This window comes from Coturnix japonica, chromosome 3 (genome assembly GCF_001577835.2).
Source record: "Coturnix japonica isolate 7356 chromosome 3, Coturnix japonica 2.1, whole genome shotgun sequence".
Taxonomy (NCBI): domain Eukaryota; kingdom Metazoa; phylum Chordata; class Aves; order Galliformes; family Phasianidae; genus Coturnix; species Coturnix japonica.
Window position 1 is genome coordinate 19,403,447 of NC_029518.1, and position 143,545 is coordinate 19,546,991.

Genomic DNA, 143,545 nt, shown 5'->3' on the forward strand with positions numbered 1-143,545 from the left:
AGAAGGAAAAAAACAACCGTACCAGCTCTAACCTTTCTACTACCACTCTCAAACTGCTTCTCTCCATTGAAAACTGGACTTTTGTAAATGCCAACTAGGACTCTTTTACAAAGCTTGTTCAAAACAGCATTTAGAAAATAAAAAGGAAGCATTTCTGTTATGAAATGTTTGCATTTAATAGCAAGCACCTGGGAGCTAGAGTTCTTTCAGAAATAATTCCTAATGCTCAGTGAAGGGAATTAAACAAACAAACAACAAGGTTTATTCTGTCAAGTTCTCAGCAGGCTAACGAGAATTACTGTGTGCTAAGAATCAGCTGCTCTTGGAAACTTAATGACTGTGGCAGGCAGAAAAGTACAAAACACAGCTAAGAGATGTGACATAGACTGTAACAAAGAGAAATGAAGAGAACTGGTAAATCTCTCAGTAAATCCAGAGTGGAAAGACTTTGCTGTACCAGGGTTTCCAAACACTTTCACAACGTATTATACTCTGTAAAGAATCAGTTTTACATCTCAAATTGTAGTTCTACTCCCATGTTGGAAGAGGTCATTACTTGGAAAAATAATAGAACATAAGTTTGATATTTTCATGTGTCTTTGCAGGGATTTAACAGCTGGAAACAAAAAGCCAAACCGTAACAGCCAGGTCCCTGCAGTCCACTAGCCAGTGGCCTGACAGCTGCTGCTGGCAAGTTTGCCCTCTCTTTCCACCCTCAGTTTCAAGCAGTACCTTCTGAGGGACATGTTTTTGTAGCTTTTTACTGAAAAAGCAGAATGAGTGCCAGTATTAAGGAGGATCATTATAATCAATCCCTCCACACCCTCGTCAGTGGAAGAAATCAAGTCCTATGCATTTGTAGGTCTGTGAATTTATCGTGTAGGTTACAAAGTTTTTGTGTGTGGTTGCTTCGTGTTTTACAAGTTGTACTCACCTGTCCTGAGAGCTGGAAGAAACTTTAAAGAGAGAGCTATGGCTTTAGTGCACTAACATGGCTCCCAGAGCTGGATGTTTGGGAAAAAAATGGAATAAAGTCATAGCTGTGGGTAAACCACACAGGAGAGACTAAATTGAGCTTTGAAAAACCTAGGTGATGTTTATAATAACTCAGTCATTTGTCTTTTTGTCTGTAACGTCCATGAAGATTTGTTTTTGCCAGCAGTTGAAACAAACAGCCTTACTGCCATTTCAGAAGTACACACCTCCATGTTAGGACTTGCCTACCTTAGGGAAATTTACTGCCTTTGCTATAGCAGAAGAACCACAGTGATCAAATTAAAGCTGCACAGTAACACCAGCGAGTTTTGCTTATGTAGATGTGCTCTTAGTCACGATGGTAAAGGAAGCAGACGCTCATTTCTGCCACAGCGAAATCTGGTGTTATAGCAAAAGCTGTCTCTCACAGGTCACTGTGTACATCAGAGTCCCAGCCTTTCCCTGCTTTTGCAGAAGGATGGAGCCCCTTAGGTGACCTGACTTGCTCTCCTTCCTGCGGATCTGACACCACGGGCACTAAGCACAGACCATGCAGCAAGCTCACTTAATCCTACCCAGTGAACACATGAGCCACAGTTTGTGTTTCAGTCTGTAAATTGTTCTTTTGTTTTGCAGGCTTTACTGAACACTGTTTTATTCCATGTGACTGTGCTATTTATGGAGGAGTAAATATTGCCGGGGGTCTATTTAAAAAGGCCAATGACCTGGATTTTTTTCCATTTGAATTATCTCCAAGAGTCAGACGTGTTTAACAACGGATTTTTTTTCCCCCTTGTTGCTGTAGACTGCAATCATTTCTAATGTCTCAGGTCAACACCAGCTAAAAAGGTGAAAATTTTGAGATAAATAAAACTTTGCGTAGTATGAGGAAGATCAGACATCATGCAGTATTCCCACATTTGGAAAAGACTAATCTCATCTGGCAATTCAACCAGTTATCGGCACATCATGTCTTTAGCTCTGAACATTAACCTTGTCATACTGATATGGTAATTTCAGTTTATAACTCTAGTTTGTTCATTTTACTATTTATTGTTATTATTATTATTTTTTACAAAGCCTATTATCAAGTCTGTTTCCACGTATTCTAAATAAATACAGAAACCATGTTTTTTGGGAAGAGAAGCTTTAAATAGTGTAAATATTCTTCCTGTTGCCCTTGCAATCTAAATACTAGTATTGCTTTACTGTTTAAGAATCAGGGAGGTAAACAGCACTGGAAAAATACTGCTGTATTTTCACTTTCAAGAAGGAGCTTTTTGAAAGCTGTAAGTCAGGAATATCAAACAGGTCTGAGTGTTCCTAAAAGATAATCCAACCCCATTTTTGTAATATGTAACACTTTTTAAACAGTATAAAATGAGTTTATCACAATCACAGTAAATATAATGAGCTCTGGTGTGAAATTTAGCTGTAGAGGTACCTATATTTACCTAACAAAAAAGATTTTAAAATACTTTTTATACTCAATGACATTCAATGTATGTCCTAAAGCTTCTCACCATGCAGTGAGAAGATGCCCTGGCTTCACTGCTAAGCTGGCTTCAGAAGTTACAACTCGGGAGAAGGGTGAGCTCTCTAGGACAATCTTACTGCCAAAGCCATCATCTCACCTGCCTTTGTTAAGAATCCCATCTTCATTGGGAAATGAGCATAGTGGACAGCACTTACATAGTTCAACACTCTTACAAAATAAATGAAGAGTACGTATTTAACATTCTTCTTCCCTAAACCCCACTATGCCATGGAGCAGCCCCATAGAAATTTGCACTGATTATTCTTCAGATGAAGCAAAACTGCATCCTTACCCTTTCTTCAGAAAATACCCTTCACAAGGAAGTATTACAGAAGGTTTTCCATTCACTCCCACCACTTATTACTCTTCCTTTTTTTGTGTGTCCCTTTTCATACACTGGAGTTTACCAGTAGGATACTGCACACTTTAGTAGACCACACTTTGCCTGGAGTAAGAACTGTTACTGCAAAATTAATTGCTGTCAGTGACACCTACGGTCTCCTTCAAGATTAATTGCACTAGCGCCATTTCCTTCTCTGCTGCAAGTAACATATGTGTTCATTTCTCATTTGTGTTACTAAACAAAGGGTTTCAGATTCTAACTCAAACCATCTTTCAAAACTGAATTAGCTACAGCCTTAATCAGCCAGTTCTGATCAGAACAGTTTGCAATGACTATATATATTACTCCAGTCTATCTCTTTGTTAAAAAACTGTTAGCTTTTAAGGGAGAACAAATTTCAAGACTATTTTCTGTCTTAGTAGTCCTCAGAGTTATCTGAGGGGGAGCAGAATGATCATAGCAAGCACCTCAGTAATCCCTTCCTAGATCCTTTCTCACTGATCAATTGATTTAAATATAAAGCAAATCCTAATGGAAAAATAATGTAACTCATTCTGTAATGTATGTCCCAACCAGGGGTGCTGCAGAATCCCCTTACATTTTCTCATCTATACAATGACTGGTAGCCTGATTCTTCTCTACTCTAGGTTTTGCAAACAATCAAATAGTCAAAGTTACACTGACATAGAACTTGCTAACACGACATCAAAGACCAGTTCCTCAGATGAGCCCAAAGGCCAGGTTTTGCAATATGAAATGTACAAAAGCAAGTTTTCTGAATTAAAAAAAAATATTTTAAATACTATTTTTTGTTTAAAATGGTCATTAAAATGTGCATCTGAAAAGCGGTCATCCATTGTCTTCCAGAACAGGTAGGCAGCAGAAGTACAAATGGATCTGCTTTTAAAAGCAACTCATGGACCTGATATCTGCCACAGGTTAAAACATTAAATGTACACGGAGAAAGGACTGGACTAAGACTATGTGGATATGTATGTATATACAGCCTTAAATATATATAGAGAGAGTATAGAGATCTAGATATTCTGAACATTTATACTTCAGACCAGAACAATTAAAGTATGTTGCCCTCTGTTAGACATCTTGCTACTAGTGTCTGTCTCCGTAGCTATTGTCCACCTGAGTGTTTCTAGTGTTCTAGCCTGGCATTATATCACTTGACAATTTGGTGATTAAATTTATACTGTATCTTCTCTTCTGGTTATTTGTAAAGATTAAATTCAGTCCCTTGACTGAACAGAATGAAAGGACTTGGAATGTTCCTTTGCACCTGGCCACGTCAGCTGCTCTGTTGGGATATCTGCCTAAAAATTGCAGTGTGGTGTCAGCTCTTCCACGTCCTTGCAAACCCTCAGCACTAAAATTCCCTGTCAAAGACAGATAAAATTGCTGCATTCTTCTGCAAGGTATTGAAATGGTCCCTACAGACAACCTTTGAGATCTAGGCATCAAATAAAGCACTAATTTACAGCACTTCTGTGGCTGGCACCACACTGGTACTCTGCACTGCCTGCTCCCTACTCTGCTGCTTGTGGAAGTTTTTTGTCTTCTGGACAGCCAGCATGGGGCATATCTTCAAATCTTAAGTACTGTACAAGAAAACAAAGAGGTAACTTAGACATTCCTGAAATGAGAGAGCATTTCACGTCTGATAAATTAAGGTAATTAAAAAAAAATTAGGCTAGTGCATGCATAGCTTTTCACATGTGCTTCTCACAAAAGAGTATCAACACACCAGAGGTGATGCTCAATAAAGTGTGTGAAAAAAAAGACAGAAAATACTAGGCGTTCTTTCAATATAAGCCTCAATAAAGAAAAATCTTTACTGATTTCAAAATATTCAAATGCTGTTAATGATCTTAACAACGTGACTTCCAAAAACAGGCTTTGTCACAGAGACTGCATTGCTCATCTCCAGGCTAAGAATGATTACTCTGAGTTTGGAGGTTGGTTCTTTTTACTTTTGCTGTTAAGAGATTTATTAAGTGAAAGTTTTTGCAAGTGCTGTTGCCATTCCCTGAATTTCTTACGTAATATTTTCTTTATTCTGTTCATGTCAACAGCAGTACTGGGCCATGCATTGGGGTCACGCTGTGACTTCTATGCCTGTTTTTCCATTGTGCAAATTGAGTTTCTGAAAACAGGGGAGGCATTGTTAAAAGTTGTCTTCCTGCTTTATTCGATACTGGCACACTCAACTGCTTTTCTAGATCACTCTAAAGGGCAGAAGATGGGATAGCTTCCTATGACTATTGCTCCTAATACTGCATTCCCAAATTAATATAGTCTAATTGCTACAATAAACTTCTGTATTTTAACTATTATATTTAGAAGTGATCCACTCCTATCTCCAAATACGTGTCCTAGATCATGAATTATTTTCCATATTCAGCAATTTCTACAACAGTGGGCTCAGTGGATTTATCAGTTTTTTACTCCTTAACACAATTTCAGTTTCACAGTCAACAAACGTACAGCTGTAAAGAGTATCATGGTGAGATGCTAAAGGAACAAACAGAATAGGAATACCCACCTGTATCCATAGATTCAGACTCACAGTTCCTGAAGTGTTACTTAAATATCTGTGTTAATTGACTGGGCAGGAGAAGATGTGTGGTTTAACTATGAGATCCTACAGTGTTAAAGGAAGCCACCTTGACTGCTATGGGAAACAGTGAGACGCAAGATACAGCCATATCATTGAGAAGCATTGATACAGCCGTAGAAAATGATGGACATACTGGAAAGCTGAAGCTGTAGAAAAGGATTCCTGATCATTGCTAGCAACCTGAGACAATATCTGTAAAAGTGAATTAAACCTCCTGAGAACTGTTTCCAGAAGCAGGAACTCTAGCTTTTCTGTTACTGCCCTGCTGGAATGGCACCTTGCCCAGGCTGTCCTTACCAAGCAGTGTGCAAATAGTGCCTTGGGCTTGAGGCTCAGGGGGTTTTCTAGCCCAAACACATGTTCTTACAAGAAAGTTAGCCTCAGTGCTAAGAAATGGTTTCAAAAGAGTTTAATCAATCGATACGGAAATGTACTTAATCTATGAATCTTTTGAAATCAGGTCAGGCTTGTTTGCACAATGGGTTTGCACAGCCTATGGTTACTCCCTGACCTGGTCACTCTGATAGTTCCAAACTGCACAACCCATGTGTATTTTGCTCAATTTGTCTGACTGTTCTTTCACTAGGAAAGAAGCCTTCTCATGTGCTGGCTCTTTGCTTGTCACAGCTTGGATACAGGGTAGCATGGCCCAGCCACTTTCTGCTTTTGACAGGTAGGACCTTGGGTCTGAAGTTACTTGAAGTTTGCGCAGATCATGAGAGGAGTCTGTCAGCAGCACTTGGAGGGGTGAGGTGATGTAGTTCACTCTAATATTAGAATGTCCTCTTCACCTGAGCACCAATAAGCACATTATTTAAACTATTTTGCTGTATAATTCAAAGTGGAACAAGATTAAATAAAATAAATGTATTTATTTTCACTGTTGTTCTTTCACTACTGACCTATTTTCTAATAATTGTTTTGGACCAATTTCTAAGCTCCACTACATAAGAGTTTGTTGCCTCCACTGAAATTATACTGATTAACATTTGTTGAAAATATGTCAATTTCTCCAGTCTTTTCTCAAGTCGTTTATTTTTCTGCCTACCCCCCATATTTACTGTATGACACTTGCTGTTTTCCTTGACCTCTTCTTACTGCAAACAATCTTTCACTGTAGGAACTGTAGTGCTATGTGATTTAATGTTGCTCTTAGCACCACAGACCAGAGCTGAAACCCTCTGTAGAATGTGTTGTGCTGAGTGTCTTTAACCAGATTGCAAGCTGCTATCATTTTGCTGTGTCTGTTAACTGAGCATTCAGAGAAGTAGGTAGTAAGTAGTAAATAGTCTAAATAAGTTTAAGGTAAATTTTTAATATCTTGGTAGGAAAAGGGATCTTTTATGGGCCAAGTAACTGAAATAGGAACCAAAACAGAAGCTTATAAAGAAGTTTGATTGCTCTTTGGTTAAAGTTTGTGGATATGTGAAGGCACACACAAAAAAAGAGAAACTGAGATAGGGCAGTCGGAAAGTGATGGCCACAGCCACAGAGATACAATCAGTCTGGCACTGGTAAAAAAAATAAAAATAAAATAATAGATAACATTGGGCAGAATGCTATCTACTAAAGAGATTCCAATTTGTGAGCAAAGACTATGTCTCCTGTTGCTTCACTTCTTTTGCATTCAAAAACACAGGACTATTTCCTTCCTCAAACAAAAATGAACAAATTAATCCCCATCCTTGGAGGTGTTCGGGGCCAGGTTGGATGGGGCCCTGGGCAATCTGATCTAGTAATTATGGAAGTTTGGTGGCAGGGGGGTTGGAACTTCATGATCCTTGAGGTCCCTTCCAACCCAGGTCATTCTATGATTCTATGATTCTAATATTGGCCTCAGTTTCTTCTACAGAAAAGAAACCATTCTTTCCCAATTCTAGTTAACAAATGGTTAAAATAATCAGTATGTTACTTCTGGGGTTGTCATACAGATTTTGAAACTTTCCATTTCACTTCCTCCTGAACAAACCTGACAAGAATTGACTTATCTGGGCTTTCCCAGGAGCACAGACCACATTCATTAGTTGTTATTACTGTAAGGTGTGCTGTTTTCCTGATGATTAGAGTGCTTCTGTGCAGAAGATGCTGATGAGGATGGGGAAAGTAAGGAAATAGACATTTTTATGATATTTTCAAATACTGAAAACAATATGGCAAATGTTGTAGTAGCTCAGCCGTTTCTCTTAATGCTCCCATCAAGAAGACCAGTTTTCTAAGATGTTTGTTCATCTTCACAAACAGAAAACAGCAGAAAATTATGTATGCTGCCCACAGCAGAGGGCAGAGGTTGGAACTAGATGATCTTTAAGGTCCCTTCCAACTCAAGCCATTCTTTGATTCTGTATTTTTGTGTTGCTCAGCTTTCATTTATTTCTGCATGTGAGTTGGAGGCCTTTTTGAATGAAAATTTCAACATGAAAAATTCCACATCATAGTAAATTGGTAGTTTGTTTGTTTGCTTAATGAGATCTTCAGAACGTTATTCTGCAAATAATGTGAGCATCAAATTATTTTAGAATGGTATAATATTGTCATGACACAGTGTCAAAGTACGATGCATTTGAAACTATTAGACTTAAGAATATTGGCTTTTGACAGCATGTTCTTGCAAGCATCATCTCTGTTGTGATCTTTAGCAAGGATTTTCTATTGACTAATTTATAGAAAAAAGCAGCAAGTGAGGCATCAGTACTCATGCAGCCTGCTTCATTACAGGTAGGTGCCCAGTGTCCTACAGCATCTTACAAACCAGAATTGTCCTCTTTGAATCCCTACAGCCTTCCCAGTACTTCAGTGCTCTTTCAAACAGAATACAGACAGTTCTTTGGCTGACTCTGAGGTCTGTTGCACGTCAACTGTCCAACAAAGATGCATGCACAGGCTGGCCAAAAACCCCATGGCTGTTGAGCTCGCCCAGCAATCTATTATCATGCTGAGATAACTGCTGTAGTCTCCTGACTACAAACCATGTGATGATTTTCATGACATTGAGAAGAGCTTTTATTTTTAAGACCCCCACCCTTCTGTCAAATATGATTAAAATTGGCCAACAGACTAAGGATTTATTGTAGGGGTATACCCAACAGATTATGTGGTTGCATAAATCCCATTTCCTCAAGGAAGCAGGCAAATATACAGCTAACACCAGGTTTTTAAGGGAAGTAATCATATGACCTCCATTTTATATGTTACCACATGGGTCAGTGTGAGACTGGAGCTAAGGAGATCTTGAGGAATGCAGTATTGATCACAGCCATCCATCACCATCAAACCTACAAGACTCTAGAGTCTAGACTTTCAAGCCATATCCCCAGGACACTCAGCCCCAGTCTGAACTACACCTCATCCATGCCCAGCCCTAGGCACCACGACTACCCTGGAGCACCATGGGACCTCTCCTTTGAGTGTGTAAAACTTGGCTACCACAGCTGCCCCTGAAGAGCCACACGGACACTGTTCCCCAGATGGGTGGGAGCTGCCACCATGACTCCCTTGCAGATCTAGGGTAACAAAGGAGACAGGTCCGAGCCTTGCTGACTTCTATAACATTCCTTGTCCTCTCCACCTCAAGTCCTTTAATATATGCTCTTAAGTTGAACCTGCCAGTTATTCTAAACAAAACCTGTTTTAGGAAGATATATATGCTGGATACCCCAAATTGCTTTGTTTTCATTATACAGCATTTCCAAATTCATAGTAGGACTAGCAGTGTTTGGTGAAGTTTCTAAATTACATAGCTGTGTGACTATGGAAGAACCATTATCACTTCCCAGTGTTGCCTTGTGGATCTTGAGTGTTTGAATTTGGCTTTATGCACAACAGGAAATATCAGTTCCATAGTATATGCAGCTAGTCTACATGCCACATGAACACATTTTCTTGTCTAATCAGCCTTGTCTGCATAGTATTACACAGCTACCTACTCAACATTACATGCAGACGATTATTCACAATTATTAGTTTATCTTGGAGTAATGTTTTCATTAAGAGTAGATTTCCAGTGTGAAAATTGGTATTTCTTACAGAATCTGCAGTACACGTGGTACTTATGATAGTAAAATCCACACTTTCTTTTTCCTGGCTTATCTCTATGGCCAGAATGAACAGGCAGCTTTCACTGTTTGCTGCAATCAGTGTCATTCAGAACCAAACACAGCCAGTGGTAGCATTGCCACAATTTTGTACAGGGAACAAGAAGTCAGAACATTATTAAGGAGGGAAAATTGCAAGATAACTAAGTTTGAGATTCCTGCTACCATGTCTGGACAGCACAGAAGGAAGAACCAATAGCTCAGAGAAAAGGTCTGAATATATGTATCTGTGCCAATCAGTAGGAGACTGCATCTCACCTCTTTTGAAAAGAGAAGACAGTGGTATCTTCACACTGAGCCATCGCCAGCTGTGAAAGGCTGGGATAGGAAGAAATGGGATCGTAGAAATGGAAAGTATATTCTATATTCAGCTGTTAGGTTTGTTTGCTTAAAGTCCTGAAAAAATTAAATACAGATAGAAATGTTAGTTCCTCATATTCTGACAGGGAACTGCCATGTTCAACATTAAATCCATACTTAAAGGAGAAGAACAAAGCATCTGTAGAACAGTGCCATTGTGGAGTCACCACTGAATACTGCTGCTCTCCTTTGAACGTTTTGTGGACTGAAAGAGCTCTTGTACTTTTTCTGACTGCTTTTTCTGATTGCTGATGTGATTACCTGGCACCATTTTCCTTCTGCTTTCACAGCTGCCCATTTTTGTCTTTTTTATATATATATATATATATATATATATATTTTTTTTTTCCTTCTGGAAAGCAGCCTTGCTTTTGTGATATGTCATTCCAGAGTGTTGTTTCAGCGTTTGAAAAGAAGTGTGAATTTGAAAACCTCATGGCTGCAAGCAGGTTTTAAACAAATAAAATCCCTGGGCTGTGCTCACTGGCACAGTGTACAAAAACTGTATGGGAAAGAAACAGATGTGAGTCCAGGACCCAATAAAATGTAGATGAATGTAGTACTCCTACCCATTGTGGTGACAACACTCCATGATGTTTAATATTGATGCCTTCTCACAACCGATAATGGTCCACGGAGAGCATTCCTAATTGACTGCTCACTTGTGTGTTGGCTCAGAGAGGAGAATCTAGGATCCAGATTGGCAGCTTTTGAAGACCTAGCGTATTTGCTTTTCATGAAACCTGTATCTGGCTGTGGGGCTCTGAGATGATAATTCACCTGATTCTGTGAGGGATCATTTGTCTAGGACAATTTTTCTATGAAGGCTTGTGAGGCTGCACTTCTACACCACGCATATAACCTGCATGTGGTTATTTTTATATATATTCCAGGATAGCTCCAGGCCCACCATCCTGGGCATTGGAAAAGTCCACATAAATACAATAACTGCACCAAAGGATATATGCTTTAGGCCCACATGAATTAACTGCCTGAACGCATAGATAGTTATCTTACAGCACTGAGGTGCCTGAATTAGGGATCTATGCTCCCTCTACAGTCATCGGAGAGAGGCAGTTTATTGACAGGCTGAAGGTGTGTTCTTTTAGCTCCTGGTTCTCAGTGAGCAGGGGAGGATAAGGGACTGGTGTTTAAGAGAAACAATTGAACAGCTGGAGTCAGAAGGAGTTAAAATTTCCATCAGTGAGAGATACAGTAAAACAGAATGGAGAAAGGTGGACTGTGTCACCTTGGATGAAAGGCTATTGCACTTGTACTGAGCAGGCTGTGTATGCACAGTCATGCTAACAGCAGCCAGGAATTTCACAGGAATTGCATGGGCCACAGACATTTTTGGGCTCTTTCACATAATTAGCAAGAGTTCTGTGCTTTAGTGGCTCACTCTTGATTACAAGACAGTCAACTTCTTAACAGATCCCTCCATCAATATATACCAGGAAAAACTGATTTCATAGAATCATAGAAACATAGAATGGCCTGTGTTGAAAAGGACCACAGTGATCCTTTCAACCCCCCTGCTATGTGCAGGGTCGCCAACCAGCAGACCAGGCTGCCCAGAGCCACATCCGGCCTGGCCTTGAATGCCTGCAGGGATGGGGCATCCACAGCCTCCTTGTGCAACCTGTTCCAGTGTGTTCATGGTAACCTTGGAAGACTACTTAATAACTCACACCTGTATCACCTATGAAATGGCCGGCTCGAGTTCTGGTAATGTCTGTAGATCAACTTAATGAAGACCTTGATATGTAATACTGTGTTACTGAAATACTCAGTGAACTGAGTAAGTTTGCTCAAGAGCAAAACCACAATTCTCTCATTTTGTGGTTTCTTCTAATTCACACCCTACTTACTTATTAAAGATCTACCTTCCTTACAGCATGGCAATTTTGCTTTAAAATCAATCCTGATTCATCTGACCATTATGATAAAGGATAACCAAACTACAGAAATCGAGGGTTATGTGGTGCCAACAATTCAGGAAGGTGCATTACAGACCAACCCCCTACGTGCACATTGCTCTTTAGGATGTGATATGTTTGTAGGTAACACAAAGTGCAGTTTTATATAGAAATGGACCTAGGAAGACACTGTCACAGAGCCTGTTCACTGCAGTATTTTTTCTCTTTATGTACGATAAAGAGAAAAGGTGGAAATGTTGAGAGAGAATATTTTGCTCTGTGACTTGATAACATGGGTTTCAGACATCTCTGAGTTAGGAAATGAGTCAGATGGTTACTATTTACTCATCTAACTCCACAGTTTCTGCTGTAATAATCATTTTTATTGTGACTGGGAGAGATGCATTCTTTAAAATTAAGACTTGTGAGATAAGCAACTAATGGCAGTTTCTACTTCTCTGGTTACAAAGGGCCAGTACATACCAGGCTGGCAGCCATATTCACACCTCAGATGATGGGCTTCCCTGTAGGAATTAGAGGGGATCTGCCAGCTATTTATTCTGTAAGCAGTGTTGGCAGAGATGCAGGTAGTAACATGGGGATGTCCAGCAGCAATGCCCAAAGAGATCCATATGCTCCTGTCCACAGGGCTCAGGGGGAGTTAGAGCTGGTCTACAAAAGTGCTCTAGAGCTGTTATCCTGTCTCCCATTAGACAGCCCTACTGTAATACAACACACCCCATGATTTCTCCTTTCCTGAACAAAACGGGGGAAAAAAAATAATCTTTTTTGGTCCTTGAACACTTATTTTACAGTCCTTGACAAGAAGCCTCTCCCAGTGCATGAGGTCAGGCTGATGCAAAAATGGACAGAGAGTGTCACTGAGACAGCCAGCTCTGAAATGCCTTCTGCACCAGAGGCAGTCATCATTTTGCTCTCTACTGATACAGCTATTGCCACAAGCTCTGTCTGCTTCTGCCTGCTGAGGCAGAGGCTTAGAGATAGTGGTACATTTCTGGGTTATCTGAATTTCGAAGGGACTCTCTTGCACCCTTTTCCTTCATTAAGCAGCAGCCAATCAGCTCAGTGTCTATTTTGCTTTTGTTATCAAAGCAGTGTGGCAGAGCTACAGGCTTTTCTACAGATTCCACATTCACCACAACAGTGACATGTTTTTCCATTTGATAACAAGCGCTGCCGGTGCCTTGTTTTCTGTCTCTACCACTGTCATATAACTTTATTAGATGTCACTTGACAGAAAGAGAAAAAGACCTGATGGTAAAAAGTGGAGTAATTTCTGTGCTGTTGCATTTCTCTATGAGGATCAAGACTTTACATGGGTGTAAATGCCAGTTCCATCCAGGCTGGGAAGGAGGAAAAGTAAGTTCATCAGACAGTGAAGGAGCTTCTTTTTGATTCAAACTTTACACAGACTGTAACCTAAGTATCACACCGCCATTAAGCCCTATCCACTTACCTACTTCATTAGTTCAAGGATTGTGGCACTTTTAATCTTTGCAATCTGGGTCACTGCAGGATTCAGGCTAATGGTTGAATCAATGCAGTGTTCCAGTTCCTACTTCCACTCGTGTTCTTTGCAGCTCGTCTGTCCTCACTCAAGCTGAGTAAACATGAAGAAAGGCAGATTTCTAAGCTTGGCTTTTTCCTTTTAACACTCACATCAGCTACAGTCTTTCCTTGGTTTGTTTTTAGCTTGTTTGCACGGCCTACACCCAGGAATCAAAATCCCACTGCAGCCACCGCTGTTCACTCCTCTGCTTCCCTGCTTGCAGAGATGCAAGCTTGGAGGTGTTTGGGGTGAGAAGGGGTTTTCTGGGCTCGGGTTGTTCCCTGAGCAATGCTCTGAAGCATTTTGATACCTACTCTTTCTACCTGCAGAGACAACATCACTGAGTATAAGTGGCTCTCCTGTGCAGTGGCTGCAAAGTCACATTCAAATATCTGGTAAATAGCAATGTGCCAGAGCCTCTGAGAAAATCTGTGTGGGGAAAAATAAGGTCAATTCTTAGGGAAACCTCTTTGCAATGGAAAATAGGCCAATGAGGCAACCTGATGGCAAGACAAAAATTGTACCTCTCATAGATTGCATTCATTCCCTATCTTCCTGTATGAAAATGTGGGAATAGGCAAGTACCTGTGCTGCCTAACACCCACCTGTCCTGCTGGAATAACTGGGCTTGTTTTGGCTGCCTACTGCAACTGGTTTGGTCACCTCTGATAGGAAAGTAGAGGATGCGTGGGGAGGAAACCTGAAATTTAAATGACCAAACCAGTCAGTGGGATCCTTGAGCACTGTGAGAGGACTGGAAGAGCCCAGGCTGGATCTTGGCCTGGGGAGAGGTTTGGGAGCTGAGGAGATGCATGGAGGTACAGCAGGAAAGGCAAAGGGGGAGGGAGGGGTGGTAAAGAGATCTCCAAGGGAAATAAATAAGCATGTTCATACAGAAATAGCTTTGGTTGGCATTTATATTTAGTTGACACTGAGGTTTTATCATGTAGAATATGATTTTGCTGTTGATTTGTGCATTGCCAACAAAACATTGCACTCCACGTACAGAGTGCAAAGGTGTTCATGCCAGTATAGTCTGTTTTGCTTCGTACAACTGGACTGAACCACACTAGTATAACTGTTGCCATGCCAGAAAGGCTTACTGCACTGCGCTGGATTAACTGAAGTAGAAGAACTTATATAAGCACAAATGAATCCTTGAAGACCCGGGGATCTTGTTTGGAGTCAAAAGAGCTTCTGCTATTGGTTTTCTGAGATATTTCTTTCTCTTTTAGTTTTTGCATTGAAATTCTTCTGTATTGTCAAATAATCCTTCTCAGAGTACTGTGTGCACTTAACGGTGTGTGCTGGTTTGTTTCCCAAAGGTTTCTTTTCAGTGTGCAGGGCTGCTGAAGCTTTGAAGAGAAATCTTGGATCACTTTTTTAATGAGGTGTGGAAAGCAAACTGTGGGAATAAGTGGACTTGGCTGGGCTGTAACTTCGCCAGGTCCCTCGGGAGCTTTGAGTATCCAAGGGATGCAAGAGCTTGATGTTAAGAATATCCCAGAAACATGAAGTTCCTGAAGGAAATAATAACCATCTTTTCATGAGTCCTAAACCATTGCAGCTCCTGAGATTTTAGGCATTTATACTGTATTCCTTGCTTCAAAGGAGCTGAAAGGAGCACTTAGATGATATGCAGTAAAGTCTGTAAATATTATAAGGCTGTAAAACTCTGTTCTGAAACAATTGGTAACATTATAATTCATAACACGACTGAGATACTGGAACTTCAGCAAAACGTCAGGGAAGATTGTGACCTCCCTCACCTCCTGAGCAGAGCACAGGCACAGTCCTGAGTGCCAGGGAAAAGAATAACCCGGGATCGTCATGCCTCAGCCCTTGGGAAAGATAAGTGAGGTCCAGAAAGTATGAGAAGCATTTCTGCACACGTCAGTGCAGAGAAGGGACATACTTTTCTCCAGAACACTTGAAATACTTCATCTGTTTAGGAGGAGATACAGCAGCAGTAATCAATGAGATGTTGGCTAAGAACTTGTGAATTAGTGGGGAGGATTTTATATTGAGAAAAAAACAATGGGGCTCGTACACATATTTACAACAGTCTCTCTTTAACAAGAATGAGAACGAGTGGTCCAAACACTGCTGAAAGCAAGGTGGTCCCTGCCTTGTTTGAGTGGGAAGGATCCTGCCTACCCTACCAGCAGCATCCAGGAGCTGACCGGAAGCATGTGTGGCTCTGCTCACCATGTGCGTGCTGAGTGTGCAGCCACCGTCTGCCCAGCGCTGCTGCCCACAGCCTCTCTCCGTGCCTGCTCCAGCATTCCTTTGGGAGGAGAGGCCCTCCCAGCAGCTCTGTTAGTACTGGAGGGTGAGTGCGCAAACTTTATTACCTGCCACTGCCAGCTCACCAGGAAAGTATGCCATTCCTGAGCCGACAGATATGTGGCTGCTGCTGTTTAATTATCATATGGGTGCCTTGCCAGAAGCGCTGGCCCACAATGTCCTTTGGCTTTTCATTGTTGTATGCAAAGCAGGAGCCTCGTGCTGCTCTGAACCGGGTGTTATTACAGCCGCTACAGGGACTGAAGTGCAGAGCAGCAAAAAGGCTTTGGCTCTGCTGATGAGGAGGAGCTGATTTTGGTATGTTTGTAACTCACGAAGTCTGTGCCTGAAATTTCTATGACATGAGATCTCACCATTCTTAAAAATAATGATTGAAAGTCCTGTCTGCAAATGTGGTGCATTATAAAAGTTTAGAGAGCTTCTTTCTGCCACTTCCTATGCCCATGGACAAGCACTGCCTGCTCAGAGGTCGACTGGCGATGCTTCCAATTCAGTGCTGTGCTAAAGCCTGGTTATACAAACGCCGCTACAGGCAAAGAAAAAATACAGCAAAATAAGGCTGAAGGATTAAGAAAAGAAAAAGAGCACAAAACCCAGCCAAGACAAAGCCACAGGAAATGGAGTCTGAATCTGAGCTCAGGAGCTAGACAGAAAGGGATTTGGCTGGAAAGAAAATGTAGTTAGGACTTCAAGGCGAACTATAAGGTTTAGTCCTATAAAAGTCATATTTGTGATGAGTCTTTATCCCACAAATAAACTCATCTGCAGGGCACTGCAGGAGCTTGTTAGGCCTGGGACTGGGGGAGGCTGACAAAAGGGTTAGTTTTGCTGAGAGCAGGATCACGAGGTAGGAACAGAACAACATGGAGAGGGTGGATGGCTACTGACAGCCCTTGGGCTGCTTCAGCCTCACCTCACAAAGGTGGGCTGCAAGTGCTCCTGCAAGTGAGGAGGAAGTTGTTTGCAAAGCAGCAGCTCTGGTTGTGACAAAAAGGGGTTCTCTTCACATATGCTTATTTGCCATTTCTTCTGTTTCAGGCAGGATACTCCTTGTTATGCTGGACTGCTTCCCAGCCTCCTGTAGGTTTTGGAAAGTGTCCCGTTCAGCTGCCATGTGGAAGGCTTTGAACTTTAAATGGGAACAGGCGCAGCACAGCCGGGAAGGTGGGGGGGTGTTGCTGGCAGTTCTCCCTCTCCCCCTTCCCTCCCCAGTGCCACCTCAAGAAGCTGTCCTGCAGCCCCGGGGCCTGGGAAGAGGCTGTAAGTATATGTTCTACACAATGGGAACATGTCCTGAATCAACAGGTGACACTGGTATTGCTCTGTACAAAATCTGCTGTTCTCTTCCCCTTCAAGGAGTTGGGCACACAGGTAGGGAAAGTGCCACCTGTGCATCAGACTTTCAGCACCTGCCCAAGCAAAGCCTGTTGCTGCTTTGTAACTAGTGGGAGCATAGTCATAAAATCATAGAATCATTTGAGTTGAAAGGTCATCCAGACTATCTCCCCTGCAATGAACAGGGACACCTACAGCTCAGTCAGGTTGCTCAGAGCCCTGACCAGCCTGGTCTTGAGTGTCTCCAGGGATGGGCATCCACACCTTTGTGGGCAACCTGTTTCATTGCCTTGGTGCTTGCATATCACATGTTTATTTGTTGATAGGTGTGATGCTTGTGCATGGCATCTGACCTAAAGAGATGAAGAAGCACCCTGAGGTGCAGTCAGTGTTGCCATTGATCACCTTGCGCTGTGCTTACCTGCCACAGTGAGTTTCAGAAGACCTCCTCACAGGTCTAAGGAGCTGCAGGAAGTTGTTGGTGAGCTGCAACAAAGCAAGCTTCTTTCTTCACTTCCTTCCTGGCACTGTTGTGTAAAGCTGTGGTCAACAGCATAGAAGAAAAACAGAATGCATATCTTTTCATCCTACTTCCAAAAGGCCTCACTGGATTTGTTCCTCAGTGCAGCAGGACTGTACTTTGGTTACACTGCCTCAGTACCACTCCTGGTACTCAGCAACCCAGGAGGGGAGACAAAGCCATTCCGTCCACCCTCCAGCCTTCCCTGGGATGGGTATCAGAAAGGCAGATTTCAGAAGGGATGGAAAATGCACACCATCAACTCACATGGGGATTTCTCATGTCAGAAGTGCCTGCAACGAAGGGATTCAGACATAATGTGGCTCAGCTCTACAATGCTAGTGGGCCTGTGGGTTTTGGAACATCCAGGATAAGAGCTTTGTTCCTTTATGGAATGCATCAGGATGAGAGAAGCACCTCACTGTACAAATGGGGCAATTTAAGAACAGCTACATTTACAATACTTATGCTTTTGAGAAATAAATTCTTTCTGCTATGCTTAAAAGCCAGCTTGGTTCTCTTTGGCAGCAAAATGCTGTCTGACTGAAATGATGGACTGTACACAGGGGTAATGGGCTAAATTACTGACAGGAGGCACTAATGTTTAAAAATCAACCTTAAATAATGTAATCAAGTTAACTGACACAAGAATAGCATGAGAAATATGGATTATCTTTTCTTTCATTAATGTGGGGAGAAAAAAAAAAAAGTGGTAAATACAAGACAGCTTTTGACATGCTTTTGTCTTCTGTGATAACACCCAGTGAACTTTGCTGAATATCTGAGTGAGGGAAGTGTGATGTGTAACATGGCCAGTTGCAATGCTTTGTTCTTACTGTATTTCCCATCACTTCATATGTGTACCTGCCTGTGCTACGTCACTGAGCCGACCAACCCACAGCAGCCCAGAAGCTCTATGGAACTGCCCCTTATTAGGTACCCTGGGGTGGCACTTCACCTCCTCCTTCCCTCCTGCCTCACTCTAATCTGCTTTGCCATGAAAACAAACCTTAGTTACTTAGTTGCAACAAGACAGAGCTGAATGGCTGCACTGGGACGGTTACCTAACTAGGGACTTTGTAAAGTACACCTCATATCCATTTCAAAGTGCAAAGCAATTGAAAGATCAGTGGTCAGGGATTTATGAAATGATTTACTGTGTTGGTGACCATGGAGATACTTCATGCTGATGGAGCGTTCTTTTCTGTCACAAGGAGAACAATTGTTTTCATCCAGGGCCAAAACCTGAAGCCATTATTCATTTTATTAGTTAAGCAAAATTCTCTTTAAAGCCTTAAGGGACTCAGCTTAAGGCTCAGTATTCCAGAGGAGGCTGTGTTTAGAGCAGAAAATAGAAGATAAATCTCTGCAAACATCAGTTTATCTCTTTAGGCTCCTTCTACAAACACATTAAGTCCACCACAACGGAAAGGGGGAAAGTGGATTCAGCCACAATTCCCACACTTCTTACTTGCCGAGGGATGGGTGTATGGGCTCCTCCTGAGGATCACAGTGTCAGTGCTCTACTAAGGCATTCCACAGCCTTGAGGCTGTGTACAGATTTCACGCTGGCCTGAGGGTTCCCCAGAGACAGATTGAAGGTGCAGAGCGCTAACTGATTGGTAGGCACTGATGGTGTACACAAGGTGTGTGTGGTTTTGCCTCTGCCTCATTTGGAGATGTGGTATCTGTGTGCACACAAGGTTCCAGGTGATTCTGCGTGTATGTTCTAAAGATTCATTGGATACTTTAAAAATATGGAGGTTGCTTACCTGCAACACGTTACACTTCCATCAACCTTTACCTAGATTTGACAGTTCCTTAGGGCAGGAATTATCTTTCATTGTGGTGCGCATATGGATGACAATTAAACATGTGGTAATGTATGTGAGGAGAACTGGAAATGACTGTAATTGGCTTGGTGTTTCCCAAGGGTCTTAAAAGTTCCTTCTGCAGGCTCAGACTACAGCAGATCGACATATGTACAGTGAGAGATGTTTGAATTCAAAGGCAAAATTTCAATGTTTGTGAATTTTACCACCTTCCATCCTGAAAACAGTTTTTCCCTCTTCATGCGTATGTTGACTCACTCTTCATGCATACAGTGAAAAGTAAGAATGACATTATTCTCTTACTTCTGAAAATTAAATTGATGAATAGAAACAGTAGCAGACTAAGTTTCTTGATAATAGATTGCTGAGAGAAGAAGTGGAGTCACTATCCCTGGAAGTGTTCAAAAACTGTGGAGATGAGGCATCGAGTGACGTGCGTTAGTGGGCACGGTGGGGATAGGCTGATGGTTGGACTATGTGATCCTAGTGGTATTTTCCAACCTTGTGTTTCTACAATTCTGTGATTCTATGAAAACAGATTTTTTGAGTAGCCAAATTAGAATGAGACTGAAGCAACATAATTAACCTTTGCTTAAGACCTCGCATAGATGAATTACTATTTGCAGGCTGTTTTGCAGTGATCCTTCCCCGGGCCCCCCATCACCCCCAGTGCTAGGAAGAGTGAGAGGTGACTGTTGAGCATATTCTGGCATTCCCAGCACCAAGGCAGGAAGCCTGTGGTTACATTAACACTCTGAATCTGGGGGCAGCATGCATTCTCCTCTCTCCACCAGCTGGAGCTGCAAAATGCATCTCCAGAGATGTCCCTCGCTCTCCATAATAATTATTATGGCAAGGGACAGCCTCCTCCAGCATTAGGTGAAGTGTAGTGGAACAACTCCCACTGTAAGGGAGGAGAAACAAGGACAGATGTGTCAGACAAACCTGCAGAGAGCCCTGCAGAGAGGAGAGCTTGCCTCAAGGCTCTTGCCCTGTAGACACCTACAGGTATCCTTGGAGTGTGCCTGGCACAGCACTTTATCTGGAGTAGCGAATGACTCACTCGCAGGCTTGCTAAGCAAAAATCATCATCTGTGATAAGGATATACACAGACTATAGCTTCCTGCTGTATGCGGCAGATTGAGAAATGCAAGAGGCTACCAAAAGAATCAGAAAAGTGGCAGAAGAAAGTGTTGGTGTTAGCTAAAGCCCTGTGAGTACACCTCTTCTTCTTCTGTGGGTATTTCTGTCTTGCATTTTTGAAGTAGGGCTGCGTGGGACTGTGAGCTGTGCTTCCATTCTGCCTGCACGCACCACAGCTGTGTGAAAGCTGCCGGGGGACAGCAGTACAGTGGTTGGTGAGGTCAGGCTGCTCTCTTGGGTTGCACTGTGTATTCTTTCCCCTGTCAATGCACTTCTTTGCACCCCTCCAGCACACTTTGGAACAAGCGAGCCCTGTGCAGTGGTTCTCCTCACATTGCAGAGAAACCTCCTTGGGCGGTCGTCAAAAAGCCAGACTCAATTTAAATGAGGTGTACTGGCAAGGAACAGCAAAGGTGAAGCTTTTCCTTTGAAAAAGTGTGAAGCTGGCTGCTGCAGTCTGCTACAAAGAAGATTCTCTTTAGAAACACACAAATGTGGTCATGTAAAATACCATTCAAACTGCAAGGCAGCAGAACGCTTTCTTGCTGTTGCTGTGGTACAAATGGTTTGAGGTTTAAATTAGTCAAGAAAAAGATAAGAACATTTATCTACTGTGTTTCTGCTTTTCTGTTGGGTTCACACGACGCTGTCTGCATCCCATTTTTTGGCATCAGTTCCCCTCTCCATAGCATGGGCTTCCTGCTTTCTCCATGCTTTGAAATGCTTTCACAGGAAGGGTGGCAGGTCCCTCCTATTTAAAGATGAGTATTGATCATAGAGATATAAAAATGCATCAGTACTTGCAGTTGAGCAGGAAAAATGCTTCTAAGGTATCTTTTTGCCATGATAGGGTGCTGCAGAGACTAACATATTAATGTTTGATTTGTGCAGCAGGACTTGTGCAGCGATAGAAGACGATCAATGAGAAAGTGTTGCAGTACAGGGCATGGAGAGCAGCAAATGTTTTCACACATTGATCTGTCTGATGGTTGGATTAACCAGTGACTTCTGCCTTTAAAATATTACAGAAGTGCACCCAGGGCTTCTTTTTGAAGATGCTAGTCTTTCCTGGAGCTGAACAGAGTTGAGATTTTTATTCTCATTAACTCAATCTCTGTAGCTCCCTCCAGTGAAATAAAGTTTCCAGTGTGTCGATGATGATATGATGATGGTACCCAAGCAGAGCACCTAGCAAGGAGGGTAAAAGAAAGGCATGGAAACTCAGCTACAGCTACCCTTGGTCTGCTATCAGGCAGCACTTGGGCTTGCAAAGACCCATTGAGAACATGGTGGGCCCACGGCCTGAACCTGTTTGGAAAAACCTGTATGAAAAACCCACACAGCAGCCTTGTGTTCTGACCCTGAGTAGAGGCTCTTCGCCTGCGCAGGATAGGATTGAGGGTCTAGCTACCCACAATTATACATCTCCATTTAATGACCCAGGTCTTAATGTTGAAATGTTCCGAGATCCTCAAAGGTCTGATTGCCTCCTATACTGACACATCGCTGCAAGACCCACATGCATGTCCAGGGGATGAAGGCTCCTTAAGAGTACAAGATGCCAAAGATGTTCTTCTGCACAGGTGAGAACCAAATGTCTGGTACCTGATCTTGTCACTTCCTGTCCATGTTACTGTGCTGGGTACTTCTCTACTCGGATGGTTATAGTACCATTTTTGTTTTGTTTCCCTTTCTTCACCAGGTGCAACATGAAATGGAGGTGATTTAGGTTGTGAGCTGTCAGTTGGCTGCCTATCAGTCACCAGGGATGTGCTGCTCCTTGATTGCTGTCAGCCAGCATTACAAGACCAGTTCTGATGGTGTATTTGTGCTACATTACAGATCTTCAGCTTAGAAAACTCTGTTTCACTGTCAACAAGTTTGGCAAACCACAGTGGTTTAATGCTAATTCTTGTACTGGCAACTCTGCTGTATGTATGGGGTTCACAGTGCTCCAGTCTTGCTGAGCGATGGAAAAATCTTTGTGTTTTTTTTTCTATCGAGCTTAAACCATGAGAAGTGCTATATTATATCTGGTAAAGAGACCAAGAAAGCTAAGCAAAGCTGACAAGCCACTGTACAACTGGGGGTGTTAGAGAAACCACTGTGTACTCTAGCTTTGTACAATTAAATAGCCATCTCGCTTCACACCCACAGCCACGGAGCCACTTCATTTGTGTTATAGGCAAAGGCAGCCTGCAACAGGCTTCAGTTAGATGAAGAGATCATACTGTCAACAAGACTAATATTTGATTACTAAGAGAGAGAGTCGCAGCCAGGAATAACGCATCTCCAAGTTTACACCCTTATGATCAGAAGGATAATCTATTGATAATCTGATTTTTAGGAAGAGTAACTGGAAAAACAGTCTGGGAGCAGCTGAGATGGCATTCTGCTGTGTGCCTTTGGTGAAAGGATGTATTATCACAGTCCCCAGCACTTAATCATTGAGCGCAATACGCAGAAATAGTCAGAAAGTTGCAGACTGTGCTGAACGGGTTGAAAGGTTGTGGGAACATGTTCTGGCACAGCCTTGTGCTGTGGTGAGACACAGAACAAGGGTGAAAGGATAAACCCTCTTCTCTCCTTAATTCAGCATCATCTTGCTTCCTGGAGCAGAAATAATTTCCATTACTCATTTAGGGTAACACTTTTCTAATGCATATTACATGGAAATTTCTCAGCTGCAAATCTTTGGTCCTGCTCAAACACTGCAAAAAATCTTTAGTATATTACACAATGAAGTATTTGTAAACACAGCTGACTTGAGTTTAACAGGAACTTTAGCCAGTTGGAAAATAAACCAACAGTGTATTACATGACAACAGACCAGCCTGGCATGAAAACTGCCAAGATCCTGAGGCCCTGGAGTGTTTTCAGAGTAGGGCAATGAAGCTATGAAGGGTCTGGAACACATGTCTTATGGGAAGGACCTGAGGGAGAGCTGGGATTGTTCAGTCTGGAGGAGACTCAGGACAGATATTATTGCTCTCTACAACTGCCTAAAAGGAGGTGGTGCTGAGGTGGGGATCAGCCTTTTCTCACAGGTAACAGTAAAATAAGAGGGAATGGACTCAAGTTGCACCAGGTGGGATTCAGGTTGGATATCAGGAAACATTTCTTCTCAGAAATAGAGGTGAGGCAGTGGCACAGGCTGCCCAGGGAGGTGGTGAAGTTACCATCCCTGGAAGTGTTCAAGAGACGTGCAGGTATGGCACCGAGGAGGACAGCTGAAAACTCACTTCCTCGTGTAACTGTTTCCCAGCTGCCTTCTTGTCACAGAACACAGAATGGTTTGGGTTGGAAGGGACCTTAAAGCCCACCCAATCCCAACTCCCTGCCATGGGCAGGGCTGCCCCCTCAGCAGAGGCTGCCCAGGGATCCATCCATCCCAGCCTTAAATCCTCCAGGGATGAGGAACCCACAGCCTTCCCGATTGCATTCAATTAGTTAGGGTGGGCTAGCGAGTGCAGACAACTGTCCCCACACACAGAGGAAAGAAAATGGCGGGTATGGATAGGAGCCTAATACAGAGGCATGGAGTGGGCCTCACAGGCTCTAATCTTTCTTATGTGTACCTAACAAGCACGTGAAGCTGTTTCTCCTGCCAGTGGCACCTCTTATGCAATGTATTTTGTTCTTTCAGTTTTGTTCTTTCATGGAATAATTTTTCCTCTGCTCAGTTCTGCCAATGTCAGCGTTATCATTGCAGCTCCACTTCTTAGAATAATTGCATATGTACAAACAACCAATTTCTAGTGATGCAACACTCCCGATTTTCACATGACCACCTTACTATCAACTACCTTCAGCAAGTAAACAGAGATTTTATCCTAATGGTGTCAGAGATAGAAGGATGAAAGCCCAGGCAGACAAGAGTGTACTGTATTTCACTAGTTACAGGTGAGTTAATGTGAAAATGACCAGCTTTACTCAGTGAGCTTTGTCTTTGCTGCTTGGGTTTGTGAGCCCAACTCTTCAGCTGTATTCTCAACAGCACGTGGTGAACACACTCACAGGGCAACCAGAGAGTTATGAAATGTATGGTCCAAATAAAATATCCAGGCATGGTTAAAGAAGTGGATGTTTAAGGATACTTTACCAAACAATTCAGCCTTTCTTCTTTAGACAAGGGAGAAGTACATCATAAAGCTGAGTCTTCAGGGTGAATGAAAGACACAGTGGCTTTGTGTTAATACTGGTAGAACAACTACAGAGGTACTTCGGTATGAAGGAACGGAGCGCTCCCTTCACTGCTTTACTTAGACTTGGGAATATTTTGATGTTCTGTATGTGCAATCTATTTAGCTCGCTAGAGAGACCAAGGGATGGTTCAGTCTCTCATCTGGATTTCTTACATATTCTTACATATATTGAAAGGCCTATAGTAGTAGAAATACCTTTAACCTAAATGAAAATAAATAAATACATAAATAAATAATAGTGTGTGCTAATAACAGAAAGATAAATTCAAAACACAAATCAGAACCTTTTCACAGTTAGTATTTCACCTCTAGAATAATTGATACACAGATGTAATAGACCTGTAATCACCCTTTAAGAGTGAACTAAGAAATGCTTAAGCATTTAGCACTTAAGCAGAGTTAAAGAGGTTATGTTGAAGTTAATGTAACAGGGTATTTGAACTCTGTTATGCATAATCCTTTCCTGTATTTGCATGTAAGTCTCACTACCTGCACAAGCCTGGGGTAATAGTTCTTCCTGTCATAATCTCGCTGTAATTTTCATCCCTAAATTTTTTCCATAAGGCTTAAATTATGTGCTCTGATTGAAAAACAAATAATCCAGTTTGAAGTTTAAAAATGAAAGGTAATCTCTGGCTTTACTTTTGCTTCAAACCTTCTGGTTCCATGTTTTCCTAGTAACAAACATAGTGCATATTTCTAAAAGGCAGTTGACAAGAAATGTTTCTCATTATTTTAAAAACGACATATGGGCTCCTTGCTGCACTTCATGTTTGCTTTCTCCACTGCCTTTTGCACAGCGTGTAGACCACTTGGTTATGGCCAAAGCTGTTCTTTGGACAGCAGAAGAAGGATACCATATAGGAGCAGAATCTATTTTATTGTAGACTGGGCAATTCATGAACCAGAAGGAGGAAAAAATGCAAGCCATTGGATGAACTGAAGCTGCCATGGTCATTCCCAAATCACACTTGGCAATCAGAAGATGAGCACTGCAGAGAGAGACATCAGTAAGCAGTATGATCTGCATGGAAAAACCTACAAGATGCATAAGACAAGACCAATGTATGTATAGGATTTGTGAGATCCCTCTCAACCATGGAGTAGAGTTTTCATCAAACTTTCAGAGAGATAATTTAGAGCTATGGCTTGCTAGCTCAAAACAATAGTTCATAGCCCTTGATGCTTAGTTTGACAAGCGTCTCAGGGAAAGAGAGCGGTGCTTACCTTAAATCACTTGAAATGTGATTTGTACATGTGATTCTTCTTCTGTGCTCCTGCAGTCATGATTTTATCACATTGAGATCAAGGCACTTCAACACAGAAGAATGTAAACTTCAGTCATTTTACTTCTTTTGGCTCTGAACCAGGCTGGCATCAGCTTGGAGTGTAAGAAATTGCAACTGACGGTCCACAAAACAAATTGCTCCACTAAATAGCTACTATTTAAGAAGAAAAAAATCTCACATCCCCAGTTAAGATTATTCATTTAAGAGATGTGCCTTTAGTGTAAATCATCACGAGGCAGCCTTTTACAATACACAAGAGGTAACATCTTGGGTGTAGAACTTTCCTGACAGAGGAAAATACTGTGAAAGGTATGGAGGAACATAAAACACTATCACTGTTGAAATGGCTGACAAAACACTCAAATACCTTGAGAGGGTCCACATCTGCTTATTCTGCAAACTGTTATTTACAAGCTAAACAGAAAAATCCTGCACAGAAAACTGTCTGTAGGCACACTAAAGAGTTTCTCTGATTAATTGCGATTAAGACAGAATTACATCACAGACCTCCTTAGTTGCCTTTGTTATATTTCTTTGCCACTTCCATCTACACAAAGTACGTTAATATTAAGTTAACATAATTTTTTATTCTTGTTTTTCTCAGATTATTATTTATTCAGATAATCCATTTTAAAAGCGATTCTTTAAAATCAAGAACTACTAAAAAAATGTCCAAAGAACTACACTCCCTTTCCTGCTTTCTTCTAACTTAATAACATCTCCTCAAAGGTCATACAATGATGGCTTGTAATTCAGTAAACAAGAGGAAGTTTTTCTGGCCCTTAATACAAGCAAGTGCTCATAACTAAAAGCTGCAGCTTGATGATTAGTAATTGTGTTTTCTTTACCCATTTACTTTTGCTTTGTATCTGTGAGAGAACATTTACAAAAGCCAGTTTCTTTCATGTCATTTATTGCCTTGCAAAACACAATCCACAGCAAACAAAACAAATCAGCATCTAAATCCTTTCAGCTACTGCACTTACCAATGCTGTAAAGTAGGTGGGAAAACTTCAGTCAGAAAACAGGGGTCAGTTGGAACACATTCCCTTTAAAGACCTCAGCACTTTTGCAGTATAAAGACTTAATTGGGATGGCAGTTTTATTTTTATTAAGTTCATAGAAACCATCATACCAAAAGGCAGAGTAAATGCTCAAATCTAAGATACAGATCTTCTACTGGCTACCTTTGTGGAAGCAACAACTTTGGAGTCAGTATCATTACCTAGCAGGCCAGTGATCTTATTTCAGCTAGTGATCTTGTTGTATCAGTACCAATGACTTAGAGGTGGCAAAGCATGTAGATATTAATCTGTAAACTTCGTGAAGTGCTCTCTAAAATGTGAAGTGGCCCCACGTTTACAAGCTATTATTTAATAAATACTGTATTGTAAAAGTGTCATAAAGGTATTTTATAAGCAGTTACTAATGCCTTTGCTTCAGGCTGAACATGTAAGAAGTCACTGAGCAACCATTTGTTATGGAACGCTGTTAGGCAATAACTTTTGTGACACACCTTGCCAATATTTTATTTCAGAGAAGTGACAAGCTGTTGGCCTCTACAGCTCTAGTGCAGATGGTCCAAAAGCCAACTACGTTGGTAAGTACTGAAGTTTTCAGCCTTTGAGAAGGAAAGCAATGGCAAGAAGAGTAAAGGCATTAAGTACTCAATTATACCCTCTCTTCTTTTAGACAATAATCACCAGTTGTGTGATTGGATGGAAATGGACACAAAGGCATTTAAAATTATTTTGTATTTATACATTCAAAACTTCCTTGCTGGAATCGAGTAGTTTGTGCTGTAGTAGAGGACTAACTGGAAATGCCATTCAGCACAAAGTAGTTCAGCTCTTCCTGTAGAATGGGCTTCTGGACACAGCATTTGCATTTCTGCAGGGTACAGTGCCTCACACAGTATTCTCAAATAAAGAAAGTTTCAATGGCAGATTAGTAACATTGAGGGATAAATTGCCTGTCAGCAATATGCATCACACCAGTTGCTCTCTTTATAACAGCAATCACATAAAAAATACTGTTTTCTCTATAAAAATGATCCATTACCTGACATGAATAAAAGAGCATGAGTCTCTATGTATCATATTAATTTTCTATGCTCTGAGGATTTCAAGTGTTAATAGGCTTTATAACAGAAGAGTTTACCGATGTCCAACAACAAACTGTGTAATGCTGGCATATTACTCTGTCAGCTGTGCTAAATCTGGTCTCAGTACCACAGTGTCAACATCCAACATCCATCAGGTGCATCAGCCGCACACAACTTCAAGTCAGTTCTGTGGCTTTCTGTGGAAGTACGTGCAGATCTTCCTCATGGAAACTGGAGTGGTTACAGCCTACAAAAAAACAAAACCAACAAGACATGTTTCTGAGTTAACAGTTTGTATGCTGCAGAATTCTTAAAGTCTCCTTTCCATCACTGCTCCAGTTTTAGCTTCTCAAATCTGAGCTAGAATATACTATGTGGGAGAGATAATTGTTTTATGGTAATCACTCTCCAGGGCAAATCTTAGTCTTTATGTTTAAGCAGGTACACCATAAATCACAAGCACTTGCAGGTTTTCTTGGTACCACTACAAGATGAAGAGTTCAACTGCTGCGACCCAAGGTGTGGTGGTCTGCACACTTCACACCTTGTAGAAGTACTGAAAGAGATGCGAGATATTTCAGCAAAACAGGCCCTAAACATGGCAGCAACTTCTAGCATCAAACATTCACTTGAAAATAAAGCGAAATTTTGACAATTGGAAATTTACTTGGAAAGCACTGAAATAATATTCAGTCAAAGATGCTTTAGGACCTAGAGCCCAGTTTCAGAGTTTAGTTTGTTTTTTAAATATGTAATTTCTCAGTATGCATGTTAAATCCTCCAGTCCTCATGCCAACTTCTCTAGCTGCTTTATAAGCAGGTCATTCAGATCCTAGGATGAGCTCAGTGACAGGTTTCTTATATAGCAAAACTAAGATTATGTAGGTCAAATCCCACCCTCTGACTCTTCTGCGATTCCTTTGTTTTCTGTTAGTTTTCAGTAGAAAGAACTGGAGGCATTACTTAGCTCACGGTTTTAACATGGGTAAAAAGTTCTCTGCTGCTTGGGCTAGAATAAAATTTAGCTCTTTCTTCCAGTGCTCAAGTGGCTTTTCAGTAGTATTAACAGGCAGATGTGACACTGAACAGTAGATCTGCCAGGAAAGGTGCTGTCATTATTGCACTTCTCAGAGAAGAGCTGTATTTCAGAAGACAGCCACAGCCTTCAAACATCCAGCTGGGAGCTATGAGGATTTCTTAGCTTCTGTGTGCTCTAAGTCCTTCTCAAAGGAGGTACAGGACCATCTTAAGAATTCTCCTCCAGCACAGAATGGATTAGTGTATTACAGCATTAATATACCTAGATTATTAAGCGAGAAATAATCTCTTGTCCATAATTAAAGATAGCAGACAATTCTCCAAGCGTTTATGAGAGATCTGACCGTGTGTAGAAAGGGGACAGTGGTACCTAGGAATAACTTCTCTCGTTACCACTGCCCCTGATCATCCTACTTACAGCTTTTGGTGAGGTGGTCGCTACCGCAGCCTCTTGACGTTTTGCACTGGAGTTGTAAGATGATGGGGGGCTGCCAGCTTTGCCAGTCCGTAGCCTCTCTCCCAGAGCAGACAGCCAGTTTCTTCTTTCTGGTGAACTATTCTCTTTATCTACAACATCTGAGTGTCTCTCACCAGGAGACTGTAAAACAAGAGGGGGAGTTGAAGTGCCGGATGGATTAACATGATTTCCAGGAAAAGAAAGCTCTTTTGGGCTGTGGCTCTTGTCTTCATGCTCATTATCCAAGTCAGCCAGATTTAGAGAGCCCTCATCACAAGCTCTTTGGCCTGCAGCCAAGTGACATAAATTTAGCTTGGACTTCTTAGCCACATGGTCCAGTTCAGTCACACAGCTACAGGCCTGCAGACACTTCTGCCCTGCTTCATCTTCCTTGCTGCAGTCCAGCCTTCTCTTGGCACGCTTTTCAGCCTGTAAGTGTTGTGCTTTAGGAGTGCTAGATGTTTCCAAGAGACTTTGTGTGACTTCTGCCAGGGCTTTTCTAGGAGAAGGTGTCTTTTTCCCTACTTCTGGGGAAGAGCAGGGAGTCCTGGCAATCCAGTGTTTAATGGACATTTTGGAGGAAGGCGCCAGTTTGGGAGAAGCACGTGGGCTGACTCCACTCAGCTTTGCTGGAGTGCAGACTGAGGCCATTTGTGTTTTGAGAGAGATTGTTGGAGTGTTTGTAGATAGAGGAAGGTCTCCAGAATAACTGGGAGCACAGGCAGCTGGACGTGGTGAGGAAGCACATGGGTTGCCCACTGAGAAGGCCTTGGCAGGAGTATTCTGCGGGCTGGCTGATCGTGCTGATGGAGCAAAAATAAGCAGTCTGATGAGAAACGCAGAGCAGCAGACTAAAAACAGCCCTTTCATACCTGTCCCAGCTAGGAGATTAATTCAGTGCTGCCCCCGATTCTCAGATATACCCTGCTGAATTAGATTGCATGGATGCTTCTTTTAACAGTTAAACTGATACAAGTCCACATAATCCTGTATCACTTGGCTAAGTATAATACAGTACGTTGGCTTAATGTCTGACTTCTATTCCTTCTATGACTAGAACCCTTACTTAAGCTGTAGCTGAGGGACTAATGGATAGACAAAACAGATCTTGAATCTTCTAAGTTTATCGAGCCTTGCTGGCAGCTTTGCAATAGCTCAGTCCAGACAGCTCTGTTTTGGGAAGCTGCCTGAAAACAAGGCTGGCTCTCTATTCACAGCTGGTCAGTCTATCTGCCCAATCTTTAACAGTTTCATGATTGAATTAAGGGACAAAGGTACCAAAGGTACAATTAGCAGGTCCCATAGCTAATTGTACCAGGAAAGCTTTATTATGCAGTGCCATGCCACAGGATCAATGCTCCTGGTCAAGCATTAACAATTGCAATTTTTTAAGATGAAAAAAAATGAGAATGGGAAAGTACATACTTTCACCTTCTTGTCTTTTTGATGGAGAATTTTCTGCATTGCTATTTTAGGACAAAGATGGCAGTTATTTACCACACCCAATGACATATGAGAAATTCTTCACCTCCCCAGCAAGGATTTAAATTCCCAAGAAAAAAAAAATCTGTCACTGGCCTTTAAAACAAATGACCTCCTGACAAATACGTCATAATGGTGTTTGAGCTCACTAGTCAGGCTGTTAAAATCCCCTGCTTTTAAAGCAGAAGCTTCTGAAAACCCAGGTTATTAATACAATAGTCAGAGGGTAGCTTTACACCTAAGACTTCACAAGGTCCTTAACAGTAACAGCGGGCATCATATATAGCAAAGATCTCAGTCTGCAGAAATACTAGAGAATTTTTTTTATAGGACACTCCAACAGAGAACACATTTACATGTCTTTTAGATGCCTGCACATCTAACTTGGGGTGATGCAATCAAATAAGATAGCATAAGATAAGACTCCAAGCGTTTCCTCTCCCAGGCACAAGAGCTCTGACTGTTTTCAGTTTTCCAAAGGTTTAATCCAAACTCATAATTTTCTACATTAGCTGCTGTAAAGTACTTCATTACAACAATGAGAAATCTAGTGTGAATAACTTGCCTTTTTCATTAGGATGTAGGGCTGTCTCACAAACAACATGTCAAGTGAACACCTACATGACTCTTTGATACCATTACAAGCCTCTTTTGACCCTTCCTCTTATTACATTATCTAGCCCTTTAAAATAAACGACCGGTGCATGAGATCAAAAGGAATATGACACCATATTAATGGATCTCACTACAAATCACCTAAAAGCAGAGAGAATTAAAGGCTCCTTTCCAGACAAAATGTGCTACTTCATAATAACTTACTTCAACTTGGACTAAGAGAAAATCACTGCCAAGATTGGGTCTCTTAATCTTCACTTTAATGAGCACTTACAGAACAATAATATCTCAGCTGGGGAACCCAATGCATTTTCAAAATTAAGCTCCTAGAGGTAGAAGAAAAGAAGCAAGCTCAGCAGTTCTCGTTCTCTAATGACCATCTACAAATCCGCACAGCAGAAATGTGGCATGATCAGCTGGGTTTGAGCACTCTCAATCCCATACCAATGTGAAAGCTACACTGTGGAGACCTTGGATAACAGAAAAAAAGCTGTTATGAGAGCTGGAGGGGGGTCATGGCAAAAAGCAAACTAGTTATATCCCCAAACTTAAGACAAGGATACATTAATCAGGCTTCTGCTGAGCCAGTCTCAAGCTGCTCCCCTTCATGCTGCCATTCCACATAGCATTGCATGTCTCCATATACTGTATCTGCAGTCAAGTTGAATAACACCAATGCAGATATCTGAGAAATTTCTCACCTTTTCTGCTGCAAATTCTTTAGAATGGTATTATGAACCTCCAGATTTAAGAGTCATGAATTTTCCATGCGCAGACCTGCTCCAGGAATTTGGTTACACAAAAGCATAGAGAAAGTAGTGCAAATTAGGGAAACCACAGAAACAGTTTCCAAAGGAAAGGAAACTCTGCTTCCTACACTCCATAATATAGGTCAACAGTTAATGTGCATCCTACGCCTCACAATTCATTCCACACAAATGGGTGGAGAACTACCTAGACTTCATCCCAGCCGGTCTGAAATACTACTTAGTTGCATGCTCTGAATCAGTCTCTGCAGATAACTCCTATATTTTAACAGCATGTGCTTTGTGTTCAAGAGCCAAGGTCAGCAGGAAGCCTGCTGTTGTGTTTGCAGTGTCTGTGCACTTCCTTTTCCCTCCTGTGTTGCTTTAATGCAGCAAGAAATAAGCTATTTTTCTAGTGTAATTGCTGAAGCCGACTTGTAAAGTTTCAGCATACAAATCACTTTGGATTTCAGACTTCTACACTAGACTCACATTTACTTCTCTTCTGCAGAAATTAATACACAAAGTGTACTTCTCAGCCTGCTCTGAAGCAGTATGAATGCACACACAAACCGTAAACCCTCAGCAGAGCAGAGCTGGCACTCTCCCTGCTATTGTCTTGCAAACTTCCTGCAAGACTGTTACTCAATGGCAAAAGGTTAGATGTAATATTATCACTTTAGTGGGATTTGGAGACCTTCAGCCCTTATATGTGTTAGCCAAAGTGAAATTTATTCAGAGAGTGGCTAGAAAAGATAGGTAGAACAGAGGAACTCAAGCCAACAGCTGCTGGAAAGCTATTGTATTACCAGTTTCAAAGCCATGCTACAGAGAAGCTCACCTTATTTCTCTCTGTCAGGGTTATTTGCCTCTCACCCACCCTACTGTAACAAAATGCAAGTTTCAAGCAAGTCAAAGTAGCACTATGATGCAAGATTCCTTTCTTTTCTCTGGGGTACTGCCCAGTGAGCTGCTCCTCTTCCAGAGAGTAGCAGCAATTCACAACCAAGGCTACACTACAGACATACAACTGAATTTTCCTGCTGGCAGTTCTTCAGATGGATATATTGTCATGATCTTGATCAACCTTAGATATTCCTGAGCGTGGCAGAGCTGAGATCTGCCTGCTAGCTGTGAGAGCATGCTGGATTTTTTGTCTGATCACCTGGGCATTGTAGAAAAGTATTACACCTGAATTGATGGACATGATTGATCAATAATGTAACATTAAAATCACATTGTGATTCACAATTGCGATCATCTACATGCATTTTGGAAGCACTTGCACTAACTGCCATTTGTCTGCATAGACAGTCAGTTACAACAAGATGTAAAATTAATAGCAGCAGCAAAGAATGCTGTCCACAGTTTAACCACTGGGAAGGAGGAAACAATTCAGAGTTCCCATGCTGTGCAGTCAGCCCTCTAAAGGGTAAAATACAAAACTAGAAAAAGAGCATGATCTTACTTCTCTCAGTTATCATTTGATTTGAAAAAGTATGACTTGCTGCTACAGCTAATGATCAAATCCTCTTTAGCTAGAACTGTAAGAATGCAACTGTGAAGCAGGTGATTCTGGCTTCCAGCTCCACTGCCTGAATAAGTCCATGTACATATTACATCTCCTTGGGCCCTTCAGTTATCAAACACTGCTGATGCCCACTGAAGACCTGGCTGCCTGACAAGTTGTATTAATAAATATTTACTTTGGGGGCTGGTCATGCAGACTTCAGCATACTGTAAGCTATTTCAGCCAGCTCATCTTGGTGGTACTAGAAGTATTTACAAGTAGAAGTGTTTGGCTGGCTTTATGAACTATTGCCTAATATGAAAAAAGAGAAGACTAGGACAAGCCAAAGGATTTCACTGGTGAGCAGCCAAATTTCAGATGCTATGCTGCAGAGCAAGATATCACAGGGGCCTTACCTGCTCCATGTTGTTCTTCTGATTTCTTCTGTGTGACCCAGCCCACCAACATGGCTTTGCTGGACACTGACTTTTCCTCCTCAGGATGAGGTTGTAGGCGCCAGATCCTTACTGTGTTGTCATCAGAGCATGTGGCAATCTACAATATAAGTACATCTGGGGAGTGGCCAAGGCACATTCTGTGGGTCACAGGCCAAATAAGCTAGGACAGCTACACCCAGCACACCACACCAACATGTATGCAGGGCAAAATCTGGATGGGGAGGATACAAGATCTGCCCGTTAAACAAACAGAACAACCCAACTCTATTCCATTACTGTACCACAGACAAGTGTTTGCTTTGAAGGGGAAATCAAATCTATCTTCTGGGAAAATCCTAGTTACCATCTGCCTTGTACAGCTCTGTAACTGAGGACAGCCTGCTCAGGAAGGGCCAGTGCATATTTTGCAGTTTCCATTGCTCAGTAGCTAAAAGTAGCCATGCTGCTTCTTGCACCTGCATCTCAGTCTGTCTGTTATTCAGGACCTTTTCTGCCTGAGGACAAACTTTCGCAACGCACAGAGAAGGTGACATTGGAAGGCTTTTGAATTAGCCGTAGGCGCTATCTCTACAGACTCAGATGTCAGCAGTATCTGGCAGAGAAACCAACCCTGCTGGAAACATTCGCCTAGATTCCTGCTGTGGCTTCACGTGTTCCAAAACGATCCGTGCAATCTATTTCAAACAAGCAGTAGCATTTAATCTACTCTTGTACAGATCTCTTTGGATAGGTTATCTGGTGACTCGTGGGAATCAACAGCAAGAAGGAAATGCTGTGGCTGAAGATCACAGTAATCTTGGATAGGAAAGTACTTCTACTGTGACCTCTGTGACACCAATATTATGCTCACAGAAAGCAACTTGGCCTCTCAAATCACTTGAAGCAGCTTCTTGACCTTTCTTAGAACAGTGTCCTCACTTTCTCCATGTTTCATGTCCTGTACTGCGCCTAACTATTTTTTATCTGCGTTGGTATACATTTTAAAGGCTGTACTGGTCTGCATTTCCAAACTATGATCAGAACACTAGGTCACACAGACAATAGATTTCATCTAAAATGCCAATCCATGTACCACTGTACATCTTAAATAGCTAAAACAATTATCCTTGTTTGCCTGCAAGACTCCCATTCTCCTACATTGTGTAAAGCTTTTCTAAAGACCTGGTGCTACAGTGAAACCTGGGCAAAGTCTCTGACTTGCTTAATAACACTGAAGTGCGAGGAACTATTATTAGGGCACTGTCTAGGATTTATTAGAATTACTTCTCATTTTGATCTAGATCAATCATTTAATCCAACATCCTCCTGCAATTCCTTTCCTTCTAATGATACTTGGAGCATTATTACTGACAATTTTACTATGAATTTTTGGGTGTATATGCAAATATTTGTTAGGAAAACAACTCTGAGTATAAGAACAGTTATGAGGGAAGAGACCACATGATTTTTAAAGGGCATACTTCTTACCACTCTGTACAAGACTGGCAGATATACCAGTGGTCAGGCAGCAGAGTATGGAACCACAAAGCAAGTTTTTGGGTTTTGAAAGATCCGATAAAATGCCTTCACAACTTTGCCTCTCACAGGCAGTAAAACAAGCTCTAATCAGAAGCCTTTGTTCATTTACAGTTTGATACGTCTTATCAAATAGCCCAATTAAAGAATAATGAAGAAGTTCCGATACATTTACGTAACAAGCTTGGTTCACTGCCCTCAAAAAATGAGCATTTCTGGAAGTTATTAACTAATAACTTCCTCTCAAATAAACTAATACTGTTGTAATTTTGAAAAGCAAATGTTGCCATGGCACATCTATTGTTTCACAATGAAGACAGTTTTCTAGAGAACAAACCTTAGTGAAGTCTGAAGGGCACCAAGCAATGGAGGTAACCTCTTGAGCGTGGCCAACAAGGATCCGTGGAGGCAGGCTGGGTTCAGAAACCTTTGAAATTCCATAGAAAAATAAGTACAAAATAAGTACAAAATCAGGAGACCCATTCACCACTAAGAAAGACCTTCACAATCCACCTGTGAACCATACAAGACAGATCGCAGAATCATAGAATCATTAAGATTGGAAAAGACCACAAAGATCATCTAGTCTAGCCATCAATCCATAGCCGCCAGGCCCACTAAACCATGTCCCTCAGTACCACAAATGATAAATCCAATTGCCTGCTGCCTGCAGTCACAGTCCATTGCAGCTGAGAGGCAAATCCAGACCTCCATCCCTATTCCTAACTTCAAGGACTTCTTTCTGGCACTGGCTGCCTAGAGAGGTGTTGTACCCTCCTGGGAGACACCACAGCTCTGTGGCTGTGCAAAGGCAAGACTCTCTGTAAGACTGAATGCCTCAAAGCAAGGGAACACTTTCAAAGGGATGGTGCTAATAAGGATGGCTATTCCGTGACAGCTTATCAGTAGCCCATGTAGAACAAGTCCATAGTTTCACTTCAACACTTCATGGACTACCAAAGATATCCTAACACCCCTCCTTCCTCAGAACATACCCCCACATTGCGTACTGTTGCCAATTTCTTCTGAGAGACGAGGACTTACAGGGCTCTAAGGATCAGTTCGTGTTCCACTGCTAAAGGTAAAGCAGCTGGTCAGCAATGAGATGCACTCACTTGCCTGGGAACACTTCTTTATTTCCTGCTGCACATGGGATTTCTGCCAGAGCTGTCAGCACAGCACACTATGCAAAGTAGTATCTCTATATTTTCTAGGTAAGATGCTTAAAAGTTTAGGAAGATCACATTCTGAATGAGAACAGGTAAGTATATTCAGCTGCTATTTTAAAAACAATCTGAAAACAAATGGTTTAAAAATGAATAACAACAACAACAAAGTCCAATCTATGAATACTTACTAACTTCAGAACTGGTGGCTGCCAATCAAATGGGCAAGAGAGCCTCTAAGAGTTGATTAAAAAGTTCCCTAAAGCACACGTGCTCATTAAACTTGGGTCCTTTTCTCTTTTGCCCTTCATAGAAACTTTTCTCATTATTGTTAATCTTTATTCTTATTACTACTCTTCAATTACAGCTTGTGTAAGTGACAGATACAACTGAGGTTTAAGCATTATGTAGCACAAGGAAGAAAATACACACACATACACACACACAGAGACAAAGATTATATCCAAATTTTGCATGCTTTCAGCAGAGAATCCATTCCAGATCTATGAGTCACCATTTTCAACGTGACATTATATGGGGGATTTATAAGGGGGATTCGCATACATGACTAAGTGAATGAACAGATCCTTTACTGTGTGGGAAAAGGAATAGATGTTACATATGGATTTCAAAGAGAGATGCAAAACATCAGGGAAGGCTTCTGATTTACACACATTTTTTCTTGTGGATGCCCTCCTACAACCTGCACAACTGTAATTGAATATCCAGCTTCTACGTCTTAAACTTCTGATATAAACAGGTTCTTCATAATAGGCCATGTTTTCTTTTTCGTGGCTTAGCAGAGGCAATTGCTGATTAAATATCCACTAACTGCCTTGTTCAGAGCATTCCTGTCTCTGACGAAACATGTAATACCATAGAAACTAAATCCCTATTTAGGGAATAAGTGACGGAGGTGCAGAGAAAATCTTTGTTTATATTTAAGAGCAGTCTTGCGCTGCACACAGAACAGTTTAGTAGTCACTGACTGCTGAAAGGAAAGCAGAGGAAGAAAATTCCTCCATCTGGGCCAACTTGATGTTACAGTGCATTAGTATAAACTAAACCAGTTACACCCAACTTACCATTCTGTGAAACAAAGGATGGTGTGTTCATTAGAATATGAGGGAGGAAGAGGCTAAATGACATCACCCATTGTTGGGTGCTAGAAAAAAAATGCATTAGGAAGAGCTTTGTATTTCCTTATGTCCTTGGGATGCCAAAGTATTTAGAGTCCAGAAACCTTCATTTTTAGCCTTGCTTTCTAAGGAATGGAGGCTTCTGCAGCAAGAGATTCTATGATTCTAAGAGGATCATCAGAGGACTCGGAGGATAATGAAACTATGGAAGTGCAAGTCTATAAAGCTGATTTTAATTACCAGGGAGGTAGCTCATTTAGGTACCATTTACAGAGAACAACTTCTCTGCTCCCAGGCTTTTACAGTCCTAGAGTTGTTTAAGAGCCAGTTCATTAATCAACAGACTAGTAATTAAAACAACCAACATAATAAAGTGAGCTTTTATTGTCTGAAAGTGATGTTATATGTGAAAGCAGACAGAAACAGCATCCTCATCAGCAATACCTTCTAGCCACAGTATTCCTTGGGAATTGCTGACCCAAGTGCAAATTGGCATTGCTTACAAAGTTCCTCAAAGAAATAATCTGGGTAGACAATACCTAGTTTTGTTTTTCCTTCCTCAGCAAGGACTTGGTCAGCCTTTCATGCCTCTCTGGATGAGGAAAGTTAGTACTCTTCTTTGAGTTCTTTCCAACATTACCTGCTAATTGCTCCTGAAATATCTAAGCACGTATTTTCAGCGTATAGTAAATCCTCCTCCCAGAAAATACACATATGTTTTGGTGTCACTAAAATCTGTCAACAGTTAAAACACATTAAGAATTCGAATATGGCAGATGAGAAAAAAAGACCAAGTTTTGCAGAAAGTCCCACTTCCTAACATGACTGTGGAATTAAAAGTGATTATCTGATGATTTACTTAATAAATATTCAGTATGATCTGTCACCCACACATGATAGAAATAGATGCTTCCCATAAGCAAATGCTTTTAAATGTATTTGCTTAAAACTTGAGATGCTGTGTTGTCCTTGAATGGCCTTGACCCAGTTCCAGCCTGCTTTCTACAAAAGTGTCCAAACACGTGAGTGTTGGCTGCACAGCCCAAGCTTGCACAGGTATTTTTGCTGAACTCACACTGAAGTGAGAAAGGCTAAAATTACACTGCCTGACATGCGACTGGCCATGTTGCTGCACTCTGCTCCTTCTGGGTAAGCAACCTAACTGCTTACAAGAAGTGTGCTCAGAAACAAAGGGACGAACTGCTCAAACCACAATCAGAGTAGGGCAACTCTCTGCCCTCAAAGCTTCGTACTGTACTTTCAGACTCATCATGAAAGGAATAAACAAGTCAGCATTTCCTGGAATTACCCCAAACCTGAAATAAGCAGTTACCCGTGACTTCTGTTTATTCTACTTGAGATAAGAAATCCACTTTATTCCTGAATGGCTGTAGAGTATGGAGAGCAGAACTTGAAGCATGCCTTATTCTGAAGTCCCTGCTATTAACTATGTGACATTTGCATTTCCTACACGTCAGTGAAAGATGCCAAGTGACTAAGCCTCTCAGCTGTCAGACAGTGCTTTGGAATTTTGCTGAAGGCTCTGGCTGAGCTCTTGCTGTAATACAAAGGCTTTAACTACTGTAAATTTAGTATGGTAAAAAGTTAAGTCTGAAACAAGAGCTAGAAAAAGGGAGGAGGAAAAGAGTGCTCTTTAAATACTTAAAATATAAGTTTTTTTTCCGACATACTCCATTGCTAAATATGAATAAAGAACTGTCTACTTGCCACAGGCACCTAAATCAACAGGATCGAAAGAAAACTGTACTGCCCATTAAAACTAGATTAAGATTAGCAACTTGCAATAATCAGCAGTGATGAGAGATGTACTGATGGCAGGAGGTTAGCTCTGTTTTACATTAAATAGTTAGATTTAGCCTTGACAATATACTCTGGGCACAACATGCCAGGATCTAACCCCACGCTGCATTAAGGAGGAGTGAAAGGCAGGGAGTGCCCTATGTGAACATGAAAAGCAAATGAAACCAAAGAGCTGAGCAGATCTGGGCAGCCAGCCTGGGGCTACACACTTGGGTTTCTCCCAAACGTCTCACCTTCCAGATGTACGCGTTGCAGTCACTTGAGCCACTAACCAGGAACTGGTCATCTGGGCTAATACTGGATTTGATGTAAAAGGTAGAATTCTGGTGTCCGCTGAAAACCGCCACTGTGAGAAAAACAATGAAAATAAAACCAGCACTCAACACACAGCTGAGGAGTTGGTTGCATAAGCAGGGCTGATCTGACAGGCTTTTCCTGCCTAGCCATGTACATCTGAGAGAAAGTGGTTGTACTGCTTCCTCGCTATAGGGCTGGGAGCTCCAGCCAGCAGGCAGCAGGAGGCATCACTCAATAGGAGCCCTTGCATCTCCCTGCATGAAGCAGGTTTACAGAAAAGGCTCTCTTCACAGCATTATTAAGATGCATTAGGTTTATTAAAGCTTTAGCTCCACTCATATCACAAGGCCAAGACATCACCTGAGGTACCCTTTGCTCCTTCTTCCCGATGCCACCAGCCAGACCCACTGTGTTAACAAGGACAGTCGCACAGAAAGTTTCCACTGAAGCAACCAAGGCTACTCCTTTCCCCTGCTGCCAGCCTCTTTGTCAGCCAAACATATGCCATGTCAGCTACACTTGTCCATCATCTATATTTAACGTCCCAGTAACGCTTCACCTCAAGCCTCTGAATAGCTCCTGCTCTTCCTATTGCAAGCACCGGAAGAGTCGATGGCCAATGCAGGAGCTGAATGTGATTCTGCAGTGCTTGGCCATGCTACACCCAGCCTTCTTATCAGGGTGGAAAGGGCAAGTTTCCCTATTTAGCACCACGTGGGGCTGGCACGCCCTTGGCCAGCCCTGGCACAAGGCACTCAGAAGCGGGGACACCATGAATACTGTAGGCTCCACAAGCAGTTAGCAGTCAGTTAGATGACTTTTAGTCTCTTTTCCATCATGATTTTGACAAATCATGTCCTCCACAGACTGGAGGACACATGGTTGCCTTTGGCTTTCTTTGAAACCTTGTGAGACCCACAATGTACTTTGATTTTAAGCTGCAGCTCTTTCTGCGCAGCGGTTACAGGAAAATCCTATTACTGAAGGATTTCCTCACGGCCCTCTTCCAACTAACGCTGCTGTCCCGACATTAGATTGGAGCAGCTGCCATCTGGAACCAGCCCAGTGAAGCAGGAGGCCCAGCATCCTCTCAGCAGCTCACCCCAGCCACAAGCATGTGCTGCCCTCTGCGGGAGGGCCAGCTCACTGATCCCCTGCCAGTTCCCCAGAAGTCCTGCGTTTTTCAGATAGACTGAGGTTTCTGTACAGGATTTAATTTGCTAACTTGCTGACACTAGTCAGCAGAAGATGACAGCTAAACGTAGAAGTAGGTGGTAGGCTGGCCTGGACCTCAGACAGAACCTGTTCTTGTTAATCATAGGATATCCCAAGTTGGAAGGGATCCATAATAATCATCAAGTCCAACTCTCAGCTCGGGGCCATGCCCACTGCCCTGGCCTGCCTGCTCCATGCCAACCATCTTCTGGTGCAGACCCTGTCCCCAACCCCCAGCTGCCCCTCCCCTGACACAGCTCCATGCCATTCCCTTGGCCCTGTGGCTGTCACAGGGAGCAGAGCTGAGTGCTGCCCTCTATTCCCTGTGAGGAGCAGCCACCATGAGGTCTCCCTCAGCTCCTCTGCTCTGTGCTGAGCAAACCTAGGGACCTCACCCACTTCTCACACACCTTGCCGTACTGACCCTTCCCCATATTTGCAACCCTCCTTTGGAAGTGGGACAGATCAGGGGAGTATTTCCACAGCTCAGCAGGGCACACAGGGTTTAAATCAACAACTGATCTATTAATATATAGTACTTGCACTACTTCTCCACTTTGGCAGCATCCCCACCCAACTGCCTGCTTTCCTAAAGAGCATACAGAAGAACACATTGTTCATTTAATTGCAATTAATTGGAAGACTGAGAAAAGGCAACGGAAACTAAATCATATGTCTGTCTGGAACGCATTTAATAAGATTGGCTGCTTTCTGAGACACAACCATTGGCCTATGACAAAGAAGTTTTAGTGCACCAGAGTCTGCGAACAATCTTGTTGATGTAAAGGTCACAGACACAGAGCTGAAGGAATCTAAAAAGCTGGAAAAAGACAAAGCATCTCCACAACATGCGGGGGACGCTTTCTTCCAGAAACTGCCACAAAAATTAAATTTAAGACACCTGAGTCTAAGAGGTGATCCCTTTACATGGATTCAGAGTTAAAATCTTTAGAGATCAGATTCAAAACTGCTTCAAGCAGGCAGTGAAACTTGTCTTTCTATGCTTTATAATATCTCATTAGCAATGCCAGTCATTAGTCCATAACACCATCCCCATCTATAAGCTGCCTAGCAAAACTGCTCCACCAGGGTTCCAGCAAGTGCTGTGAATACCTAGGGTTGGGAGCAAGCAATTTGCATCTATGCCATCACATTGCTTGTAGCTCTTACAGTGCTCTTTTCCCTGCTGATCAAGACCAAGTTTAAAGCAGAGGTCCATGCCTATACAATGCTACTGCAAGCCAGCTGCTTCATTTTAGTAGATGCCTGCTCTTGTGGATGAACTCAGGAACCTTATTGTATGCAATATTATTTTTACAGCTTATTCCCACAAATACCATTTTTACCTGGAAAGGTCTTTGCACCTGTCATGTTGAACATGTAGATACTATCATCAGTGCAGTTAGCAAACAGATTAGCACCAGTGGAATCCAACACCAGACTAGAATATCCTAGAGACAAAGAGAGAAGTTATTCCCAATAAGTAACTCCACCAAAACGTTTTGGAAAACAGGCATTGTCAAAGAAATGTCAAGAGAGGGAAATCTGGACAGGATCTCAGTCACACAGGAGACTGTCACTGGAAAGATGACTTGTTTGCCAGAACACTTGCTGGAGAACAAAAGTTTTTAGCACAACACCAACATTTTCTCATGAGGATTCAGAGTGCTACTTAGAATTCTCAGCTTCAGAGCAGGCAAGCCACTTATTTGATAGTTTCAAATGGATAGCAGGAACATCCAAGTGTAGAAGCAGAGGTTAAAAACACATAAATCCTCATGGTTAGTGGCACTGATGGCTTACAGCATCTGCTGATTTGCTGATGATTTAGGCTTAAGCAAAATCTTTCCCTGTTGGCAAGTTATTTCATTGTCAGCTCCTCAAAGATTTCCCTCATGTTATTGGGAATAATAATGACCATTACTACATCAAGACGGCTATTAGACAGGTTGAAAGCAATAACTGTGTTATACTGTAAGGTGTCAGGTACAAAGTAAGAACAATAAAAACAATAACAGTATCGGTTTTGCACTGAACAGTTTCAAGTACGCTCTCAAAGGTTACAATGTAAAAACCCTTCCTCACTGCTGTCTTTGCAAGATACAGTGCAAATAGAGTTGAACTATCCATTAACTCACCCAGCTTGCGAGTGCTGGTGCCAGGATAGAAAAAAGACTTCAGAGGCACAGGATCCTGACGGTAAGCAGCATAGTTCTTGCGCAAGTCCCATACTTTGATCACACTGAAATATATGAGTATAGGTGTCTACAACTTGCCAAAAGTCAAACCTTCTTTTGCAGTGCAGACAAAGCCTTCTAAAAACATAGGAAGACAGGCTGCCCATTAATAAGGATTGTTCAGTGATGGCACAATGGAGCAAGAGTGGAGCAGAGCTGAAAGCACATTTGTTCTGCTGGCATGGATGAGGAAGCAGCATTGTTTTGTGTAACTAATACAACACAAAACACAAGCCCACAAGCCAACTTTCCTCAACTAGTAAAAGACATAACAAAGATGCTTTTATATTCCATTTTTTTTAAATGAAGCCCTTTGAGGTTTCTCTTGCTCTCTAGAAGCAAGTCTCTATCATGAACCATGGGATGGAGAGTCAATATTATGTGTCTCAGAAAGGCTCTGGCCACAGTGAAATGTGAAAGACCTGAAAGATTAATCTCTGTACTGAAAAGCAAGATATTTTCCTGAGCTCCAAGATGCTGCAACAGATCTGGCATCAAAAAGAATGTATCCTTTGTAACTCAACACAACATTTTCTCAAGTACACCCATACAAATTTAAAGCCCCAGTCTCCTCCTCACATCCCAAAACAGCTCTCTGCCTAACAATAGTCTGCTTACATTACATACATTACTGCATCCACATTGCCCCATAGCTATACTAAAGTTAATATTTACCATTTAGGCACAGCAGTCTTGGGTAAGGAAGGAAAGAACTATTCAGCTTTGGCAATGCAAGCTGGCAGCAGGTTCTGCTAACTCTATTCTAATACTAGGGATACCCCAAAAGTAATGCATTCTATTTATTATGTCGATTCATGTCAGAGAAGGACATTGGAGTCCAAATGGTGGATGCGAGCACACTGAGGAGGTAAGAGGTATGTTTCAGCAGTGGCGACAGCAACAGTGGGTCACCTCTACTGGTGCAGATACTTATGAGCACAGCATGCAGGATCCTGCTCATCACTGGGAAAAATGCATAGCTAATGGCAGTGACTATGTTGAAAAGTAGTGTTTTGTAGATGAGAATTTGCTCTATCAAATAGTGTTACTGTGCTCTATGTACCTGTTATAGTTTTCATGGAAATAAACAGGAGGCATTACTTTTGGAGCAATCTATGTAGTAATGGTAGCTTTGTGAGCCACTGTGACCTTAGACAAAGAACCTCCCAATCTTTCTGTGTCACTAAGAAAAACAAACAGAAAAGCATGTATCTTCCTTTCTTACCCATCAACAGCTCCTGCAGAGATAAGGGTATGTTCATCTTGAAGCAGCACCACAGTTACACTCTGCTGGAAATCCTTGAGGAGAGAAAAAAGAACTTCGTTTCCTTTCATGGTCAACAGAGTCTTGCTGCTAAGCTGAAGGCCAAGTGAATATTGAGGACACCACCTCTCCAGCAATCTACACTTTTCTTGTCCATAGGCCAGCCTGTGTTTTGCTCTACAATTAGCCTGAGCTTCTCAGGCTCCCTCCTGCTAGAGTCTGCTTTGTGTTCTCCAGCAAGTTGCTCATTGCAGGCAGGAGAAGGTGGAAAACTAGATTTCATTTAGGAGACAATAATCCTTTAACCCTGCTCAGCATTGTGGTTAAAGGACCACAGGAATTGGTCAGCATAAGATTACACCTCACAGGTCAGAAAAAAGAGAGTTCCATGAGAGCATTTAATAGATGGAATAAGAGATCTTATTCAGGAATGAGAGGCTGTTGTTTATGTGGTCACATTTGGGAGGTGTACTGTGGAGGGAATAAAAAGGGAAAGAAAGGAAAAAAAATTGGAGCCCTTCCTTTCCCACCCTTCAAAAGCAGAAAATGTAGCCACTCATTTTCTCTCTGGAAAAAACAGATGTATTTTCACATGGTATTTACACAAAGACAGCTCTGATGGCATGTAAGTTATTAGAAAACAATGTCTAAAATTAGCCAGAGCAAGTGACCATGACACAAAAACCTAACTCCGCAAAAACAAATTAGAGTGTTTACAGAATTCAAGCCAAATATTTCTCACTGCAATTACTTAGGAAAGCCACTATGCATGACACTGTCCTCAGAGCAGAGGTCTCTGTTCTGCCTGTCTTCCTGGCACCTACCACTAAGGGAGCAAGTCCTCTTGTGTTCTGCCTCTTCTTCCTCAGCTTGGAAGGAGTCTGCTTGTCAACCACGTTGTGTGCCCCACTGATTTGATTCACCTGCCTGTAAAATCCATCTGAAAGACAAATACATACAAATTGTCAGTTTCCACACCTATTTGATTTTGCCACCATTTTCACGTTAACGGGCAGCAGCTTGGAATAAATCCTAAAAAGCAGCTGAGACAAGCTTTCAAAATCAGTAATGTATTCTGAAAACATCAACTGCTAGTTATGTACCAAAATGATGAGACACATTCCAGAAAACTGCGGGTGGCAGGGAACTGAGAAGTACGAGGGCATGAACTGACTGGTGAGGGAGAAGCTCCAGGAAGCAGAAGAGTAGAACCATCACCCTGCATGTAGGCGTTCCTGCAACACATTCAGTTTCTCCCAGGACTCACAATCTCCTTTGCTCCTTCCTATTCTGGTAGGAAACTTTCCAGCATTGATTAACCCCCTCCCAATGACTCTGAGTGAATCGCTCTCACCCAGCCCATCTCAGTGTTGTCCTACACAATGATGTGTTTTGTACCACCTTATCTCTTAAACAATACACAGGGTTATATCTGGGCAACACAGACATCAAGCTGCCAATCTGAGACAAAGTGAAAAAACCTGTTAGACACAGTCTGATCTATTCTACCTATTCCGTCCTCTCACTGTACTAAAGCAGTACCTAATTACCTGGCAATCTTCTTACCGAAGTATCACCTATCTGTAATCAAAAGCATGACTCCAGTAAGTACATTGGAGCACTATTTCTACAGGAGCTAAGGAGCTTTATTAATACATATCTGAAAGTTCAATTACCTTTCTTGTTGCATCTGGTGTCCCAAACCATGATGTTTCCATCTCTGCCTCCAGTACAGAAAACAGCTGAGAGAGAGAGAGATAGAGCACTATTAATTCCCAAGAGCTGAGGAACTGAATCCAGCACAATGCCATCTATGTGCCCCTAGAACTACAACAATCAGGCCTTTGGTGTTTTCTGTCTAGATTCTTTATGGTCTTTCCTTAGTGCTACTGTAGGAAAAAGTGCTTACAAAGAGTATTTCCAGATTTATGTTTGTAAGTGAGGACTGAGTGACTTCAATGCCATGTCTTAAAACTGCCTGAGATCAGAGACACGCAGACAGTATCAGATCACTGCAAGGTTCCAACACTACTTAGGTCACTGCTCAGCCCACCTGTACTTTGTGCAACCAACAGATTCCAAAGCCCTTTTTTAGCCCCGTAAGAATAGAAGTGGTAATTGGAGAGAAGAAGGGGGAAAAAAAGACAAGAAGAAATGCCAACATTTACCTTTCTCAAACCTCGAAAAAGCAACTGACTTGAGGCTACACTGGTGACCTTTGCATATGCCAAGCAGCTCCCCAGCTCTCACATCCCACACCTTGGCTGTCTGATCTCCTGAAGCAGTGACCTTCAGAGGATAGAATAAAAAGCTTTCATCATATTCTGCACGCCATTGCCAAAACATTAAGAATAAACTTAGATAGGAAAAGGCTTCTTACAATCCTGTGCTCTCCTGGTACCCAGGCAAGATCAAAGACAGCATTTGAGTGAGCCTGCCATTCTGACAAGAGAACAAAAGCCAAAATTAGTTCAGTGCATATGTCCAGTACAGCATGACAGTATTTTGCAGGAGGCTAACAAACATCAGACATCAGAATCCGAAAACAGGTTGCTCCTTTGTAGCTTCCCTCAGGCAAGGCAAACACTCAACCATTCAACTCCCATTGCTTTTGTAAGAGCACACTCACACGGCTGCTTTGTAAACAGGACTCTGCAAAGTATATAAAAAGATGCAAGTACTTCCCAGATTGAGTTTAAACAGCCTGCATAAAGCTTTCCTTGATTCCAGCGCATCCCATACTTCAAATGAAGATCACTGAACACTTACCCTTAAAGATCACTTTGGTGGTATTCTGAGCTTCAGTATCATACAGTCTGACAAACCCTTCTTCATTTGCAACTGCCAATATGTGCTCAAAATTTGGGGCTGAAAAGAAAATTGAAACGTAATCATCTATTACAAGGCTGATCCACAATTGTGCCTCTTCCCTTTGTGAGGGGAGTACAGGCACTTTAAGTGGGGTGCACACCTAATGGACAGCTAGAAAAAATAAAGTAACATTTACACAGTGATCTCCATTCTCAAAATGCACAAATATTGCCAAGCATTTATTTCTAGACATTCCGTTCTTAAACTGTAGTATATAGGAAATAGAGCGGGTCAAGGAGCAGCTTCTAAGACAATGCCCTCTTTCACCAGCACTGATGGAAGTTCCTTTCCTCTATCTTTATGACCTGTCCGTCCACTTGGATGTTTCCCAAGTGCTTTCCTTGGAAGTGAGATGGAGGAGCAGCCTTGGAGAAAGGCCTTTAGGGTCTGATTGCTGGATGGTCCTGCACGGAGCCAGGACTTAGACTCGATGATTCTTATGGGTCTTTTGCAATTTGGGACAGGTCAGCGATTCTGTAATAACCCCATGGCACAACCAGAGTACCACACAACAGCGCTCTGCCCTAAAGGTCTCCAAGACCTGCCCAGGGGCCCCGGGCAACCTGATCTAGTAAAGGTGTATGTTTGGTGGCCCTGCCAGGCAGGGGGGTTGGAACTACATGATCCTTGAGGTCCCTTCCAACCCGGGTCATTCTGTGATTCTGTGAAGACCCAACATGTAGGACGTGGAGGTGCACGTTCCCTGTTATCAGCACACGCTAACACTGAAGCTTGCCAAAAGATCTTGAAACATTCAACAGAAACGAGTTTACAGCGGGACCCACACACCGCGGCATCCCAGGATGCGGCCGTACCTGAAGAAAAGCTGCATCCGAAGGGAGGGACCGGCATTCCGATTTCTCCGTAGGAGAGGTGATCATCTTCCCTACTGCACCTATAGCCATCCAAGAGATGCTGCAGTGGAAGCGGTGAGGACTGACCTGAAACGAGACAAGCGGACCGTGACTGCACCGGCCACCGCGATCTGGGAAGCGAAGGGCCCGTGGGCCGCACACCCCGCTCCCAACTGCCGTGCGGGCTCCCTGTACGGCAGCCCCCGGTGCCCGTAAGCTCGGTACTCACGGTACTCGCGGTACTCACGGTGCCCGGCGGCACGGCGGAGCAGCGCGCGGCACAGCATGGCCGAGAGCGCGCGGAACGCCACCAAACTCCCGCCACCGACCGACCCGCCAAACGCACCTCCACTCCCTCATTGGACAACCCGTGGCGCGCCGCGCCGCCCTCTCTCCGCTCGGATTGGTCAGCGGAGGAGAGGCGGGGCGGGAACGGCTGTTGGCGCGCGTAGAGGAGTGCGCGTGCGCCGCAGGGTCGGTGTGGCGGGAGGGTGGCCGCGCATGCGCGCTGGGCGGCAGCGGGGTTCGCGATGGCGGCGGCGGGGAAGTCGTTCCTGGCGGACGCGGGGTACGGAGAGCAGGAGCTGGACGCCAACTCCGCCCTCATGGAGCTGGACAAGGGTGAGGAGCGGGATGGGGGAGCGCGGGGATGGGGTGTCGAGAGAGGCCCGGTTGGTGCCGCTGTAGCAGTGAGCGTTGTGGTGCTCTGTGCAGGCCTGCGGTCCGGTAAGCTCGGCGAGCAGTGCGAGGCCGTGGTGCGCTTCCCGCGGCTCTTCCAGAAGTATCCATTCCCCATCCTCATCAACTCCGCCTTCCTGAAGCTGGCCGACGTGTTCAGGGTCGGGTGAGTACCGTGCTTTAGTTCCGCTAGAGGCAGTTCTGTGTAGGTGCCTTCGGAATCGTAACAAATAAATGAATGGCCCAATTCTGCAAGTCCCATCTGTGAGGAAAGTGAATGCCTCAAGTTGAGCTTTTCCGTGTGCCCTGTGCCGAACCGAGCCGGGTCTGCTGTGCAGCTGCTCTCAGTAGCACACAGACAGTGAGCCAGCAGTGCGCTCTGGCAGCCCGGAAAGCAAATGGGATCCTGGGCTCCATCAGGAGAGGGGTGGTCAGCAGGGATAGGGAGGTGATTGTCCCTCTCTACTCGGCTCTTGTGAGGCCCCATCTGTTGTACTGTGTCCAGGTGTGGAGCCCTCAGTACAAAAAAGACATGGAGATTTTGGAAAGGGTCCAGAGGAGAGCCACGAAGATGATCAGGGGGCTGGAGCACCTCCCCTATGAGGACAGGCTGAGGGAGTTGGGTTTGTTCAGCCTGGAGAAGAGAAGGTTGCAGCCTTTCAATACCTGAAGGGAACTTACTCCCAGGAGGGGAGTAAGCTCTTCGAAAGGGCTGACAATAGCAGGACTAGGGGAAATGGTTTTAAGTTAAAAGATGGAAGATTTAGGTTGGATGTTAGGGAGAAGTTCTTCACTAGGAGAGTGGTTAGGTCCTGGAACAGGCTGCCCAGGGAGGTTGTGGATGCCCCGTCCTTGGAGGTGTTCAAGGCCAGGTTGGATGGGGCCCTGGGCAACCTGATCTAGTAAAGGTGTATGTTTGGTGGCCCTGCCAGGCAGGGGGTTGGAACTACATGATCCTTGAGGTCCCTTCCAACCCGGGTCATTCTGTGATTCTGTGATTTGTTGGACCCACATTCATTGTATGTTATTTGTGCTGTGAGGCAGTAAGAAATTTGTCACTTGTGCTACATATAGCAGTGCGTTCATATTCTATCCTTAACTGGTAGCCTGCTTGAGCCATTTCTAAAGCACAGAGCTTCTTTGTTGTGATTAAATATGTTTTTCGTAATGCATTTAGTTTAGAAGTTTTTGAATCTGTATTATCAAACAGCTCAGTAAAGATAAACGTGTGTCTTCTGATAGGAACAACTTCCTGAGGCTGTGTGTGCTGAAAGTTACGCAGCAGAGCGAGAAGCACCTGGAGAAGATCCTCAACGTGGATGAGTTTGTGAAGAGAGTTTTCTCAGTGATTCATAGCAATGATCCTGTTGCTCGGGCTATCACGCTTCGGTAAGTAGCACAGAAGTGAACCTAACTTACTTCAAAGCTGTAGCTCTTTTATTGGTGTGCTAATCTGTTCTAACAAAATCAGCTACTTCTCAGAGTGTAGGAGCTGTCTTCCACATTCATCATAAAGGCAAAAGCGGGGACATCTCATAGGGAGTGAGCAGGAGATGTGTAAGTGGAAGAACAAGGTTTTTGCATGCTTGTATTTGTGATGTGAGAGTTGTGCAGATGGCTCCAGGTGAGATGGGAATCCAGTGGGTAGAAAAAACCACACTTCAAGATATCTTTAATGTTGCTGTCCTGCTGCTTTGGTCTCTGTATCTCTAACAGTACCCAGCATTATAATCTTTTCTTCATCTTCCTTCAACTCCTGTGTGACTGAATTAAAATGTGAACAGAGCACTCCTTCTCCCTTGCTTATTCATTTCTCCTATCTATTCAGAACTGTTTCTGTTCTCACTGTTGAAAGATGAGAGTCATTAACAGAGGTTTGGTTTATTATCTCACACACCCATTTCTTTTTATATTTTTGAGATTATGGTTTTATGCTTTAGGATCTCAAAAAAACAAATGATGAGAGACTGATGTTTGTTTGCTTCATTATAGTCACTCTCTAGAATTTTCCCTTTCTTAGTATGTAGTTAATTTTGACTTCTCAGACATGTATTGATTCAATTTGAAGATTTAATGGGAAGAATAGAAAAGGTAGAAACAACTTTGTAAATGCTATTTTAATTCTCCTAAACTACCAAAATGACTGACTTTTAAATCGCATGATATATATTGATATATATTTGTGTATGCGTGCAGTAATGCATTTTAGCATTAAATCTGTTGCGCTGATATCAGAGCTTGGGCACAAAAGTGTCTTTAAAAATGGTGTACCCCATGCCATGGTGTGCTCCTCACTTTATAACAATTGTTTTCCACTAATGATACTCCAATATGGTTACTTTTTTGTTGTTTGTTTTCATTAAATGACTAACAGAAGGCTGATACCAGCATAATCATGTTTTAGCAATATGCCTGCTGTCAGTGTGTCTTTGTTTCTGTAGTGAATGTAAAAGAGCCCTCATTTATATAAAAGCCAAGACTTTAAGCCAGTCCTTCTGTGCTTCCCTTTGATTTCATCTTGCATTACTTCATAGTCAGTCATTGTGCTTGCTCCTTTTCCTGATCTGTGTCTGTAGGATGTTGGGCAGCATGGCGTCTATCATTCCAGAAAGGAAGAATGCACATCACAGTATTCGCCAGAGTTTGGATTCCCATGATAATGTGGAAGTTGAAGCTGCTATTTTTGCTGCTGCCAACTTTTCTGCACAGTCAAAGTAAGGTGGAATTTTTTTCTCCCCCGTTTTTCACATTGCAAAGAATAACAGCTCCACTGTTGCTTACTGAACTTAGTATTTTCTTCAGTGGTGGTAGAACATCCTTCACAGCTGTTATATGTCATGATAATAAGTGTAAGGAAGTCTGAATTCGAGTCTAAAAAAACCTATGAAACTTATTTGAAAGCTTCCATTTTATTATTTGATTATGCACCTGTGTAGGGATTCTAAAATAACTAAGTTTTGGCAAGCATTCTTGTGGTGGTTTTTATTATTAAAATTCATTGTTTGGTTCTTCTGTTGATTTTTTTTTTTTAGCCTGTTTGCTTTCATTTCACTTGGTGCTTTGTCTTTTTCTCTACAGGGACTTTGCTGCAGGAATATGTAACAAAATCAGTGAGATGATTCAAGGTATGTACAAATACTGAGTGATGATATCCAGGGCTTCTTTTTTATACATAAGTATATAAAATACCTCTATACCATTGCCCTTACCCCAAATAATGTGTGTCTTAGTACCAGAAAAAGCCAGTACAATAGCCTGACAGTGTCTCTGTTCCCTGTTACAGGTTTAGCCACACCTGTGGACTTGAAATTGAAGTTGATCCCTATTCTACAGCACATGCATCATGATGCTAGCCTGGCCTCCAGCTCCCGGCAGCTGCTTCAGCAGTTGGTAACATCATATCCTTCCACCAAGATGGTCATTGTTACTCTGCACACGTTCACTCTGCTTGCTGCTTCTTCTTTGGTTGACATTCCTAAACAGGTAATTCTTCTTTCAAATGAATCTACAAAGCATGTTTAAAACAAAACAGGGATTATTGAGGATAAACTGTGATCTTTATCTTGAAAGACTGAGTCTATTGCTACAGCTTATGTTTTTAAACCAAGTCGTGAGAAAGCATTGATGAGCAAAATATAATGCTTTTATGTTTAGATAATGGGCTTTGTGATTATGATTCATATAGCAAGTATGAATGCACAGTGACATTTGAGGTTCAACTAATTATAGTAAAGTCATAAAAATCTATTGACCTTTTAATCCATACATTTGTGGCAGGCTGGTGTCTATTTGACTTACTGCATTGATTTGTTTAAAACTTCTTGGGATGGCTGACTTTCAGGAATAGTACTGAATTTGAGCTAGCTGAGACAACATTCAAGCACTTCACATGCTCTTTATGAAAGTAAGCATGGGCTTACAGGCTGTATTTCTGCAACACAGCCGCCTATGTTGTACATATAAATCAGATAGCCAGGGTGTGTGGATTTCTTATTATTTTTTTCTGAGACAGAGTGTATATCTGTGCTGCTCTCTGTTGACTGCAGATCATGCAGAAATGCCTGAAATACTTGCTACTAGTGTAATCGTGACAATGCAAAGTGTTGTCTGAGGTCCTTGGGAATGTTTTTACCAGTGTTTCTATGAGAGCAGGAATAGCACTTAGGGCTTCTCGGGGCATGTGGGGAGGTGGCAGAGAGGTGTGCTTGAAGAGACAGGAGTGAAGGATGGCAGAAAGCAGCTGTTAGATTGATTCCACTTGCCAAGGAACTGCAGTGCAGTCTTTGCCATGTGGGAAGCAAGCAGGCAGGAAACACATGGCAGTTTCATATGAGTATTTTCAAAATTCCTTCATGAATATTCTTGAATATTTATATAATATCTTTATAGTACAATCTCGTCCCCTTAAATGATGAATTTATCTTGTTACAGGTCCAGCTTTTGTTGCAGTACTTGAAGAATGACCCCAGAAAGGCTGTGAAGAGGCTTGCAATCCAAGATTTAAAGCTGTTGGCTAACAAGATGCCACATACATGGAGTAGAGAAAATATTCAGGTTAATACATTTTTAGGCAAAAGTTTGTTATGAAGCTTTGCAATTAGTTGTGGAATTCCTTCCAAGAGAACAATTTGTGAGGGAAGGAAGCAAGAATATGTGCCTCTGTGTGTCCTTAAATTAGGCATAATCTACCAAGCAAAGTAGCCAAATATAAATGAACAATTGAAGTAATGTAACTGAGGAAAAGCATGTGCTGTTGGCTTTAGAACCTGGTGCTACTGATACTTAGAGCAGTTTGTTAGGATACGTGCAAGATGTTTTCTAGATGCTTGCCAGATGAGCAAGTTCTGGTTTGATTTCAGTTTTGCCTGTTTTGGTCATAGGCCCTTCCTTCTTACAAACAGGTGCAACTAGACCTTTAATACAGATAGTTCATGGAACTTCCTTCCATTTGTATCTTCTCCCTTCTCTTGTAGGCACTGTGTGAATCTGCTCTTCACACACCGTATGACAGTTTGAAGCTGGGGATGCTGTCAGTTCTTTCCACATTATCAGGGACCATTGCCATTAAACAGTACTTCAGCAGTGCTCCAGGTAAGAAAACCAGATTAGATGATAATTCTGGGCATTTTTGGTAATTAGCTGTTTACTCCAGAATAGTTTATAGTAAACATTGTTGCATATTCTGAAAGTATTACTGAACTTCAGGGTGCTAGTTGAGGGTCAAACTGTGTTTATTGTATCTGAACTTGAAATGAGAGAGCATGCACCAATGAACAGTCACTGGTTAAGATTCTGTTACAGATCTTGTGGCTAATAAGCTCTGTGAAAGTTTTGTTTACCTTTGGATTTTCAACTTCTTGACATAAACTAAAGAAACAGTTTGCCTTTTTAAATGGTCAGCCTGTGTTCTGCTTAAGGCACTTTGAGACCACGCATTTGTGTAGTGTTTTAGTTTGAATGAAGGGAGCAGTGAAGCATAGAGGCTTTGTAGTTGAGAAGAAGCAGGCATTCTGAAATGATTAAAGGTATCTCATTCTGAAAATGGAAATGATACTGTCTGTTATGTCTTCTTGAAAGGCACTATGTCTTAATGAGTATAATGAGCCCAACAACACTGGCTGCAGAAAAGAGGAGAAACAGTGTGTTTTCATCAGTTATTCTGGCATGTCTTAATATGCTTGATAGTTCTTTTTTTTTTTTTCAGTCATTAAAATCTTTGGGATAAGTCTAAAGATCTCAAAGTTCCTGAAACATGCAGGTCTAAAGGTTGATACTCTTTTCTTTTCTTAGATGTCTAAGTTGCATTTAGGAAAGAGGAGAGAGTCTCAGTGTTAGCAGGTGTGTAGGAATATATGTTAAAATGGTAGGATAAAAACATATGAAGTAAAATAAGTAATTTTAAGAAACTGAGCACCACAAATCAATATAGCTTTAGTACGGGAATATACTTGAAAATTTCATAGTCTAATTAAACTTTGTGCTGTTATATGTCTGGTTTACCTTGTCTTTGTTTAGGAACAGCGACTACAACTGCAAGATCATTTGATTTAGTAAAATTAGCACAGGAGTGCTGTTACCATAATAACCGTGGCATTGCAGCTCATGGTGTGAGAATTCTGACAAATATATCAGCGTCTTGTCAGGAAAAAGGTAAATGAGAGCAAGGACAATGAAATAAGTTTATTTGCAGTCAGGCTTATGCACTTAACATACATTGACTGGTCTTGTCCATGAAGTTTTCTGTGATTCTGGTCCTTCATGCTGGTTATGGGGACTATATAATCTCTGCAAATGTTTTGTGGAATCTTGTGAATGGTTGGGAAGATTCCATCTTCTACTCATTTATAGAAAATTAATGGACACAGTAGAACTGCTAAAATAAATACTTTTGCTATGAATCACTGAATTGTCTGTTAGCCTTTGGTAACTCTTGGCACAAAATCAGCTGCGAAGGAATAATGGAGCATTTAGGAGTTGTTGTCCAGAATTTTATGCTCACCCTACAAATGTCACGTTTAACGTGAGTGCTGAATAATTACCTGAGACAGGATTGCTTCCAATTAAAGCGAGTCAGAATTATTAGGAGAATATTCATCTGTCATCACTGCAGCACCACTGTAAGCACTATGTTGATTAAAGACGGGAACTATAAAAGGGAACTAACTGACTGTTACTTTTTCTTAGATCTTCTGCCTTTGGAGCAAGATGCAGTTTTTGGCTTAGAATCTCTTCTTGTACTCTGTAGTCAAGATGACAGTCCAGGAGCTCAAGCAACTTTAAAGGTGACCATACTGCTGTATTCATTAGCACAGCTATAAGTTACAGTAATGGTTTCTCTAGCAGAAGAGCTGAAGTGTACCGCTTTTCTGTGGTACAGCTATAATGAAACAAACTTGAACAGGGGGTGGAGGTGTCTCTACAGAATGAAGGAATTCTTGGTAAGGGAGAACCCACATTTTCTGAGATGGGGATGCAATCTGCAAGATAACCATGTTCTTATCAACTATTATTTTTATTGTCCCACTTCATTATCTGCTGCTGGTAATTGTATTTAATTATGTACCTGTAAAGGCATGAGAAGAATTGTTTCTTGGTGTCTTTATGCTTTGAGTTTGGAGATAGAGGCTTATGCTCTAAGGAAATCTCCTTTTTGTGTATTTCTGTAATCACACTTGCAGCAAAGTGTCTGTTTTGGTATTACTTTTAAGTAGGCATTGTATTAACTGTATCTGTTGGTGTTTGTGAATTACAGATCACCTTAACTTGTATGGTAAAGTTGGTCAAGTGCCGTCCTCACCTGAGCCAGTCGGTGGTTGAATCTCTGTTGACGCAGCTGCACAGTGCTCAGGATGCTGCTAGGATTCTCATGTGCCACTGTTTAGCAGCTATTGCCATGCAGCTGCCTGTATTAGCAGATGGGATGCTGGGAGATCTGATGGAGCTCTATAAAGTGATTGGACAGTCTACTACAGATAAAAAACAGGAACTCTTGGTAAGACCTCCTTCAGGAGAATAAACCTTGATGGACAAAATCATAGATAGAATGGTTTGGATTAGAAGGGAGATTTAAAACCATCCAGTTCTATCCTCCCTGTTGTGATCAGGGATACCTTTCACTAGACTAGATTGTTCAAAGCCCCATCCAACCTGGCCTTGAACACCTCCAGGAGTGAGGTATCCATCGCTTCTTGCAACAGCCTGTGCTTCACTACCCTCAAAGTAAATAATTTCTTCCTTTTATCTAATCTAAACCCACTCTCTTTGAGTTTAAAGCCATTATTCCTTCTCCTATTACTACATGTCCTTGTAAAAAGTCCCCCTCCAACTTTCTTGTTGGCTACTTTTGGCAGTTCTGCAGGTGGGGTCTCACAAGTTCAGAGCAGAGGGAAACGGTCACCTTCCTTGACCTGCTGATGACACTGCTTTTGATGCAGCCTGGAGTGCTCACCATGTCCTGGGCTATATCAAAAGCAGTGTCATCAGCAGGTTAAGGAAGGTGACTGTGCCAATCAGGACATGGTGGGCACTATGGGCTGCAGTCATATACTGCACATATTGTGCAGTATATTGTGTTTGACTTTAACACCACCTAGCCCTTTTCCTCAGAGCTGCTCTGAGTCCATTCTCTGCGCAGTCTGTGTCTGTGCTTGAAATTGTCCCAACCCAAGTGCATGATGTATCCTTTGACATTATTCAATAAGAATTTCATACAGGCCTACCTCTTAAGCCTGTCCAGGTCCCTCTTGGTGGCATCCTTTTCCTCCAGTGTGCTGACTGCACCTCACAGCTTGGTGTCATCAACATGCTTGCTGAGGGCATACTCAGTCCTACTGTTTATGTCACTGATAAAGATGTAACAAAGTGCCTGCCCAGTACTGACCCCTGAACACCTCTTGTGACTGATGCCCATCTGGACATGAAGCCAGAGAGTGGCCATGCAGCCAATTCTTTATCCACCAAGCATTCCATCCATCAAATCCATCTCTCTCCAAAGAAGAGTTGAGAATGTCGTGTGGGACAATGTCAAATACATAGAAAATAAGTACAGCTACCTCAATATTAGTTCTTCCTTCACCTACCAGCATTGTAACCCTGTCTACATAAACTACTATAGATAGCTTTTTTCCTTCCAAAGAGGTAACCTAAAGCACTTGTTAGGTCCAAGTTGATGTGCCAGCCTATAGTTTCATTTTCAGGTTGTTGTTTTCTGTTTTTTTAGATAGTTCAGCTCTATGAGGTACGATTTCTGAGTTGAGTGTTGGCATATGTGGTGTTTTCCTCTAGTTTTCCCAGCAGATGGCACTGCTTAGACAAACTTAAAAGTGTTGGGATAGTAAAATAAGGTTTACAGAAGAACAAAGATGGCAGTTAATTATATCAATTTACTTGTGGTAGTCTGGCAGGTGTTTTAATATATTTTGAGAGATAAAAATGCTCTTATTACATCTATGTAGAAATTAATTTAGCTTTTGAGAAAGAAATTCAAGCTTCCTGCTTATTTATCTGAAGCCTTTGAACTATCCCAGTGAAAAAACGGCAGTAAAGATTATTTAAATAAGTGAGTTTCATCTACAAGAAATATTTTGGTTGCCTCAAATATCAAGATACATGACTGAGAAGAGTACTTCAGTTAAAATGTATATTAAGTCTTCTATGTAGTTCTGAGCCCAACATCAAGCAGATCGTTTCTATTAGGCTGAGATGGTTTGGGTTTTTTGTGTTTGTGGTGGTTCGTTCTTGAAATACAACCTTATTTCTAAGCTCTTTGTTCTTCTATAGGTTTCTCTTGCCACGGTGATATTTGTTTCCAGTCAGAAGGCTTTATCTCCAGAAATTAAAACTGTTATTAAACAGCAGCTTGAGAATGCCTCCAATGGATGGACAGCCTACAGGATAGCCAGGCAGGCTTCCAGAATGGTAGGTGGAAATAAATACCTGGAGGAAAATGTTTTGGTGTTGTTGGAAGGATCCTAGTGATTTCTTTTGATTAGAAAAAGAATGTAAGGAAGGGTAATAATAGGGCTCAGAACATAGAAAACAATGTGGGTGGCTGTGGGGAATATATAATTTTCCTTCATAATTCTCTGGAATTCTGATTCCATTCAGAGTAATCACCCCATCAGGGTGGTTTTCTCAGCCATTTGTCTTTCCAGAGTATTTGAGAAGGGAGAAGCTGATGACCTGATCTTTATTTTTTAATGAGCATATCTGATTTTTCTTTACTTTAGAAATTGCTACAGGCCATCCTGATGTATGCTTCTCTTCATTGTGAAGAAAGATTGTTTTTGTTTTTTTTCTCTCCCCTTCAGTAAAATCATAGCTGGGGTTAGAATTATGCAGAAAGCCTAGTACAAGATGCAGGGGTAATTTTAATATGATAAGGTATGTGCTGCAGAGAAGAGGACTAAGTATAGCACTGCTTTGATACATCAGCCATGGCTCCTGGTTTTAGCTCTTGTCTGAGTTGATAATAGTTTCAAACCCAGTGTTACTGTGGAGATGAAATATATATTTTCAGTATTAAAAATAAATTCTAACGCAGCAATTACCCTCAGCCTTTCTTCTTGTCCTCTCTTCCAAACCTTCTTATCGTTACAGGGTAACCATGACATGGCCAGAGAACTGTATCAAAGCCTGCTGACTCAGGTGGCTTCAGAGCACTTTTACTTCTGGCTGAACAGTTTGAAGGAGTTCTCCCACGCAGAGCAGTGTCTGACGGGTTTGCAAGAGGACAACTACAGCTCAGCACTTTCTTGCATTGCTGAAGCTTTAAAATCATATCACAAAGGAATAGCATCCCTGACGGTTAGCACAGATCTTCTGCTGTAGTGATGATTCTGTGTGCTGTGGCAGATCTGTTTCTGTTCTTAAACTTCTTAAATGGTTTTAAGGGTGCCAAACTCTTTTATGTGAGGGTTGGAGGGAAATGCCTGTTATAACCCACTGTATCTTCAGAGAGTTCAGCAGCTAAGCTCATTTGCTAGATTTCTTTTTTTTTTTCCTGTTTTTTCCACTCCTCGTTTCCTGCGTTGATCAAATCATGTGATGCATTTCGTTGTTTTTTTTTTACTTAAAGTTACAGTGCTTAATTGTCTTCCTTCTTCCTACTGAGTTCACATTGCGTTGTATTTGACAATGTGATCCTATGAAGTCCTAAGAACCATAAAGCTACACCAATACAGTAAGAGGAAGGAGAACAATTCAATGTTGACAAATGCACAGGAATTTTGAGGTAGATATTTTAAGCAAGCATTCTCTGCTTTTCTAAGGTAGAGAAAATAAGGCTGTGCGTGCTGTCTCTGTTAACGACAGTAACAACAAAGGCATTAATGAATATGGACTTCCATTTCATGCTGTCATCTTAACAAAAGGCTCTGTCTTCATACAGCACTTCTAAATGAAGCAGCTTCTTTTGCAGTTGCTGTCAGTGTCGTGTCAGCTCAGATATACTGTTTTTTAATAAAGTGCCACTTGAGTAACATGGAAGGTTATAAATTTTATGCCTTTATCCTCTGAGAGAAAGCTCTGTAAGTATTTGCCTTTAAATTGTTGGCTAAGTGGGTGAGGCTATTCGTTCAACACTTCAAGGCTCCACTAACATCTAGAAGCCATTGGAGGGGGCATTTAATTAGACACGAATATTTAATATTCATTAAAGGCAGGAAAGTGGTTCAGCAAATTAATTTGCCTTTCCCTAGAGTCTGTTTTTTCTTTTGTTGTTGAAGAATTACTTTCCTCATTTCTTCTACTGACTTCCTTGAAAATAGTGGTTCACAGGTTTCAGAGAGCTGGAGAAGCTCTTCTGAAGAAGAACTGATTTGTTGCATCTCTCTTGACAAATTTCTCCCCATGTTCAAATCTTAACTATGAAAGGAGCTGCTCTCAGCTTACATCTGCATAACTCAATGTTTGGAAGAACAGCAAGGTGTCATGGCAGTCTAACTGCAGAATGCTTCAGCTGTCCCTTCGCTCTGACTTCAGCTTTCCTATCGCTTCTGTTTCAGTGTAGTGCATGGATCAGCACTGTTGGTGCTGCAGACCATTAGTGCCTGTGTGGTTGGGCCACCTTGTAACTACACAGTGCTGTGCCTGGTAATCTTGCAGATGTTCTGCAATGATGACAGATCCAGGCAGTGTCTGATCTTATCAGAATATTTCTTAATTCCTTCTTCATATGCATGTAAGAAGGAAAGTTGCATCGGGTGTATGCAAAGTGTTTTTTCAGGTGAGTTTCTCCTCTTGAGGACTGAATCCAATTTCTTTACAGATAAGAGAAATGTGTGGGACAAGGAGTTACAAAGTGCATCATCTCCAGTCCCATCTGTCTCACTGTGTGCTTTCTTGCATAGTTAGCAAAGGTTTTGAAACAGGACTCTTCAGCAAAGAGCTTGCATTTCCTTGGAAACTCCTGCTTGTTTTTTCACTACTGGTAGTGCAGAGAAGAGACTGAACTTGAACAAAGCATTTATATGATTAAGTAATGCTAACTCAAACTATGTTGTGTCAATTGAAGAACTTAACTGAGCAAAGAACTTTCTGTCACTTTCCAAACTGTACTTTGTTTACTGTAACTTTGTTGTTGCCCATGGCTATATGGGTTGCAGGTAATTTAAACTGCAGTATTAATGAGGCAAGCTTTTATCTCCATTTACAATAATCAAGTCCAGTTTGCACTACTGAGAATGTCTCGCTTTTTATAGCAGTTGGTTGATGTTTCCTTGGTTTCACCCATGATAGGCCAGTTCTCGGATGACGTGGGGCATTCTGCAGTGAATTTGTTTGTTTTCCTGACAGCAAAAGAAAAAAAAAGTTCTTGGTAATGTGTTGGATGCATCCTAGTCTGGATTTTTGGCTTGGCTAGCATTGAATCTTGAACGCTGCAATTTGCCCCTCCTGGGTGTCTTTAGTTATCACAGATGCTTTTTGAAGTCAGATAAGCTCCTAGGGGACAGAATTGCATAGAGCAATACCCTTAGATTTATAGCAGCATGTATTTCTTCCTGGAGTTCTGTTCATCATCCTTGGTTGTCACTGCCTTCATCAAATATAAGATTCAGTGCTTTTGTGATTCATGTCCACATCACAGTTCAGAGAAAATCAAAGATGGTTACTATTGCTGTTAGTTCTGGTTGGCTTTAGCTGGTCCTTTATCACTTTGGTTCATCCAGAGATTCACTTTTGTAGCCCTCTGTGTTTCTTTGCCTTCCAGTTCATTGTGCCCTCTCATGGTAGGGGCTGGTCTGGACTGTGTGGATTTCAAGGTCTAATAGCTCATCCTTTGAAGAAAGGGAAATAAGTGCTCAGATAAATAGCTCAAGTAACACTTGTAAAGAGCATGATACACTTGATGGCTTAGTATTTACCTACATTTTTCTACCCTTTATATTCAGTATGATTTAAATTGAGCATATCTATTAGAGCTGTTTTTTAAAATCAGCGTTAGCATTGACTTGGAGAGTTAATTTGCCTGAGAAGACAGTTTAGTGACATTGTGAAGTTATTTTACCGCGTTTGCTTTTGACCTCAATTGCCAACATTACAATTACTGTGTTTCAGGCTGCAAGTACACCACTTAATCCTCTGAGCTTTCAGTGTGGATTTGTGAAACTCAGGATTGACCTTCTGCAAGCTTTTTCTCAACTTATTTGTACCTGCAACAGCCTGAAAACAAGCCCACCACCAGCTATTGCCACAACAATTGCCATGACATCTGGCAATGATCTCCAGAGGTGTGGACGCATCTCTAATCAGGCATGTGTTCTTATTTCACTCTTATATAGTTATGTGTCTGATGTCATTATGTACTTTGCTTCTCAGCAGATACCTCATAGGTTTAGATCAGATGTCAGGGTGAAGTTTTTCACAGAGAGGGGTGAGGCTCTGGCACAGCTGCCCAGAGAGGTTGTGGATGTACCAACCCTGGAGGTGTTCAAAGCCAGGTTGAATGGGGGGGCCCTGGGCTGTCTGAGCTGGTGCTTGATCTAGTGGTTGGCAACCCTGGCTGTGACAGGGGGGTTGGAACTCGATGATCCTCTAGGTCCCTTCCAACCCGAGCTGTTCTGTGGTATCTGGTGAAGGAAATGAAAAGCATCAGTAAGTAGTGGGCCATAGTTTTCCATTATGGCTGAACCAGGCTCTATTTTTTAGCTGTGTGTGCATGATTTTTTGCACATAAATGCATACAGTTTCCTACAATACGCAAGTAGTAACGCACTCAGTAAACTCTAATTTGCATCAAAACCTTTCCACCTTGCTTTTAAGCACCATGGACACTCTGATTATACTAGTTAAAAGGAAAAATACACTCTTAAGTATTGCTTCGTAGCTTTTTGTGGTGACTTGGTAGGGGACAGAGTACTGAGACAGTGCTTCTAAAAGCATGCCACCTATAAGAAGGAATTAGTGGGTCTTTGAAGGACAGAGCAGTTTCATTTCCCCTTTAGGGGAGAATGGAGATAGATAAAATCATAGAATGGTCTTAGCTGGAAGGAACTCATTAAGACAATCCGATTCCAACCCTTCTGGGTAGGGTTGCAACCCAGTAGACCAGGCTGCCTGGAGACCTCTCCAACCCAGGTTGTTCAAGTTAGTTTTGTTTTTAACTCAAAAAAATTGTGCTGGTTTGTTGTTGTTTGTTTGTTTTTTGTTATTGTTATTTGTTTTTTTACAGGAAGAATATCTGTTTAAATCATGGGTAATACTTTGTCACTTAGGTGCTTTTTATCCATGGAAAAAACTTTATATATCCTCAAGAGTATGTTTTATTTCTTCAGTGGTGTAGGTTAGTTTAGTGATTTTCTGGACATGGGCTGTTTTTCTTCTGTTATTTTGACTGGTGACATTGTCTCTGTAGATGAAGTTATCAATGGAGGAATTCCGGAACCTGGCTGTGCGTTATGGAGATCTGTATCAGTCATCTTTTGATGCAGACTCAGCGACTCTAAGGAATGTAGAACTGTATCCTTTTAAAAGCTCAGAATTTGTCCTCTTACAGTTTCATCAAGACAGCACGAAGTTAACGGTCCTTTCTCTAGAGAAAGCTAGCAGAGTCATTTTGAAGCAGTTAACTGCTTAAGAAGGTTGCTTAAAACCTGTTTGGAAATGGACATTGCTGTATTATTGTTCAGAATTACTCCATGAGTAAGTTAGGACTTGAAACTTACAGCAGCATAAAATGGGATTTCCATAGTTGTTCTGTTTACCAAAGGAATAGTGATAGGATTACTTCACAAAAGTTAGAGAAATAAGGAAAAGTGCTACTGAATAGTACTGTGTTTCTTGTTTTAGGAACCAAGTTTGTAAATCTCATAACTCCTTAATATTAATATCAGACAACAGCAGAGTTGCCTGTTGATTTCACATGCAATTGAAGCTCTGATTTTGGATCCAGAATCTGCGAAGTAAGTTTTAGAGTTAAATTTCTGCTCCTTTGCTTGTAGTTTCTTAACACGTGGGACTTTAGGAATTTAGGTAATGTTCAGAGAAGCTTTCCTGTGGCCCCTTACAATTCTGTTCTGGCCAGGCTGGACGACCTGTTGGTGCTGTGCTGTAGCTGACAGGCTAACCTGTACTTCAGGTTCTGCTTTATTTACTTACTATGCTCTTGAGAGCTGTACTCCTCTCATCTTAAATACAGACTTGAATTAAAATAAGAAATAACTTTCAATCTGTTGCCATGTATTTTAATGTTTGCCATTCTGTGTTAACTCTCACACTTGTAAGTGGAAGTAGTAGGTACATGTTAGTTTTCTTTGGAGTGTTGGAAATACACGCATGAGATTAGTGTAAGATTTTTAAGGTAAAATAATCGTTTCTGTCTTTTTTGTGTGTGTAAGCTTGTACATATTAGCAAAATCATGTTGAAGCAGCTGTGAATCAAATCATTCTTTAGAGGTCTGATGCTGTGATTAAAGGGAAGATAAACTCGGCTAAGCATCTTTATAATGTGTGATTCTTGTAACTGGGAATAAAACTGGGCATCCCAAATGTCCATCTACTGTTATGAATTAAGCACTATTTTGAAGATGCCTTAATCACATGTTTTCCAATTGTGTCCTTAAAAAAGTTAGGTTTCTGGGGGGTGAACTGCATTCAGAGCATTAGAGTCTAAGATTCCATGTATATTGTGAACTCTGACAGACACTGCCCATTTTTGTTGAGTTGTGAGACTTTTTTGAAGCATTCTAAGTGCTGCTGGCTGAAATAAAATTCCTCAGGGAATTAAGCACACCCGGTCTCTTAGAGCTGCAGTTGCTTCAACTGGGAAAGGATGGGAATGCAAGTGCTGGATAAGCTGGAGTTGAGAAAGGGCTTAAATGTGCGGATCAAGTCTGACTGGGAAAACAATAAATCAAACGGTTTACTCTGTTTATTTCTTAATGAATTTCAAGTTGTAACAGAGGACGGTCTTGTTGGGCATGTTTCGGAGTGAGCCTCTCGGACTGGGATGAGGAAAGTATTTTAGGCACAGCAGAGTGTTTTATTTTCTAGTTTCCAGGAATACAGTTCAAATGGAGCAGCACATGTTGAGAGTGAATATGAAAGGAGAATGATGTCTGTATTTAATCATGTACTGGAAGAAGTGGAATCCCTCAACAGGAAGTATGCTCCTGTGTCTTACTTGGCAAGTAGTAGCTTTACATATATATTCTGTAGATGAAGGTTCTAAAACCTGAGGAAATCTCAGGTGATCGAGCAACTGAAGAGCACATTTCAGTTATTCAGTGTAAGCTATTAGTGAGACAAGGAACTCAGTTCCTAAGGATATACTCTAATACTTGGAAAAAAAAAAAAAAAAAAAATACTTGGAAAAAAAAAAAAAAAAAAAGGTTTTGCTGAAACATCTCTAGCCTTACTGGCCCGATTAAAAATGTGGGTTTTAAAGTTCCTGGTATTGTGAATGTAGCAGGTGCTGATACAGTATTACTTAGTATTACCTAGTCACTGTCAAATCCCTCACTACGGTCACCTTAAAATACTGAAATACTATTTATCCATGTTGTTGTGGTGCAGGAGTTCCACCTGTGGCACACACAGTGCTGGAGGGTCCAGTGCTAGCCCAGCTTGGGTATCTGAGCTGTTGGCAGTTAGTACTGTGTGGCTGGAGTATAGTGTTTCTCTTATCAATACAGGTCATCGGAAACACAATGTAAAGTGTGCTGAATGCAAACAGGGAGCTGATAAGAGTACTCCTTTACAGTCCTAATCTGGTGTTGTCTCTTTCTGTTAGTGAAAATCATAAAGCTGAAGTGCACATTGGTGGAAACAGGGCAGTTCGCTTGTTAGGACTGGTACCTTCTTGCCTCTTTTGTTCTGAGTTCAGCAGTCCTTACAGAGTTCCAATTTGCACAGAAAAGTGAGTTGGCTAAAATGTAGCTAAGGTAAACACTGTAAACTTTAGTTGCTGTCTGTTCCAGCCCAGCTGGGTGATTTCAGTAGCATTGCATTCACTGATGTTACTCTGCAGCGAGAGAAAGAAGAGCAGATAAAAGGTTTAAAGCTCAAGATATTGCACTCTGTGAAGTTGTGGGAGTTGCAAATTTGGTTTGCCAGGAGTGGATTATTGTTTATTTGAGGATCTGTGTGTCAGTTCTGTGTTAGGAGTGTTTTAAGAAGATATTGCTCAGCTAACTGTAATACTGGGACTGAAATTATCTAGATTTCTGTTTTTCTTGGCCTGCTTGTTCTTTCTAGAGCAGAATACCTTCTTCATAAAGGGGAGAGTATAAACATAAGCTGACTTTAGTTGCTGCCATCATAGTGGCTGTTGTTGTATGACCATGTCAGTATATTTCTGGACTTCTTAGTGGAAGCTACTGCAGTTTCATTACCTTAAGTGCATGTCTTTTCCATACTGTCTGAAATATTCTCATTTGCTTTGGCTCTGTTTCTTACAGCATACAGCTTGTCTGTGCAGTGCTGTCATTGCCTTGCTGAAGGTACCCCTTTCTTTCCAAAGGTACTTCTTTCAAAAGCTACAGTCTACAAGCATTAAGGTAAGTGTTGCTCAAATGTGGCCTAAAATTTCTCCTTATAGAGCCTTTTCTTCATGAGTAGTCATACCGAAGGTATGATAGTCTTCAGTATTTTTACTGAAGATACTTAATTGCAATACAGACCTAGGCTTGCCTGCTAGGAAGGGCTTAAATAATGTCTGTGTTGTAACTGAATACATATGTAATTGTTATGAGCCACTAGACTATGATTTAATCAGGCAAATGGGATTCAGTTCTTTGATTGCAAGATCTTAAAATAAAACCTTACTGGTAATTTTTCTTGATTCTGCATCTGCAGAGCAGATTTTCTGGTCTTAGGAAGATGACTTCTATAAGACTGAGTTATTTTTCCTTTTTCTTAAAAAAACAACTTTTACCATAGAATGAAGTTGTAATATTTATCAGTTAAGTGAATGAGAACAGCAGTGTGATGCCTTCAAGGGGTGTATTTTTAACTCAGAAAGTCCTTTTTTCTGGGAAAATTGGGAGCCTGGAGATTTATGTTATTTAATCATACAGGTTTTTACTTCTGTATTCGTCTTTATATGCTTAGAGCTTACTTGTGGATATTTTATGGAAGACTTCTTTAGAAGAGTTTAACTAAAGAAGGAGATGTGAACACCATGCCTCATAGTGCTGACGATGCTTATAGATCTCTACAGTAGTCTGTTTCTGTTGCAAATTGAGTCTTTCCATCTTCTGCTTTTCTCTACTAAATCCTTCCTTGAAATTATGCTATCAGAAGGTGTTCTGTTTCATCTTGTAATTATCTTTGCTTTTAAGGAGGCACAAGGTTACATATTTTACTGTCTTCTTGTGCTACAGCTTGCTCTGTCCCCATCTCCAAGAAACCCTGCAGAACCTATTGCAGTACAGAACAATCAGCAATTGGCCTTAAAGGTAGAAGGAGTGGTTCAGCATGGGTCTAAACCAGGCCTCTTCCGTAAAATCCAATCCGTCTGTCTAAATGTATCTTCAGTACTGCAGAGCAAATCTGGACAAGACTATAAGGTATGGGTAGACAAGAACAAGGAGAAGTCTTCTTGGTGTATTTTCCTTCCTTTTCAGCCTCTGGTTGAAATTAACTTGTTATTGTCTAATCCTCTTTTGGCAGTCGATGTTTGGGCACAAGTGGGAGCTGGTCAAAGTGCTTGGAAGGAATCTGGGATTTCTGTGCTTGCTGTGTGCTGATAGCTTTTTACTATTGACTTTCCTTCCAACCTAAAGAGACCTTGTGATGTTCAGAAGAAGTCACTGGGAATCTGCTTGAGATAAGGAAAATTCAGTCTAGCTGTATATACCAATGAAACTTCCAGAGGCAAAACAAAAAAAGAGTCAGGAACCGATCATTCTTTACTGCACAGCCTCTGTAACTTCTTACCCCTTATATAAAGTTGTCCTTTGTTTGTTTTTTTAACAGTCCTCATAATTTCTATTAATCCAGTGAACTGCCTTAAAGATTGCATATCTGAAGTTCAGGTTCTGCTAATGTGATACTTAGTGAAAGGTCTGTTTTGATGAGACTGGGGGGTTCTTGAGGTTTTTGGGGGGGGAATTCAGTTGCTTCTAAAGCAACAGAATTATAAATAATATGTCTGAATTGCATTACTGCAAAACCAGAACACTGGTAAGGGGAAAAACTTGGTGTTAGCTACCTTACTTTTATTGATAGATACAAAAAAGTAAAGTTGCATTCATCTATGAAAAATATATCGAAGCTGATGCAAGCATAAATGTGATTGGTTTAGGGAAGTCAAGGACAAATGTGTTTTTTTTCTTTCCTTTCTCTTTCAAGCAGAGAATAGAAAGGTGATTATAGCAGGTTATATAAAATGGTAACTTTTTTGTGTTCTCAGATTCCTATTGACAACATGACCAATGAAATGGAGCAGAGGGTAGAGCCACACAACGACTACTTCAGCACTCAGTTTCTGTTAAACTTTGTGATACTTGGCACCCATAATATTACAGTAGAGTCCTCTGTAATAGATTCCAATGGTATTGTTTGGAAAACGGGGCCTAAAACAACTATTTTTGTTAAATCTCTTGAGGATCCATACTCTCAGCAAGTTCGTCTTCAGCAACAGCAAGGACAGCCACCATCACAGCAGCAACAACAAAGAACAGCATACTCACGGTTTTAATTCCTGGAAGTGACTCTTGTGATCAGTGACTACTTCATTCTGGCTAAGGGAAGTGATATTTTCTATCCCCACTTTGATTTTTATGTAGTTAGCTCTGTGGGTGTGTATATGCGTGTTCCCAAACACATGCATGCACATACCTACAACCATAAATAGCTGTAAGGTCCAGAAGGAGGTGATTCACCTACTGTACGTGCAACTGGAGATCTGAACTGTTTGTGGTTGCTGCTTTTTTGCCGTTGAAGTCTTGGTTTATTGTCTTAACCACAGAATCTTTCTTACTATAACACAGAAAAAGAAAGTGAAAAGACTCAGATTAAAGCATCAACTTTTTCTCTTGTATAATGAATGGTTGTTTCTTGTTCTGTTATTGACAGATATGTTGCTGAAAGCCTGTGATGTCAGCATACATACCAAAACAGCTGAGAAACACTGGGGAGCAGACTTTTCTCATAGGTTGCACGATATTCACAGTGTGTAGCTGAGCATGTGAGAATTCTAGTAGAAGAAACTTAAGCCAGCTCAGGTCATTCCCTGGATGAGTCTTTATTTTCCATGCGCCAGTAAGATTAACCTTGCTACAATTCCAGATTGTGTTCCTTCTCCAAAGGACTTTGTTCACCTGATCCGATAGGTGTGTACAGCTCCAGAGACGTGCATCAATTCTAAAGCCAGGCAAATAGCACTGAAATCTGTAAATCTGAACACTAGGGATGGGAGCTTGGGGGTCAGACGGAAATGTCTCATGCTGGCTCATTTGCAGGCTAGTTACATGTGTAAGCCCTGAACCTATTAGAAAACTTCAGTTGAAGGAAGTAGAGTTATGTAGATTATGTAGACCTTGCAGTAAGGTTATTTTTGGCTGTACTTTTTCTTTTTTTAAACACAGTGTGTTTTTATTTCTCATACAGTTTGAGATACATTTGGCAAACAAGAACCAAGACTTTTCATAGAAATTAATGACTCAGAATACTCAGCGAGAAGTGAGGAAGGATGTTAAAGCTGCAGCAGTATACAGAAAGCTTCTGAAGCCATCAGGGTAAATGCAAGCCTTTCCTATTAATAGAAAGGTTATCTTGACTCCTGTTTCTGGTGGCTATGCCTGAAAATGCACAATGAAAGATCTATAAAGTACTTCTGTGATATAGGCCCAAGTTAAATCTGGTTAGTGCTTCTCAGCAAACAAAATAGCAACTCCATTGCTGCGGATATTGCACACTAATAATGGCAGATGATTCAGTTGTCTCAGTCACTGGAAAAGTAAGAAAATATTCAGTGGCCAGACACTGATCTTGAGCCTGCTGCAAAGAATTCAGACAGCAGAAAAGCTTATGCAGGCAGATGCCAGTTGCATCATTATGTAATCTTCATGGTGAAGATATGCTTTGATCTAGCTTGTGTAAATTCTTGGGTTGAGAATGGATGGAACCTGCGATCAAATTCAGACAAATTTGAAGTCATTCATAAAACATAAAATTCCAGGTTGAGCCAGTAGTAAACAGTGTTAGGGTCTAGAATTGAAGCTGGTTTCCCTGTAGGCGATGAAGCCAGATTTTCTCACTAGTGGAGAAAAACACAAAACTGGAAAAAGCACATTCCTGTAAACGTGTGCTCAGAGCAATCAGAAGGGGGCATTTCTGGATGCCTGGCTGCTCTCTTGCTTGAGGCAGTGTGAATCCTTAAAGAGGTAAGAATAAGAAAGGAATTTGCTTTAAATCCTGCCTTTGGAGCTCAGAGTGTAATCTGCTAGAATCACTTGAATGTTTTTCATATATGATTCTCTGAAGTTGACTTCTTGGACTTGCCTTTCCATTATCTTGAGTACACACTTGTTTTGCCTGAGAACTGAAATGCCTTAATTTAGCTGAAGTTGATGTATTTGTTAGTGGATATGTGTATATTTGGCTTTAAATCACGTGAAAACTGTACAGGAATCTGATAGGTCTGGAAGCAAGTTAACGGTCCTTCAAGCTTTTTAAGTGAGTTTCTTTACAAATATCACAGTTCTAGTTTATATTATGTAAGGAATCAGTAGGATTTTAATTAATCACATTGCATTCCTGAAATCCATTTTGAATGGTGTTAATAGTGTAGCCCTCACAAAAGTACAGTAGCTCTGGAGCTCAGTACTTCAGTCAGGAATGTTAAGGAAGAATGTATGTGTGTATACATGGAGAGAGAGATTCTTTGATTCTGCAGTGCTTTTGATGTCTCCTAAGTCAGCGTTTTTATATACGTGCCCTTTTAATTCTTAGCAGTATCTTCTCAAGACACCGTTCCTTTTATGGCAGAGTGGATGTAGTCTGGTATCTGCCTTGTCCTAACCCAGAAGCTGGTAGGAGAAGTAAGGGAGCATGGAAGGAGTGAATTTAGTCACCCTGTTAACTCACAGAGCAGTTCTGAGGCGAGAGTGGGGCTTGCAATCTGATCTTTCTCTCTGCTTGACTGTAGTTCAGTGTGTGGCACTATTAGAGCTGCTCTCCATCCATGTAGATGCCTCCAAGTGCATAAGCTCGGATACTAAACCAGAGGAGAATTATCCAGGGCCTTCCTTATTAACCTCCAAGGCAGAGAGAGTAGTAGAGACCAGAGCAGTTGTGGGAAGTGTTGCGTTACTTTTCCTATTAAGATATATTCTGTAGTGTTCATTACCTTCTGTCTATGTGAATTTTAAAATTAGGTTCTGTTTTGTGTTACAGGGAAATAAATCTTAGCACCAACCTTAGACAGCTTATGGTTTTTTGCCCTTCTAGGGCCACCTCCCTGATAAAACAGCAGCTGCTTTAACTCACTGCTGAAATTACAGATTTCAGTGAGCTGTTTCCAGCGAGCCATCCCTATTGCTGTACTGCACACTTCCAGAAAACTGCTCTGCTCTGCTGCCTGTCAGCGTAGTACTCAGAAATAGGGCATATCTTGTTTGATTTTGGGGGAAAAGACTTGATCCACCTCCTGCTTGCTCACCTCTAAGCAATGCTGTCCAAATTAAGGATACACTGTTAATGGAGTGTCCAGTTGATCTCAATCTCTTGACTAGTGGTGGCAGACAAGGCAAGAAAGGGGTTCACTGAACTTCAATAGCAAGTCTTTTTCAGGGTAGGAAGAGCCCATGGCAATGGTTTAAGCTCTTGAGTCTACTGGACACTTCTGTAGTAAGCAGCTCTATTTTTGCCTTTTGTCAGCACTGAACCAGTTGATCCAGTCCAGCAATTTAAGAGGTGCTGCATTGTTTCCATTGTATGGAAATGAAACTGAGGAAATGCCCACTTCAGCCTGAAGCCTTTTTTTTTTTTTTTTCTTTTTAATGGATAGGAAGTATAACATTCACCTTCCCTTAGATCTGAGATTGATGAGCTGTTTTAAGATGTAGTATAATAAAAGACATCATGGGGAGTGTTTTTTTTTTTAATGGATATTAGTGGTGGCTGCATAACTTTAAAGAACTCTAAAGAAGGTAAGATAAGATAAAGGGTGGTTTAAAATTTCTCTGCAGTTGAGTATGTTCCTTGTTGCTAGTTCATCTTATGGGTCTGTTCTCTGCTCCCTGGAAGTACCAAATTCAGATATATGGTTAATTTGAAATTAGTAGGCATCCATTCTTAATGTGCTGCTTTTAACTACAGGGCAAAACTAATGAGTATATTAATATAAACAAAATGATGCATGAAAGTTTAGACTGCCAAAGATGATGGGTTAGCAATCTTCAGGATACAGTTTCACACTTAAGGCAGGCTAGCTGTGTGTTGTTGCTGCTGAAATAGGCTCTCTGCTGCTTATTCCTGCCTTTGTTCTTTACATCATAAGATTATCTGGTTAAGGCTTTCACTTTGCTAGGGTATTTTTCCAACTGAATCAGCAGGTCTGTCTTGGCTGACTGCAGCAAATGGATCACAGCCAGTACAAGGGGAGTGCCATGGAAGCAGTGTATCCCACAAGTCACACTCAACTGTTGAACTGACTGCGTGTGTAGTATATTTCTGTGTTTAACACAAGTCCAGAGGGAGCAATCTGTTTAGTGGCATCTGAACTGTGGCATTACTGGGTGACCAGTCTGAGAGCAGAGTTCACTGGGCTGCAGTCGCTACCAGCTGACTGGCCTTCCCTTCTGCTGGGAGTTGCCTCCCAAAAGTGGGGGAGCAGAAGGGAAGAAATGCACTTTGTTGAGCAATAGATGAGTCCAAGGCTGCATTGAGATGTCTGAGTACTGAGGATGTCCTTTGCCAGCAGAGTGTGGGGCTGACAGTTGTATGCATTGGCAACTGTCTGGCTCATAGTTTGACAAACTCCTAAATTACGCAGATGTTAAAGGTGCTGATTTCATATAATCTTTTATCTTTGGTTGTTGTTCCTCCAGAAATGCTTTGTAGATTTGGAGCCAGGCTTCTGTCACTTGTCCTTAAAACCCCTGGAACTGATTTCACGGGTACATACTTGTAGAAATTGGTCTCTGCTAATGACAGTGCTCAAACTATGCTGCTGTCTTGCTGAGTAAAGTGATAAAGCAGCATGGATTGTGATGGATGGGGAATTCTATGAGTCCTAATAACTCACAAAAAATGCTGTCTGACTTCTTCAGAAGGTCTCTCCATAGCTTTGTTTGTTTGTTTTTTGAGGGAGGAGCAAAAGCTATTGTAATTGATAATGCTAATTGTTGTACTTCATTCAGTGAAGCTGCCACCCTGCTGCTACATGTTGTTCTAGAGCAGTGTGAATTAATCCTGCCTACAGTGTGCAGACTGATACAGTAAGTTTATTTCCTTTGTTTTTAGCATATACTGCCAATAATGAGCAATGTGTGTTTCACCCCTCCAGAGGAAAAGGTTTACCTGAGGGTATGAGAGGCGCAAAGCCTTTCCTTGGTTAGTTTGTTGTGAGGCTTGGTGTGTTAGTGTGGACACAGTGTTTGGGTACATTCCCAGTGCACCTGAGCAGTAGTGCAGCCCACCCAATGGGTTGCCTGGAGGTCTGTATGTCTGTAAACATGTGTACCCCAGGTTAAAACCAGAAAGGTACTCTTTGATTTTTTTATTTATTTATTTTTTCCTGGAGGGTGGGAAGATAGAGGGGAGGATAAGAGTGGCTTAAATGCTAGTGGGTTTAGTTGCCTTTCTGATGGTTTTCTTGATTAAAAGGAGTGAGAGAATTGAGCTTACTCCTAATGTTTTGTACTTCATAAATATTTTCCATTATTCTTCTAATTAAAACTTCTCAAAAAAGCCAACATTAGGCCTAGTACTCGTATCCTGATCTGTTTTTCAATGTTTTTAAAGTACTAAATGGCAGATGAGAATGCTGACGATTCATTGGGTGCATTTATGCATATATGTAAACACTGGCTCGCCAGAAGGCAGCGTACCAACAGGGATATGGTAATTTAAAGTCTGTTTCCGATGAAGCCCATTCTGTAGTATAAACATGATGAGCACTCACTGTGACAAGACAGATGGGAGATCCCTCTGCGGTGTCTGCTTCATCACCTGAGCTGCTCCTTTCTGCTTCTCTTGGGCTTCGTGTTTTCTGAGCCATCCCCTTATCGTCATGGCTAATAATAGCATTTAAGGGTTATTAAACAGTTGGCCTCTCTTTATCTGTGATGTGAGTTACCTTTCCTGGTTCTCAGCTATGCCCAGCCACTTATTTTCTGCTGGCAGAGATGAGAGCTCTTTGATGGGAGAAACTGCTGGGAGCCTGAGGCCGCTTCCTGCTGTAAATCTGAGACTGCTTCCAAGGGCTGGGAGAAAGCCCAAGGAGGAGCTGGCACTAAGCCTCAAATATTCTGTGATGCAATTGGAATAAATTAAAAAATAAAAAATCCATATTTAGTCTCTTGAGCTTTTAATTTTGAGCAGTTTCTCCGCAGTCATGATGGCTGTAAATAATGATTTGCATAATATCGTTCTGCATTTTTATTTTTAGTATTTGGCTTCGGGAAGTTTGGCTCCAAACAAGAAACAGCCACCAAGAACCCAAACGTACAATGTGATCTGTCCTTCCAACAGTATTGTTAATTAAGTTAGCTCAGATTTGGCCTTCAGATTCCTAATCTCATTGGGTTGGGCGTATTTGGTCATCCAAGGAACAGTGGAATGCAAATAAATAGAAGTTTTCCAAGATGTCTCTCAGTCAAACCTGTATAAAAGGAAGTTTGTGTGGGACGTGGGTATGAGAGAAACCTGCTAATTGGCAAAAGTTGATCAGCAGCAAATTAGCAATTTAAAGACATATCACTGTGATTGTCACCTATTTCTTCATTGCCTTCCACCTTTTGTGCAAAGAAAAAACTGGGTGCCCTCTGATCCTGCCCATAGAAATGATTGCAGTTAATAAAAATTCCAGTTTACTGAGTATACGTTGTTGAAATATTGGTATCCCTGGGAACAAAATTCTAGCTCGCTTTGTCCTTTGCCTTCAAGGGAATACTTTGGCCAGTTTTTCTAAGGGATCTGCAGAACCGGGGTTACTCATAGCAGTTTAGCTGCCTGTGCACTGATTCATTTGTGTGGCCTGTGATACTAATTGTGTTTGCTGATAATAAAAAACTGATGGCTGGAAATCATACAGGAACAAAGGTAGAAAGGACCTCGTCCAATGTGAGCAGAACTCCATGGGTATGCTGTCTGTTACATAACTTATTTGCCAGACATTTAGTAACTCAAGGTGGAGTCACAAGAAACAGGAATCAAATTTACAAATAGAACATAGACAGAAGTTTCTTTGGATGTAGGACAAATACTGTTAGCAGTGCAGGATGGTCGGCACAGGGCACAAACTCTTTGCTATAGTTCTATACTGGACTTCTGTTAAAACAAGGTGCATAATTAATGCTCAGCAGGGGCAGACAGGACTATGACTCATTTGTGCCACTCTAAAATATTAAAACTTCCAGGCTGCTTCAATTACAAACCTGGCAGGACATAGAGTCTGATACAATGAAATCTTTACTTGTTATCTTGCAAATGTCAAAGAATCCAACTGTTGCAAAGAATGCCTACTTGTGATTAACAGTGTTGTTATTTAAATTCTTTCCATTTTGTTTTGAGTACCTAGGAGCAGAAGGAGGTATAACTGAGTATTTCTACTGTGAAAATATGTTGGAGACTCATGAAAGCTTTCTAACTTTCTGAAGAAACTTAAGTCTTTGAAGTACTTGTGTGTGTACAGACAGCTGTTACTCTGAAGTAGGATGATGTGAAAGATAAGAGACCAGACAAACTTAAGCTACTTTAATAGCAAAGATTAAAGATGAATTTCAAATGAGAATTTGAGAAGGATTTCAAGTTAATTGAGTTGCTGGGAGGATAAGACATTAACAGTGTATTTAAGTGAATACAGCCATATATCATGGTAAGTAATGAAACTTAGTGATTGAAAACCAATTCAAGTGTACTTGACAATCAAGTCCAATGTGACAAGAATTAGAACTAGGGATTAAAAACTGAGCTGTTGATGAAGTTCCCCGCTTTAGCTCTTAGGAATGAAGATGCTCAAAAATACAAGATAAACATCAGGCCTACAACAGGGTAGATGCAGTGTGGCTTGCAAAGAGCATGAGTTAAGTTGAGGCACACCGGAGAAGGATCCAGGCTGACATTTAGCACTGTATTTTCATTGAAGGAACATGGAGAAGTTTGAATTTCTTAGCACTTCTGAAATGCTAGAATTAGAATCTTGTTCATAAGCATCCTTTAATCTGGCTGGTAGTAATACCTGGAGTTTTTTTTTCTTTTTTTTTTTTTTTAATCTAATGATCAGTATCATCATAAGCTCTGATTTTGATTTTAGTGTTTGTGTGCAGTTCTCTTGAGCTCTGTGTGCACACAACAAATGTATGTAAGGGTAGACTTGGCCCAGAACTGAATGCATGCAAATGTCTGTATATGGGAAACTGTAGACAAGCCTGAAAAATCTGAGCATTCAGCTCATGTTCCCCTGCATAATGCAGTCACCGGGTAATTGGTATCAGATTATGTAAAAGTCTAGTTTGGCTTATAAATATAACACTGAGGCTCACATGAACAGCTTTTGATGGACAGTTCATACTGTTTATCTTTCATGATGAAAGCACATAAATGGCTGCTTGTTTGTATATGTTGTGATGACCTTTGTTAGAAACCCTGCAGGATTTTATAACCATCCAAGTGAGATTAAATGTGGAGCAGATCAGCTGCTATAGGCTTGGTAAGATCCCAGCAACATAGCTCACAAGATGAAGAAAGTGGTGAACAAGGACACAGAGACCTAGAAAGAAGCTGTAATTAAGTAGAAGTTATATTGAAAAGCAGTATTAATAGTGGAGAAATGCAGGCTTTTAACTGAAACAGTAAGTATACAGGTTTTTCTTTGACAAACCACTTTCCTATCAGAACGGATTCCTATCAGAACCATTTCCTATCAGAATAGATTATTAATCCATTGAAAACAGATGACAAATAGACATAAAGTGAGTGGCTGAAGATAGGATGAGATTTTAGCAGCTGCAAATCTCTGGGCTACAGGATTGTAAGACTCAGGCTGCCAGGCAGTGTTTTCATCTTTCCACTCTGAGCCTTTCCCCCACACATGGGGACACACACACCTGCTTGCTTGCAGTCCTAGCTGCTGCCTCTGCCCTTCTGCCTGACCTCTCTGTGCTTCATCCTTACTGGAGAAGTGATCAGTACCTAAAGCATGTAGGAACTCTGAATGTACATCCACTTGGAGTGAGGAATGACCACGCTAAGTGTGTGTTACAGGCAGTGGAATGTGTAGAGTAGTTTGCCTACTCCAAATTGCTGGCCTCCCCCTGGGGATGAGACAGGCATAGCCTATGTGGAACCACAAGGTGTCAAACCTCAGCTTCCTCTTCTCTCTGCTTTTGGGAGTGGCAGCTCGCTGGGGCTGCTGATTACTAGCAAGCTGTAACAAATCCAGTGCAATTTGTTGGACTGCTGAATTTCATTTTTGTGTGTATCTTAAGTAGCTTGGCTTTAATAAAGGTGTAACTCAGTGTTCATTGAGTATTAACAATGGAAAAGAGGTTTCTGGAGGCTGAAATCCCCTGAAGACGTAAGTACAGTGAAAATAACACTGACTAGTGGGTTAAATACTAAAGCCTGTGCACTGTCTTGTGCTGTTCCACCAGCATGTTACTCATTTGATCCTTATGCTTTGCCAATCATGACACCATTTTATGACAGGATATCCTTTCACTTTTTCTTTTTTATTCTTGCTCTGACTGGAACTTTCTGTTTCTCTATAACTTTTTGACCTAAAAGGTTTTAATTAATACCTTCTCTTCAGATAGATGCTGCCATTTAGAGATGCTATCTAAAAGACGAGCAATTAAATCTTGACCTCAATTAAGTACAAAATCCTTGCAGCTGGGTGTGATAAGCAGTTACAGTTCTACGATACTGGATCAACTGTGATTGCTCAGCTCAGGATTAACATGAGGCCACATTTTGTTTGATAATTTTTCAGAGCCTGACTGTTTCCTGTTGCCCTCCCCCCCAAAACCTAGATATGGTGGCTTCCATTGTTGTGTCCAGTCTTGGCAATTGTTAACAGGAGCAAAAGGAAAGACTCAAGTTCTACCAATAACCTGTCTTCTCATTCAACTTTCTTGCAATTGCATTTAGCTACATATATTTCTTTTCCCCTTGAAGCTGGAAATGCTGAAGATACAACATCCTGCTCAATGTGCTTTCAGAATGGGTTGTGCTCTTAGGCCTCCTTCTCTGAGCTGTTTTGGGCCCAGCATCCATGTGAACTCATGAGGCTTTAGAGCACTGGATGCAGTAGGTATGAAACTCTGTTCAGTTGGACTGGACAGGTAGGATCAAAAAGGTGTGTGTGTGTGTCATAAGCAGATGAGTGAAACAAGGACTGTTGACCACTGAGGACAGAGCATTTGTATATAGGAAGAAGGGATAACTGTTTAACAAATGTTTGAAAGGTTTATTCTTTTTCCCTTGCATTCCTCTTGTGCAGAAAAGGGTCTTTCATTTAAAGTTTTCTGTTTTCTGTGTTGTTTTTAAATTTTCTCATAAAGATGCCATAAATGAATAAATCAAAGTAGCATCACAGTTAATCTTGATCATCTCAATCTCTTTGCTTCCCTTTGTGTTTTTGTTATGAGCCTTTGTCTGATCAAATCAGGCTCTGTAATCCCTCGTGGTCTGGCTGGAATCACCCATGCCATTAGGATTGCTTTCCTTAGCCACAGTTAACAATGGTATAATGGATTTTATAACGTTTTATTAAGTTGAATTGCATCAGTAGCAGTGATGAGAAACAACCGTGGTATTTTAGGAAGAACAAGTTCCAGTATTTAGTGCCCATGCCAACCTGCAGACATCTGGGGCAGCACTTGACTCTATGGCATGAAAATTTGCCCATTTCAGACATGTATGCTCTGTGGCACAGGCTTGAGGAAATCAGGCTTGGGTGTCTGTATTAAGAAGTATATAAAAGCATTACTTTCATCAGTCTAGATTAAAATTCCTCTTCATCTGAAGATTACTGTGTCTTAAACCTTTGCCACTTGTTAGTCTAAATCAGGATAAAGTGGCCTAGCTTGGATTTACAGTGGGTAGGATGAGTGTGATCTTGTTGACATCAGTCATATGATGTGACAGTTGTAACTCAGCCTCCTTTCTTTGTCTTCCTCTGATTCATGCTCAGTCTGTCCCTGGCTTAGGTTCATAAACTTAATGTGAAATGACAGGTGTAAGGATTTTCTGGAATTTGACCTCCTCCTTCATTTTGAATCCCAATGAAAAAGGCTATCTTCAGTGTCTAACTAATAGTGTTATCTAACTTAATGATTACTAATTAACCAATGCCAACAGTAGCTTTAAGTGAACTTTTCCCAAGGAAATGATTAATTGTTGTTAACACACAGCAGTATTCTACTAAAGGCATGAGTGAGGCAGCGATGCTGTTTTTCAGCTGTGCAATAATCGGGCAGTGAGACTGCAGAGGGTGTGGGTAATGCAGCTTAGATGCAAATCATGGTGCAGCTTCTCCTTTTGGATTTCCCAGTATTGGGTTATTTCTTCAGTCGACTTCAGCTTGGGCAAAAAGAACTGTGCAACCATCATGCAGCATGGACATCTTTATTACCACCGTAACTGAATCAAGCACAGTCTTGAGGAAGCTAAGCAAAAGAGTTGCAAAAGAGTTGCGCAGCTGTGTGTGTCATCATAGCATCAGGGGTTTGTGTGCTGTGCTGAATGGTACCCAGTGGTGGGAGGGAAGATGAATTATTTTCTGTAATTGTCCTCAGTCCTGATCAAATTTCACTGCTGGTATTTATTCTCCAACCCCTGCTTCCTAGAAATGCCCAGTGGACCTTTGATCAGACCTGATTAGTTTGTCCCCAGCGCTTCAGTCACCTGAACTGGAACGGATCTTTGCTCTTTGCACAGAGCTTTTTTGAAGTTTCTGGAATTCACGTGGACAAATATACTCCCCTGCAAATGTGGCTGACATTGTTACATTGGACTCTACTTTCTTTTTCGTCTAGAAAACCAATGCTTTTCTGCACCATCAGTATTAAATTTAATACTTTTACATATAACCCAACAAACATAAGGAATTACAAGGTGATTGGAATAGTTCTTTTAATTTCATAAGCTATTTATTAGGAAGTTAAGTGTGAGAATCATCTTTCTTAATAGCAGTAACAGGGATTTATTTAGTTTTCTTCTATTTGTGGTTTGATCTACAAACATTGACTGTGTGCTGATAAGAGTTTACCAAAAATCCAAGTCAGTCAGTCTGGTAAACATGGACTTGAACTGAACTTGAATAGGTTCATAGAAAACAGCAGCTTTGTCTGGTGTCTGACCTGACAGCATGTGATCTTTGCAATCAGGACCATGCTCTCCAGTATGCAAATTTCTGATGGAGAAAAATTTTACAGATCAATTCATTGCAGTCAACCCTCCATTTGTCACTATGCATTTGTAAAATGGCTAATGGTAAATGAGTACAATAATAGCTAGGAAGTGTCTGAGGAGTTCCATCTGCCTAAAGACATGTTGGCTTTGTCTTTGCATTTGTACTACGACTGCGTAAGCAAACATGATGGGATTAGAAAAGTCTTGCAAAACATAAATTTATATATAATCAGTAAGCATATTGTAGTTGCCTGAAGTAATATGATTCTGTAGATATGATTGAACCATGGATAAAAGATTTCATAACCAAACTGGCACAGAGGTTAAAGATTCAGTGAGTAATGGGAGTGTAACTTAAGAACTCCTTTCTTTCAGACAAGCAAAAACAAACAAAAACCCTCAGCTGAAAATTACCTTGGTGACAGTAATGTCAATAGATGAAAAATGCCCATGTAACTGAAATAAGAACCTTGTTTTGTTGTGTTCTACTTAAGCCACCCAATGATTGCCAAACAGTATGGCAGGAACACACTGTCTGCAGTAACCAATTGCAGTGTTGCTCGTTGACCATCTGGTTGCCTTGTGATGTATCCATTGTCTATCTTTAATAAGTAACTCTCTGTTGAAGTTTTTAGTTTATTTTTAATGAGAAATTAAACACCTCAAAACATCTGAATAATTCAGCTCACAGTTGCTGGCATTGATAGGGGAAAATCCAGCATTGTGTGAGATGGCACTGGAATAGCAGCAGCAACTTTTCTTCCTGCTGGTGTATTTGTATGCTTATTGCAATGCTGAAAGTTAAATCACCTACAAAGCAGAGACTCCAAACATGATCTCTCTGGAGTTAAAACTGAGTTCTTGCTTAACTTGTACCCTTATGAAAAGTGGAGCTGGAAGAGAGAAGCTTAAGTTAACTTGTGCTTCTTTGGGGAAATTGATGCCTATTTTGAATGGATTAGCTGTTCAAAAGCCAATGTTTTTGAGGGCTAACCTTTCCTGTTTCAAAGGTGATATTGATTTGGCAACAGTGAAACGCATCACTTATCAGATCTCTATGAGTTATGGATAGTGTAGCTTCAACAAGAGCCTAATGCTAGACCAAAACCAACCAGGATATTCTGAGGGTGATGCATATATTTTATGCAAAAAATTAAAGCTTAAGAACGGTTACTTTCTATGTGTCTTTAACCAACAAATCTGTTTTGATGTGGCCTTGGCATTGGTGAAACTATGGGAAAAGACTCGCATCTAAACTAGAATTATTTTTCAAGAGGGCAAAAGCCTATTCCTCTAGAGAATGCCCAACTATGGGCACAACTATGGTGTGATCAAAAGGAAGAATGTCATTTGTTGTCTCAGGTCTATGTTACTCAGTTAGATGGAGCAGTGGTGATCTAATGGTTCAAGCAGCAGTGTAGAGAGAGTGCCACAGCCATGCTATTGGAACCTCTTACTATATGAAGATGATCCTGTGTGTTGCAGAGCTTACTAGACAGAGCAACAGGACCATAGCCAGAGGCAGCACTAGATGTGAGTGGTCTTTTCATTTCCCACAGGCACACTTGATAATTTGTACTTGTACTCATTTAGCATGGCTGTGTCTTCCATGTCAGATGGCCTCCTTGGCTACGGCTGTGCTTGTTCTCCTCAGAAGCTGTGGGTAGAATTGTAATTTTTGCTTTATGTTGGACAGCATTTTAAGTATTACTCTTGGATGGGAAGAGATATTTCCTCAGTGGATACAGAAGTTGTTCAGTCTATGCCTAACAACATAAATTTCCCTGATGCAAAACTACGAATGTGGTACCTGTTTATAAGGTGTTTGCTTTGTTTTATTTAAGCTCACAAAAATATTGGACAAGCGTATTAGCTCAAAGACTTATGGTTAGTTTTGCACAATAGTTAATGACTCCTGATTTTTTTAAGAAAAAACAATGGGTTTAGGCTCAGGCAGCATGGAGTTGTTACGTAAGTACTATTTTTATTTACTCAAAATGGATACCTCCTGGTTTTTATTCTCTCTCACCGTAGCAGTAGCTTTTGGGTTTCTTTGCTCTACTCAGTTGTGTTTTCATATTGTTTGTTTGTTTAAAACCAGGAGCACATCTTTCTACTTGCTCCAGGGAACGAGGTAAATGCCCCTAAACCAACTCAGGGCTACATTCTTACTGGAGGTGCTTTGAAACTTTTGTCTTTCCAAATCTGAGACTTAGTTCATCTGAGACACTTTCTAGAGTTACGCTGCCTTGAGTATTTGCCCCATTTCATGTTAGGCATCTTCTGGCAGTCTGTGCTCTGCACACTCTCCCATCTTTGTAATTCCTCAATGTCAGTTTTGCATACTTTTGTCTTTTCTCTCACGCTATTTTCCAATAAAATTTAATACTTCTGTTTTCTCAAGTGGTAATGAGCGGTAGGAAGCAGCAGTTGTCGGCAGCTCTGCAGGATTTCTGAGATTTCGAGTTATTTTTTTTGTCTTTGTTCTCTGCATGACAGGCCTCCATGATTTTTTTTTTTAAAGGCAATTTTGGTTCCAGTGTCATCAGCACACAAGTGTGTACTCCTAACGCTTTTTTCTCAGGCCATATGGCATCTGTGACTCAGTTCGCTACAAGAAAAGCAAACGAGAACTGATTGAATCTGGTTCGGACAAAGGAGCAGCTTTTTAATTCCCAGCCCTTACAGGGACCCTCACTGTTTCTGGGTTCCAGAAACAAATCTTTAAGTTGATCTGGTGTTTACAGCCTTGAGCCTGGATTTCATTACGGCAATCCCTGTCTCTGTGACATGTGGAATATGTGAATGCCTGCAGTGTTCTCTCCTTGCAGCTTTGCCTACAGGCAGCTCCAAAGAGTTGCCAAAGTTGGAATGCAAATGCCTGCCCTTGAGCAGTAACATCTGAGGTCCACAGTGGTAACTTCTTGAAGTGTACCCAGAAACAAAGATTTCTCTTCTGCAAAAGTCTCTTGAAGGGTTAATGAGCGAGAACTGCCTTGCATCTTGTAGCCAGATACCGTGATCAAATCCAGCCTGGTGAACTCAGAATCTTCCACACTGCGCAGCTTGCCTGCAGTCATTTGTGTGCTGCTCTTCAAAGTAACTGTCTGGCTGCAGCAGATGCTTGTTTATTGCTGTACAACACTCCTATGGACATCGTGCCTTCTTACAGGCAGAAACAAGCCCAACTTCTGTCCGTAGGATTTTTGGAGGTGGATGGGATACCATTCTGGTATTTCATTATCTGCTCTGGTTACCCTTGACATCAGTTAATCACCCAATGTTACCAGTGCTGGTATCTGTATCTTTCTCACTTAATAAGCACATCAAAATGTGTTTTTATAATGATCAGTAGTGACACCCTCGTCGGTGTTGTCCATCAGGCTGAACAGATATAGTTACATTCCATCAGAAAAAGATATGAACTCCAGAGAAATGGCTCTTTCTCAGAGCCTCAGACTGTACAACAGGCAGCATCCTTCCTGGGCTCTGCAAGGGACATTTCCTGCTCAACACTTCTGAGCACTCGGGCTGTCCATATGAGGGAGGAAATGAGGAGCAGGGGTGTGCCTTTGCTCATTCAGCGAAATGTTAAACCACAACTTCCTAAGCTGTAGGGCAGCCACTCTGACAAACAGTGCTTTGTACGCCTGCTTCCTCATCTGCTCTTCCTTACTACTGCACAAATCCCCTCATTCACTTGACTTGCACAAACTCTGCAAAATCCCTCATTTTGAAGCATTGTGTATTTCAGAACATTATTCCAAAAAGCAGGAATTACAATCAATTTCTATATTGGGATAACATAGACAAGGCTTCCTTCTGCTGTTGGAATGTTAAAAACCAAAACACAATTGTAACTGTTACCTAAAAGTTTACTTTTCCAGAGTTTGGACCAGAATTTTGCTGAGGGTAAGTGCAGGTTTATGCCCTGGATTGCTTGTGTGTGGTGGAAAAGACAAAGACCAAGCCCTGTTGAAACTGATAACGCTACAGAACAGCTGAAGCTGACTCCATAACAATCACCAAATGCACTGTCAGACGTAGCCTAGTAATAAAAATAACACAGAAACACACAGAGATGGAGCTGCTTATGCAAGACTTGTCCTTTTTGTCAAGAAGGTCAGCAGTTTTGTTGTGCTTTGCTCAAATGGAACATGATGGCATTATTTGGTTGGTTGTGTTTTAACATTCTGAAATGAGATTTATCTGCAATAACATCCTGGGTTTCTCCCTGGAGTGGAGCTTTGGGTTTAATTTTGTTGAGGGTACAGTCATTGCTGAAGACTCATTGTCTGGGAAAGAGCGGCCTAGCAGAACATGTGGCAGGGTTTGTCTGTGAAAGTGATATGATTCAGTTTAAATATTACTCTTTGAAAGCTTTATTTTTCAGAACAAGAGGCCTTCTAGCATATCTGCTTCTTGAAACGTGTGGTGTTTTCTTTCCAGCCTCAGAACTGAAGCCAAGTTAAAATCATTTGCAGGAGCCTTTCGGTTTAAGTATTAGAACATTTGAGCAAGGCTGAGGGCCTTGTCAGCCCAGAGGGGAGACCAGTGGCAGAGGGGTGGATATCCTGTCGGGACAGGGACAGGGGCTGCAGCAGTGAGCAGGAGGCTGCACTCCCTCACCCTGCAGGCTGGGCTGGAGGGGCCATGAGTTCTCCATCTCACTGACTGTGGGCCTCGCCTGGTGGGCAGCGGGGGCTCAGGCTTGGCACCCCAGAGCTCGTGTCTGTGCCGGACCTCTGTGGGACGGGTCGAGGGAAGAGCCAGAGGAGCTGCTCAATACGAAGCAAGTTCGAGGGAGCTTTGACCACAAAGACAGCAGAAGGAAACACACTGTGGCCGTCCCGGCCAGGGCTGACGGCAGTGAGATGCGTGAAGCCGGAGGGACCCGTGACGAGCTGCCACACCAGCCCCTTTTCCCCTCGGTAATTAAATGAGCTGCCAAGGGCGATCAAACCGCTTCGGCACCGTTTGGGTCGGGCGTGTGTGAGTATGTATGTGACTCTGTGTATGTGTGTGCGTGTGTGTGCGGGTCCGGGGGGCGGCGCTCCCGCAGCGCCAGCCCCGCTCTGGAGCAGCGGCGGGGGCGGGGAGCGCGGCCCCATCAGCCGGCATGCAGCCCCGGCTCCACGGAGCGGCAGCAGGAGGAGGCGGCGGCGCTGAGGTACGGACGCCCGCCCCCAACAGGTGCAGGGTCCTCCCATGAGCCGGCCCAGAGGGGACGGGGCTCGGCACCGCGTGGGGAGAGGAAGAGCCGGGCAGGGGTACCAGGCCCGGAGCGGGAGAACCGAGGTGAACCCGCGCTGTGCGCCTGCCCACCCGGCCCGCCGCTCCCGCCTCCCCGCCCGCCGGCCCCCGCGCTCACGCCGCCCGCCCCTCTCTCTCTCTCTCTGTCTCTTTCCCTTTCTCCCTCTCTCTGTCTCCCCGCAGGGAGCCGTAGGGTGAGCGGCGATCCCCAGCCGGGCCGGCCGCCTCCGGGTCCATGAGCCGCCGCCAGCCGCCGCCCGGTTCTGCCGCCGCCGCCGGGCCCAGCTCCCCCAGCCCCGCTGCCGCTTCCGCCGCCGCTCCGCCGCCGCTCCGGAGGTGAGTCCCGAGCCCGGGCCGCTCCCGTCACGCCGCCCGCGGGGCCCGGCTCCTGTCAGCAGCGCCGAGGCGGGAGGAGGCCGACGGCGGCCGTGACCTCTGGAGGGTTGAAGATGGAGGCCGCGTGGGTCCGCCTGTGCCCCACGCCGGGCTGCGGGCTCGGAGTGCCGCCGGGAGGGAGGCGACGGGCCGGGGGGAGCCGGGAGCGGTGCCGCCTGCGGTGCCGGGCTGCACCCGCGCCCTTCTGCGGCCGCCCGAGGTGACCGGGCGGGCGGGCTCGGCTCTCCTCCCCCGGTCTCCCCGCCCTGCACACAGCACCGCCCGTCTCTCCTCTGCTCTCCCGCAGGACGGTCCCGCTGTGAAGAGGATGGCCATGACCTTAGAGCAGGCCCAGCGGGTGGGCTACACCTTCCTGAAAGCACTCCTCAGGTTCGCTTTTATGGTCGCCAATAACCTGGTCGCTATTCCGTCCTACGTCCTGTATTTAATTGTCCTGCAGCCTCTCCGACTGTTGGATAGCGAGAGCTTCTGGTACATCGAAGGAGTGATGTTTAAATGGCTGTTGGCTATGGTGGCTTCCTGGGGCTGGTGGGCCGGATACACAGGTAAGAACCTCCTGTTAATTACAGATGTACAGTTGTAAGGCTGTGAACAGGCATTCAGAGACAGACCTTTTAGTATGAGGATATCTAAATGTGCGTGTGGGGGTGTTTCTCTTCCAGGGGTCTCTTTGGATTGAGATGCTGAGTGTACTGAAACATTTTTCTTTATCATCGATGCAGATTTATTGTGTGTTAAGCAATTGAGTTTCTCATTCAGTACTTTGTCTTGGTGTTTTCAGGAATACTGGGTTTCTCTTTACATTACGTGACTTGATCGCTTTGGTTTAGTATTATATAAAAGTTATGCCTCTTTAAAAGAGCTTTCAGTTGTCCTGTGCACGCAGCTGACAGAGCTGAACTTCAAGTATGACCAAACTTTCCTTGTTAAGTGCATGCATCTCTAAATCATCTCTGCTTAAAACTGTCAGGACACAAACTAAGAAGTCTGGCACGGAGCTCATCTGCAAAGCGTAGGTCTTCTGGTCCTTGAACCTGTCTTCTCTGTTGTATGAGAATGGAGGGAAGCAGGCAACCTTTTGCACAGAGCAATGCGCGGTGCTTCTTGACTGTACGGCTCTTCGTTTACTGTTAGCAAAGCTCATTACAGAACCTGTAGGGATTTTTTCCCCCTCTGCATGCTTGCTTTATGGTGATGATCAAACTTATTTTCACTTATTAGCATTCATAGGCTTATCGAGGTGAAGGACTGAACTGAAGTACTAAGGAAAGCTCTAGTCTTGTCCTTGAGTGCACTGATTTTCATCCTGGCTACTGCACTTCCTGCAAGAAAACAGCCTTAAAAGTCTTCGTGTGTGCTGAGACCTTGGAAGGGATTGAGTCTATTGAGTGCAAAACATGAACAGCCCTCCTAAAATCCTTTCCCTCTCTTCTGCCCAGGCTGCACCCACAGGTCTTGTCCATGTAAGCAAGGAAAAAAAGGAATGGCAACACGCAGCTCTGGAGTCTGGTCAGACTCCTGATTAGTCAGAATGTCAGTGTTGTCTCAGACGGAGCCCTTTTTGTTAGGCTACAAGAGCTGAAGCTTCTGTGACTCTGTGCCTTTTGGTACCTTGTCACGTGCCCTTCTGAGATGCACAAGGTTTCTGTGGATTCTCTAGGTGAGCTCCCAGTTCTTCTTAAGGAGATGGTGGCAGCAGCAAGCTATAGGCTCTGGTCTGCTGGGCTACAACTGTCGCAATGTTGCACTGCTTCCAAACTGCCTTGCCTCATATGGCTCAAGCTTTTCCAGTTGCGCTGTTCTGAAAACCTTTTTATATGTTTATATTTGCTCATTAAAAGAAGTCCACATAGTATTTGCAGTGGCAAGTGTGTTTTTAAAAGTCTGCTTATGCCTTTAAGCAAAAAGTCTTTCCGGAAGGACAGACTGACTTTCAAGGTGTTGTGTGCATTATTAATTGGAAATTGGAAAGTTTATGGGCATAACGGTGACATTAAAGTCATACATCCTGGGACATGCTGCATGCACTGAGTGTGCTAGTTAAAATTTAAGCTGTCATCCCACGGCGATGTGGTTGTCAGTCCTGAAGGCAGTTTCTTTGGGGTAGCTCTACTGCTGACTGCAGAACTGTGTGGTTTCTTTTTGCCTACTGCTTGGAAAGCAGTCATAGCATGGTCTGCATATCCTCGAGTCCTCCTGAAGCAGCTGTTGAATGGTGTTGCTGATACAGCTTGACAATTTGCAAAAATCCTTTGTTGTTTTACCATCTTGAAATGTCTCAGTATGTTTGTGCGACGTGTCATTCACAAACAGCTGCACAGAAGTGTTTCTGGGATGGCCTATGGGTAAGGTGGCACTTCACTTTTCCCTATAAGGTATGCTTGATCTGGAGAGAATTTTAAGCAAACACTATTTTGAAGTCTCACTTTGAATGTTTTCTTACTCGATATGAAGACATGATGGTGCTGGTTGTTGTTTTGTTTGTTTATTTTTTTATTGGGTGCTACAAAATAACAAGAGTAACTTGTTTTCTTGTCATTCCTTCTTTACCCATATCAGTGCTCAGCACCATGAGCAGAACGGATTTGGAGACAATCCCTTTTTTGCCTCACTCTAAGAAAAAGTAAATTTATGTGTCTGTTTCCAGACTGATGGATTTATAAAGGGCTGTGGCTGTGGTGCTCTCTTCTTGTAGAGTATGGCATTCTTGTAGTTAATTCAGAACTAAAACACTGCTTTATTAGAGCTGGTGTCTAAGCCTTACAGTGATGCATCTGAAAGAGAACCTGCTCCAGAATCTTTCTGTTTTCAGTTCCAAAATTAAACTGAAGATAGGCCTTCACTATGTTCCACCTTTGTGAAAGTAAATATAAGGTAGTAGGTATACGTGGTTTCAGTAAGAGGATGAAAGATGTTTCATTTCTGGGGGTTGCAGAGTGGTTAGTGACTTGAATTATTATTATATTTCTTCTTGATTTGGGTTAACCAGCTAAGTCAGTTTGCCCATCTCTTAAATGATGGTAACGATCTGCTTCATTTGTTTTGAAGGTGTGTTTCTATTTTTATTTTCTGTTCATTTTTTCCATTTCCAGTCTTCAGTCATCTGTTGGGTAAGAAGTGACCTTATAATGAGGGACTTAAACTCAGCCTGCAAACTAGATCTAGGGCAGGTCGGTTTGCATTTTTTTTTCTTTATATAGGCTCTGTAAGATTGTGTGTAATGTGTGGGAGAGGGCTCAACACCAAATGAAGACAATGTGGTGAGTGTTAGTTTTTTCCTCCTGGGCTTTGCCGTTGTTGCATAACTTGTTGGTATGCTTTATTGAGTAAAGCTGGAACAGCTGAGGAAAACTCATGAACTGGGTCTGCCCTTCTCCCACCTCCGCATAACCCTGTGATTTAGGATCCCAGAAGGTTTGTTAAAGAAATTGCGTGATCTGGGTCTATATCAGCAGCTCTGACCTGTTGTTTTTGATTAATGCAGATATTCCTGGTTGCACGTGAACGTGATGTTATGTAAAGAGAGACTGTAGAACCGGGCAAGCAAAACAGAGGAAGGAATGAGAACAGAGGTTGTAAAAATCCCTCTCCGATCCTTCTCCTTTCCCTCATCTTTTCATGTCATATGTCTTCTGAAAAGAAAATTGAGTCTCTTTCCATGAAGGATGTTCAGGCATCTGGCGGTGTTATTTTATCAGTTTGCAGAAGGGTGTTCTTGCAACTCTTACAAATATTTTCTAAGGCTTTCTATATAAATATACAACCCTCGTTGTAGGAGCCGCTCAGTTAGGACACTCGGAATGCGTGTATTAGTGTGGTTTGAAAGGCACCTTTGAATTACACTTCTCAATATTTTCCTGCATTTGTTGGAAGACGCAGTCTAAAAAAAGCAAACTCGAGAGTGCTTGATCCTTTGTGGCAAGTACCTTTTTTCTGTCCTACAATTTGTCATTTAACACACAAGTAGAACAAAAGCTGCTAAATTGTGCCATAGATGAGATGGGAGGGAGATGGAGCGAATCTGTGGAGGTGAATTTCCAATGACTTCCTGCTCACCTACAAAACTACTTCTAAAGCAGCCGTCTTCTATATTTGAACGTCTTCAGGTCAGTGACTATTACTGACTAAAGTTTAATAACCCTGCATCTAATCATATCTCTAAAAATAGTTAGGGCTGCTGGAAGAGAACCTTGCTTGGCTTAAAAATGCTTAGACACACAGTTTAGTTCTCTTTTCCTGCTGTCTAACTGCAGCAGCTACCATTAGCTTGAGATCCTCCCATTTTAACATTGCAGTTATTAGTCTCTGCGTAGTCATCAGTCCAGATAATTGGAATACTGTTCTTGTGCTTCGTTCTAAGGTTGTAGGGATGTTAAAGAACTAGTTCCAATCCCCGTGCTGTGGACAGGGACACCTCCACTAGATTAGGTTGGCCCATCCAAGTGGCCTTGAGCACCTCCTGGAGATGGTGATGGTGAGTGTCCTTCAGCTGCAGCTGCTGCCAGCCCTCCTCTGCCTTTTGGGAGGAGAAGTGTCCCCTGCGGTCAGCAGGGTTGTGTACATCTCAGGAGGGGATTCTTTTGTGAGAACTCAGTGCCACCTTCTATAACAGCCTCTTTCCAGTCTCTCAATCAAGTTGGGCAGGTTGGCAAAAGGAAGAGTAAAATACCTCTGCTGTTGTGCTGAAAGCATCTTAGTGATGTGAGGGTGCTTGCTGGTATTGCGGGTAAAGGTCTGAACTAATCAAATGGAACTGCCTGTGCTGTTCTGTACCAGTCAGTAGGGACATTTAAATAGTCTCTGTGAGAATATCGCAGTTTTGTCAAGGGGGGAGAGTTTTTGTTTCCTCGTTCCTTGATGCTCTTACAGGAAGAGTAAAACTGAGATTTGGGTTTCTAGTTGTCTTTCCTCTTTTCCACTCAAGTGATTTAAAATTTATTGGCTGACATTTATGTAAGATTAAGTAGTGACCAGTAGATCATTTTTTTTCAGCAGTCATCCATTTTTTTTTCTCTGATTCATAACGTTCTTAGTTTCTCTTTCATCAGTCACCAGACTCAACTCCTTTAATCTTTAAAGAATGGGAATATTTTGGTCTCCTAGAACAGCGACGGGCCCAGATAGAGTTGTGATCACACCTCCCTGGCACAGGCGACGTGTGCTGTCTGCGCTGCCTCTCATGGCCGGCCAGCCCCTCTCCAACGGGAAGTACAACACAAGTTGGGAAACAGCAGATGCGATAAAGTACATTTCTTGCACCAAATAAGGCAGGGGTGTTATGTCAGGAGATATATCTATGTGCTTTTCCCTGCTATTGTTTCCTACCCTGCTTTGTTGCTGCAGTATGATTTTTAATTGGTAGTATTTGGGATTTGGGAATGGTCACTGCTGCAAGGACTAGGAAAGCACATGGGAGAAGTGCACGTATTTCTGAAGTCTAGTGGTGTGTAGAGTGAATAAAGAAGATTGTTCTTTGAATGTGCAAACGTACCTGATATGACTTCATAGGTTTGGATAGTAACATACCGGGTGGAGGCTGTATTCCTCTGTATTGAGTTTCTTGGTGATTCATGCCTTGATCACAGCTTTCTCTGATAGACGTATGTAACTTTTGTGTAGATTAGGCTGAGATCGAGCTGGGATCTTTGAATTTGTTTTGTAAGAGGAAGTTTGTCTGCAGCTTGTGAGCTGCCTTGATAAGAAGAGGTCAGAGTTGAATGAGTTAGGGACATTGGAACTGCTTCTGCCACAGCCTCAGAGCAAAGGCTCATTGTGTCATTGCGTAAGATGTGGTGGGGAGTACAGTGAACTCGCTGTCTGCTTTGTGCAAGTGGGCTCTGTGTTTGTAAAGGGTTCTTACAGTGACCCTGAACCTATTTTAATCGAATGTAAAATCACCAGGGAATTCCCCTCTCTGATTTTTGGTACAGGTTTCACCGTAGTTCTTCCTTACATGTAGTGTCAGCAAAGTGTCAATAGCAGCAAAACTCTTTTTCCTGTTGTATCACTTAACTATAAAGGGTCATTCTGAAAGATTAGCTATAGAAACACACTGTAAGTTTTATTTTTAGAAAGCTCCTGCCTTCTGGCACAGCACTTAGAAGAAAAGCACACACTGTTATTTTTTTTGCCTGTGATATTTCTGTTGTTTGTTGCCATTTGCTTCTTTTTCAGTGTGGGTTAGTGTCTGCTCCAGTGTTTCACCTGATCTGGATAAAACAAGATGTTGCAAGTGTAACGAGTCTGTTATGTCTGCCTAAGGTTAGTAAGCATGACATTACTGAGGAGTGCTTGTAGGGAAAGGTGTGAAGGGAAAGCTATTTACTCTCAGCTCCAGGAATGCCTGTGGAATGCTTCTCCACTGGCATTGTATTCCTGCTCATGGCCAGGTTTTCTATTTTTAGGATGTCTTCCTCCCTTCTGCTTCTTCTAGGCATTATATTGTTTTTAATGCGTCTGCATGCTAGTCATCTTACTCCCCCTAGCATTGCTGGTTAAGTGCCTGGAAGGGTATGACTAAATACGTCAGATGTCTCAGTGCCTTTTCTTGTTCTTTTTCTTGATGGTAGGTGGGCTGTTAGCAGCCACGTGAAGTAACTGTGGGAACGGTTATTCCAGCTCTGATCTGGAGGTAGAATAGAATCTTAGGGAGTTAAACCCTTTATGTACCAATTCTTTGTGTTTGAAAGATGGAAATTGAAAGATAATGGAAGAGTTGTGCAACCTTAGTGAGATGGGGCAGTTAGTAAATCCTTTACGGAGTATAAGTTTAGTGGTGTAACTTTCCAGCGTGAACTGAGCCAAAATACAGCTCCAAGATATGTAATCTGCTTGTTTTTATTACAGTGAATATAAACTAATGCTTAAGATGACACGTCAAACTCAGGATTGCGTAGGCATGTAATTGCATTGCTGTTGCAGTTGCCACACTTGAGATAATAGTCCAGCCATTTGTGTATGCAATTACTGAAATAGGAAAGGCCAATATGTTTGCATTCCTGGAAGTGCTCTGTGACACTGGTGAGGGATTTGGTGTACAGGGCTGTATTCTGGTTCTTTTCCCCTTACAAGCTTTTCAAGCAGGGAGTGCCCCAGCAAAACCTGGTCCCAGCTTTCAGTTTCATGCTCGCATCACCACTTCAGTATTATTGCCAAATATTTGAAGCATTGTGTGATGATCTTTATCACAACCCCAATCCACACTAAAAACTACCTGCTGCCTTTTTTGCTGTAGTATTTAGACACGCTGGGCTGCAATATGTGAATAAAATGGCGTTGAAGTAGACTTCTTAACTTTCTTCTTCTGTCTTGCTAAGTGGTTATCGTTATTTAGACTGTCCAAGTGCCTTCTGTGGAGTTTCTATAGAGAAGAAAATGAAGCACGGAGTGAGAGTGAGGAGCTATCGTGAACTGAGGACTGCTTGCTTAGGGAATAAAAAAGCCAGTGTTTGTTTTAATGAAAGGTTAGCAGTGGGGTTCCTCGCGAGTTTTGTACACTTGGCTGTTTGAGTTTGTGAGCTGCAGAGAGGTTTGTAAAGAGCTTTGGATGTCGTTAAGCTATGTGAATGGCCAACAAATTGCAGAAGTTGTTTGGTGTTGAACAGTCCAAAGTAATGAATGTTTCAAGAAAGCATCAGCATAAGGAAGAGACTGGTATAATGATGGAGAGCTTAGAGAAACTTTTGGCTCAGTGCACACTATGTAATTAAAGTATGCAGAGAACAAGGAGTGTAATGAAAATATCAGCTTCACTCTTTGCTGTTCTTGTCTCAGATATTTTAAAGCTATTTAAGAATTAAGAAGGGGACTCCAAGAGGGTCAAGAGTTTCATTAATGGAAGCTGAAATCAAATCAGAGCAATTCCATTCACAGCTAAACTTGAGTCAGAATTGACCTGGACAACTTAGTGATTCTGTTTCCTGAGCAGAGCAGAAGTGCAATCTCTTCACCTCTGTGTAAAGAAGAAAGTGATTTTTTGATAACATTAGAAAGTAACAAATTAAAATCTTTTAAGATTTAGTAAGGCAGCAGAGCCTGATTATTATTATTTTTTTTTAATTTTTAATTTTTTTTATTATTTTTTTTTTTAATTTTTAATTGGAGTGGGCCAATGAACACCTTTTTAAAGTAATTTGGATACCTATATAGTTTACCATACATGTAGATAAGCTTGGCAGTTTTTAGTATAGCTGCCTTGTGGGATGGATGAGGCTTCTTGTTTAACAGCTCTTCTTTCTCAGCGCTCCTACGCTTCTGATTTGCCTACTCACAAATTTGTCTGCAGCTGACCAGATGGTTCAGATTTCAGAGAGAACCATGTTCTGCGAGTTTGGGGGGAAACTCACAGCTGAGCTGAGAAGAGAGGCCTGAGTTAGAGCCTCAGCTGAAGACAGAGCGGGCAGAATTTGGCCATCATATGTCTCATTGGACATCTGTGCACCAGCAATCAGCACACAGGAGGTTCTGGGTTGGTTGTGCTGCTGGCACTGTCCTGTCCAGCATGTTGAAAAGAAGGTCAGACAGCAAATCTTTGGAAAACCTGGCTTTGTTACTTTTGCAGCTTTCAGACTAATTGGTTAGTCTCACATAAAGCAGTGTCCTTTCCTTTGGGAGATGTTTAGTTCACCTTGGTTATCATAGCCTTTTAAGTCTGAAATGTATATGGAGAAAATTGTTCAGCCTTATATCAGGAAAAAGGGTATGGTAAAAAAAAAAAGAGCTTAAAGTATTGGGATTTAAGACTTTCCACTCATCTTTCCTCAATAAAAAAAGGAGTTGGCGTTGCACCCTGAAAAGAGAACCTGAAGGACATTAATGGAGCTACAACTTTAGGGACAGAGCCATGATGCTCAGGTGGCTGTAGGCAAGGCAGAACCAAAGAGAAGTCAGTGACGAATCTGACCCAGCAGTGCTTGGAAACATGAGGCTTGAGGTGTATTTGCAGACCTAGAAGAGAGCAACAATGCAGGCGGTAAGCAATATGATGATCTGTCCAGCAGGGTTCTGTGCCATTGAGTAGCATGCATGTAAGCATTGCATTACTGAGGTGGCTTCTTGAAATGTGTTCCTGTCTGGTCTATTTTGAATGCTTAAACTATATATATATATATATCTAGATGGCCTGGCAATATTCCAGCTCTGATGGCTGCCAGTTTCCTTTGCAAATGCATTCTTTTCATTTGGATAATGTACCCATTTTTATTTCCCGTGCTTGCCTCTGGCATAAAATTCAGTTTTTGTTCCTCCTAGCAACAGCTTCACTTGGAAACAAACATAACCATGGACTGTGTATCTGCTGATAGTCCATGAAGGAACCTGTGAAGTTTAGTTTATGTTTGTTAAAATGTTTTCAGATGAAGGTATGGTTAACATTGACGTCTATTAAGCCTCTTCCGTGCATTGGATTACATGAAAACTAATGGAGGAATATTTTTGGTATTTGAGACTCTTCTATTTATATCATCAAACCTAATACTGCAGCCTTCTAACCTAATAATCTACAGACGGAATGTTACATCAGCGAAGTCTTTATCCAGATAGTTCTGTTCTCTTTGGTATATTTAGATGATCAGCTGATGCCCACCTCAGGCTTCTGAAGTTTAACAAGATTTTTACAGGTTAAAGAAATGCTTTTGTGAGAGAAAATATCAAAAATATCAAAACACTTTTTTGATGTTGTTCTTCTTCTTCTTTTCCCTTTATTGCGAATATTACAAATATTTAAGCAGCCTTCTGAAACTTAAAAGCTGAGTTGCAGTTCTGAGTTCATTTGATCATGGATGATGTCACTGTGCGTCACCATAGGAAGGCTAATTTGGATGGCTGCTGTGGCAAAGAACAAACTAATACAGTGTGCTCCTTCCTTTTACCACCCCACTGCCTCCCCTATGATGCCTTGCCAAAACAATGTCTGGTTGCTTGCTAGTTTTGTTTTGAGGCAGGGTTTCTTTCTGTGGAGGATTTAAATGGATAAGTAGAATGTGATGACTGAATGCATTGACCAAACTTACTCTGTGTGTGTGTGTGTGTTAGATTTTTATGGCCCAAACGCTAATTTTTGCCCACTTCTCTTTTTGTGTGGGGAAGGAATGATTTGTAAGAATTCCCACAAGGGTTTCCTGAGTAATCAGAGATGCTGGTAGCTTTCAACACATTGCAGATAATGTACTTACAGTGCTTGTTGGTATCAACAGCCTCAGGAGTATTCACATGAATCATTTAATTGTAAAATAGAATTTTGACATGTTTATTTGCTTTTACGGCACGTTTTCTGTATTTGAAATATAGATGTGTGTTTCCACAGTCTCTTTCACAGTCTTGTTCAGTCCCTTTACTGGTGCCCTCCAGAGAAACTGCTCTCCAGCAAAGCCCTATTTTTAATTGATGTGTGTGGTAGCCTGTTCTTTCTTTTTTTTGCCCCCAGCATTTTTCTGCTGTCATCTTTTAGCTCCTAAAAAAACTTGTTGATCTGAGAGACGTGGACTTGTTATTTCTTTACATGGGGAAAAGAGGAAGAGAGGCCTCGATGACCAGCACTGCAGCAGCTTCACAGCTGGGACCTGGGTATTGCATAGAGAGGCACATTGAGTGCTCTGCTGATGGGGCCGTGTATTGAGGGTAAGGAGTAGGTGTTAGGGCCTTGTGTTATAACAGTGGGACTTATATAGATGTAAAACTGAACGTAGGAATATGCCATTGAGTTAATCTGCATCATTAACTTCATATTGTTTTATGATTAGTTTACTTGGATTACATTTGTGGTAACAAAACATTGTTTTTCCCCCCAGCCTTTGTAAGCTCTATTATTTGAAAAAAATGAAGACAATGTTTTAGAAGCCCAAGGGGAAATGTTTGTGGTGTTGTTGGTGTTCTGACTTGGTTGTTTTTAAGGCTGTTGTAGCATGTGTGAGATGTTGAATAAAACCCTTGGAAGCCAAATAATGAAAGCATTTAAGGCTTCCATTAGAAGGTTCCTGCTTGCACTTCCTTCCATCTGTAACCATTGATTTCTTGGTTCTTTGCATGCCTTTCATTGTTAAGTTTGGCCCACCGGGCTGCAACTTGAAAATGTCCAGTGACAGTTCTGCTTTGTAATGTGGTGAGCTTAGCCCATTTTAACAGCTGGGGATGGCACAAAGGTATGTGGAGAACAAGAAAGTAATGCTGCCGTGCTTGATTAGTATCCAGTTTTGCGTTTTGTGGATATTGAGTTTTTGATTATGCTACTTCTGCAATCTCAAAATACATTGTGTGAGTGCACATATCTGTTCCCATGATTGTTCGGGCATTCAGCAGCTGTTCTTTTTCTGGCTGGAGCTGACTGAATTTAGGAGTTTTAAATGGTCAGCATCTTCCAACTGGAGACAAGCTCCTCAGTTCTGAGGTCACTGCAGGGAGGCAGTAAATAAGGGCACAGGGTGGCCTTTTGTCCCTCTCATGTGGGCCACACAACAGAGATTATCTAAAAAGTAATGTTTCTGTTGAGTGCATTCGGTGAGATTTTTTTGTGCTGTGTTGTAGGTTGTGCTGGAAAAGGCCTGTTGTATAACAGGACAGCAGAGTGGTTTGGGTTGGAAGGGACCTGAAAGCCCATGCAGTGCCATGGGCAGGGCTGCCCCCCAGCTCAGCTGCCCAGGGCCCCATTCAACCTGGCCTTGAGTGCCTGCAGGGATGGGGCACCACAGCTTCGGTATAAGCACCCTGGAATACCGTGCTTTATTGATTTCTGAGGAGAAAGTGCTCTCCGTCCTTGTACAGTCCAGTTTTCTACATTCTGTGTGTCTCTTACCTGAAAGAGACTCTCACAGTGCTCTGAAAAATTGATGGTCCTAAAAATACCCATTAATTTAGAACTTGCAGTTAAAAATGTAAATGTCTTGCACCGTACGTCTTCCCGTTGCTGGTTAGCATCTCCAGGACCATGAGAAACAAAGGATACTTGATTAAACCTGCTGGTGAGGTTCGTCTTCTTATGTGTTTCTTGTTTATGTACAGCCACTGGCTTCTGATATTGCTCTTTTTTAAGTCCTGAAACAGAATTCCCTTTTTCGCCAGTCACTTTTTTGAAGGCTGCTTTAGTCTTGTGGGTGCCTTTTTCTACCCAAGTGGAATCTTTGTCCATTTTTCTGGACTGCATGTTGCGGACTATTTCTGTAATACAGAGAGACATTTCTGATTCCTCAGAGGTTGCAGCACGCAGGTCTGTGTAAGCAGCCACACAGCTGGGTGGAAGTGAAGGAAGTGCTGTGGTCCTGTACGAGGGTATGTTGGTTGTGTGCTTCAGCCAGCTGGCACTAGACCAGCTACTTTGCTTCTTGCATTTCTGCTATTTCTCTTTTTATCGAGGTCCTCAGATTTAACAGCTGAGGCTGCAAAGCAGGTTTCAGCCACTCCCCCTGCTTTCAAAGGGGTATTTTCCTCTCTGGAGGAAACAGGAGTGATGTTTCACAAGTCATTTGCTTTGCATAGACCATTACCCTAAAGGCATTTTTCACACCATTGATTTGGGTATACTGATGCTTGGTGTTGGTTGCACAATCTGACAAGTATCCCCTTAGTTAGGGCTGTGAACCTTGGTGTGTTCTCAGGTCACTGTCAGCCATGAAACCCGGCTATGAAGGTGCACTCTACTAGTCCTTTATGGATTAGCTTTTGTAGGGTGTGTTGTTCAGTAGCTGTACTTTTCGAGGGTCCTTATCAGTTGATGGAAATGAATTGACTTATGAACGACTCTTCTGGCCTCACAGGGAATTTCACATCTGGGAAGACAAGCAGCAGCGTCAAATTAGTAATGCATACCATTGCCAGTGACTCAAAAGGAAACAGTAGTAATAGTATTGTAGTTTGTGATAATGCCCCCGGGTGGATTCTGCCGTGTAGGCAGATGACTCTGCTGAAAGACAGCTCAGGTTATTGTTAGATGCTGCAGCTGAGTTGTGACTGAGGCTGCTTTCAAAGAGCTCTCTTAGAAGATATATTCCTTATTTTCTTAAGATTTGTTTTCACCAAACAAATTCAAAACCCACTAGCAAATCGAACAGCTGTCACCCCATCCCTGCCCAAGCAGTGTATCTACAGGGGTGAGTGGGAAGCTGCATGTTTTTGGCACATTCTGAAGCACTGAGGTAGAAAGCACCATGTTTGCTGTGGTCTAAAGACAACAACATTTCTAACAAGGGTCTTTTGTTTGTTTTTGCTTTTTCTTTTAAAGCAACTCATCCACTTAGAAGGCAGCTTGGGGGGCTCATTCAGGTTATGCTCTGTGTTCTGGGCTGAAGGGAGCAGCCTGGCATCCTTTCCAGCCTAGCAGACCACAGATCCATGAGGGTTGGTTTGGGTCCAGCTGTTGTTGCTGATTCTTCTAACTCCGATTGAGCTGTCCTGCCTCCTCTGCTTGCATTTTTTGTTAATGACCAGTACAGATGCTTATATGATCTTGTGGTGGCTTTGTTTTGCTTCTCAGATATTAGAGCAAGTTGCTAATAGGGAAAATCTTGGAAAAAGAGGGACTGGGAAATAATTGAGGCCCTCCCATTTTACAATGCAGAATGAAGTGTGCATGCCTTCTTGTTTACTTGTTACTACTCCAGTCTTTAAGTTTTGCATTTAAGTAGGTGGCCGATAGCTGAATGTTAAGTAGTAATTTGAATGTTTTGGTGTTGGAATAACCAAAAGTTGTTTAAATTGGATGTAACTACCCACATGCTTGGTATCTGATGTGCAGGTGAAACAGTCACAGTAGAGTTTACTGTGCTATATTTAGTAGCTATATTTGCTACTATGGACAAAATTACAGATGAAGATCTGAAGTTCTCTATACCTTTGGCTAAATATCTCAAGACTTTGTAACAGTGAATACAACGGCTGGACCCACATTTTTTTACCTGGCTCTTACAGTCCCAGGTTAATCATATTCTGCATCTTACACAATTAAAGACTGAATTATTCTCCACATGTGTTTACATCTTTGCTGCAGTTCTGCATTAGTAAGAGGAAAATCCTGCCCACTTTTATTTCAAACATGCGTTGTGATTGTAAAGGTAACTAATATGAAAGAATTCTGTTAAATTTGTGGGGTTTTTTTTCCCCTCCTGATATGAGACTGTAGCTCACAGAGTTGTTTAGGTTGGAATGACCTCTGAGGATTCTGCAGCCAGACGCCCTGCTTAAAGCATGGCAAGCTGGAGTAGGCTGCCAGCTCTGTGTCTACTCAGATTTTGAACAGCTTCAAAGATGGAGACTTCACAGCCTCACTGGGCAAACTGTTGGTGTTTCACCATCCTCTCAGTGGAAAAGTTGTTCTTTTCTTCTTGTGTTGATGTGGGATTTCCTGTATTCTGGTTTGTGCCTGTTGCTTTTCTGCTGGTTACTGAATACCACAGGAAGGAGGCTGTCCAAGTCTTCATTACTCTGCTCTCTGCACCCCCATCAGGTTTTTATATATGGATAAGACAACACTCCTTGAGCCCTCTCCCCTCTAGGCTGAACAGTCCCAGTTCCCTCGGCTTCTTCTACAAAAGATATTCCCTTCCTTCAGCAACTTTAGCAGCCGTTTGCTGGACTCTCTCCTTACTCCGGGAGCAGTCTCCTTAGAGCTGAGGGGAAGGGAAGGATGCTGCTTCCTCCACCTGCTGGCAGTGCTCTTCTGAATGCTGTCCAGGACCCCAGGGCTTTATTGCCATGTGATACTGCACAGTCATGGTGAGCTGAAAATTATGTATGCCTCTGCTCTGTTTAAGAACTTACCTGAGATTCCTCCTGTTCGGAGTCTCTTTAGTGCTTGTTCTACATAAGAATGTTTAGTTGCTTCTGTCATCATGGTGGTGTGGCTTTTTGGCCATCCCTCAAATGTTTAGAAGTTTTTAGCCATCTTTAGCTCATCTGTGTATCTTTTTGCTTTACAGTAATCTGAAAGGCAGTCTTATAAACTGTATGTCTTCAATAATCTTGAAAATCCGTGTTTTTAAACATGGATTGGTGAAATATCTTTCCACAATGTAACTTGGGGTGACCAAAATGGGTACTGTCAGCTTTAAATACATAGTGAAGCGATAGCAGTCTGTCTGAAGTATACTTACCATTGGTTCTGATTCTTCCATGGCCTTGGATACAATGTGCTTCTACCTAGATCATGTTTTGTGTAATTTGAAATTGGCTTTTTTTTTTTTTTTTTCCAGTATTTAAATCTGTCTGATTTTTGATGGGTCCTAATAACCTTTCACACAGACTCACAGAATCGTAGGGGTTGGAAGTGACCTCCAAAGATCATTGAGTCCAACCCCCAATCCTTATTCTGGTATTTCATTTCTTGTGTTCAGAATTGAAGAAATATTCTTCGAAGGCAACAAAAACTTGAAACTGTGCCCTGTTGTTTTGTCTCTCCTAGGCTTCAAGCAACCCGCGTTTCTGTCCATTACAACATCTGCAATATGTTAGGTATTAGAGCTTCGGGATATTATATTAGTTCACAAATGCATTGATGTTCCTCTGGGTAGTTAATGCTTAATGTATTTTATCTGTCACTGGGGAGGAACGCGCAGTACAGCTCGCTCTCTCTGCAAATGGTCTGACTCATGAGCTCGAGGTACTTCAAAAGGATTTCAGCGCTCCATCCCATTCTTCAGTTTTGGAGTTGCTATTCTAATAATAGAAGCAGCAAAGCAGACAGTGGAATTGCTTCTTGTCTACTGCAGTTTATTGCCAGCCTGGTCACGAAAACAGGCATAACGGCAGTGTTCACGTTGCACAGGGAAGTGTGGGTGGTGAAGATGTGAGCACTGCCTGTCTTGTACCACTGCTTGGAAGCCGTAACCACAGTAAATGAACAGGGTTTGAGTCAGCGTGGTCAGAAGGGCAAATAGTGAGGCCTGGGTGTCTCTGGTAGCTATTGAAGTCCTGCAGAAAATATCAACGGTATGATCCATGAAAGACGCATCCTCGTGAGGCATAAGTTGTATTGCAGTTATGCCTGCAGTGTCTGCAGTCAGCATTGCTTTTCTGTCCTGAAGGAATTTAAATTCAAAAGTTTTTTTATGTCATATAAACTGGTTGCATAGTGTGATTTTGAGCAGAAGAAGCTCTTGAAAAGATATTGCCTGCACTGAAGTCAGTGGAAGATGTTCTCTTCATGGAAGGCGAGCTTAGGTTTCACTGCTATTGATTCTCAGTCATGCACGGGTAAAAGGAGCCCTCTCTTCAGCCACAGACATTATCTCTTGTGCCAGTGAATTATAGAACTCAAGAAAATTGTACCCCTGAGGTCTTGAGAGCACGCATTCCAGGAAAATGAAGTCAGTCTTCAATAGCAGTCATCACTAAGATCTGGTTCCAAATGGAACTTCTGTGCATTAGGAAGAACGTGGTTCTTGGGTTGATGAGAGTTACAAGAGTGATGGGGCATCTTTATTCTAATAGCCTCTTGTTTTTACCACCTCTGATTGCTAATTGCAATAAGAGGAGGGATTGACTTACAACATCAATATTGTGACCACTGAAGGCAACTTCTCCACAAAGCAGGTGTCAGGAAACTGCAGCAGTAGAAGGTGGAAGCCAAAAAGAATGGAAGTGAAAGTAAAGGGGAGTATAGATTGCTCTTTAAAATAAAGTGTGGAGGAGTATGAAGTTGTTTGCCACAGAAAAGTTAAAATGACAATCAAGATATTTTAAACTAAGACTTAGCACATTAACATGTATCATGGGAACAGGCTCCTTTCATTTGTGGGTTTCTCATCCCAGCTTGTTCTCCTTACATACCTCTGTTTTATAAGGGTTTTTCTCAAAGGGAAATAAAAATTGCTTGGCAGCAGCGTGATTTGAGTTAGGTGTGAAAGATGCCCTTCTTTTGGGTGAGTTGGAAGAGCTGTCCCTCCTCTTTCCAATAGAATATGTCTAATTTTCTTAAGAGGTTTTTAATTGCCTTCTGACCCTAAAATATTTAAAAAACAAAAACAGGATTGCATTCTAATTTGCTTAGCCCATTGTCTTCTTGTTTTAGTTTTTACCATAGGCAAGTATATCAGTTTGCAAAGACAAATGCCTTTAGCCTTTTAGCAAAGGAGGTGGGGGTAGACACTTGTATTTCTTTATCCACTTTTTTTCAGTGAAATCTAGATGTTTTAAGTAATATACCACAAGTGATCCCAGGGGTCAAACTTCTTAGTGCCAGCTAATGAACACTCCCATCCATGAAGAAGGCACAGATAAGTTCAACAAGTCCTGCTGCAGCATGCTTTAACTACCTGCTTGGGAATGGTCAGGCAAGGGTGTAACTTCCTAAAGACAAATGATGGAGCACGAGGGGAAATATTTAAAATGTAGAAACGTGGTTGTTGTGAGCTACAATTACTATTGAACACGTAATGATAAAATCCCTTCTAGAAAGCAGGGTGACTTTTTAGGGAGCAAAGGAGAGCATCCATTAATAATCCTATGTATTTCTTATTAAGGGTTTGCAAGTGGTAGACAAAAGACGGTACTGTACAGTTCTATCTGTTACCAACCTGTGTTGTCTTGGAATTGTTTTACTTGAGGTCTTGCTTCATGGATGCCTGTGATTACAAATGATCAGAAGAAAAATAAACCAAGTCTGGTTCCTTTTCTCATTTCCCAGTTGTTGCTGCAGTTTCTGGCAGGAGACTTTCCTGTTTTTCAGTTCAGTGGGGAAAGAAGCTGAAACCCAATGTGATTTCAAAATAATAATAAGCCCAAGTGTTAACTAAAATTTCACTGACACCTTGATAACTTGATACTGGTTCTTGCAGCACATACTGCTAACTACAAAGAAGGGGCAAAGAAGTTTTAAAATGCAGTATAGAAAAGAATTTATTCATGTGCTTCTTGTCAAAGGACGGCCTCCCCTCTAGACAAAGAGCAGAATGCTGGGCTGCCGTTCTGACCAAGTATAAAAGCACAACATAAATCTACTGTATTGTTAGTTAGCTGAGTGGTGATTTGAGTGGTGATTTGTCTGCCCTAATGACATACTGCAATTAAAATGCTTGAATATTTATTCCTAGCATCACTTACCTGCAGGCAGCTGTGAAGCCAAGTGTTCTGAAAGCTCTCCATAGCTACATCTAGATGTGCAGTGGTTTAGCTGCAATATGGAAAAAGAATTGTTTTTATACTTCAGGCTTTGCAAGGATTAGCTCATAAAGAGCTCACTTTGCAGCTCCTTTTATGAAATATATTCTTGTGAGAATATATTTATGAAATATATTCTTTAAAGACTTGTGTGTGTTTCAGACTTGGGTAAATATTTCTGCCCATTTATTTGTCATTGCTTGCTGTGTCTTCATCCTTTACTGGGGAATCCCAGATTCCCACTAAGTCCCAGATGAAGTCTTTCTTGCAGCAAAACCATTTTTGTGTCACTCCTCTGGGTAAAAGATTTCATTTCTAATCAGGATTACCAGATTTGCTTGATACTGAATTTACTACGATTTCCAATAACCAGGCTGAATTAATGTCAATGGTTTAAGGGCTGGTTCGGCCTTTTCCTGCCTGCCTTTATATTATATTGTGTGAAATCACATTTGCAGAAATCTATTGCAAGGCTGTAGTCAACACACAGCTTGTACCAGTATGGAGTGTGTCTTGGGAATAGAAGGAAGTGATGGAGGAATGCTTGCTGGTTTTCAGGCACCCTGAGCAACAAATATTTGCCTTTGAACATGTTTTGTATTGTTACAGTGGAGCTGTAACGTGGTTCCTTGTTCTGCTGCCACGCATCTAAGCTTTTGATTTCAGTGTTTTTGGTTGGAATGGAATGTCATGGCACAAGTATCTCTTAAAGAAAAAGCTTCTCGTTTTGAAATTTTCAGTGCAGGGGGAAAATCTAAGGTGGGCATTTCTTCCTCCATTGAGTTTAAGGGCACTAAGAGCTGAAGCTCAACATTTGGACGTTTTTCTTTAAACAAAAATGTGGTAGCAGCAGTGGTTTGTGTGCATGCTTCTGTGGTTTACTGTTGTTTCCCATCCAGCGGTGATATGTGCAGGACTTGTACTAAGTGATTCTTTTCTCTTTGTTAATCAGTTCAATCAACTGGCAATAAAGTGATGTTAAACACAAGAGACAAGTCTGATTGCCTGAGGAGAAATGACAGAGGGAAAATGAACTCCAGGAGGTAGGGCTGAATCACTGTGATTCAGTAAGTTACTGAATGCTGGTTGCAGGGGTTCAGTTATTAGTCCCACCAGTTGGTAGATAAAATGAGTTTATAAATCAACTGAAGGATTAAATCAAACATCTTTACCCAGCAGCAGGACCCTCCCCACTACTACAGCTGAAACTTGGTTGCACACTGTGAGTCGGATGGGATTTTGCCTTGTATTATCATAGAATCATAGGATCCCCAAGGTTGGAGAAGACCTCCGAGATTATCTAGTCCAACTGTTCACCTACCACCAATATACCCCTGCTAAACCATATCTCTTAGTACCACATCTACACGTTTTTGAACACCTCCAGGGACAGTTTAGGCTAAAAAATTCAGAGGGTTTGCTTGGAGAGGGGTGGAGGCAGGTAGCCTTTGGATGGAGGTGTGTTTTGCTATTATGATAAACATATAGTCAGCAAAGTTCACCCAGGGCAATGCTTTCAAAAACAGCAAAAAAGAGGAAAACTGGCTCGGGATAACAACTACTCTATTTACAGGTTCCATGGTACCACCAAATTCTGATCTCTTCGGTGTTATCAGAGCCTGGCCGTGGAGTTTGCTGCTTCACTCCACTCTCTGTGCTGTTTCTCTTGGAACCAGCACCCCAGGCTCCCCTGGTGCTGCCAACCACAGGGCTGCACGTTATGTTGCCTGGGGAGCCATTCTTGAACTGGTTCTTTGTACGTTCACTGTATTGTGCCCTGGAAGTTTCCTCAACACTGTAACATCTCATAGAATCATATGATTATATCTCTCAGGGGAGACATCAGGACAAGTCACGGCCAGTGGTTATTCCACAAGAGTAAACGGGATCCTCAAAGCTCACATTAAGAGAAATGAGGAAGGATGCATGTTTAGATTTGGTCAAGGAAAGAAAGGGTGGTTAATATCACATGATGAACAGGCTCTCTCATCTTTGTGTGTAGTTTGATTTTCCCTACTTGTGACCAAACAGAACATTTTTATGTATTTAACCTTGAGTTTGTCTCGGTTCAGTACTAACTTTGAAGCTGCTAGAAGTTAATAGAAACAGCAAGTTTCAAATGTATGATGCTAATGGAATTTCTTCAAGGACAGGGAAGCCATGCATGGTTTATTGCTTCACACCTTCAGTGTGTAGCCTGTGGGTTTTGCCTCAGTTAAATTACAGCTTAGGAAACAGCAGTGGATGTATTACCCCATAATTGACCTGCAAGGAGAGCTGTCTACTGCCTGGAGAATATTAATAAAACCTTTCTTGAAGGTACTAAAGATCCAGTAGTGAAGGTAAAGTATTTGCTTTGATGTCGGAAATAATAGCCAATGAGAAACACTTGAGATCCTGAGAATCCAGAAAAATAGTTGTGTCCTTCATGCACGGGCAAGGCATCTTCCTCCTCCTGTTGAACTTCATAGAACTCCTCAGCCTCCCCCATCCTGTCCCTTGTGTTGCAGTAGCTTTGCTTTTGTCAAAGAGGGCTCTGAACATTGGTCTCTTTGCCCTGGAAACAGCAATAGGCATAGGCCAGGCTTTGATTTATGGCAGATGTTCTTCAGTTTTCCATTCTTTGCTCTTCTGCAGGAGGCCTTCTTCACTTTATTTATTTACTGACTCTATGGTGATGCAGTTCTACCTCCTTCTTATCTCAGCACATTTTTGCTAGTGAGTTGGGATGCTGGGTGATCAACAGCTGTGGCTTCATCTTGTCATTCTTGCCACTGGAGTATCTGGTCTCTGGTCCACAAAACTGTGACTAATAGTTTCTGTTATCTGAGCAGCTTGTTTTCTGAACCAGTTTTCTTGCCTGTAGCTTATTTAGATGTGAATGACTAAGTTTGCTTAATGAAGTATTTTAAATAGAATGTTCCAACTACATTTTTGTTGTTGTTTTGCTTTTAGCAGTGCAGTTTGACAGTAGTAAATGTAGAAATGAAACAAACTCAGTGAGTTTTAGCAATAAATAAATAAAAAAGCATTTTTTTCTTACAACCTGATAAAAAAAAAATAAATTAATGAGTCAGTTGAATTTGAAAGCTGGGTCAAAAGCTTATGTAATTTAGAGACCTTAAATATAGAATAGTGTAATGACACAAAAAAATCAATCTCTCTGCATATGTACCGATAGAGTATTTTGTTTTGTTCTTATTCTGTGCATGTGATTTACAGCTGAGCTGGATCCCTCTGCTTGAAAAAATGGTCTTGCTAATATAGCGTATGTTATGCTATGTGCCAATGTAAATTCACATGTAGCATGTAGGTTTCTTCATTATAACTGGGTGTGGAGGTCTTTGATTTGTTTTCTAGTTTTTAATAGTGAAATTATCAGTGTGGTCATTGTACAGTTTACCTTTCATTTTTCTTTTTTAATAGTAATGGAATGGGGTGATGATGTTAAAGCGGTATCAGAAGATGAAGCTGTGGTGCTGGTGAACCATCAAGCAACGGGTGATGTCTGCACTCTGATGATGTGCCTTCAGGATAAAGGCACGGTAGGCTACAACTGGGGAGTGGGATAGCTTCTGTTTGTCATTTGTAACCATGGGTGTGCCTGCATCTGAGTGCAGTTCTGATGACTTCGTTTGTGTGTTAATCTATCAAATAATCACAAGGCTCTGAATACAGAAAATATTTGGTTAGGTTTTGGATTAATGTGGCTGTAGATCGGGGAAGGTTTGAGGTCACTGTGTTGCCTTCAGAGGTCAGTTACAAGCTGACTCAGTGTGCAAGTCTAGGTTAGTGTGGAGGGAAGCAGATCGCCTTGAAGGTTATTGTGTCCTTCCTCTCGCCGTATGTCTCTGTGCAATTCGTACCAACTTCATTCAAACAAACATGGGTACAGCTTTCAGGTTGTGACTTGATCTTGACATTAGAATTTTTCTCATGAAGTCAGAAACAGCTGTGGGAATTGGGTAGAAAATCAGAAACTGGAAGTAACTTCCCTCGGAGAGCATACCCAGACTGGCCAGCTATGGATGGCCAAAATTGCTCGAGCTCTTATCTTATGCAGCCTTGTTGAGAAATACAACTAATGTCAATCACTTCATATATGGGTGTTCAGAAAAATCATGTCAAAGAACATAGTGCTGGAAGCTAGAGAATAGGATCTGAGTTGGAAATTAGTATGTAGGGTAATTAGAAAGAAGAGGCCTATATGTTTAGGTTGCAGAGGGGGGTAGGTGCATGCCTGGCAAGCTGAAATGCTGCATCAGCTGAGTTTGTCTTAATGTACTTCTTTCCTGCCATCATACTGTGGGGAAATGAGGAAAACAACAGCTGCTCTTTATTGTATCAGTGCAACCTGTAACTGATGCCGTTTTTCTTAGTGTACCTTCATGCACATTATGTGTATGCTGCATTTCTTCCAGTTTTTGTACAGACATTCCCAGATGTTACTTACGCTGAACTGATGTAATAAACAAAAGCCCTCAAGTCTTAGAATTGGAAAGTATGAAAACGCTGCTCAAGGGTGATGGAAGTGACTAACCTCCTTCTGCTGTAGCCTAGAGGAGATGGTGTTCTAACAGTACTTTTAATTGCTTTATTTCCTTTGGGAATTGAGGAAGTTACGTATGTGTGGTATTCTGTATTGTACGCTTCTTAATTCTCTTCATCAAAGTTATGCATTGGACAACCTTAGTGAAGGTACAGCTATGAGGATATAGTCCCATGGATATGTATGTCATATAGTCTTGACTGTTGATGTCTCATATTTAAATATCATAGAGGTTAGTTGACTCATAGAAATGTAGAATTGTTTGAATTGGAAGGGTCCTGTAAAGGCCATCCAGTCCCACTCCCCTGCACTGAACAGGGATGCCTACAACAGATCAGGTGCTCAGAGCCTCCCCAGCCTGACCTTGAATGTCTCCAGGGATGAGACATCTGCCACCTCTCTGGGCATCCTGTGCCGGTGCCTCATCAGCCTGACTGTAAAGAACTTTTTCTGTATATCTGATCCAGATCTCCCCTCTTTTAGTCTGAAACCATTTCCTGTCAGAACTCCTGTCAGAGTCTGTCCTCTTCTCACATGTATGTATCCTAATTTATATATATCTGTATTTGTGTTTAAATCTAAGCCATTCTGATCCTATTTCACTCCATAGCTAAAATGTTTCGGCCTAGGCAGAATGAGTTTTGATAAGTGCAGAAGATGCTAGAAATGGAATAAGGCGCTGAGGTGGTAAACAACCTTCAGTGTGGAGAATGTTAGGTTTGTGGGTTTCCAAAAAGCAAAGCAGCCATAGAAATCTTCATGTTTTGCTTACGGGGTTCCCATTGTTCCGCTTGGAATAATCATGTCCAGAGCCCTGAGTGGCTTTAGTATTTTGTTATCTAATAATAATAATAAAAGCACCAACTTTAGCACATGCTTAAAATATTGTGCGAGTGGCACAGCTGTCTAAAAATAAGGAAGATCAGAATAGTTTTATCCTTGATGGAACTTGCTGAGTCAGGTGTTTTTAAATAGCATACTTCATATTTCCGAACAGGAGGATTGTCTTATCTTGGAGAGACTGTGAAACCACTGGAGGAAAAAAAGAAGTCGTTACACAATAAGCCAGTATTTAAACAGGACAGGTTTTTGTTTGGATTTGTTTTTTTAACAGTTTAAATTAAACGTGAAGTCCTTCGTAACCTTGATATTCAACTGCAAGTAACAAGATAGCAGTCGCTTTCATTTTGTTTAGGACAGCTAAGCTGTGTTAATTCTGAGACACTTTTTGCCACTCCAGCCACACTTTTTAGCTGGAGGTACTTTGTGTAGGTGGGAGGCTCCTTTCTGTTTCACACAGGAGGGTGTGTGGAGATGTGAAGCCATGTACCACATGCGGCCTCTTGCTGACACGACAGTGGCAGAACTTCCTCCCATGGTGGTCTGAAATTTTGCTGTCCTTTGCAAGGCAGTATGGACTGAATCCAGCTATAATCAACAAGCACTTCTCCCCTTGCTGCTGCCATTTTTTGTTGTTAATTTAAGACATCAGAAGTGTTTGATTTAAGGCAAAGTTCTGTTTTTCTGTGTAGCAAAGTAGAATGCAAAAATTTTTTTGCAGCTTGACAGTAAGTTTCCTATGGGCCAGGTCAGGAACTGCTTTAGTGCAAGTTTCAAGACATGCAGACCTGAGTTTCATAGCTCTTTTAGGCAGGTGCTTTGAAGATGAAAGTCTGTCTGTTTGGGTTGCTTTGTTATGCAATCTATGCAGACCGAAATCAAAATGAGCCTGTGAATGGGAGTCACCTAGATTTTCTATTAAAATATCAAACTATTATCAACATCCTGTATTTAGCTTAAATAGGAAGGGTGGAGCAAAAAAAGACCAAAAATTATTTATTTTGCTCATGAACACCTATGAGTTTGTGTTCAGAGCATTTTTTAATGTCTTTGCTTAACTTACTTGAAATGCGTGTGATAAGAGATTCCTCTGATAAGCATCGTTTTGTTCCTGAGGATGAAAACCACCACCATTATCCTGCAGCCTTTTCTGTTCTGTCTTTGGTAGTGGAACAAAATGAATATCCAACGATCTCATTTGCCTTTTGATTGCAAATAAGGTGATTGTGTTGTACCCTTTGATCTTCCCCTTTTTGATGGGCTGTGTATATCTGTGCCTGTTGTTCATGAATTAATACACATTAAAATATTTATTTCTTCTTTGTACTCCTTACCACTGCATAGGTTTGTTGGCAGACCTGTAATTGCTGAGTTATGGAGTTGGCCTCTTTGGTAGCCCATTGGGCAGCAAACTGTGTGTCCAGGGATAGTGTTTAGAAGCTCTGTGTCACCTGGAACACGATGAGATGGACTTTGGACCCTGAACATCAATGATAAAGTCCTCTGAACTTGTGAGCTAAATGCCCAGGTGGTACACAGCGATATCAAGTGGTACAGGAGGAGAGGAGCCTCAGCTTTGCTGGGCAACTGTAACTGTTCCTCATGGGGTGCCACAGTACTTACTTCTAAGGCTGACTCCCCAAAAGACCCAAACCACTGTTTTTCAGGGAAGCAGATTATTAAGCTTGTTCATCTCTTCTAGCAAAGCAGATTATGTTGGTTTTGTTTCTGCTTAATAGAATAGAACAATATTTGTCAGAAAGCCAAAGTAATAGATGAACAGAGAGTCTTATGGGTACTGCATTCCACTAAAACATTGTTTGTGGGATCCGAGTGCTATTTTTAGCTTGTTGGTTGCAAAGGTTGCATTTCCCTATGACGTGTATTCTCTGCATGCGTGGCTGTGAACTGATGAGACTGTGACTTCTCATGTCTTTGAGAATTGCCCTTCTCTCAGATACGGTTTTCTCTTTCCACCTGCAGTAATGCTGGATGGCCTAGGAACCAGTGTTCTTTCATTATCCAAAATCATCAAACAGAAAGTTTGCTGATACTAAAAACCCACCAAATCTGAGTGGTTCTTATTGCGTTCTGTAACATTCAGATTTAGCTGAGAGGTCAGTCCTATGTCTAAATCTTTTGAGATTTAAAATACCTTTCATTATCCTGTAGAACTGATGGTCAAGGTGATTCTAATGGTTTCCTGTCTGCTTTTGCTTTCTCCCCATGCTGCTTGGCCAGGACAAGGAGCATTTCATGACTTAGTGAAATTGTCAGCTGCGTGTGGCTGGTTGCACTGCTGTGAGAGACACTAGCAATGGTATATGGGCTGTGCATAGGTCTTGGTTATGGCACTGTTCAAAGATTATAGGGAGCACACGTGGAGTATGTGCAGGTCAACAGCAGAGAACGAAATGACTTCATCCTAAAACTGTCAAGTGCAAAATGTCTAAGAATACCTGTTTGGTTTTGTTGTGGACGTAAATTACTTTGAGATTTCAAACTCAGTTCTGTGTTGTGTTGTGGACTTTTAACTAATACCAATAATAGTTTTAGTTTGTAGATGACTTCAAATTGTGATGGCACATCTGTAAGAAGCATCACACCTCCCATAAAAACATTGAGTAGAAATGACTACAGCATATGGCTAATAGTGTAGAACTGCATCTCACATTACAAACAGGCACTCCGTACTTAACACCAGTCTTAAAGGATAAGTGTAGCACTTGTGTTGCTTTATACTTTGATGCGCAGACACATAATGTATTTGCTAGTTCTGTTGCTTCTCTGTGACTTGTATGTATGTGCTTCTCTGTGCATATTCGCTCAGCTTTTCCCTTTTTTCTGAACTCCTCAGGTTGTCCGTCAGATGATGTGGCTGATGGATCATATTTTTAAGTATACAAACTTTGGCATTGTCTCACTAATCCACGGAGACTTCTTTATAAGACAGGTAAGTGGAAACATAACAGTGCTTTGGTTTATCCTAATATTTGGGGTATTGGGATGCTATGGGTCTTACCTCACGCAAGCCCATCTAGGTTGGTTTTCAGGATGAAATAACTATGCTGACGTGTGTATTTGGGTAGAGCTTATGCATCTTCTTATGAGTTGTTAAAAAAGAACTCTTCCTCTTTGTCTGTAAAGTGACTGAAGTCATTGTTCCCAGGACTCTCCACTCATTCACCAGTTGTCATGGGCACTTTTCTCTGCTTTCTTTCCCTTTAGCTTGGTAGATTTTTCTGTATTACAGCTGCGTCTTAAACCTCACAGTGTTTGCTAAACTTCAGTTTATGCACTTGCCATATTTGCTTAGTATATCTAGGTCTTGGGAAATTGTAATATTTAACTTGCAAAAAGTTTATTGTTCGCTGCTCTTTTCTTAACTACTTTGCTATCCTGGAGTCCTCTGGTCTGGTGTCAAAGAATTATTTTAACTGAGGAACTTTTATACTGCTCTTTAATTCCATAAATGTGAGTGGACAGAGCTCGTTCCTCCTTCTTCATGAGGTTAAGTTGGAAATAATTGCAGTGGTGAGATATGAAAATCTGGGAGGAACTCTTTCGCAAAACTTACCATTGATAAAATACTGCTTCTTGTCTTCAATCTGCCTCGCTTCTCCCATTTCCCTTCCTGCCAAAAGAAAATAAAAAGCACAGATGAATGTGTTTGTGACAATTACCTTGAACTTTCAGAGCCCTTGTAACGCTAATTGATGTAAATTCCTGCCTGTGAAAGTTTGGATGGTTGCTCTTAGTGGTGTGAAGGTGAAAGGAGAAAAGTCTGAAGATTCTGTTGGTATTGTTGCAGTAATTAAGATCAAATCTTACTATCTTAAGTGGAAATAGTTGCCCTAATACATTGAAGAGGAAAAATTAATGAGGCTTTTTCCCCTACCTTTGGTCCTTTGGGTTCAATTATTACCTGACTATACCCTGTATAACTCTAGTTGTCAAACTAAGAGCAGCTGTCCTGCTCTAGCTTCTGTCACCCTCACTGGTCCTAAGGGGGAGAGGTGTGTGGAAGGTGATGCCTGCAAAGTTACTATTGACTTGCAGGAAGTACCGATAGTATGTGGACCTTGGAAGAACGGCTTGACCCCAAGTTGGACTTGCAGAATTCACCTTAATGAGTTCACCAGGGAACTCTGTGTGTCTGTGCCTCTGGTACATGGAGTGCCTGGTCACTGTCTGGACATCACTCCTGCAGAGAAATCATCAGAGACTTTCATCCTCCCTCACAAGGGCATTTTTAATTCTTTCTATGAAGTGGCATTTACCAGGCTACCCGTGGGTACTGTGAGGAGAACACTGTTTAAAAGAAGGGCATCGGAGCTGTGAGGGGCTGGAACACCAGTCTTAGGGGAACAGCTGAGGGAGCTGGGGTTGCTCAGTCTGGAGAAGAGGAAGCTCAGGGGAGACCTCATTGCTCTCTACACCTGCCACAAAGCAGCTGGTGGCAAAGTGGAGGTCAGCATCTCTTCTCCCTTAACTAGTGATATGATGAGAGGGAATGGCCTCAAGTTGCACCAGAGGAGCTTCAGGGTGTGTATTAAGAAACATTCTCAGAGGTAGCGTTGAGGCAGTGGCACAGGCTGCCCAGGGAGGTGATGGAATCTCCATCCCTGGAGGTGTTTAGGAAACGTGGAGATGTGGCACTGTGGGATGTGGTCAGTGAGTGTGGGGGGGGTGGATTAATGGCTGGACTAGATAGTGGTCTTTTTCAACCTGAATGGTTCTGTGATTATTTTGTGTTGTTGCAGAGGCTTATTTGTGTCTCTAAAAAGGGAGAGAAATCTTAGAAATGTACTGATTACCTGGTACACGTTGTATCTTTTAAGCAATCATTTTATTTAGTCAGTGTTGTTTTCTTCTAGGGAAAAGCACACCGTGACCAGCAGCTCGTGTTACTCAAGGAGCATCTAGAAAAATATTACCGGAGCCGCAATCGGAAATGGATTGTTTTATTTCCAGAGGGCGGCTTTCTTAGGAAAAGGAGGGAAACAAGCCAGGCATTTGCCAAGAAAAACAATTTGCCATTTCTTCAGCATGTCACCCTGCCAAGACTCGGGGCAACTCAAGTGATTCTGAAAACACTTGTAGCTCCGCAAGAAAATGGAACTCCTGCAGGTGGAGATGCTGTGATAAAAGGTAAAGATGACTTAGAAAGAAAAGTGAGTGTCCTGGATATTTGTGTTATTAAACAAAACCTTTTGAGAGTTGAATTGGCCTCAAAATGTCAAATACACCCATAATGTTCCAACATATTCATATAGATATGTTCATTTTTCATTTAATCTTTGTTGAGACCAAAAACCAAACACCTTAGCTTTCATTTGATTTAGACTACAGTGGATAGAGTGGATACTGGAATGAGCACTGGGAGTGAGCAAGAACGTGGGGTTGCTCTGTTCAGCAGGGTGGTGCTTTGTGCTGCTTTGTGTTGGTACGGGGCTACAGTACAAGTATTTCTGGAATACAGAATAAGAAACATTTAAATCTTAATTTCTGTCTTTTGAAGTTTCTTTGCATTCTGGTACTGTATAGTTTGTTCTTGAACTATCGAGTTCAGGTTATTTTATTATTTTATTATTTTTTTTAAATACTAGTATATTTTATTCTTTTATAATTATTTTAAGATGGCTGTCATCTTTGTTGCTGAGGGTTATGCCGTCACTGACAAGATTTGAAAGGTTGTTTGGGGTCTGTAACTGGGAGTTACAAAGGGTCAAAACTATTCTGAAGCACTCTTGTTCTGGGGTGCCTGGGCTGCAGTTGGGATTAAGTAATGCCTGTAGTTATGGGACTGTGTGCTTTTAGCTGCTCAGTTCTTCATATGCACTTCTTGGCACTTTCAGACAGCGGAGTTGGATTGAACCTGTTGTGCATTTCTTCTTCCAGGAACAGGGAACTGGGGATTTCTATTGTTTTCTTATTGGTGGGCGATGCTACTATTTCCATACCAGGGTTATTATAATCACTTTGCAGTTGTAGTCATTTAGAAGCAAACACCAATCCTGATGAAGAGACAGGAGAGTTTTTTTCTGTGCTTAAGTTGAAATTTCAGGGTTATCAGGAAGCTTCAATCAGAAATTACTTCCAGATTTTTAGTTTAGAAGCAAATCTTGTCAACATAGGAAATGAATGAAGATGATGTACTTGCAGGAGGGAAGATTTTAAATTAAATGAATCTCAAGCCGTGGGATGCATAAAAATCTCTCCTACATTCAGAAAAGACAGAACTCCTCAACCCTCATTTTCATAGAACCTAGTAGGTTCTTTTAAAAAAAAAAAACAAAACAAAAATGAAGGCCAAGTCTTTGTTCAAATATGGTTTTTTAAGGGCAAAAGTTTAATCTGTTTTGTTTCTTCTGCTCTCAAAGGCAACAAGGTATGAAAAGAAGCTGTTTCCCTAATGAATTAAAGGCCCTCTAGTTCTGGAGGGGAACTGAAGGCACTTGCCAAAATAACTGTTTTATGTTTGTGTCCTCATATTGATTGATGTGGACTGAACATCAAGCAGCACTGTTTGGGCTTTTTTGTGTGTGTTTTTGTTTTCCTTCTTGTTGTTGTTGTTTCCTCACGATTCAGACTCATGAGAAATGAGCATCTGGTAATTGTTGACCTATTTGGGTAACAAAATAAACCAGTCATCTCAGACATGTAGCGGAAAGCCCACCTACCCATCCTGCTGAAAAGACAGATGGAAAGAAGTAGGAGAGGAACATTTCCTTTCTAGCTACACCTGTTTCAAGTGAAAAAAAGTGGATATGGACATGTTTAAATTAAAAAAAAAAAAAAAAAAAAAAAAAGATGAAATAGAGAAGTGAAAATAACTGTTGTGTGCTGGGAAGGAGTGATATTTGGCATGTGTAATGCTGAGCTTTCTTATGTTCTCTCACAAAAATGTTTCTACCACCATAAAAATTCCATTCCAGAGAGGTATGAAGGTTTAACTCTTGATCTGTACAAAGTAAATCTCAGGCACCTCCTCTAATATTCTGCCTTCCAACTGCTTTTACTTTACACTTGCCCTTCCGAAAATTTAGGAATATTTGTTCAGTTGAATAAAATAGAAATTTATCAATGTATAGGGTTATTCTACATAGACTTACAAGGCAGTGATCATCTGTTTCTGTTTCACTTTTTCCTTTTTTTTTTTTCTTTTCTTTAACTACATGAAGAAGTGAAATCAGACTTGCGTTTATCTTCTGCAGTTTGCCTTCATCTGGCTGTGGCTGCCAGAACTAACTGCAGAACGTACAGTTATGGCTTCACCAGAGCCGGGCATAAGCATCGTGTGTGCATTTTTGTACTTCATTCCTGTACTCCTTTGCTTTGGGAAGTGACTTTCTTGTTTAGTAGCATTGTACTTGAACTTCATGGTTCAGCAAAACCATTTTTCCTCCGCGCTACTTCTCATGCTTTGAACTGTGTTACTCAGCAGTGTCCCTGGTGTTCCACTGTCCCGGGTCACCAAGTTATTCAGCTTGCTATAATAAGATTTCTTCTCCATTATTTGTCATTCCCCCAATCTTTTTGTTACTTCCAAGCTTTTTAAATGATGATTAGAGTTCACCTTCTTTTCATTAAATCGCTTTACAGTGATTTTGTTGGTTTTGGGTTTTCTTTACTTTCTTTACCAGACAGTCAGGCTGTTGTTACAAGAAAAGGGTTTCCTCTGTTGGAAACAATTGGTCATCTTGTGAGCATTAGAACGAGTGAAATCATCTGGTAAAAATCAAACTGGTTTTGCTTTCTGTCGTTGTGATGTTTGCAGATCCAACTCTTACAAAGAACAGTTGGCGATTCATAGGAGTTAGGAGGAATTGCTCACTGAAGGTGTACGTTACGGAGCTGATTTGTGGTGAACCATGCTTTAAGATACTTTTTAATCCCATTTTATTTCAGCAGGCAGTAATTTGGTCTGATAAGAGAATGGCGTGAGCATTGGATGTTGTGTTGAGGGACGTGGTTTAGTGGGAGCTATTGGTAATAGGTGAATGGTTGGACTGGATGGTCTTTTAGGTCTTTTCCAACCTTGGTGATTCTGTGGTGCTGTGATATTGAAATCTCATCTTACTGTTCTCAAGTGTAGCACAGTATGTTCAGTTCCAGTGGTTTTTCTGTTTTCTGCAGAGCTGGACACTGGACTTCACAATTCATTTTTCTAACTCACGCTTCATGATTCGCTGTTTTTTGAGGAATGTGACTTGAGTAACGTGTGGGAAGGTTTTGTTGTTTGGGTTTTTTAGTCTTAGGAAAAGGGCTTCTGTAGCTCTTTACAGCTTTCTCTTCCTCAGTGTTAAATGCTGATGGTCTGCCAATGCGTTTGGAGGGCCCTGCTCATAGTCAGATGCAGATTGCTGTGTTGGCTGAGGGTAACGCAAGGCTAGAAAAGGAGGGCACAGCAAGGAACTTTGAAATTCAATACATTTGTGATTGTAGACAGTCAAGTCATGCACCACAGGGCATCCAGTGTCTTGAAGAATCTGCCTGAACAGCAAAACAGTTACAAAGATTTACCTCTGGAGATGATTTAAAGGGGGTGGGAACACAAGTTTGGAGACTTGTTTAATTTTTGTCTAGAAAACAATCACTACATGTGGTTGTTCAGTCTTGTCTTTATATGTTCTTTTCTCTTAGCAAGACAAGTACACAGCAGTGATATTAAGGTACGTTATTTCTGCATGGTTTGGGTACCACTGTGCAGGACAGGCCCTGCAGGGTGGTTTTGAGCATCGATGTACAACTCAAAAAGCGTCACTGGTGGCATTTACAGGTGATTTGAGAATTCAAAGCCGTCCACCTGTGCTTGAGGTGGCAAGCAGGCTGACATTCCCCAGGCACTATGGAAGAAACATCAGTCCTCAGAGAGCTCAGCTTAGATTTGGCCTCTGCAGCTTAATGTCGCCGAAGCCTGTGGCAGTCAGGCTGCTGAGTCTCCCAGCAGGTACTAGGAATGAAGCATAAGGATATCTTTTAAAGGAGGTGGGAAGTTCAAAAGAGTTTGGCTGCCAAAAACATCTGTGGCTGTGTTGGCAAAGCCAAGCTTGGCAAGAGGAGCTCTGGAACAGGTGTGCTTGAGCCTGCCTTTCTACAGATATCCAGCCTTAAAGTCACACTGTAGTGTAACTTGGGTAGCAGTCTGTCCTCAGCTTGTTCGAAGGTCTGGTTAGGCCCAAGAGCAGCATCCTCAGAGATGAAGAGATCCTGCCCCTTTGTGTTGCTGCAGTTGTCTTTCAGTTTTCAGGTTGTGCTGGATCTTTGTGGCTTTCAAAATACAGATGCCTCCCAGAAGAATCCTGCTATCAGAGGCAGGTTTTTCCCTGCCCTGGAAGGGGCTGGAGGTGAGGCAGGAGCTGCTGTGAGGAATTCCTTCAGCAGCTCTGCCCTACAGAAGGTAGAAGGTAAGAAATCAGCAATGAGGAGAGCCATGGTAGTCTTCCCATAAAGAAGTTTGAACCATTATCTGCTGAAAGAACTGTTTGAAATAGTAGCTAAATATTTAATAGAGGATCTTAAAACATTTTACTGTAAATAATAAGATAATGCTCCCATATTCATCTGGAGCTTTTTAATTACAATTAATGATCTTTGTTGCTTACTCAGGCAATTTACTTGTCTTTATCCATTCTCTCTTTACATCTGGGAAAATGATAAATTGAATAGCCTTGTTCTGAAATCCATTTCCAAATGAATGCTTATGTGAGTTTACTATTAATTTCATATTGGCTTTTCTCTAATACATTGCTCCTTTCAAAATGAAGGACTCTGCACTTAGTGCTTTTCTTACGAGACACATGACAACCACGCTGCCATGATATTGGCCTGGAGCCTCCGCTGGTACCTCGTGCACTCACTTTGTGTGCCTGTCAGCATTTTCAAACAGTGTTTCATCCTGACCTGTGCATCTTGTGCACTGTCAAATTTAGGAGCCATATATTGCATGCTGCTGTTCACTTCTGTGCTACGTATTGTGCAATACTGTCTAGCCTGACTCAGGGAGCATATTAGCATTTGGGATGAAGTGATACCGCTCTGTTGTTGGTTAGACACTGTGGCAACACTGCTTGCTCTTTAAAATATTTGATAGATACAGGCGATAGCGCTGCTGTACATGTCTTCTTGCACTTAATTAAGTTAAATGCAAATGAAATACAGGTAGAAACCTGTGAGTCAGTCCTTGTCAGGTCAGGTCTGCTCCACTTGGTGTTAATGACTGCAGCTCTTAGTGTGCCTCAGTCTGCGCTGCAGTTTTCTTTGTGTGCGCAGTAAAACTTGAATGGCAACTTCGGACAAGACCATACATTTATCTAACCTCAAATCCTCTCTGTGGTTCTAAGAGCATACTGTTGGAAAGCCATGGACAGAGCAAATATACATCGCACTTCTCCCACTGTATTTCTCTCATATTCTCCTGGTTTCTGACTGTTTCCAGTGTAGCACATTTTCTAAGCTGAGCCAGATGGGCACTTCAGTCTGTTGATTTTAGCTCTCCAGTGGATGTCTTCCACATACCTGGTCCAGTTTCGTCCTGAACCCAACACTTGGTAAGGGAGGTCTCCCCTGCATGAAGGGTCATTTCTCTTTAGGTATCTCTGCTGCAGGCTTGAAGAGCCTTGCACCTCGTACTGATACGTAGCAGCTCTTACTTCTGCCAGCAGATGATTGGTTTTCAAGTCATCAGAATTTAAAATTCAATTGTTAAAACATTCTGTACAACACAACTGGATATGATGTAAGCACATACTACTGCCCCGCAAGCCTGAGCAAAATGTGACCTCAGGTGCAAGGCATGACTGGTTCCCACAGGATAGAAATAAAATTGACAGCTGAACTCCAAATGCTGCCTGGCACCGTGCCCCCTCCTTGGCTCACTTTCCAGATCTGCTACTCTCCTCCTTGGCAAACCCGTGGGTTGAAGATGTGCCAGGTGGGATGGAGAAGGAGCAGAGAGAGGTCATGGCTGGGCTGATGTCTGTCCTTCACTGTTGCTGCAAGTAACTTATGTTATGGCTTAGATTTGACTCTCCTGAATAATTTTTACAGCATTTTCACTTCCTCTTTTTGAATATTTTGGTAAGTGCATGAGCACACACTGGGATCAATCTGTCTGCCAGAGACCTCATGGATGGAATCTCCATTGTGAACAATGACCATCTTTTCCTATGTGTTGCTTGCTTGCCTTTCATACACAAAGTGACCGTTCTTTATCCTGTAACTCAACTATTCAAGAACCTTTGAGGTGTTGTTTGTTGTTGTTGTTTCTTTTTTAATGCCTTTGAAAGTCCAACTGTGTTGTGTGATGTAAGTCACCTCTGTCTATCTGCCCTACCCCAGCAGTGGGGCAGTTACCCAAAGGGCTTTTTGTGGCTGTTGCAGGTCAAAACAATTGGATTTTTATGCTGAAGTTTTTCTTTTGGGAAATGGGGGAAGCACCAAAGATTTGAATCAGTGTGTTCTGTGACTGTAACCAAGGAGTAGATTTGCTGATTTTGATGTGCCTTAATATGTACGCACAACAGAGGCACCATGAAAATAAAATCTGAATCTTGTTGAAGTCTGTAAGAATATTTCTGTATTCTGTAATGAAATCTAGATTTGATTCTTATCTGTCTTATTTTGTCACTTTTTTAAGCTATATTTGTGCCTCATACCTCTGAAAGTAGTCTAAAAGTGGAATAGCTATCAAATCAAGTGGCATGTACTTTCTGATTGATTTTAATACAATATTTCTGTTTTATTCCTAGAGAGCAAATCAAAGGGTCTCCAGTGGGTGATAGATGCAACCATTGCATATCCCAAAGGTGAACCTATAGACATCCAAACCTGGATTCTTGGCTACCGACAACCAACAGTTACACATGTACATTACAGGTAAGAAATAAACCTTCTGTTCTTACACTAAACTACAATACTAAAAAAAAACCCAATGAACAAACAACAGCAACAAGGAGTAAACCATCTCAGAAGTTAATAACAGTCTATTTTAAGATACAGGAAGTCAGCAGCAGTAGCAGTGTCTTCTTCTTACACGTTTAGTCAACTGAGTATATAAATACAGCTTTCTTTTTAAAAGATTGGTCTGTCTTAGCACGTTGAAATTTTTTCCTGCTTTCCTATGGTTAAATATAGCTATGGAGTATATATGGATGTTTTTAGGTATTTTTTAATGAGTAGTGTCTTGGCAGTAGCTGACAAACACTTAATTCCCTTACTGTTACTTCTGGTTCCTGCAGTATTCCTTCCCAAGCTTCTCCCTCTACCCTCTCCAGTCACCATATACTCAGGAGTTCACTCAGCAGCTGAAGCAGTGATTTATTTTTTTTTCCAGGAAAATCCTATAGGCCCTATATAGAGTCATGAGGTGATAAAATGGGACCTTTTTTTTCTGCAGCAGTGCTACAGGCTTTATCACCTGAGAAACATGCAGCTTTCTAAGGGAATCCTGAGGCTGCCCTGCTCCTTGGAGTTTGGAGCAGCTCCAGCAGAGTAGGAGACCCTGATCAAGAAGGATGGCACTGTTTCTGAAGGGGAGTAGAAGGAATAAAGGCTGCTTTCACAAATATTAGGGTCCTGGAGGATCATATATTCCAGCTCTCCACTTCTGCTTGATAATCTCAGCAGCGTAGTTGGATAGTTCAGTGAAAAGGCTGGGAGTCTATTTAGTCCCTAAATAAAATAGCAGATGTCTTAGGTCAAAGAGGAGCTCCATCTAATCCAAGACTACCTTTCTTTTTACATGCTTCCATTGTGTATCTGCCACTAACCATTATCAGAGCAAATAAAGGAATCCTACTGCAAATGTTTCATAAGAGCATAATACCTAGATGACGTATTTGTCTTACTGACGTATAAAGCAACATACCGATGTATCATGAAACAATCAGCAATCTAAAGACGTCCTCTCCTTATCAGAAATGTAACAGCACACCATGTGTCTTGGGGATGAAAGGAAGACGCTTCTCCATAGAGCTCTTTGATCTCCCAGCGGATTGCTTTCTTAAAATTCAGATTGTAGTTTACTTTAGTAAATTTAGTGATTTTGATCACTGTGTAACTCAGATATTTTTGTAAAGAAGTAGTTTGATGTCCATTACAGGTGGTACCAAAACCTGGTAAGTGGGACAGAAGGCCACCCCAAGTCCTGCTTTCAGGAGCTTTCTCGGTTTGTGGCTGGGAAAGCTGCATCAGGACAAGAGCTAATGGCCTCGCGTTGCACATGGAGAAGTTCAGGTTGGATATTAGGAAACATTTCCTCTCAGAAAGAGCAGTGAGGCAGCAGCACAGGCTGCCCAGGGAGGTGGTGGAGTCACCATCCATGGAGGAGTTCAAGAAATGTGGAAATGTGGCACTGAGGGATGTGGTTTATCACACTTCTATCACAAAGTTGTGTGATTTTTGTGTTATTCCCTTTCGTCAACAACTCAGTACAGGATGCTCACTGGGGCTGTTTTCCACAGCCATGCCTCAATCTGTCCCGCTTTTTATAGGAATCTGTCTTCAAGTTTCTCAAAGGTGAACATACACACTAAGTTGTACAGGATGTCATTTTATCTGGTGTGCTTTATTTCATCTGCAGCCATTGTCAGGCCCTTCTGCAGCTCTTCTCTTTGATTCTCTTTGACGACCTAGAATAATTCTATACTAGAAAACTGCCGCACCGTTTTTATCCATTTTTAGGTTTACCACATCATTCATCTCATACACTAAGAACTTCTAATGTATCTGGGACTAGAGCTGCAGTCTAGAATGAATTTTCACCTCCAGTATGATAATCAAACTGATTTGTAGATATGTTTGTGCACCTTTAAAGGTCTGTTATACGTAAAGGATATATTTATTGATGGTAGAATTAGCAGAAAGCAACTGAATGATGGGTGTAGGTGAGTTCACTCAAGCTGCATCATCTTTTTCTATTGCTTTTCAGTTAGGCTCCATTCGGGACATATCAGCAAGTGATCGTTTCTTTTTCCTTTTTTACTTTTCTCCTCTTGTCCTTTTTATCTTCTTTTCTATCAGAACACTGTGATGTTATGGATGCCTTTGGTGTTGTAATCACTTGAAATGATAGATTTGTGATTTGAACAAAGTTGTTGGCACCACTGAGAACCCGCAGAGTGCTTGGGGAATGGGGGGTTGGATAGGAAAGAGTAAGAAACAAAAGTACTCTCCCAGAGGGTTTCTGGAAGGAAAGAAAACAGTACAGCTCTGTACAGTCAATTGACCAAACCTCCCCCAGCATTGGGCGGGCAGATAATTGAGGCTCAGTGCCCTGACACCAATTTATTAGAGCTTGTTTTTTAAGTTCTCAACATGAGCTCTCTCATGACTCTCTGGAGCCTCCTTGGTCGTGTCCTCACATGTGCAAATGTGGTGATGGCTTGATCCCATTGCTATGTCAGATCTTAATCAGAAGTTGTTCAGGGGAAAACAGCAGCAATAACAATAAACCAACACCCCGCCACCGAAGACTGTGCCAGTCAAAATGATTTTACTTTCCTGCTGCTTGGTAAGTTACTTTCTGTGCTGCTCATTCTGAAGCAGAGGACGAGCTTACTGCAGAGCTGCCTCTGTTACAGCCATTCACGTGGTGCTGTCTGCTGTTCCTCTTGCTCACAAGCAGTCTGTGCCTTGCTGCCTTTAGGATCTGGTGTTTTTCATTTCTGGTGGCGTGTCTTTTTATACAGGTCTGTTTCTCTTCCATCCTACTTAGGGAGCAACAGCAGGAGTGTAGAGGACACAGCAACCAGCCTCATTTTTTCACTTTTCTAACTGATGGAAAAGGCAGAGAAAGTTCATTTTAATCCTGTGGTCATTTTTGGTTGACGGCTCAAATTTTGGTAGTCAAGTTAAAGCTTGCTATTCACCTGTTTCCTGTATAAGTTACTTGTTTTGCAAAAGCTCATCATTAGGCTAAGCTGTAGCCTCACTTTTCCTCAAAATAAACTTTTTCCATGTCAAACATTGTTGGAGTTAGGGGGAAATTAGGGAGGCCGTCTGTTAAAGCACTAAGCACCACAGAAAAGGTCATGTGCTGGAAGGAGCAAATCAAAGAATGGCTTATGGCTCATTTTGTATTAACTTCCCCCACCTCATGTGGTCATATCCCTGCTTGCTCAGTGCTCTGGTGAGGGTGGTGCAGAGCCTGAAGGCAGAGCCAGCCACAGCCCTCATCCCAGCAGGGCAGGTAGCTGCATTCACACTGCATGAAGGCACCACTTAATTTTGAGCCAGCTCAGCTGTCCTGGCGCCGTAGTGCAGATAAGAACTGTGTCACCTTTCCTTATCATACCAGCTTTCGCACTGTGCTGCTGCTGAAACAAGCTTTCAACTACTGAGGAAGTTCTTTTTCTGTGTCTGCGTGAATATAGATTTATTAAAATAAGCTTAGACTCTTAGCTATAAATAAAATGGAATATATTGTGGTTGCTGAATGAGTTTTGCAGAAATGGCTGTGAAGGGCATCCAGTTCTGCAGTAGATTTTAACATGCTGTTTGGAGGTGTCTGAGGGATACCAATGGCCTCCATCACACTGAGCTTATTTGAAGAGCCATTGAAACAGCAGGTGAAGTTTAGAAAGAGTAGGGGGATAGTGAATTTAATTAGAGATGGGACAGATGATGAGGCAATTAGTGCTTAAAGGTGGTGTTGATTAACTTTTTCCATTTTAATATTTAATTATAGGTTATCACCAATGAGGACTATTTAATGTGGCTTAAATGTTCCTGAAAGTGCCATGTTTCTGAAAATCATTTGTTAACTTTTGAGCTTTTACATTATCTTGAAACATGTCATTAAATTGGTCTGCAGTTGTAGAGGTGAAGGTCATTATCCTCACTGTGTCTTCCTGTTCTTTTCTTTCTGTATTTGTGCAGGTGTTCCAGCTAGTTGTTTTTTCCATAAAGCTTCTTTGGCTCCTCCACCTCTCTGTGTGTCAAAATATCACAGTAACTGTTTCAGTTGGTTTGTAATCTTAATATATTTATTGGTCCGTGCAGATGTTGCTGACGTAAGTGATAGATCTGTCAGTACCGGGTGGACTTGTGCTTTTCCTTTGTTTTGCTCTTTTCCTCTGTGATGGGAAGCAAACCCTTTGCCATCTGTTGGGTGCTTGGCATGGCTGCAGGCGCTGAGCAGCACTGTCACAGGTGAGAGATGAGAGTAGATGGCACCATCTTTCCTGTGAGCCATTCTTTTAACTTTTGGTGCAGCTTTTCTCATCTTGGAGGAACTAACAGCAAAATGGTGACATGTTGGGGCTGTTTAGATTTTGTCTTTGAGCAGAGCGATAGAAATGGTGGTGGTCCTTTGTTTTTCTTCAACTGGCAGAGGAACAAATGTCGTGGTAGGCTTGTCTTTGTGCATGCACGATGCCACAGAGAGAACGGTACTGTAGGCAAGGAGAGCATAGATTGTTTATCGCTGTAATGCTAACGAGATGAGACTAATTAGCTGTCTTGTGTTTTGGAAACCAGAAGAAACATCCGCTCGGAGAGTCCTTTACAGAATCCCCTCAGCTCTGTCAGCCTTGTTGCTGCCAGCTGGGCCCAGTGTGGGGGAAGCCAGGGAGATCCCTGCAGAGGGAGCGGTGCAATGTGTGACGCACGAGTTCAGGTGCTGTCTCGTAGGACAGAGGCAGCAGGTGCTGGAGGCTGCTGGTTCAGTGCTATGGCTGTTACCTAAATACATTAATTTATTCAGATATCTATGCTGTATCAATTCTGGAAACCATTTCACGTTTGTCTGATGTTCTGACAGAGGATTTTTTTCTGCTCTTGTTACATATCCGGTTGGCTTTGTGACCATTGGATTTGCTTAAGGTTTTGCAGATGGAAAAAAGTGCTACCTTTTGTCAGTCACTGAAACTCAGAGAAAAATGGTAGGATAAATGTTTTTTCCTGTTCAGTCTGAGATGTGCTCTGAAAACTGTATGGAATAAAAGTGTGGCTGAGCTGAGGGGAGGATCTCTAGGCTCACAGCATGGGGGACAGATACAGCTACTATCGTTGGCTCGCATTTAACGGATGAAGGAATGAGAGACACGAGGGTGTCTCTGAAGGCTGGAGCCGATGGTTCTGCTGCTGATGGCTGGTGATGAACCTGCTGCAGTCAGCATCACTTCCATCCTTTGGTTTTGAGTCATCTGTGTAGAGTTTTGCAATGTTGGGCCTTCTCAGTTGGCTTTCCTGAACCTGAACTCCCTTTAAAACATGGTCCTAAAGGAGCTGTCTGAGGAGCAGGGAACATGGCAGTGTGTTCGGTTTCCAGAGTTTGAGGATTTAGACATTTAATCTCTAATTAAGTTCTGTCATTAATGCTGTGCTTGTGAAATAATAAACCTAGATAATCTAAAACCATGTTTGAAAATACTTCAGAATACATGAAGAACTATCACTGATAGGTCGTAACAGCCGGTGTAGCGTAATTAGAAAACCAGTTGTTCTCCATGTTGCATTAATATTCATTCAAAATGGGTGTAAACTTCTTAAGAGTTTGTATTCAGATGTCAAAGTGTTCCGATACTGTGTGGACTCATCTAAGGGCCTGGATGGATTCCAGCAGGAGGTGGCATACTGTGCTCCGTTAGTCTCCCATCATTTACACTGCTTTGCTACTCCATGAAAGAGGCAGCTGATAAATAGTTTCTAACATGCATCCTGTTAGCCGTTGTGATGATGTTTTCACACCAATGAGTATATTTTTGGAACAATATCAGGCTTACTTAGGTTATGGAGTTGGAAAATGCTTGTGAGGGCAGGTAATCCTAGATTTCTGTCCTAAGCCCACACGTGTGTTTAGTCCTTAACTATCTTCAGATGTGTGTAAGTGAGCATCTGTCCTTCAGAAATACACTGTGAAATGCAATATTCAGTTGCTGAGGCCTTTTATCTCTTCACACCAGATAAAAAGGAGAGAGTAAAAGTAGAGCCTGGCAGTACAGTAGTACTTGGATACAGGTTAGGCCATCTGTCTTAATGTTAAGACCTCAACAAAGATAGTCCCTTCTCCTTGGGGATGCTTTTCACTTGCTTTCTTGCGTTTTAATTTTGAAGTGTTCTGTAACACCTGAGCTTCAAGGTAAGATGATTCTTTACCTGTCTTTTTCTTAATGTTCACACTTAAGAGCTTGAGCTATTTACTGGACCACCGACTACCTCCAAATCCTTCTTGAGCCAATGGCTTTGGGCATGGAGAACTCTTTGAGAACCTTGTAGGTAGAATTGATGCAAAGGCTACAGAGCTCTCTGAGTTAACACTGATGCTGTAGTGGGAAGTGTTCACCTCCTTATATTGAAGTTTTCTTTGTATGCCAAAGCATCATTATTCTTTCTCATTGATCAGTTCCGTGTATTGCTGCCTATCTCCTATACTGCAGGTTCTTTTTTCATGAAAAAAATGGTGAAAGGAGGAGGTACAAATGACTGAGCAACAAATCAAGCAGGAATGCTGAAAACCGTAAAAATAAGAAAGGCGTTCTTCAGAAACATCCGTTATTTCTGTGTCTGCTGTTCCCTTATCAGCCAGACACTGCCCATACAATTGAGTTGTTATCACAAATTCTTTTCAGTATACAAGGCCGTGTTTTAAAAAAGAAAGAAAACTCTACTAATGGAAGTAAAACGTAGCGTAGATGACAGGCTGACTGGGAGTTCTCTTGGGAAGAGAAAGCTCCACTTGAGGTCTTATGTTACTCAGCCTGTTTTTTTTTTCAGGCTAGCCTGATGCACACATTACTTCTTCAGTGGCCTCCCAGTGGAACACAGCAGATACAAAGCATCTTCTATATATACCAAAGTGCACTTTGAGTGTGCTGCAGTGGTTTCACAATTGTCAGACTTGAAAGTGTGTTTTGAAAGAAGGTAGCTGAGGTGCAGTGGGTTGCTGGGGGTTTCTCTCTGTACGTATCTTAGTGAATTCTGTCCTGGACATTGAATTTTCCTAAACAGACCTAGTATAGAATAGCTTCTATCAATTGCTGCACTATTGTATTTGCTGCAAGCTTAAAATACAGGCGTCTCCTGTGAGCATCTGGCTGGTTACCGGGAGCATTCCTTCCTTTCATTCTGAATAATCATGTGCTCTGTGAACAAATGAAAGAATGAATTGTGTTTCTCTTCTTTGGTAGGATTTTTCCAATTAAAGATGTACCTGCAGAGCCCGAAGCTCTCTCACAGTGGCTGTATCAACGATTCATTGAAAAGGAGGATCTCTTGTCCCATTTCTATGAAACAGGTAGGAAAGTATCTAACTCAGAGAATTACACTTTCATTACGTTTTTTCTTACAAGGATCTCAAGGTGACTTAAGAATGTGTATACTTTTTCTTTTTTACATGAACACAGTCCGTATAATTACTGACATTTTTACATGGGAGAAGAACTCATGTTAGGCAGTATTTAAGAACCATTTGCCTGGCTGAGACATTTGGAAACTGAGACGTGACAAATAGAGCTAAGGAAATCCCTTTCTTTCCCCAGCAGCTCAGCTGTGAAACTTGCTGCCAGAGGCTTTCATGGAGGGGAATGTTTTAGAAAGATTCAGAGATGCAGTGAATACTCACATGCACAATAAAATAATTCAGAGTTTATGCATGGAGGGGAATGGTCAGGGTTTAAATAATCAACAAATTCTTGGCTAAAAGGGATTAAATAAGACTCTCATGTGAGGCAAGTTTTATCTATTTAGCATCTTCCCCTGATGCTTGTATTGTTAGAGAAAACTGGTCTAAGTAGTCTGTAAGCGTAATGCAAAATCCTAGTTGTGTTCTGTTTCCTGTGAGGCAAAACAGAAGATGTTATTGGAAGGGTCTGTATGAATTATGCAGCACGAGATCTCTGGAGTCTGCATGCCAGCCCTGTGCTGGGCCTGCTGCTCTCCTTGCTGTGAGGTGTGCTGAGTCACTTGTATTGTAACATACTTTGGATGTTGAAGGATCAGAGAGATCTAAATAAATTGAGGGCATTAGTAACACTACTGAAGGGATAATGGCAAATAATGTGATTTAAAACATCAGGTAAGCACTTGAGCTGGAGAAATGTTTCCTGAAGCCTCTTTTTTTTCCATCCAGTTAATGGGTGTGGGTGTTTTCAGAGCACACACCAGAGGAAATTAACATGTTAAAATGAAATAGAAAAAACAGAGAGGGAAAAATGGTTTTGTTTAGACATACAGGGAAGGAAGTCTATCAAATATTGACTGAGCAGGGAGACTCCAACAGAAATACTGTAACTTGTGTTTGTAGAAAAAACAAGTATCTTAGTGATTATCACAACTGCTGAGGAAAAGAAAGTATGTTGGATCAACCGAGTTTAGTATTTCAGAGTGACTGTGCTGAAATGAAGATGCTGCTTTTATTGGATGATTTATTGCAAGATCTGTTCTGATTCCTTTTTGAATGCTTAATTTTACGCATTAACACTTAGAAAGTTTGAATTCTCTGATAACCAGAGTTGTACTTTGCTGTATGAAATACTGCTGCCCCTCAGCCATCAGGGATGGCAAAGTCAGAGCCTACTGTGTACATTGCATCTAAGTGCTCATATTAGACAAATAACTTGGTGATTGTGCTTAAAGGTATAGATAATAGAATGTCAGGAATTCGTGTTGTTGAGACATTATTTCACAAATACCACTGAAGTGAAATGATTGTACCTAAAAATCGAACCAGACCAGAATTTCAAAAAGCGTAATGAATATAATCAGACTTACTCCTTCAAAAATAGGATAATTGGCTATAATTCGGCAATGTAATAAGCAGGAATTAATTAAGAAATCATAAATGTAAATGATATGATGTAGAACCGTATTAGGCATAAATTACCATAACTTATAAGTTACTCCCACTTATGTCAGTTGAGAACTTGGTTGCATTCTGTTTTGCTGCCGTGCAGTACTGAAAAAGGAGCTGTTGCAGTTTGCAGAAAACCCCAGGGAGGTCCCACGAAGGGGATCCCAACAGCTCCCCAGGGGTCAACTTTTAATGGCACATTGCCTGAAATCAGAGCACTATTTAAACTGGAGTCATGTTTAGTTGTACTTGAAATGTCAAAATCTTGTCACTGCTTTGTCACCAGTACCATCTGTACTGTGCACTCTCTCTTTTGAATTATTTTTATTGGAAAGAAGAAGAATCTCAGCCTAAAACAGTTGGTTTTGGTTGTTTGTTTTTTTAGTATTCCCAATATTAAGGACTTCAATAGATCTAGGGAAGATCTGAAACATTTGGTAACTTAAAAAACAAAAACGCCCTTAAAAGTTTGAATATCAATCTGTCACATTTGTTCATGTACTACATTTTCCACCTTTCATTTATAAAGTTAAAACTCTTTACAGATTCCTAGCAGCTAAAAGAAAGCTTGTATTGGCAAGCGCGTGATTGCTCTGAAGTCTTGAGCGGGATAACCTTGAACACTGCAGTAACACAAATGGGATTACATTTAGCTCTTGGAGACTAATTAAAACAAATAAAAACCCAATGCTGTAAACTTGGAGCTTATCAATTGGAAATGAATAGTTGAAGACATCGTGCTCCTCATTCGTGCTCTGATCTTAAGCCAACTGGTGTGATGCAAGTAAAATAAGTAAGCAGTGTCATCCTACAGGGCAACAGGAGAGTAATTTCAGTAGTGCTGGAAAAGTACTTTTTCCATTGTACCAGATCTGAAACCTCATCTGGAAATTCTGCATACAGGTCTGTCATTCCAGCTCGAGAAATACAAGTTGAACTGGGAAGAGGGGCAGGTGGTAGGTGTGAAGATGATGAAGGGGAAGGAGTCGTTCCTGTGAAGGACAACTAAAAGTGCTTGGCTTGTCTAGCAGCGTCAAGGATCACTGTCTTTGTAACAGAATGAGTTGGCTTGGGAGAGGAGGAAGGGGAAGAAGCAGTTGCTATCAGGAGAGTTAGTTAAATCAGCCAACGGTGTTGGCATGGGAAGACGAATGGGCCATGGAAGAACAAGTGTAGCACAGAGTGGACAAATAGGAGGTGAGCAGTGGAAATTACTAGGAGGTGAATAAATGGAGTGACAGATCTGCTCGCACGTGAACATATGCCTCAGTGAGAGGACAAGGGATTCATCAAGATTTTTAATATAAGACCATTCATACAGAAAGAAAAGCTTTGTCTTAAGTGCTTGTTTGCAGTTCCACCAGTAACTGCAGATGTGAAGCACAGATGAGTTGCTGAGAGTATCTAATTGCCCAAACTGGGTGGATTCTAAGGTTCAGAATTGGTGCTGTTGTATCTTTACTCTTTGAATCTTACTTTAATACACTCAGCCCGTATTGCTGCTGCAGATGCATTGAATGTGGGGTTTTTTTTGTTTGTTTTTCATTTTCAGGAGCTTTTCCTTCACTGCAGGGTCAAACAAAAGCTGTTTCTCGGGAGATGACCCTCAGCAACCTGTGGCTGGTCGGCATACAATCACTTGCGTTTTTGTCAGGCGGTATGTGGTACTGCATCTTACAGTATTTTTATCATTGCCTGTTTTAAAAGTGGAATGGGACCTGAGGACACAGTGGGAATCGAGGCTCTTGCAAATGAGTACCATGTTGTATGTGCAAATGTGAGTATACAAGAGTAAAGGAGAATACTGGACGGACTCTCACCTCTCTTTGGGGAAATTTTAAACTCCGCTGAAAGAGAAGATCAGTAGCATAGTGACCTGATGATGTATTATTTTAAGAATTGTCTGTATTTTTAAGAAGTGTATACTCTCACCCACACTTGAGCAAACTCAGCATTTGGACAAAAGGTGCAATCGTACAACCACCGTAGAAGAATGTCTGCAACAAGAAAACCGTCACCATAAGTATTTCTCGGCGTTGTAGTTAGAGCTCAGAAAACTCAGCAACTTGTCTCTTCAGTAGTCTGTGCAGCATTGGTGTGGTAGAGATTCCTCATTTGCACAAACGTGTGCTTTATTGCAGCTCATTGTGCTGGAGCCAGAGATTTCAGCGGAGCTGATGGCGGCATCTTTGCCATTGCCTAGTCAGCAGCTGCTGTCTCAAACTCATTGATCTCAAACCGAGACCCCAGCAGGGTCCTGTTCAGGTGTGTTTCGTGAGGAATCAGTCCTTAAAAAAGCATTGCCTCATCATAGTGTGATTAGAAGTTATCCGTAGTTGATGAATCAGCCCATCCCTGCTGTGGTCTTACCATCAGCTAACCGAATTCTGTGTGCTACCCGTAGCTCATATTATGAGGAAACTTGGCAAATTATAGTCACTTGATCTGTTTTTCTCCCTTTGTTCAGAATACATCTAGTTGACCATCGTCACTTTTCTAAATGCACTTTTAAAGGCGAAAATACAGTGAAAGAAAGACACAGGGAGTAGGGGAAAGCTTTATCTGCCATGCATCGACCAATTGCCAGAGCAATGCCAGCTGTTTCTGAAGGCCCGCTGGTGCTGCTGGTGATTTTTAGCCACCTTTGTACTTTGTATACTGCAGTCCAACCAAGGTGACCTTTGAGTGGTTTATAGAGGCCTTTTTCTCCCCTGCTAGTTGCAACAGCACTAAATGTACTTGTGGGAGAGTTTAAATGATTCAATGCCAACCATCTTAATGTTTTGCTAAGAAATAACAGAGGAAAACTAGTTTCTTAGAAAAATACATATTAAAAAACAAACAAAAAAAAAATAGTAGGTGTAATTGCTACCATGAATCTCTATGAGGATATCACTAGAAAAGAAAAGCAAAAGCAAGGGTAAATCATCTGAGTGACTATACAGAGGGCAGTATTAATTAGCTCACCAGCATGCTGAAAATCATAATGGAAGAATGAAGTCATTTTAAAGGCAAAGCAGAACAGAAGTTCAGCTCCGTTTCCAGATGTATAAAACGAGATGCTCTCTAAAGGGAGTCTGCGGTGTGTGTCCTGACCCCGGCTGGTCTAGTTGGCATTGTCTTTGTGTGATTATACACAGATTTGAGAGAGCTGTTCCTAAAATAAAATTAATCTCTCTAAATACGAGCAGAGGAGCCAGAACTTGAGATGTGGCAATGCTGCCTTTTGTACGGTGGTTTTACTGAGAACCAAGTAAGCCCTCAGCGGTTTTGGCTCTCAGTTAGTGATATTGATCCCTCTTCTCCTGCTATCGAATCTGTGGGCGACATGCAGAAACAAACACAGTCAGTTCCTTTGGAGGAGCAGGATGAGCGTACCAACGTATGAGGCAAGGCTGATTTCCTTGATGTAATTGAAAAGCCCTTTGTCAAATTTGCCACTTCTCTCTCGCTCTAAAATGAGCTTTATCTTGAAGTAGCTCTGTGAGGATGGCTGTGAAACCACAGACTGTGACAAGTTCCCCTGAGCTGTGAGTCCCCTCATGGACTTACATGTACCACTGCAGTGGGAAGGCAAAGGACAGCGTTTATCTAGATATAGAGCCTTAATATTTTATTTAGGATGCTGTCTGTAAATCCCACCTGTCTTACACCTAGCCCCATACCTGAACGCTGGTGTAACATAAAGCCACTTGAGAAGAGGTATGCTCTGAAAAGGGAGTCTAAGTCCTTTCCTGTTGCTCTTGCTAAATCACAGCTGATGGAATGAATGTATTTAATCTGCTTTTTTCCAGGCAGGTTCTGGGGCAGCCCATCACCATCAGGTGTGAGTGGTCAGGCTGCAGCAATTGGGCACAAATGGACTCTCAAAACTGCAGAATGCAGTTGGTGAGCTAATCATTGCTGTCCTCCACAGGGTGGGTCGATCAGAGCCACAGAGATGCCCTTATTTTACAGCTGTTTTAACGTGAGATAGGACAGACTGGAGTGATAAGAAAAGGGAAGTTTCTATAAGCAGATTGCACAGCAGTAACTTGCACCTGGAGGCTGTTTGTAACTGATCCAGTAAACTCCATGTAAGAGCATACTCTTTTTTCCTTTGCAATGCAGTATTTTTTCCAATGGATTGCAGTCAACAGCGAGTGTTCACACACTGCCTGAAGAAATTAGTAATGCGCAATAATGTTTCAGGTAATCCTGTGGTTCATCTGGTCCCGTGCATTTTCAGTTAGTTCCTTTAAGGTTCTCAGTATTGAGAGACATCTGTTTGAAAGCACTGGTTGTTGTTTTGATAGGTTGAGTAAATAGTATTAGGTCTTAGGCTTCTTTCCTGCCTGCTCTGGAACATGTGAACAGAGTGTGATGTTGTCTCTGGCTCCGGCTGAGCTGCTGTAGGTGACAGTCGAATGAAACTGAAGAAAATCCAAAGTATCCTCCCAGCATGAACTCGGATGCTACTTTATGTGTTGGTGAAGGCCAGAGCTTGGCAGGCAAGCTTGTAAAACATTGGATCCCTGTGGGTTCCGGCTGGGTCGGACCTTCTGGCGTTGGCTGGGGCTACAGCTGGGGCAGGCGCTGTGCTGCTGCAGCCAAGGGTGTCCTCTTCTGAAGAGTTCAACCTGCACTTGATAGAAGTGTTTGTGAACCATGCAGTTGATCACAAAATGGTTAATTGCTGTGATTTTAAATACGTGTTAGGAGAAATAATATGGGAGAATGTATATAGTGACAACAGGATGAAAGAAATAAATGGAAAGCTGTTGCACACACAAGTGAGAACATGGCGGTTCAAGTTCATTGTGAATAAAGGCGTTTCTCTGTCAGGGTTGTGCTCAACATTCCTAAGTTTCTCCGTTTAATTGTTCATAAACAAGTTTCACTGCAAACTGTGCAGGTCCCAATGGCTTCGCGTTACTGCTCTTACTGAACTTCATCAGAAGAAGATGATCTGCCCCTCCAAAACGAGCAGCACTTCTATTTTAGTGCCCTTTGCGTGTACCTTCCACACAGATTCTCTTTCGTTGTATGTATGGTTCTGTTACCACTCATTTCGACAGTGATGACTCTGGCAGGAGGGATTTATTTTTTTTCCAGCTGCTCTCATCAGATTCTGAAAAGAAAGATTGCAATTAACCTCACTGCCCTGAAAATTACCAGCTTCCTTCTCCCTGTTCCACCCCGAGCCTCAAAACAGGATGCATCTTGCTGCATTGAAATGACTGCTGTGGTACTGCTCCTTACCCATCTTCTTGTACACGATGTCATTGTTTGGGGCGTTTGGCCATAAAGTGCTGTTAACTCTGTCAATTTTGTTTGCCTAAGTGAATGCAGATACACCAATCACTGTGTGTGACAGATCCAGCTGCTCCGCTTTGCCTTGACATACAGTGTTGGAACCAAAGGCACTTAAAGCTGGGAGCGGGCGCGTTCTGAGGCAGCAAGGCTGGAGGCTGCATGCTGGGCTGATACAATCACACAACGTAATGATGCATCCGGGTACTGTATCGTTTGGAAATAGTGGAGCCATGCGAAATAAAGGGTTATTTTGCAAAACTGCATACTTGAGAACTTTTACACTTCTTTGCTTTTTTTTTTTAAGAACAACAATTGCAAGAGCAAAACAAAATCCATTCTGTGATTTTTTAAGTCTGCGTGCATTATGAACGCTCCTGAGCAATGTCAGCTTTCCTGTGCTAAAGCTGTGGAGTCTGCCTGGGATGCAGGAAGGATTGAGAAGGATTCTGTGTGTTTTGAAGTCCAATCTTTGGTTTAAGCACTGAATGCTGAAGTTTAATGATACACTGAACAGTTGTCCTCTTACAGTGAGCGAGTGCTTTTAAAGCTTCTCTGCAATGGTGTTCGTTTTGGACCATAAAAGTTAGTTTTCTTGATAGCAATTATGTTAGCATCCGATTTTCTCCTTCCCCACGTTAACCACGCCATGCTCTGTATGACAGATGGGTGCAGTTACCCTGTGACTGTGCAGATGGCTGTTGTGGATGGATTTGTTGCACTGGAATTATTTCATTGGGTTTTCACCAGGTATTTCCAGCAGCCACGATGTTGTTCAGAACTGCAGGCAGATACCAGAGGAAGCATTTCTCTTCAGAGGCTCTCAGAACAAAACAGCAGAGATGTTTTTGTTTGAGGGCTGTTATTTATTGTGCTTGTATCTAATAGATGCACAGTCTGTGCTCGCTATGAAGACCACAAATACTAGGGGGAAAAAAACCAGTTCACCATGCAGCTGAGAGTTAAGTGACAGCATTGGTTATGGAGCTCTGTGGAAGGATAAATAGAGGAACCTCTTTGTACCAGCAGCGGTGTGAGGGGAGGAGTGGAGCAGCAGGTTGGGGAAAGCAATTCCTGCAGCCATCCTCTGCTCAGGTACCTGCTGGAAGCTGTGGGTGCTCTGCCTGCAGTTCCTGCGCAGGGTGCTGTGTAGCAATGATTCCCCTCAAAGTTCCTAAGAGTTCGTGGGATGCTGGGAACAGAACCCATGTCCCCACTGAGCCCAGGCTGCTGCCACCCAGGAGAGATGGGAGTCCGACCTTGTGAGTGAGGCCGTAGTCGTTTGGCAGATGCACCTGTTGAAAAGCGCAGTCTGCTTTTAAACAGCTTCATCTGGGCAAAGCCATGTGGAGCAGAACAGCCCCATCCATTCTGCAGCCCTGACACAGCGCTCAGTTGCCACGTGCAGCGTTACCTGCTCAGCGTGCAGTGCTGCAGTGTGACCCAGCAAGGAATTCCTCGGTGTGGAGGAGGAGTCTGGCCAGCAGTGATGGCTGAAGCTCCATCTACCTCTTTGTTTCCCCTCTGGGCTTTGTGCTCTTCGTTGTGTGGTGTTTTCCTGTGAGGGGTGGGGGGGAGTTGGGGAGGAAAAGCCTGAAATCTAAATGAAGACACGGGTGGGAGACCCACTGCTCACCGGCTGTGTCATCGTTCTGAGAAGCCATTGTTGTAAATCCATTCCTGCCTCGTGTTAAATGTTTGTTTGAAAAAAAAATGGAAACAAAAGTCTTTCCTGCTGGGAAGAAAAGATGTATTTTTAAAAAGGAAGACGTCCTTTTGGCTAAAGGAATGTCAGCTGTCTGAGTTGTGCCCATATCATGACGTGCTGGTCAGATATAAATAAATCTGTATCTCTCAGGACTCCTCTGTGTGCTCTTACTTTCAGTTGGCTGCCACGTGGCTTTTGGTTGGTAGATTGTGCTGACATCTACCACAGCTGGATACAAGTTTTAACGATAACTTTAAAAGTAAAATTAATTCTAAGTACTGCTGTGTTAAGAATTGGTACAGATTGATCCACGAGTGTTAAAGATGGGAAGGGACTCATTGACTTACAATGAATTTAAATTTGCCTCAAAGAAAGTAAAACGCTCCATACGAGCCCTCTGCAGGTAGTCTCCATCACTGACTATACTCTGGAAGAAAAGAGGAGAGATGCAGCAGCTCTGTGCAGAAGAAGCCGTCCTAAGGGGTGTGTATTTGGTCCCTCACTCCTGAGGTTAAAACTGTCCTCTTAAATACTTTGCTGTGGAGCTGGGATAAAGTAGGTTCTGTTTAACCGAATTACCGGGGGAGGTTGTGACCTACATGATGCAGGTAACTAGGCTGGATCTTATCCTGAGTACAAAACTTATTGTTTTACTAGTAACTATATGGTCAATTTTTAGTCATTTAACTTTTCAGCACAATGTTTCTGCCCTAGACTTAATAAGGCCCTGAACTGGAAGAGATAGCAATAAATAAAACCAGAGATCATCGAGTCCACCCCTGCCAAAGCAGGCTCCCTACACCCCTGTTCACACAGGTAGCATCCAGGTGGGTCTTGCAATATCTCCAGAGAAGGAGACTCCACCACCTCCCTGGGCATAGCCCTGTTCCAGTGCTCCGTCACCCTCAACTGTAAAGAAGTTCTTGGCACATTTCGTACTGGAATAACTATTAAAATGCCTGCCTTGGTTATGTAAATATAGACCACAGAAGCTGTCTGTGAGTCAGGCCCCAGATATGTCCAAGCCAGTGTCCTCACCAAGAATAGCTGATCTCAGGGCAAACTGTAAGGATCCTTGGAGTGGCCAGGTTTCAAATACCCTTGCTATGTATAGATCATTTCTTTCCAACCTTCCCATTACAAGCTGGCTTATGTCTTGACCCACAGAAATTTATATCCCTATTTTGTTATCCTTGAAGGCTGCCTCCTTAGCGTCCTATTTTGTAGCCCTGATGCATTTTTGTGCCCGAGGAGGTGGACGAGTACTGCAGGTACTACTGCAGGTACTACTGCAGTACTGCAGGCTGCCTACAGGTTCTGTTAAAAGTTCATTTGTTTTCAGAGGAAGCTGCTTTAGTTCTGAGTTGGCACTAGTTGTGCCTTTCCTCTTGTGTTAATGAGTACTTTAAAAACAAATACAATCCCCAATTGTTTTTTTTCTGCCTGCCTTCCCTAGCTCTATATACCTGTCAAGTCTGCAATGACCGAGGACTCCTCTGAACTGACTATTTACATCTCTGCTCTCATTCCAGTAGGTTCATCACCTGTACACTTAAAATCCTTCTGCTTTTTATTATAACATTCAGAGAATTGATTGGCCTGTCAGTATAATTTATTCAAATAACCATTTAAATGCAGCTTGACGGTGAGTTTTGATTTAATGATGGATTTACCATTAGTGATCTCCTGGCTCCGGTGAAACTCACATAAATCAAACAGTAAACGTTAGCACCTACAGCAAAAAACATCTACTGCCAATAGCAATTATCCCCCATGTGAAAATACTGTCTTCCTAAAGCATCTATGAAGTTTGGTCTCTGCTTTTAACTTGTGGCCCTTTAATTGACTGTGTGTAAATAAATCCAAACTATTCAGCCAAGCCGAAGGGTAAAGATGTGGAAAAAATACCCATTACTTTGCAAAAAGTTCTCGGTGCTTATTTTCTGATGCGCCCGTTTCTCTCTCCAGTGCTTGGCTGTGAGAGGAGGTGCGATACGTGCTGCATCAGGCAGCACAGCAGACCTGGGGCTGCAGTAAGGATAGATATCACAAGGTCAGAAGTGCCAGTTGCACTGATTAGTGCAATCCTGACTAAGAACAGTTACATGACTTTATGTTTAATGAGTACAAGGATTATGGGAATTTAGATGGAACAATTACCTATTTTTATCTTGGATGCTGTAAGCCCAGAAGATGAGTCAGAAATAAGCTGTATAGAAAGAAAGGTGAATGCTGCAGTTAAATGAACAAAACTGCAGAACAAGAAGTTCCTTGCTTTGCAGCACTGGATGAATGCTACGAAGTCTCGAGGTTATAGCAATAACCCTTACTTGATTCTAGAAGCAAGCATTATGATGACAGGGTAATGTATAGCACAGCAGTCTTGTTTGTACCAGTGCTCCCATTACCATTAGTACCAATGGAATTGGGCCAAAATCAGCACAAGTGCAGCAAAGGAAAAGCAGCAGACTGCAGGAGAAGGGCCTGGTGAGCTCAGCTCTGAAGGCAGGGTAGGGGCAAGTGCTCAATAACTGCTTTTATGGGGGCTTGTGTCCTACTGAGAAGCAAATGAAATGCTGCGCCCTGCCCTCTTGAACTGTTCCTTGCCAGAGGACCCACAGTGTTTCTATTACAATGTCTCTCTTGCTGCCTTTTACCCTTTTCTGACAGAAGCACCTTACTTTAAGCTTGCTCTTTCCACAAATCTGAAGAAAAATAATTACTTGACTGAAGTAGCTGATGTAAAAGCCAGGAAGCAGCTTTGTGGAAATAATTACGTACAAGCTCACAGGGGTTTAGTTTCACTGGCTCAAGGATGTGTAAGCGCTCCTTTCACTCTGAAATCTTTATTGAATGGGTGCTGCTCCAGAGGACTGCATGTGGAGCAGTGTGTCCCTCCTCACTCCTGCTTTTAACACTGAAGATGCTGTGAGGTCAGAGTCGTCGTAATGCTGTAATAACCTGCTCTAACAAATTATATCAATTTTGAACACGGATTAGTGTAAGAGAACCAGAGATGTTCTTGTTCTTCCTCTTAGGGAGAAAGAGGAAACGTAGTAAGAAATATCAGGCCACCTGCTCCTTGGACCCATTTTCATATCTCTGATGCAGCATGTAAAGAGGAACATCGATTCCCACAGCTGCATGCCTCTCATCCTTGTTGGCTAATGCATGCCAATATAGTGTGGATGAAGCATCGTTATGTAATGGTGCTTGTTGCAGGCATTGAACCTCTCGTGACATAACAGATCCTGTATTAAAGACAGAAGCAGCTTTATCCTAAGTATTATTGCTAATGTGAATAGACCTAAACAGGAGCGGATGCACTGCAGCTACGTGAAATACTATGACTCTCTTCCATTAACAATTTCCAGTTTAAAAAACAACTGTATCTTATTTTTTCATAGAGGAAAAGTAGATCTTTGTGTTTTGAAGATTTATAGTTTAATATCTCTAATGTTGTAAAGTCCAAACTAGATTACTGTAAGGCGTGTGCTCAGCATCATATTTTGACCTTGGTTACTCAGGCCTCAATGACTCAACCTTTCCAGTTACTTAAAAGAGGTCAGCTCCTCTCATGTCTGCTAATTAGGATTATAAATGAAAATGTTCCAAATTTATCTGAAATCTGAGAACATATTCAGTGTATCTGCAGAGAGAAAGAGACAAAAAATATGAAGGGGGATGGGAGGGGAGAGGGCAGAGTTCATTAGGATAACACTGATTCTGACACTGAAATCTTGGAGGCTTGTACACTATGTAAAGTGACACGTGTAGCCTCGTGGTCGGACTGCTGGCCTGACAGTGGATAAGACTCAGAAGCCATGTCCCCGACCTACCGCCTGACTTTGCCTCCTTGTGCTTTCATTTTCTGCACTGAGTAACAATGACAAAAGCCCTACATCTGCTCTAACCAAGCCATAATTTCCTGCCAGCACAACGCACTGAGCTTCCTTGTGGAGGGATTAACCACCAGTTTCTAGCGTTCTGTCTAATGTGGTGCTACAGAGGTCAGCCAACAGGCCCGTGTTTCTCAAGGGATGTGACCGGTGCCACTTTCACCTCAGGAACGGAGGCTCACAACAAAAGTGACTTTAAATTACACTCCTGAACTTCTGAGTGAAGTTATTGGTCACATCCAGCTGGACACACTGACCTGTCGCTTAACCTACAGAAACATTTGTGTGTTGACTGATGTGCTGTTAATAGCGCTGGAAAACGAAATGGGACTTACCTATGACCTTCAGTCAATTCTAACATTGTAAGCACAAGCGCATTATGCCATCATTCACATAAGCATCAAGAGCCATTCAAGTAGCTACACTTGGACTGTCTGCAGTTAACCAAACAACCGGATTCTTCTCGTACCTTCCATTTTTATATCCGCCTGTGGCTTAATGTGGACCTGATCTTAAGGCCGAATAGCTACGTTCAAATGTAACAAAGGATAGTTATTTGTAAATGGCATTTTAAATCACTAAACTTGCAGACAAAATTATGCTCTTCATCATATTAGCAAATCACAATGAAATATTCTGTAGGAATGTTGGATTATCCCCTACTTAAAAGGTTTTAAATTCTACAATTACCATATTAAGATACGCGATTATTAAATACTTATCTAGTATTATCTAGTAGGCATTAAAATCATTCGTCCCTGTCGTAACAACATAAGGAAATTACCTCTAAAACATCAGAATGCCTTTAGGTTTAGTTGCCATTAAACAGGAAGCTTCTGGGAGGCTTCATGTAGCATTTCCAACCCACACATCAGGGATGGGGAAGCATCCCCAGCTTCCTAAAGAAATACGATCTTTGTGGGTGAGCTGTTTGTTGTTAGCCTGCCCCATGGCCTTCAGGCCTACCGGCCATATTCTGCTTCGTTTAGATCAGGTAGAAGAATCCAGAGTGATGGCAAGAGGGTTTTTTTAACTGAAAACCTGGAAGCTGTTTGGAGGACAGACTCTCCAGCTCACTGAGCTCCATGAAGAACAAATACACAGTCCAGACGTTTGATAGAATTTGGTCAGCTGGCCGATATGTGGATGGCTGCACAGTCACTGCAGCATGAGCTGTCTGTGCCCGGTGGGCATTTGAGGGGAACATGCAGCAGAGCTACGATTACACAGTAGGAAGCAGAGTTCAGGCAACACAGAAAAATCTGTAGGACTCCAGCATTCACCGGCTTTGTTGTTCATGCAAAATGAACACTGAAAATGTTCATCTCCTGCATTTCTTAGAGCAATAATTCTTGGTTTATAAGCGTTTAAGAAAGTTACTAATGAAAGCACCTTGCTTTTCTGTATTGTAACCCACTGAGACATCAGAATGTTGATCTCCTTTGAAGTCTGTACAAATGCTCATCTCATTCCAAGGATACAGAAGTGACACACGGCCACTCTGTCCATAGGATAACCAACAGGGAAGGTTTTGGTAATAAACAGATTCACCCCTTTCAGCTGCAGCACGTGGGTAAGTGGCTTTCCTGCTGGCTTTGTTTAAAGAAATGGAAGGACTTCTTCAGATCCAAGGGTGACTGTGTTCTGATTTGAGTCCACTGAAATAATTTGCCCCCCGAAATAGCAAAT

The 143,545-nt window shown here is 41.8% G+C and overlaps 3 protein-coding genes and 1 long non-coding RNA gene across 7 annotated transcripts; 3 read left to right on the forward strand and 1 right to left on the reverse strand.

Moving 5' to 3' along the window:
• The first annotated feature begins 6,026 nt into the window (after positions 1-6,026).
• Positions 6,027-26,856, forward strand: LOC116653186. Its single transcript, XR_004306651.1, has 3 exons — positions 6,027-6,157; positions 22,006-22,145; positions 22,265-26,856. It is a non-coding gene; the product is annotated as an uncharacterized LOC116653186 (long non-coding RNA).
• A 96-nt stretch (positions 26,857-26,952) lies between these two features.
• Positions 26,953-49,214, reverse strand: DTL (denticleless E3 ubiquitin protein ligase homolog). Of its 3 annotated transcripts, none has more exons than XM_015857355.2 (15): positions 49,093-49,214; positions 48,807-48,932; positions 47,890-47,988; positions 47,501-47,562; positions 47,289-47,409; positions 46,797-46,862; positions 45,945-46,060; positions 45,082-45,155; positions 43,758-43,861; positions 42,966-43,070; positions 40,341-40,453; positions 36,319-36,408; positions 34,425-34,563; positions 29,617-30,458; positions 26,953-28,407 (listed from the first exon to the last, which is right to left on the reverse strand). In XM_015857355.2, exons 1-15 carry the CDS (start codon positions 49,130-49,132, stop codon positions 28,342-28,344), a joined length of 2,163 nt encoding a protein of 720 aa, XP_015712841.1. In that variant the 5' UTR covers positions 49,133-49,214; the 3' UTR covers positions 26,953-28,341. The 3 variants fall into 3 exon arrangements, with proteins under 3 accessions (XP_015712841.1, XP_015712840.1, XP_032299597.1); XM_015857354.2 differs by having other exon boundaries at positions 49,075-49,209; XM_032443706.1 differs by having other exon boundaries at positions 49,099-49,200.
• Positions 49,215-49,327: 113 nt separating this feature from the next.
• Positions 49,328-69,511, forward strand: INTS7 (integrator complex subunit 7). Its single transcript, XM_015857320.2, has 20 exons — positions 49,328-49,466; positions 49,560-49,689; positions 50,766-50,912; positions 52,100-52,237; positions 52,602-52,648; positions 52,807-53,006; positions 53,955-54,077; positions 54,497-54,614; positions 55,539-55,673; positions 56,208-56,305; positions 56,776-57,015; positions 58,803-58,940; positions 59,622-59,828; positions 62,580-62,774; positions 63,877-63,980; positions 64,355-64,423; positions 65,514-65,646; positions 66,920-67,018; positions 67,844-68,029; positions 68,875-69,511. The coding sequence occupies exons 1-20, from the start codon at positions 49,376-49,378 to the stop codon at positions 69,160-69,162; spliced, it is 2,886 nt and encodes a 961-aa protein (XP_015712806.1). The 5' UTR covers positions 49,328-49,375; the 3' UTR covers positions 69,163-69,511.
• Positions 69,512-86,185: 16,674 nt separating this feature from the next.
• LPGAT1 (lysophosphatidylglycerol acyltransferase 1) lies at positions 86,186-138,109 on the forward strand. Of its 2 annotated transcripts, XM_015857321.2 has the most exons (9): positions 86,186-86,342; positions 86,481-86,633; positions 86,980-87,238; positions 108,201-108,319; positions 113,021-113,116; positions 115,041-115,314; positions 121,917-122,043; positions 129,297-129,403; positions 132,510-138,109. In XM_015857321.2, exons 3-9 carry the CDS (start codon positions 87,001-87,003, stop codon positions 132,659-132,661), a joined length of 1,113 nt encoding a protein of 370 aa, XP_015712807.1. In that variant the 5' UTR covers positions 86,186-86,342; positions 86,481-86,633; positions 86,980-87,000; the 3' UTR covers positions 132,662-138,109. The 2 variants fall into 2 exon arrangements, with proteins under 2 accessions (XP_015712807.1, XP_032299814.1); XM_032443923.1 differs by lacking the exon at positions 86,186-86,342 and having other exon boundaries at positions 86,442-86,633.
• Positions 138,110-143,545: the final 5,436 nt, after the last annotated feature.

Excerpts from the sequence above, each read along its gene's own strand:
- INTS7 (XM_015857320.2), top strand. The coding sequence starts at position 49,376 with ATGGCGGCGGCGGGGAAGTCGTTCCTGGCGGACGCGGGGTACGGAGAG. Across the intron at positions 59,829-62,579 it reads AAGGAATAGCATCCCTGACG|GCTGCAAGTACACCACTTAA; the intron begins GTTAGCACAGAT and ends ACTGTGTTTCAG. Across the intron at positions 67,019-67,843 it reads TACAGTCTACAAGCATTAAG|CTTGCTCTGTCCCCATCTCC; the intron begins GTAAGTGTTGCT and ends CTTGTGCTACAG.
- LPGAT1 (XM_015857321.2), top strand. The coding sequence starts at position 87,001 with ATGGCCATGACCTTAGAGCAGGCCCAGCGGGTGGGCTACACCTTCCTG. Across the intron at positions 87,239-108,200 it reads CTGGTGGGCCGGATACACAG|TAATGGAATGGGGTGATGAT; the intron begins GTAAGAACCTCC and ends CTTTTTTAATAG. Across the intron at positions 129,404-132,509 it reads GTCCCATTTCTATGAAACAG|GAGCTTTTCCTTCACTGCAG; the intron begins GTAGGAAAGTAT and ends TTTCATTTTCAG.
- DTL (XM_015857354.2), bottom strand. The coding sequence starts at position 49,132 with ATGCTGTGCCGCGCGCTGCTCCGCCGTGCCGCCGGGCACCGTGAGTAC. Across the intron at positions 43,862-45,081 it reads TCTGCAGGAGCTGTTGATGG|TGTGATCAAAGTATGGGACT; the intron begins GTAAGAAAGGAA and ends CATATATTTCAG. Across the intron at positions 30,459-34,424 it reads AGAAGAACAACATGGAGCAG|CACGATCAGCCAGCCCGCAG; the intron begins GTAAGGCCCCTG and ends TTGCTCCATCAG.